Here is a 144,179-nt window from a genome sequence, read left to right as displayed (position 1 = left end):
CTAGGCAAAACTCTGTTAGCCTTTGCCTTGCTTCATTTTGTACTCCAAGGCCAAACTTGCCTATTACTCCACATATCTCTTGACTTCCTACTTTTGCATTCCAGTCCTCTATGACAAAAAGGACATCGTTTTTTGGTGTTACTTCTAGAAGGTCTTGTAGATCTTCATAGAAATATTTATCTTAAGTTTCTTCGGCATTAGTGTCTGGGGCATAGACTTGGATTACTGTGATATTGAATGGTTTGCCTTGGAAACGAACAGAGATCATTCTGTAGTTTTTGAGATTGCACCCAAGTACTGTATTTAGGAGCCTTTGGTTGACAATGAGGGCTACTCATTTCTTCTAAGGGATTCTTGCCCACAGTAGTAGCTATAGTCAGTCAGTTCAGTTCAGTTCAGTCTCTCAGTCGTGTCTGACTCTTTGCAACCCCGTGAATCGCAGCACGCCAGGCCTCCCTGTCCGTCATCAACTCCGGGAGTTTACTCAAACTCATGCCCATCGAGTCGGTGATGCCATCCAGCCATCTCATCCTCTGTCATCCCTTTCTCCTCCTGCCCTCAATCCCTCCCAGCATCAGGGTCTTATCCAATGAGTCAACTCTTCGCATGAGATGGCCAAAGTATAGGAGTTTCAGCTTCAGCATCAGTCCTTCCAATGAACACCCAGAACTGATCTCCTTTAGGATGGACTAGTTGGATCTCCTTACAGTCCAAGGGACTCTCAAGAGTCTTCTCCAACACCACAGTTCAAAAGCATCAATCTTTGGTGCTCAGCTTTCTTCACAGTCCAACTCTCAAATGACCACTGGAAAAACCATAGCCTTGACCAGACAGACCTTTGTTGGCAAAGTAATGTCTCTGCTTTTTAATATGCTATCTCGGTTGGTCATAACTTTCCTTCCAAGGAGTAAGCGTCCTTTATTTCATGGCTGCAGTCACCATCCACAGTGATTTTGGAGCCCCCCAAAATAAAGTCTGACAGTGTTTCCACTGTCTCCCCATCTATTTCCCATGAGGTGATGGGACCAGATGCCATGATCTTAGTTTTCTGAATGTGAAGCTTTAAGCCAACTTTTTCACTCTCCTCTTTCACTTTCATCAAGAGGCTTTTTAGTTCCTCTTCACTCTGCCATAAGGGTGGTGTCATCTGCATATCTGAGGTTATTGATATTTCTCCCAGCAATCTTGATTCTAGCTTGTGCTTCTTCCAGCCCAGCGTTTCTCATGATGTACTCTGCATATAAGTTAAATAAGCAGGGTGACAATATACAACCTTGATGTACTCCTTTTCTTATTTGGAACCAGTCTGTTGTTCCATGTCCAGTTCTAACTGTTGCTTCCTGACCTGCATACAGGTTTCTCAAGAGGCAGGTCAGGTGGTCTGGTATTCCCATCTCTTTCAGAATTTTCCACAGTTTATTGTGATCCACACAGTCAAAGGCTTTGGCATAGTCAATAAAGCAGAAATGGATGTTTTTCTGGAACTCTCTCGCTTTTTCAATGATCCAGTGGATATTGGCAATTTGATCTCTGGTTCCTCTGCCTTTTCTAAAACCAGCTTGAACATCTGGAAGTTCTCGGTTCACATATTGCTGAAGCCTGGCTTGGAGAATTTTGAGCATTACCTTACTAGTGTGTGAGATGAGAGCAATTGTGTGGTAGTTTGAGCATTCTTTGGGATTGCCCTTCTTAGGGATTGGAATGAAAACTGACCTTTTGCAGGCCTGTGGCCACTGCTGAGTTTTCCAAATTTGCTGACATATTGAGTGCAGCACTTTAACAGCATCATCTTTCAGGATTTGAAATAGCTCAACTGGAATTCCATCACCTTCACTAGCTTTGTTAGTAGTGATGCTTTCTAAGGCCCACTTGACTTCATATTCCAGGATGTCTGGCTCCAGGTGAGTGATCACACCACTGTGATTATCTGGGTTGTGAATCTTTTTTGTACCGTTCTTCTGTGTATTCTTGCCACCTCTTCTTAATATCTTCTGCTTCTGTTAGGTCCATACCATTTCTGTCCTTTAGCGAACCCATCTTTGCATGAAATGTTCCCTTGATATCTCTAATTTTCTTGAAGAAATCTCTAGGCTTTCCCATTCTGTTGTTTTCCTCTATCTCTTTGCATTGATTGCTGAGGAAAGCTTTATTATCTCTCTTTGCTATTCTTTGCAACTCTGCATTCAAATGGGAATATCTTCCCTTTTCTCCTTTGCTTTTTCCTTCTCTTCTTTTCACAGCTATTTGTAAGGCCTCCTCAGACAACCATTTTGCCTTTTTGCATTTCTTTTCCATGGGGATGGTCTTGATCCCTGTCTCCTGTACAGTGTCACGAACCTCCATCCATAGTTCATCAGGCACTCTGTCTATCAGATCTAGTCCCTTAAATCTATTTCTCATTTCCACTGTATAGTCATAAGGTATTTGATTTAGGTCATCCCTGAATGGTCTAGTGGTTTTCCCTACTTTCTTCAGTTTAAGTCGGAATTTGGCAATAAGGAGTTCATGATCTGAGCCACAGTCAGCTCCCGGTCTTGTTTTTGCTGACTGTATAGAGCTTCTCCATCTTTGGCTGCAAAGAATATAATCAATCTGATTTCGGTGTTGGCCATTTGGTGATGTCCATGTGTAGAGTCTTCTCTTATGTTGTTGGAAGAGGGTGTTTGCTATGACCTGTATGTTCTCTTGGCAGAACTCTATTAGCCTTTGCCCAGCTTCATTCTGCACTCCAAGGCCAAATTTGCCTGTTACTCCAGGTGTTTCTTGACTTCCTACTTTTGCATTTCAGCCCCCTATAATGAAAAGGACATCTTTTTTGGGTGTTAGTTCTAAAAGGTCTTGTAGGTCTTCATAGAACCATTCAACTTCAGCTTCTTCAGCATTACTGGTCGGGGCATAGGCTTGGATTACTGTGATATTGAATGGTTTGCCTTGGAAATGAACAGAGATCATTCTGTCGTTTTTGAAATTGCACTCAAGTACTGTATTTCGGACTCTTTTGTTGACCATGATGGCTACTCCATTTCTCCTAAGGGATTCCTGCCCACAGTAGTAGATATAATGGTTATCTGAGTTAAATTCACCCACTCCAGTCCATTTTAGTTCGCTGATTCCTAGAATGTCGACATTCACTCTTGCCATCTCCTGTTTGACCACTTCCAATTTGCCTTGATTCATGGACCTAACATCCAGGTTCCTATGCAATATTGCTCTTTACAGCATCGGACCTTGGTTCTATCACCAGTCACATCCACAACTGGGTGTTGTTTTTGCTTTGGCTCTGTCCTTCATTCTTTCTGGGGTTATTTCTTCGTTGATCTTCATTAGCATACTGGGCACCTACCAACCTGGGGAGTTACTCTTTCAGTATCCTATCATTTTGCCTTCTCATACTGTTCATGGGGTTCTCAAGGCAAGAATACTGAAGTGGTTTGCCATTCCCTTCTCCAGTGGATCACATTCTGTCAGACCTCTCCACCATGACCTGACCATCTTGGGTGGGCCCCACACGGCATGGCTTAGTTTCGTTGAGTTAGACACAACTGTGGTCCTGTGATCAGATTGGCTAGTTTTCTGTGATTATGTTTTTAGTGTGTCTGCCCTCTGATGCCCTCTTGCAACTCCTACCGTCTCACTTGGGTTTCTCTTACCTTGGATGTGGGGTATCTCTTCACGGCTGCTCCAGCAAAGCACAGCTGCTGCTCCTTACCTTGCATGAGGGGTATCTTCTCACTATAGTAGTCATCTGAATTAAATTCATCTCTTGTAGTCCAGTAGTTCACTGATTCCTAAAATGTCGATGTTTACTCTTGCCATCTCCTGTTTTACCACTTCCAATTTACCTTGATTCATGGACCTAACCAGAGAAGGATATGGCAACCCACTCCCTCTCTTACCTGGAAAATCCCATGGATGGTGAAGCCTGGTAGGCTACAGTCCATGGGGTCGCTAAGAGTCAGACATGACTGAGTGACTTCACTTTCACTTTTCACTTTCATGCATTGGAGAAGGAAATGGCAACACACTCCAGTGTTCTTGCCTGAAGAATCCCAGGAATGGGGGAGCCTGGCAGGCTGCTGTCTATGGGGTCTCACAGAGCCGGACATGACTGAAGCGACTTAGCAGCAGCAGCAGCATGGACCTAACATTCCACGTTCGTATGCATTACTGTTCTTTACAGCATCAGGCTTTACTTCCATCACCAGTCACATACACAGCTAGGCATTGTTTTTGCTTTGGCTCAGTGTCTTAATTCCTTCTGGAGCTATTTCTCTGCTCTTCTCCAGTAGCATGTTGGGCATCTACAATGGAAATATTGACAGACTTTATTTTCTTGGGCTCCAAAATCACTGCAGATGGTGACTGCAGCCATGAAATTAAAAGAAACTTGCTCCTTGGAAGAAAAACTATGACAAACCTAGACAGCATATTAAAAAGCAGAGACATTACTTTGCCCACAAATGTCTGTATAGTCAAAGCTATAGTTCTTCTAGTAGTCATGTATAGATGTGAGAGTTGTACCATAAAGAAGGCTGAAGAATTTATGCTTTTGAGCTGCAGTATTGGAGAAGACTCTTGAGAGTCCCTTGGACAGCAAGGAGATCAAATCAGTCAATCCTAAAGGAAATCAGTCCTGAATATTCATTAGAAGGACTGATACTGAAGCTGAAGCTCTAATACTTCAGCCACCTGATGCGAAGAGCCAACTCATTAGAAGAGACCCTGGTGCTGTGAAAGATGAAAGTCAGGAGAAGACAGGGATGACAGAGGATGAGATGGTAGGATGGCATCACTAACTCAATGGACATAAGTTTGTGCAAGCTCAAGGAGATGGCAAAGGACAGGGAAACCTGGCATGCAGCAGTCCATGGGGTCGCAGAGAGTCAGACACGACTGAGTGACTGAGCAACCAAAGATGCTAAGCTCCAAAATATCTTCCCCACTGCTCTCCGGCAGCCTCACTGGACAGTTGTTCATGCTAGTTAGGCTAGGGAAGCAGTTGACAAACTTTTCCTCTAAAGGGTCAGGTAGTAAATATTTTAAGCTTTGTGGCCATATGGTCCCTGTTGTAATTACTCAACTCTGCCATATAGCAAGTGAAAGCAGCAATAGACAATATGCAAATAAATAGCTGTGGCTGTGTCCCAGTAAAATTTTATTTACAGCAAGAAGCAGCTGGCCAGATTTGTTCTGACCCTCTTTGTAGACAGAAAGAAGTGGCTAGTTACATGAGATGGGGCTTCCCAGGTGGCTCAGTGGTAAAGGGTCCACCTGCCACCACAGGAGCTGCAGGAGACTCAGGTTTGATCCCTGGGTCAGGAAGATCCCCTGGAGAAGGAAATGGAAATCCATTCTAATATTCTTCCTGGTAAATCCCATGGACAGAGGAGTCTGTTCAGCTACCAGTCCATGGGGTCTCAGAGTTGGACACAGCTGAGTGACTGAGCAGACATGAACACACTTACATAAGACAATTAGAGGATTATCAGATATCTCTTTGTAAACCTGGAAGCTAATAGTTGAACAATGTACATTCACTTGTAAATCCCAAGATTTCTATAAATAGTAAAGATATCCTTCAGCTGTGAGGGGGAAAGAAAACATTTTCAGATGTGAAGAACTTCAGAAAGTATACCACCAAAGAAGTCTCTTAAATATCTGAGGAATTACTTTAGCCAATAAAAAGTAATCAGTTTGGGAATGCAAGATGGGGAAAGACAATGTAAGAAGCAATGATGAATTGTAAAATGCAGAGTAAGTAATGATAATAAATTCTATGTGTTAAAAATGAATTTTTATAAAGGACTAGCTATACTTTAAGAGAAAATTTCATAATACCCTGAATTAAAAGTAACCATAATCAAAAGAATTTGATCATGGCAGATTATTAGAAAATATGGCATTGAAATTCTGATATTGATGGATATAATTGAAATCTAAAGTACAGAAATAAAGGCAAGTTCATGTGAAGATGTACATGATAAACGTAGTGTGACAGGTCAATGAAAAATGATGGATTATTCAATATAGCTTTGAAACAACTGGCTAGCTATCTGAGAGAAACTAGTGAAGGACTTTTATCTCACATACAGAATAACTTGCAGAATGACTGAATAGCCATGTAAATTTAACACAACAAGAGGAAATACAGGCAAATATTTGTTAAACTTCAAGGCAGAGGGGCCCTCATAAGCAAGACAAGAAATTCCATATTTTTTCATTAAACAATTAACAAGTTTGAATCTATAAAAATATAAAGGTTATGTGTGAACAGCATAGCTGAAAGATAGAGTGAGAGTAAATATTTAGAAGGGTGTCTCAGATGACCACAAAATGCAACAAAAAATATGATTAAAAAAACACTTTAATAGGTTCTGACAGGTCTGCCTCTGACTGTAGCACCATTTAATTCCTACATATAACTTGAGCTCTGATTCAGGGAGATACCTGCACATGTAAGCAAACAAAAAGATGCAATAGAAAACAGCAACACATACTACAAAGGTAAATGTTTTCTTTTCCCCTTAACTGAGCATAAACAAGGTTTTTGTAGAGTCTTGGAATCTCTGAAAGAAATCATCTAAGCTCCAATAATTGGATACATAAAGATGACCCTCCCCCCCAAACCCCACTCCCGCTATACACACTGACATATATAAAGGCTTTATCAATCTTAAATTAAGAATATAGGATTGGGGAGAGAGATGGGAGGGAGGTTCAAGAGGTAGGGGACCTATGTATACCTATAGCTGATTCATGTTGATATTTGGCAGAAACCAACAAAACTCTATAAAGCAATTATCTTTGAACTAGAAAATAAATTTCTAAAAAGAATATAGGAAAAAATCACAAGACATCTGAAAATACTCTGAAGTACTATTATGACTCTCAGGACTAATCGGAGGAATGAGATTATATACTTCTATATGAAATCAATTTAAAAGAAACAAACAAGCAAAAGTTAGAAATTATAGAACACATCCTATCAGGACTTGCCTGGCAGTCCAGTGGCTGAGACTCCCTACTCTCAAAGCAGGGGACCTGGGTTCGATACCTGGACAGGGAACTAGCTCCCATGTGCTACAAAAAATCCTACATGCTAAAACTAAGATCTGGCACAGCCAAATAAGTAAAATAAAAATAAATACTTTAAAAAAAAAAAAACATATACCATTGATACAAATCCTTAAGATACTGAATAATAAAATGGGAAAGAAGCAAGTTAGGGAAGACTGGGTTTCCACAGAAAGTTTAATTTTAAAATGAAATGGAGGCAGCACATAGCAGATTGTCTAAGGCAGAAAACCAATTTAGATTTTAGAAGATTAAATCAAAAAATTCCCCTTTCCTAAGACAAGCAAGCACTCAGAAAAGAGAGCACCCACATAAGTTTCCTAATCAAATCAGATGAAGAAGTGCTACAGCAGATGACTAGGTTAAAAAAATAATGCACTAAAGAATAAGAAGGTATACAGCATAAAGATTATAAATAGTCAGTATATCAAAATTTGTATACAAATAATGATTGGAAAAAGTGTTATAAAACTTATGAAAACATGAAAATTCTTAGAATTTTACATTTTCCAGAAATGATTGAGCAAAGATGAATCAAGTGTGTCCATTCATAATGATTTGTTTACTCCTATAACCTTCATTTATTCCTATAAAATTATGGTTGGTAAGTTCAGGAAATAAAGGAATTAAGTTTTTCTAAGTGTATGAGCCTCTGTGAAAAGCATTCAAAGATGTTATTTCCCATTTGTTAGAGAAATATATATATATATATGTGTGTGTATATATATATATATTTCAAAGGTAGTTAGCAGAAAAATTGAATGTATTCTTCTAAATCAGACAATGCATTATTTCCAAATAAGACTTGAGTAATATTACCAATGAGACTAAAAGCAGAAACCATCAGCATGCACATTAAAAACAACAAAATAGGTATAGGAAAGAAAATAGGGCTGGAAGAAATGAGGAACTGGCTTTGTTTTATTTAAATAAGTTTATTTTAAAAGAAAATGGATAATATATATTTGGTTATTAAAATTAATGTAGATAGGCAAAACTCATCCATTAAAACACAAAAATTTCAGATTTAAGACACACACCTAAAATAAAATGCTGTAGAAAAGTTAAAAAAGAAATGAGCAAAGACATGTTAGCTTAGCACAGAAAGAAACCAAAAATAATTCATCTACAAAGTTTCTCTTTTCTCATTTAAAAAAACTATAGCCTCAAATTAGAAACAACCTGGTGTTGAGCTATAAGAAACTGGCTAAATAATTTCTGGCACAATTATATGATGGGATGCTAAAACTCAGTGTTGAAGATGCAGTAATAAATTAATAAAGTGAATTACAAAACAATGTGATACTGACATTAGCGTGAGTGACATTTTAAAACTATACATCATTCTTAGATCATGTCAGAGAAAGGTGCCTGAGTTAGTTCTTTGCTTCATAAATTGCCTGGCAGGAGTGAAACCAATCATATGACTCTCTCCACAGACTGAAAGTCTCCATGCAAGAACACAAGGTAATATAAATAGGCTGGGTATAAAAGAGGAAATGAACTCTATCCAAAAGAGATGTAGAAATGGCCCATATGGAGGATAGCAAACCCAATCAAATCTCTCTTTTAGAAAGTAAAAATGCTAAAAGCATTTAATGAATTAAGAATAGATGTACAAAGAGATGGTCCCAATCTGTTTCTTTATTTGGCCCAGCCAATCCTTGTCCTGGAAGCATTTGAATCTGTAAAGACTACACTTATGATGAAACAGTTTCTCTAGTTACACTGTGTCCCTATGTACCCCTGAAACAAATCCTCATTTTCAATAGTACTCTGTGATGTTTCTTCTTTCAGACCTGATAGAGCTTGATATATATGTATGCATAACATAATCACATTGCTGATAAACATAAAGAAATATCTGGAAGTCTATGCACTAAGAAGTTGTGTGGTTAGCTCTGAGTGCTGGCATTCTCCTGATTCTAATTTACCTCTTGTATTTGTATTGTCTAGTTTTTCTATAATAAATATGCACTATTTATGCAATAGAAAAGCAATAAAAGGTACTTCAAAATTAAATTTAATTTAAAGGCAAATTAATTTTATAAATGAACAGCAATGCTTTCCAAGCCATTTGGTAATAGGCTTATATAAGTTTTAAGATTGTTCATATTCTTTGACTGAGTCATTCTACTTCTGGGAATCAGCCCTAAGAAAATCATTTTGATACAGAAAAAGCTTTACAAAAAGTTGTTTGTCAAAGCATTATTTATAATAGTTCAGAGATAGAAGCAAACTAAATTTTCACTATAAAAAGTTTGGAAATGCCACTTAGTGGAATATTCTGAAAGATAATACCAATATGAAATAATATGGAAAACTGCTTATGAAAGAGTGAAAATCACAACTAGGGGTAAAAGTACTATTTTTGTAAGAAAAATTATATAACTACATATTGCATTGAGCAGATCATCCTTGATCTCAATATTATGGGAAGTAAAAACTTAAATAAAAATCTCATATAGTGACTGAACATTGACAGGGTATTTGATAATTTGAAAACCTCAATTTTTGGCAGTGTGAGTGAAAGTGAAAGTGTTAGTCATTCAGTCATGTCCATCTCTTTGTGACCCCACAGACCATAGTCTGCCAGGCTCCACTGTCCATAGAATTCTCCAGGCAAGAATATTGGAGTGGGTAGCCATTCCCTTCTCCAGGGGAATCTTCCTGACTCAGGGACTGAATCCCAGTCTCCTGCATTGCTGGTGGATTCTTCACTGTCTGAACCACCAGGGAAGCCCTTTTGATAGCGTTAAGTATTTAACTACATCTTGAGGTTTTTTCAAAGAAAGAGTTCTTATTTTCTATAATAGAGGCTACGGTATATAAGGATAAAATGTGATATTTTGAGAAGAATAAAAGGTACAAAAGATAAAACATCCATATGGTGCTAATGGTTAAGGCAGGAAGAAGGAAATGGGAGTTCATTATATTCCACTTTGTACATGTTTGAAAATTTCCCTAATAATTTTTTTTATAAACACAAAGAAGACTAGATGCAATTAAACAAAAATAATTGCCCAGAAATGTGAAACATTTTGAACTGAGGTGAATAATTTGAAGGAAAAGAATATAAAACTAGGAAAATGAATAGCAAAAAACTTTATCTGGGTTGAGACCTCAAGGAGGTCTGATCTAGTGATTCCTTGACTGACTTGTGGAGAAGAAACTATTAATCCAGTGAAATATTGGAGGAGGAAAAACATTTTAACCAGTGGGACCCATCTGCATCCAGACCATTCAGTTCAGTTCAGTTCAGTTCAGTTCAGTTCATTTACTCAACTGTGTCTGACTCTTTGCGAAAACCCCATGGACTGCAGCACGTCAGGCTTCCCTGTCCGTTACCAATTCATATCCATTGAGTCAGTGATGCTATCCAACCATCTCATCCTCTGTGGTCCCCTTCTCTTGCCTTCAATCTTTCCTAGCATCAGGTTCTTTTCCAATGAGTCAGTTTTTCACATCAGTTGGCTGAAGTATTGGAACTTCAGCTTCATCCAGACCATTAGGTGCAGGGAAGTGCTCAGAACACTCTAGAACTAAAAGAAGGATTAAATATGAAAAACAGTGGCTCAAATTGAGTAAGATTAGCTGTAGAGGTCAGACAGGGCCAGACCATGCAAGGGTTCTCTAGTCCAACATAAGGATATGAGTTCTTGTCCTAAGAACAATAAGAAGCTATTAAAAGGACTTCCCTGGTAGTCCAGTGTTTAAGAATCCACCTGCCAGTGCAGAGGACACAGATTTGATCCCTGTTTCAGGAAGATTCCAGATGCTGTGGGCCACAACTACTGAAGCCCATGAGTCCTAGAGCCTGTGCTCTGCAAGAGGAGAAGCCACTGCAATGAGAAGCCTGCACGCCACAGCCGGAGAGTAGCTCCTGCTCGCTCCAACTAGAGGAAGCAATGAACACCCAGGGCAGCCAAAAAACAAACAAAAAACACTTAAATAAATAAATTATAGATATTAATAAATCACAATGTTTTTAAAAGAAACCATTAGAGTTTGGGAGCATAATCCTATTTCCAATTTGCAAAGATTACCATAGTTATGATGAAAAGAACACGTGAGGGTGCTGAACCGTGGATGTGTGTGAGCAGACATAGGCAGGCCTGGTAAGACACTAATGTAATAGTGCAAGTGACAGATAACGACAGCCTTGTGCTTTGAGCAGAGGTGGGGAGAGGTCGATGGCTTTGAAAGATGTTTGGGGGTAATGACCACATGACTTAGTGATGGATTAGATATGGGGACTCAGGAAAGGTGAAACTACAAGGATGACTGGCCTAGTGCTTTATGCTACAAAGATAAGTTAAAGAAAAGACTCTATCTTCAGAGAATTTAGAGTCAATGGGTTGGGACAGGAGTGATAAGCAGTTTTGACTCAATATGGTAAATGCTAAGATAGAAGTAAGCCCAGAGCTCCAGTGGGAACATAGAAAATAAATAGTAAACTTATACCAACCTGGGAAGTAAGAAAATGCTTCTCAGGAAACGCCCAGTTAAGCCCAAGCCCATTCTAACAAATGTGGGTGAGAATTGGTAGGAAAAGGAAGGTGAAAATAGTGTTCCAGCAAAGGTGACCATAGGAGTCAAGAAGCAGAAGATGAGAAATAGTATGAAGTTCAAGATGGAGACCAGCTTGAGGCAATCAAGACCTTCCAGGTGCGACATTTAGGAAGGTATTTATTCTGAGGTGTACTTGTGTGGTCGTGACAATCAGTACCTCCTTAAAGTTTGTGTCCTAGACACCTTGCTCACATTACCCTCATCCCTGCCCTAAAGATGTGTCTACTTACTGATGTCTATGTCTGAGGCAAAGAGTAACAGGAGGAGAGGTGGCAGCGTTGAGATGAGGAAGGTCTTGTTTCATGCCCTAAAAAGTTTAAGCTTCATTCTATAGGGATAGGAAAACATCAAAGGGCATCATGCGTGAGGGTTAAAGGTCAGTTATATACTTTTGATAAATCTTTGAATGTAGACTAGACAAGGAGAGAAGATGAAGAGAAAACAGAGAGACCTGTTAAAATGTTATTGCCTCATAATCCAAGGGGCAGATGGCAATGGCTTGGTTGGGATGATAGTATTATATGATAGAAAAGTCTACATAGTCATCGGATATTTAGAAAAACTTGGAAAAGAGTCAAAGACAATTTGTAGGTTTTGCAGTTAGATGATATGCCATTTATTGAGATTTTGTATATGCATATGTGCACACACACACACTCATCTTCCTATGTTTAGAAAGCCACCGGACTATTCACTGGATTCAACCACCATATTTTCCAATTATACTGCACTGCTTTGCAGAAAAAAGCAAAATCAAAACCCCAAATTTAACACCTGGTCTACTTTCTGCACCACAGCTTTTATCCTGAAATGTTATGGCCATGAATACTTTTAAGACTTGAGTTTAATTTTAAAAGCAGTAGATGGTGGAGGGTAATGATTTGCAGTATGAAAGAATCACTTTTCTTTTTAACACAAAGAAAGATAGGTTCATGACTGTAAGCTCTGTAAGATCCAGTAGCAAGTCTATTTTATTTAAGATCACATCCCCAGCAGGTCCTAGCATGGGGTCTGTGCTCACATATTTATGGAATAAAAGAATAGTATTTTAAGACCAAGGGATCTGTTAGGTTTTCTGTGAAACAAGCTGGCCCCAAAATTCAATGGTTAACAACAATCTGGAAGGAATTCTCAGTTGCTACTTTATCATTCCTTACAGTATATAGAACAATGGGTGGGGAGGACACAAGAAGAAGCATTCAATGGATATTGGTTGAATTGCTCTGTGTCTTGCTGATATGAACTGATATTGTTCTTGTATATGTTCCCTTAGGTCAGTGAGATCAATTGATTGCGGCTGGGCTCAGCTGGGGTTGGTGCTAAGGCATGGACACAGTTCCAAGTTATCTGCACATACTTCAGGCTTCTGTTTGTTTTATGTTTACAAATATCTCATTGACTAACGAAAGCCACATGCCCAGTGCCAATGACAAGGGGCAGAGGGAATTTTTTAATTCTAGTTGAAAGAGCTATAAAATCACATGGCAAAAGTTATAGATGCAGAGACGAGTGAAGAGCTGGAGCTAATAATTTACTACATTCATATTCTTGGTCACAATCATTCACATTCTTACCACTTGAAAAATATACTCACCTCCATCTCAAGACCTCCAAAATCTTATCCAATCATAGCATCAAGCTCAAACTCCAGGATTTCATTATTTATATCAAGTGCAGATTTACTTTCTTTAAATCTAGAGATGCATTTGTTTCCACTTTTTAAAAAATTAAACCTTTTGAGATATTTTTCTATTTTCAATTTTAATTTTTTTCATTTGGGAACATGATGGTTAATGTTACAAGTTCACTTGGTTGGACTGTGAGGTGCCCTGACATTTGGTCAAGCATTATTCTGGGTCTTCTCTCCGGGGTAGTTTTAGATGAGGTTGACGTTGCAATCTGAGTAAGGCAGATTGCTCTCTCTAATGTAGAGGGCCCTCATCTGATCAGTCCTAAATAGAATAAAAAGGCTGAATAAGAGAAAACTCCTCCTGCTTGACGATATTTGAGTTGAAATACCAGCTCGTCCTGGGCCTCAAGCCTGCTGGCCTTCACAGTAAACGTAGCCCATCCTCTCTCCTGGATCTCCAGTTTTCTGACTCATCCTGTAGATATTCACAGCAGCATGATGCTCCAAGATAACATGAAATCATATCCTATGGCAGTACATCCAAAATGTTCCATGCCCATGGTAGTCATTTGGGGCCACATGTACAGACCTTCTGAATTACAGAATAATCTTTTCTGCCCCCTATGGTACATTGGTGGTGTTCAGTTGCTAAGTTGTATTTGATTCTTTGTGACCCCATGGCCTATAGCACTTTAGGCTTCCCTGTCCTTCACTATCTCTCCAAGTTTGCTCAAACTCATTGCTCAAACTCCGTTGAGTCGCTGATGCCATATTAATAAAAATATTGACAAACACTTTACCTCCACACCTGTGCTGACAGTAGCTAGCACAGGGCATGCTATAGAAAAAGCACTTAACTGATTCAACTGTGGGTTGAATTAACCCTGTGCCTTGTTGATATGGTCTTAAATCTGTATCCCTGATAAGAGTCAGGCAGACCTCAGTCTGAATCTGGACTCTTCCCTCACAGTTACGTGACCTTGAGCAAAATATTTAACTTCTTTGAGTTTCAGTTTCATTGCCTGTAAAATCTGGGATATAGTGCCTACTACATAGAGTTATTATAAGATTTAAAGGAAATATTATGTCAAGCACGTAGGACAATTTGTGATACAATGTAGGTACTCAAGTAATGAGGGCTGTTACCATAGTAACAATGATGCTGGGGATGTTGGTGATGTTAGCTCAATCTTAACCCCTGGAAGAAACAGTGAAAGAGCTATAAATGAACAGTAATGATGGTGGGGGAACATTTTCAAAAATAAATACTTTTTTACTCAACATCAAATATCAGTTTTATTCCATCTAGTGGAAAAGGTAAAGTAAAACTGATGTATGCTGTAAGTCCACTAAGAGGTACTAACTTGAGTGAATGAAACCATCAATATTCTCTTTCCTAAATCTAAGTGTTAAATGGAAATACCAAGTCTTACTCATATTTCCTAAGTTAATTATGAATCAGATATAATCAATGATGTTGTAGGGAAACACTAAAAATAAAACAAATGAGTCTAGAGGGATAAGGCTTTAAACAGAGCTGTGAGAGATGGAAGCCACCAGCATCATTTTTCTCTGTCCATTTTGGTGAGAACATTTTAAGGAGATTTTTTTTCTTTTTCCCTAGGCTTGCTTACCATTATGGGAGAGTGATAATATAAAATAATCTTCTCTCAGCCCTCGAGCATCTAATGAAAATGTACAACCTTCTGCTGTCAGTACAGCAAGGACATCAGCAGGCCATGTCCTGGAAAGAGACCATTCTTTGCCACCCTCTATATCCATTCAGTCTGAGAAAACATCACTTTAACCTCAGCCCACCAACAAGGGCTGTACTGTTCATGTTATCAAATCCACGTTATCAGTTTTTAATCAGTAACCTCCATTTCCGAAACGGCTCATGTCTGTCACAGCAGTGCTGGCTGGATGATGACTTCAAACATATCTTTAAGTTTCCTGCTTCCCAATAATTTAGGGCCATTTCCTGATAGCAACAGCATATCACTGCATATCTGTCTAGGCAGGATGTGCCCCTGGGAATGACTGACTGTCGAGCAGAAATCCATGCCACCTTCCCCCGCCCCCACCCCTGCCCCAGCCTGGCTGAAACAGCACAGGATGGTTCTAATGAAACAAATTCACAGGTCTTTAAAATTTTTTTAAATTAATTAATCTATGGCTTCTCTGGGTCTTCATTTCTACATGCAGGCTTTCCCTAGTTGCAGCAATCGGGCTACTCTCTAGCTGTGGGGTAGGGGGCTTCTCATTGTGACGGTGTCTATTGTTGGAGAGCCCAGGCTCCAGATTGCAGGCTTTGGTAGTTGGGGCTCATGGGCTTAGTTGCCCCTCAGCAGTAGAATCTTTCCAGACCAGGGATCGAACCTGTGTCCCCTGCTTTGACAGGCAGATTCTTAACCACCAAACCACCAGGGAAGTCCAAATTCATGGGTCTTAATGAATGCAAATACAGCCCATCTGGGAAACTTGGGTGACCATAAACTGTGCTTATTTTCCCTGCCTGAATCTGGAACCAAGTAAGAGGCTTGTACCTGTCTTAGGTGTGGAGAAACCACAAAGTTAGACCCACACACTTGCTGAGGTTCAGGCTGGGTGGGCCCTTCTGAGGCCTGAGCTGTAATGCTTGTGGTATGGAGGAACAGAGCAGAAGGCTGTGGGCTGCCCAGTGAAGGACACCCTTTTCCCTCTAACAGCCTTGGCGGAGTACTTCAACCTTGGCACTAATGGCAGTTTGGACCAGATACTTCTTTGTTGAGGGACTGTCCTGCCCAACATAGCATATTTAGCAGCATCTTGACCTGTATTCACTAGACACTTATAGCACCCTCTTCCCACCTGATGACAAACTAAAAAATATCTCTGCCACTTTTGGGGTTGATGGTAAAATCATCCTTGGTTGGGAACCACTGGCCTAGACTCCAGTTCTATTTGCAATAAATTGGTTATTTCTGAGCAATCATTCTTGCTGCACTCAGTGTATGCCAGACTGGGGCAGGGGGAAGGCAAAGAAGACCTAGCTCTGGCCTTAATTAGCTGGGTCTCGTGGACCCGGGGAGAAGTGTCTAAGGAAGCTTCTTGGGGTGGTGTGCCCAGAAGCATCATGAGAATGTGTGATGGTTCCTAGCCATTGGGAAACCCAGCTTGAATCAGGAAAATCCAGCATGACCTTGTGGATGCCGATCTGTCATTTCTTCCACGGTGAACTGCCTCTTAGGGAAACGGATATTTCTCTGCAGGCTCTTCGATATCTGTTTGGAGAATGACTACTGCATTGGGGCTTGACATTCAGAATGTATGCCTGCAGCCCATGAAATTCGTTTTCTCTCTGAGTAATGGGGCTCTTCCACCCTGCCTCTCTATGGCATCTGTGAGATCAAAGCCATTTGTTTGATGACAAATATTAAAGCTTAAACAACTTAATCTTGACAGAAGGCAGAGTCTCTAAGGGGAATGCAGAGAGTTTAAACAAAAACAACTCACTAATGCCCCCATCCCAGTACGTTTGAATTTTATATACCAAATAGAAATAACCATTCACTAATATGATTTCTATATATAGGATATTATGTCATTTTTTTAAGGAAGTAATCTCTCATTTTTATTATCTAAATATGGCAGAAGATGGTGACCTCAATGTAAGGACCTCACAAGGAAACTTTTTCTATGGTACCTTTTTTCCACAAAGTTGTCAGACACCTGGGGGACAAAAAGACATTTGGGCTTGATGTTATAAAAAAATAATTTTAGAGCAATAGGGAGGAAAATAGTGTACTTTTATAATAATAACTCACAGTTTTTTAGGGCACAGGCCATTTTCATGAAAGATTCCCTTTGTGCCTTCCTCCTTTCCAATACATGGAAACATTGCAAAAAAAAAAAAAGGAATATATCTTTTATTTTTAAACAAGATGCTAAATTGAAAAGAAGGAAGGATAAGAAACTCACTAGGAGTCAGGACACCTGAACCTCAGGCTCAGATCTACTTCTGTCTGTGAGATGATCTTTAAGCAATTTCCCCGTTATTATTATAAGATTCTTTCTCTAAATCTGACTTTCCTTACTATATTTATTTTTAATTTAATTTTTATTTTATATTTGAGTATAGTTGATTCCCTGATGTATAGTTGATTTGAGTATAGTTAGCTTTCCTAGTGGCTCAGATGATAAAGCATCTGCTTGCAATGCGGGAGACCCGGGTTCAATCTCTGGGTCGGGAAGATCCCCTGGAGAAGGAAATGGCAACCCACTCCAGTACCCTTGTCTGGAAAATCCCATGGACAGAGGAGCCTGGTAGGTTACAGTCCTTGGGGCCGCAAAGAGTTGGACACAACTGAGCGACTTCACTTTCACTTTCACAGTTGATTTGCTACGCTGCATCATTTCAAGTGTACAACAAAGTGATATGGTTATATATATACTGAGCTTTCTTACTTTAAAAAAAAGGGTTTGGGAGACTTCCCTGGTGGTTCAGTGGATAAGAGTCTGCCTGCCAACACAGGGGACATGGGTTCAATCCCTGGTTGAGGACGATACCACATACTGTGGGGAAATTAAGCCCATGTGCCACAACGACCAAGTCGATGCTCTAGAACCTGCGAGCCACAACTACTGAGCCCACATGCCTAGAATCTGCGCTCTGCAACAAGAGAAGCCACCACAATGAGAAGCCCGTGCGCTGTAACGAAGAGTAGCCCCTGCTTCGCCGCAACTAGAGAAAGCTTGCATGCAGTAACAAAGACCAAGAACAGCCAAAAATAAATGAAATTCTTAAAAAGCAAAGGGTTTGGGCAAGATAACTCTAAGTTCCCTTGAAGTTATGGAATTCTATGAGTCTAAGGAGATAACAGTTTAAAATGGTTTTCCTAATATTGAATAACTCTATTCCTACAATAATGTTTATTCATAATCTACCCTCTTATACTGGATTTCAGGCACTAGAGCTACAACTAAAAACAGACTAGTAATTTGGGCAAGAAAATAAGTACAGATACTGTCTCATGACAAATATCAAGGTCTAAAAAGACTACTACGAAGAATCCCATAATGGTATATGCATTAATTTTTTTCAAATAGTCTTCATATTTAAAATTTAAGAACTTACCTATCACATTTAGGCATCTTGAAATATAAAAAAAGTCTGCTCTTTGCTCTTGATAAGAGAGCCACTAAAATGAGGCAGAGTAAATCCTGGTAAGGCAAAGGGGTGTGAAATATTGTGTTTTATAAGAAAAATATATAGACAAAGAATATATGATCTTCATCCACAGTTCTTGGCTCAGAAGTCCCCAAAACTCGGTATTTCATTATCGATAAAGAGCAATAGTATAATATTTGGTCTTTTGTCTTTGAACCCTGAAAATGCTTCAGGAAAGATAATTTTAGATCCCACCCAAGGGTGGGGCTGATTGCCACAATCACCAACCCTGTGATTTGGGGGTTGAAATGTTCAGTCTCATCCTCTGATTTCCAGGGAGGGGAGAGGACTGTGCAGGTTGAATCAACTGCCACTGGCCAGAAATTTAGTCAATCATGACTGTAATAAAACCTCCATTAAAAACCCCAAAGGACAGCTTCTTATCCTTTCTCAGAGAGCTTTCATATTGGGGAACGAGAATGCTGCGCTTACCACCCTACTGGGTCCATGTTTCATAGGAACACGAGCTCCTTTGTTTGGGACCTCACCCTATGTTTCTCATCATCTGGCTGTTGATTTGTATCCCTTAATATCTTTTTCTAATAAATCAATAATCTAGTGAGTAATGAGTTTTCCTAAGTTTTATGAGCTGTGCTAGCAAATGAATCAAACATAAGTAAGGGGTCATGAGAACTTCTGGTTTATAGGCAGTTGGTTAGAAGCACAGGTAACAACCAGGACTTGAGACTAGCCTTGGAAGATAAAGGGTGGTCTTGTAGGGCCGAGTTCTTTACCTATAGAATCGAATTCTATGTCTGGGTAGATAGTGTCAGAATTGAGTTGAATTCTCAGACACCCTACTGCCATCTGAGAATTGCTTGTTGATGTGGGGAAGTCTCTTTACATGGAATTGGGTCCAGGAATCCTTTGCAGGGTGAACAAGAATACAACCAAGCCTATATTTAGTTTCTCCAATCCCAAGCCTATACTGGCCTGGGATTCCCCAAGGCTCATCCCCCCATCTTCACCTCCACCCCCCTGCCACTCTGCATGTCTGTCCAGGGAAAACTGAAATCACCCCACCAAACATCTAGACATACACACATACAACACACATGTACACATGGGCCTGAGCACTTACAAGTGGCTAGCTAAGTCCATAAAGAAATGCCGGAAGGAGAGCATCACTTTCCTAAACTCAAAAGACTGAATTTCACTGAATGTAGTAGGGTAAAACACTTGAAATTTAAAACCCCCAAAGCCCTGGACAGAGAAAGTATATGCACTTAGTATTAAAGGACTGTAAAACTTATTTCCAGTCAATGACAGTGAACCTTACATGGAAATCTTGGTTGATATTTTGGCTGATTAGACAACCCTGGAATTTAAAATGTTATTCTGTATTGAGTACAACATTTCCACATATTGACTGAGGGTGATTTTTCTTGTTTAAAGACAAAAGATTGGTAGCTAAATCTGGAGAAAAATGTTGTTTGCATTATGGTGTCACTTGCAATATAAATTAATCTCCTTTGAACACTGAGATCCTTGTTCATGCTCATAAGTGGCATTTATTAATGTTCTTTATTATGTCCAGGAAACAGTTGTACTAAGTGAGGGTGCTTCGTTTCAGTGGAACGAAAGTGCAGAAGAGGGGCAAAAACGGTGTTTACGGCTCTCCTGTGCATGCTGTTTTCTTCAGTTGTGTCCGACTCTTTGCAACCCCATGGACTGGAGCATGCCAGGGTCCTCTGTCCATGGGATTCTCCAGGCAAGAATACTGGAGTGGGTTGCATCCCCTCCTCCAGGGACTCTTCCTGACCCAGGGATTGAACATCCATTTCTTATGTCTCCTGCATTGGCAGGTATTTTCCTTACCACTAGCGCCACCTGGGAAGCCCCATCATGGCTCTCCCAGGAATGCTTCAAAAAGGATTCCTAGAGATATCAAAATACAAGACTAACTCATTTAATTTTCAATCATAAAAAGTAGGTATAATTTATTTTTTGAAACTTCACTTAATTTGAACCCCTAATTCTATTGTTAATCCCTGTCAGTTTCCCTTGCAATTACAATCTGCTAAAATTTCAAACAGGCGGTTGTGAATATGTTCTAAATTCTTTTACATTTGCAAGAGAGCTGTTATTCAGGCAGACTGAATTCCACCAACAGGAGGAAACATGGAGGCAAGGAGTCAAACAGACCAGACATGGCATGAGAATGTCATAGGGGTAGACCCATAGGCAGGGATGTCATTCCTAAAACATACCTGATACCGTTCCCCCATCCTGTGTCTGGGTGATCCTAAGCACAGATTTTAGAATTCTTTGCAACCCAGGCAGCTGTGACTGTTTAATTATCCTGGGCACCAGAAATAAAACTTATTTCTCATTCTTTTTTTTTGGGGGGGGGATGGGAGAATTTGTGACACAAAAGACAAAGTCACAGCCAGCTGGATCAAATATATTTCTGAATACTCACTAAGCAGGTGGCCCAGAAGTCCTGTTCTGAAAAATGCCTTAGACACAAATTTTACAAATGAAAAAGCTAAGTTTCACAAGGGTGTGCCTTGACAAACACCAATATAATTGATGACAACCATAAATAGCATGTTTCAATGGCATCACCATGTATACCAGCCCACCCATCAATCAGAAGCATGCATCTGCATTTTAAAATGTGCTTATAATTGCTTATTATTCAAGTTTACCGTTAGGAAAGCACTCTTGGTCCTATATACTGTGAGTAATTGAGTCTCTACTATATCTTGTTAAATGATTTGCATGATCTAGACCCTGAGGTCCTACCACGACATTTTCCTCTTTTCCCATTACTGGCTATTCACAGTATCCAAAGACATGACAGAGGCCCCAACTGTGACACCCTGGATCACTGCCAGGCCCCAGGCATTGAGGCCACGCTTGCTGCAATTCTCTTTGGCTAAGTTAGACACATACTAAAATGGATACAAGAATCCCAAAGAAATTGCATTGTAGGACACTTAAACGAAGGCAAGTGAACACAAGGTGGACAAGGGAAAGCTTTCAAAACCTTGAAATTGAATTTGGAGTCACTAATACAGCTGGGAAATGATAGCACTGAATGTCTCAAGGTCACTGGCGACAGAGAAGGGGGCTTTATTTCAAAGAAATTGCCCTGCCTGCGTAGATAAAAAGGAGACATATACACAGCAAAGAAAAGGAACAGCTGCTACAGAGCAGTAGCAAGAGGGAGGCTGCAAAACAAATTATCAGTAGAGAAGGGAATGAAGAACACCACACATTTCTGCCATCATTTGGGCCAGAATAGCTCTCCTGTCTCACTCACAGGACAAAAAGTAGGCTGGCTCCAAATGTCTGTTTAGACCCAGTGGAGCCATTTGCAAGAACGGGAAAAGCTGGAGGATAATACGATGTTTTCCACTGTGCCAAATCAGTGGCTGTAATACACCTGCTGCCGCTGGCTCATAAAGGCTGAAGCGTGTTTGCAACCATTTTGGACCACATGGTTCCCACAGTCAGAGGCTCCTCCCCAGAAACACCATTTTCCACTACCTGTGGATCAGACATCTAGCAATTTCCAGGAGACAATATAAACAGACTGAAATCTTCCTTGCTTCTGGAGGGGATGTAGATGATACTGCAGAGCCCAGATTTTCTCCTGTGTTTTCTGCTAGAAATTTTACAGTTGTAGGCTTCCCATTAAGTCTATGATGTGTTGTGAGTTCATTTTTTTTTGTCCGTGGTGTAAGACATGGTTCCCACTTTGAATTTCCATATGGAACTCCAATCATTCCAGCACCGTTTGCTGAAAAGACTATCCTGTCTCCAATAAATTGCTTTTTCAACTTTGAAAAGAATCAATTAGCCCATATGTGTGTGTGTCTGGTTTTGGACTCTGTTCCATTCTGCTGACCTATACCTTTATCCTTTTGCCATTAACTCACTGGCTTGATGACTGTAATTTATAGCAAGTCTTGAAATCAAGTAATGTGAGTGGTTCAACTTTGTTCTTTTTCAAAACTGTTTTGACTGTTTTAGTTCCTTTGCCTTACCAAATGTATTTTGAAATCATTTTGTTGATTTCCACAAAAAAATCTACTGGGATTTCTTTACTGGAATTATATTGAATTTATACATTATTATTATTATTAGAAATCACTTCATGAATTCAGTTCAGTTCAGTTGCTCAGTCGTGTCCAACTCTGCAACCACATGGACTGCAGCACACCAGGCCTCCCTGTCCATCACCAACTCCCGGAGTTTACTCAAACTCATGTCCATTGAGTCAGTGATGCAATCCAACCATCTCACCTTCTGTTGTCCACTTCTCCTCCCAACTTCAATCTTTCCCAGCATCAGGGTCTTTTCAAATATGTCAGTTCTTCACATGAGATGGCCAAATATTGGAGTTTCAGCTTCAACATCGTCCTTCCGATGAATATTCAGGACTGACTTCCTTTAGGAAATCCAAATCCAAGGGATTCTCAAGACTCTTCTCCAACACCACAGTTCAAAAGTATCAATTCTTTGGCACTCAACTTTCTTCATAGTCCAACTTTCACATCCATACATGACTACTGGAAAAACCATGGCCTTGACTAAATGGACCTTTGTGGGCAAAATAATGTCTCTGCTTTTTAATATCCTGTCTAGGTTGGTCATAGCTTTTTCTCCAAGGAGCAAGCATCTTTTAATTTCATGGCTGCAGTCACCATCTGCAGTGATTTTGGAGCCCCCCAAAATAAAGTCATTAACCTATGGAATGTGTGTCTCTCTAAATAAATCTACTTCTCACCTATCAGTTTGTCTCTCACTTAATTCTTTCTGTGATGGGACATTGAGAACCTGAGGCTCAAGGTCCACTGGCCGTTGAATCTTCCATCATCTTGGACCCAGTTGGTTCTAACCAGGTTTTGTCATATCATATTTTGAAATCAGATGTGTGACCACAATTAAAAGACAGTGAGTTTAAGTTCCCAGTCTGGATTTTGACTGGGTTCAAGTCTCAACCTGAGGTATGTGGTTTCATCACCACACATAATATTAGCTGACTCTTTGAATCAGGAAAAAATATTTGAAAATTATAATTAGCCACTCTTCAGAAACTGTCACAGGTGCCTTGCCACCATGCTTATGTTCTGTTAAAGCAAACTTAGCATCTAGTTCAGGGGCAAAGTAGAGGAAGAAGATATCAGATGTGGATATAATTATATGGGACAAAGGCATCAAAAAATGAGAAAGCATAAACTAGGCATATGCCTAATGGAATGGGCAGAAGAAGAGTAATAGGGACTCTGAGCAAGCAGATAAAAAAAGGAAAATCATTGTATGGTTGACTGCTCATTATAAAATCCCAGCAGGACCTAAAGGGAATGATTGTGTCTGAATTTGTTAAGAGGAAGGTGGTTTAATGGACAGTAAATTACGGAATTTACTGGGAAAGGTAATCTGAACAGGAGTAAGGTCAAAGATCTAAAATTAAAGTCTCCTGCAGGCTCCCACACAGAGTTAAAATTCCATTTTTTAAAAAAATCCTGTTACAAAAATATTTTTCATATTAAACCATGCTTCATGGTTTGAAATTACATCTCATTTGCTTGAAGGAGATCACTTGCCTGTCTTCAGCTAACTAAATTCTTATTACCACTTGAGAGCAGGTGAGCTCTCTCAGAAAATCTTGAGCTTATACACACTGGATGGTCCCATACTTCATGCCAACTTTTCTATTTTTCTATTATTACTCTGTGTTTTATCTTAGCACTGCAAGTGCACTCTGACCTCTTAATTCCTTGAGGGCTACAATTAACCAGAAACACTCTTGACTGAAAAAGGAATTGAATGGGAACTCTTCACAGATCTTTGGTCAATCACTTAAGAAAATCTATTTCATTTAAGTCATTCCTGGAAATTTTTGTATTACCTAATCACGTTGTACACCCTTTTGCTTCCCTCTCATGATGCAAACACACACATGTTAATGTGAAAGAAGCATATCCACTTACTAAAGAAATCAAATTTTTTAAGTGACAAATGTCTTAGTTGTAATATTAACACTGATTTCCTGTTCTTTCTTTATGACACCTAAGTAACACATTTATATTCATAAATTATTGAAATTCTATACGATTAGTAATAAAAAGTCCTTTTTAGGAAAAAAAAAGTCTTACCAATGGAAAGCAAAAGTTTTGAAAAGTGTAGAAAATACATTATTCCTTTTGCAAAGTGAGATAGAAAGTCAGTTGTGCTGGACGGAACACTGGACCAGACTCATAGGCTCAACACTTATGTCTGTTACTTATAAGTTGTACAATACTGGATGAGTCATTGACTATTTCTGGACCTTGAATATCTTTGTGACATGAAATAGAGATAATAAGAATGATTACCTCACACAATTGTGGGACTTCCCAGGTGGTGCTAGCGATAAAGGACCCACCTGACAATGGAGGAGACTTAAGAAATATGAGTTCAATCCCTGGGTTGGGAAGATCCTCTGGAGGAGGGCATGGCAACCCACTCCAGTATTCTTACCTGGAGAATTCCATGAAGAGAGAAGCTTATGGGGCTACAGGCCACAGGGTCACAAAGAGTTGGACATGACTGAAGTGATCTAGCATGTGCACATGTGACTATAATCATGATTAAATGAAATAGTGTGTGAAAATACTTTAATACTCTGTAACTGTAGTCTGTCTCTGTGATTGTTTGGAAAATTTTAGGTCTGCTCAGTTTGACCCTCAAATCCCCATTCAGACTATACTGATAAGAAACCTGCCTTCATGCTGGCATATTTTCTACAACATCTGTAATTAGGTTATTAGGAGTCGTCATTCCTCCTACCCAGTGAAAATGACTGGCTGTGTGTAGCCCCTCAAACTCTCCAGGGAGAAGGAGTCAGGGGGCTGGGTGGACAGTGAGAGACATTGGCCCCATAGTACATCACATCCTCCATCTCAGGCCGTGACAACGTTCAACTCCAAAGAGCATCAAGCCAACCATTTCTTTCATCTTCAGGGCAAGATGTTGGCTGCTTTAAGATCACAGATGTTATTTACAGAGTTGAGAGCAAAAATGATCAGACACACTAATATGTTTTCATCAGCTTTTGAAAGAGACCCCTCCATCCACACCTTCCCCTTCCAGCATACACCCACTGGTTATGTACCAAAACATGCCATTAAAGAATAAGCTTGTTCTTTTTGCTGACAAACAAAATCAGATGCTAATCAATAGGAATTCAGTTGGCAGAGATTGTCTTGCTCATCAGTGAAATTACATCTGGAGTTTGTTGGCTTGATGGTAAGAAACCCTTCTGATAGAATGCTAAAATGAAAAAATATGTGCTCTGTCACTTATCATAGGAAAATGTAAACAACCATAACATTCAATCCATCAAGCAAACAAACAAAAAACCCCTCAGTTGTTAGGGTGTTACAAATCAATTTTATCATTCTGTGCCCCCTTCCAATAAAATATGAGCAAATAAAATATAATAGATTTGTTTATTCAAAATTTAAATGTTCTTCATTGGTGATTACTCTCAAGAATAGTTGAGGCTCAAATAGGTCTGTCCTGTTGTTTTTGTGACCACCTGTTTCACTCAGAATTAACACTTTCAGTCATATTCAAACAAGTTACTACCCTAGTTCTGTAGCTATTGTTTACCCTTTAAGGGAAACACACAAAACATTAGCTTTTTCTAACAATAAGTCTCCCTACCTGGTCTCAGGAAGGTAGAACAGAATCATCGATCAGTGAAGATCCATCTGTTAATTTGTAGTTCTAGAGTGGTTTTGACAGTTTTGTGATTAACCAAACTCTTAACACATGAAAAGGACATTGCTTCTCCATTCTTCTTGCCACCAAATGTTGTGAAGACAGTAGAGTGAGAAAAACAAACAAGCATAAGCATAGTCTGTAATGGGATGGTGATTAAACAGGATATAATAGTATTTCTCTCAGAAATATTTCTAACTTCACTATAAAGTGTGTTTTGTTTCCTTCAGATAAATACCTAGAAGTGGTACTGCTGGACAGTACCATAATTCTGTGCAAGTCCTATTTTTAATTTCTTGAGGAACCTTCAAACTGATTTCCATAATGACTTTATCAATTTGCAGGCCTGCCAATGGTGTACAAATATTCCCTTTAATCTACATCCTCACCAACACTTGCTACTTCTTGTCTCTTTGATAACTGCCATCTTAACAGGTATATGGTGATAATTCATTGTGGTTTTGCTTTGCATTTCCCTGAGGATTAGTGATGTTGAGCATCTTTTCATGTACCTATTGGCTTTGTATATCCTTTTTGGAAAAAATGTCTATTCAGTCTCTTTTTGCATTTATTGTTTTGTTTTTCATTACCAAACTGTGTGAGTTCTTTGTATATCCTGGATATTAACTCATTGTAGGATGTGCAATGCAATGTGCTCACTCAGTCATGTCCAGCTCTTTGTGGCCCCTTGGACTATAGCTCACCAGGCTCCTCTGTCCATGTTCCAGGCAAGAATCCTAGAGTAGGTTGCCATGTCCTACTTCAGGGGATCTTCTCGACCCAGGGATCAAACCCATGTCTCTTGCATCTCCTTCACTGGCAGATGGATTCTTTACCACTAGTGCCACCTATGTGGTTTGCCAATATTTTCTTCCATTTCACAAGTTGTCTTTTCATTTTGTCGAGACTTCCTCTGTTAAGCAGAAGCTCTTTAGTCTGATGAGCCATTATCTCAAAGAAATATTTGTGCGGAATTCTCCAGGCAAGAATACTGGAGTGGATCGCCATTCCCTTCTCCAGGGGATATTCCCTACCCAGGGAGAGAACCCAGGTCTCCTGCATTGCAGACAAATTCTTCACTATCTGAGCCAGCAGGGAAGCCTATGTGTATGTATACATTCAACCTTAAAAAAGAAGGAAATTCTGTCATTTGTTACAAGGTGGATGAACTTGGAAGGCATTATGCTAATTAAAATAAGCCAGGGAGAGAAAGATAAATACTGCATGATATCATTTATATGTGAAATCCAAAACAATGAATTTATAGAAACAGAGAGTAGAAAAGTGGTTGCTAAGGACTGGGGTTTGGGGGAAATAGAGAAAGTTTGGTGAAAGGTAAAGGATACAAACTTTCATCTATAAGATAATAATTGCATGAAAAGAAAAAAAAAAAGATAATAATTGCCTGAGGATCTGAAGAAAACATGACAATAGTTGATACCACCGTCATATAATTGAAATTTTCTAACAGAGTAGAACTTAATATTCTCACCAAAAAAAGATAAATAGGTAAAAATCTGAGGTGATTGATGTGTTTATTAACTCACCATGGGTTTATTTATTTCACCATATATACCTATATAAAAGCATCACATTTCATACTTTAAATATATTACAATTTTACTTGTCAATTATATCTCAATTAAGCTGAAAAAAAGAAAAGTGTTTTCAATTTGTCAAGCTTTAAAATAGAATGCTGAATGCTTTGGGCTCCATCCTTCCTCCCACCCTTCCTTCCTTTCTCCCTCCATCCTTCCCTCCCTCTCTATCCACCTTCCCTCATCCTTCCTTCTTGTCTTTCTTCTTCCTAGCTGAAGGGTCGCCAAATGCTTTCACATATGTCAATTTACCTTATCTTCATAGATATCCTAAGAGAGAGGACCACTAGAATGATATTTGGGTATTACTAATAAGATTAGTGATTTTTTTTCAAGGTGAACCATTTTATAGTTGACACATCTGACATTCGAATTCAAATTTCCTGACAACTAATGCAAGATCTTTTTTTCAGTATTTCTGACGCTCAATTGCTAGGTCTTGCTCTGTGGCTCCGGAGAAGGCAATGACACCCCGCTCCGGTATGCTTGCCTGGAAAATCCCGTGGATGGAGGAGCCTGGTAGGCTGCAGTCCATGGGGTCGCTAGGAGTCGGACCCGACTGAGCGACTTCCCTTTCACTTTTCACTTTCACGCATTGGAGAAGGAAATAGCAACCCACTCCAGTGTTCTTGCCTGAAGAATCCCAGGGATGGGGGAGCCTGGTGGGCTGCCGTCTATGGGGTCGCACAGAGTCGGACACGACTGAAGCGACTTAGCAGCAGCAGCAGCAGCCTTGGGGCTCACCCTTCCCTTGTGGCTCAGCTGGTAAAGAATCCGCCTGCAATGCAGGAGACCTGGGTTCAATCCCTGGGTTGGGAACATCCCCTGGAGAAGGGAATGGCTACCCACTCCAGTATTCTGGTCTAGAGAATTCCATGGTCTGTATAGTCCATGGGGTTGCAAAGAGTCGGACACAAATGAGTGACTTTCATACTTGTGTCCCTGTGGCTCAGATGGTAAGGAATCTGCCTGCAATGAGGGAGACCTGGGTTCAATCCCTGGGTCAGGAAGATCCCCTGGAGAAAGGAATGGCAACCCACTCCAGTATTCTTGCCTGGAGAATTCCATGGACAGAGAAGCCTGGGGGGCTACAGGCCATAAATCCCAATTGCTATTTAATTTAGATATTAAATGTCTGTCTGTTGGTCAATCCAACCCTTACGGATGCGTTGAATAGAATCAGTTTAAGTGTGAAAATCTAAGCAAGCAAAAAAGGGAATTGAAAACAGTTTCAAAATTCTGGAAGAACTACTAAAAATATCAACAAGAATAAGCATTTTCTAGCTTAATCTTTCATATAAATAGATGCTACTGCTGACAGTGTTTCTTCCAGAGCTGGACTTCCCACTGTCAGCAAGATGCATGCTGAGATATTTACAGTGATCATGTTTTACATTACACCATCTACATCCTCCCTGGCTTTCTCAGCATTTTCTGAGCAGGATGGGATAAAAAGCTGGTATCATGTAGCTATGACCTCAAAAGCCCCAGGCTGGGCATTGTCAATATGGCATGTTTTCCAGCATTTGGTTCTTTGAATCCCTGCCTTGACAACTATGCAGATTGCTACACACTGGTTTGTGTAATTTAGCACCTCCCCATATTAAACTTATAGACAAGGACAGAGGACACATATTAAAACTGAGTTTCCAACCATCCTCACTCTGCACAGTCAGTATTGATTATCTCCTTGCCTATAATAAACCAAGAAGGACCACCACTATGGCTGGCCTGATTGCCCCAGTGATTTAGATTCACTGTAATACCACCAAGTTGTGTGTGTGTGTGCCCATCACTGCTTTCACATGTTGGGGGAGGTTATCAATACTTTCAAGAATCTGAACTTCAGGTATATAAAAAAACATTTCTTAGTAAGGAGAAATGGCAAAAAGGAAAGAGAAACCAAAGGGGCTACCAGAATGAGCAGAGATGGTTAGGTTTGCACAGAAGTTAAAAAATTAGAAAATGACAGTCTTACAAACTCTGATATCTCTCTTGGACCATTCATTTCCATTCTCCTCTCTGCCTTTGCTTCACTTAAAGTTCTTCTTCAAAGGCTCTCACCTGTTCAGTCTCTCAAAAACCTCCGCTTAGCAATAACTGTACTGAAATTCACCATCAGTGGTGAGTTAGCCAGGAGGCAGAGGCTGCCTTTGTTATCTCCAGCCTGATGCCGAAGCAAATTTCTCTTTGTGCTTTGCACTGAATGCAACCTCCGCTCTCCAAATCTTGATGATTCCTTCTGTGCCTCCAATGCCTTGTTTGTGCTCCTTTCATAGCATTCGTTTGCTCTGCGTATGTTATACAAGCGGTTGCTTACATTTCTGTCTGCCCCCAACTCTTAGTTCATAATGTCCCTAAGGCAATGACTGTGACCTTTTAGAAAATTGAGTTTGCTATATTCGGACATTAATGTAGACATACTGTATCTCTGAAATCTTGAACAGTGGTTCTTAACAGGGCAATTCAGTCCTCTGAGCTGGAGATAAAGACAGGGTCATTAGCCATATCTAGAAACATTTTTGGTTGCCACAACTTTCAGGGGAGGAATCCTAGTAGCATCTAGTTAGTAGAGGGCAGGGCTACTGTTAAATGTGCTACAATGCTCAGGATAGCTCCCCACTAGAAAGAAGTATCAGGCTTGAAACATCAATAGTGCTGCAGTTGAAAACCCCCTTGCTAACCAAGCAAACTATCATCCCCAAATAAATCCACATATATGCCTTCAAATGGGTTGTTTTTCTTAGGTAGACCTGACCAACATATCTGTCACGAGCAGCATCTTAACCCAACCCATAACATTTCCATCATAGAATATCTTCTTTCCCCAGTCTTAGTTCATTTAAACTTCATAATCAGTTGTAAAGTTTACCAGGTAGATTTTATTCTTCTGATTTTAAGGAACTTGAGACTAGTAACAGATAATCTGTAAAGGTTTTGAATAGTGGTGTTATAGAAGATGTTTCAGAGTCCTTTGTACTGCAAGATCAAACCAGTCAATCCTAAAGGAAATCAACTCTGAATATTCATTGGAAGGACTGATGCTGAAGCTGAAGCTCCAATACTTTGGTCACCTGATGCGAAGAGCCAACTCATTGGAAAAGACCCTGATGCTGGGAAAGTTTGAAGGCAAAAGAAAAAGGTGGGTAGCAGGGGATGAAATGGTTAGACCGCATCACCAACTCAATGAATGTGGATTTGAGCAAACTTCAGGAGATGGTGGAGGACAGAGAAACCTGGAATGCTGCAGTCTACGGGGTCACAAAGAGTCAGATACGACTTAGGCTTTGAGCAACAATGAAGGTTTCATACCTAGGAAACTGGCAGCAGAACTTGAATCTAAGACTTCTGACTCTGTAGTCATAAGAAAAAGAGTAAAGATACAAAGGCATAAAAATTCAGGGCATGTTGGGAGATCAGCCAGCAATAAATCCTGCTAAATCCTAGGGTACAAGAAGGTGAAACCGCCCCTTAAGCTGAACTGATTTGAGGTCAGATGGTTAGGCTCCTGAATTCTTTTTTTTGTTTTGTTTTGTTTTCTTTTCTTTTCATTTATTTTTATTAGTTGGAGGCTAATTACTTCACAACATTGCAGTGGGTTTTGTCATACATTGATATGAATCAGCCATGGAGTTACATATATTCCCCATCCCGATCCCCCCTCCCACCTCCCTCTCCACCCGATTCCTCTGGGTCTTCCCAGTGCACCAGGCCCGAGCACTTGTCTCATGCATCCCACCTGGGCTGGTGATCTGTTTCACCATAGATAGTATACATGCTGTTCTCTTGAAACATCCCACCCTTGCCTTCTCCCACAGAGTCCAAAAGTCTGTTCTGTACATCTGTGTCTCTTTTTCTGTTTTGCATATAGGGTTATCATTACCATCTTTCTAAATTTCATATATATGTGTTAGTATGCTGTAATGTTCTTTATCTTTCTGGCTTACTTCACTCTGTATAATGGGCTCCAGTTTCATTCATCTCATTAGGACTGGTTCAAATGAATTCTTTTTAATGGCTGAGTAATATTCCATGGTGGATATGTACCACAGCTTCCTTATCCATTCGTCTGCTGATGGGCATCTAGGTTGCTTCCATGTCCTGGCTATTATAAACAGTGCTGCAATGAACATTGGGGTGCACGTGTCTCTTTCAGATCTGGTTTCCTCGGTGTGTATGCCCAGGAGTGGGATTGCTGGGTCATATGGCAGTTCTATTTCCAGTTTTTTAAGAAATCTCCACACTGTTCTCCATAGTGGCTGTACTAGTTTGCATTCCCAGCAACAGTGTAAGAGGGTTCCCTTTTCTCCACACCCTCTCCAGCATTTATTGCTTGTAGACTTTTGGATAGCAGCCATCCTGACTGGCGTGTAATGGTACCTCACTGTGGTTTTGATTTGCATTTCTCTGATAATGAGTGATGTTGATCCCGAATTCTTTTTAGGCATTTTGAACTTAACAGAAGTGGAGGGTTGGGAACAGATAGCAGAGTCATTGGTTAGAAATTTTCTTTGGAAGGATCTGACTGGCAATTGATGGGCTGCTTGGAGAAGAAATCATTTAGAAGGTATCGCAGTTCTTCCGGTCCCATTTGTGACCACAAAGGGTGAATGACAAACAGCTGCATACATCAACTCTTAAAAGTTGCCAGAAACTGTCACAGTCCACTCCAGAGAATGTCCATGTGTTTACAGGGCAAACAACCACCCTCTGGAAGTTTTTGTACACACTTTGTGTCTGTGCTACCACACACTGAACCAAAGACACAAATTCTAGGACTTCATATTTAAGACCAATAACTTACACATATAGAATCTATAGACTTACATGTGCCGGATGGAATTAAACCATCTCCAGAACTTGAAAGCAACCTAGAGAGACTTCTTTCCACTTAAATTCCTTGAGCCTTTCTGAACAAAGTGATTCACTCCTGCCTCTTAGAGTATGAGGATTTAGAAAACATATTATAGGTGAAGGTTATCAAGGGGGTTTGCTCTCAATAAATCTGAGCCTGGTTCTGAGTTATGAGATGAAAAATATTCTAAGCAGCTAGAATTTCAGGGGGGCGTATACATGTTCTCAAAAGAATAATGTACAGACATGGCTCAGGAGCCTCCCACTAGTAATACCTGGAGTGAAGTGTATTCTTGAATGCATTTCTTCCTAACCGCCCACAGATGAAACAGAAGTCAGTGTCACCTGTGATCTATTTCTCATATAACTAGTGGTGACAGCTTGTTTTGCATTTTTTTTGCCTTCTTTTTAAACATCAGACTAATCCATCATGAACAGCAACTGCTTTCATTGTATAGGCCTTTGAATTTCAGAAAGCCTAATTTGTTTATTTAAATGAAAAAAAGTTTCCAAAAGAAAGCAGAAAAGCTAAGAAAAGGTTTAACTTCTCCCTGGCAGCCAAATACTCATTTTGCCTCTGGGATCTCCATTTTGAGAGCTGTCAAGGCAGAATTATTTTGTAAAAACCTTATTTAGAGGAAGGGTCTCTATTGAAATGGCCAGAGGACTTTTCTGCCATCACAGCCATTCTGACCTTCCAGTTCTTTGGGCATTTTCACAGCACAGCATATTCAGTGACTTGGTGAGGATTTTCTTCCCAAACCTCTTAATATTTGAGCAAATATTTACTTCATACATCATTGCTTTGGTTGTGGCATCTAGGATAGAACTGGAAACGATTTAGACAAAAGAGATGATACTCATCAATGAGTATGTGTCTCTCTTTTGAGTTACAAAAGATCTCAGTTCTTTTTTTAAAATTTATTTTTAATTGAGGATAACTGATTTACAATATTGTTTTGGTTCCTGCCATACAAAAGTGTAATTCAGCCATAAGTATACATATGTCTCCTCCTTTGTGAACCTCCCTCCCACCCAGAGTACCAGAGGACTTGGAAGCAACTTAGATGTCCATCTACAAATGAATGAATAAAGAAGCTGTGGTACATATATACAATGGAATAGTTTTCAGCTGTTAAAAAGAATGAATTTGAGTCCATTCTAGTCAGGGTGATGAACCTAGAATCTGTTATACAGAATGAAGTCAGGAAGAGAAAAAAAAATGGTACTGATAAACCTATTTGCAGGGCAGGAATAGAGACACGGATACATAGAGAACAGCCCGCAGACACAGCAGGGGAAGGAAAGAGTGAGACAGACTGACAGAGTAGCACTGAGACATATCCATCACCATGGGTGAAACAGGGGATCTCAATTCTTTTATACTTGTCTTCAATATTGGCCTGGAAGAGAGAAAATTCCTGAGGTAAGACTTGTCTTTGTGGACATGTCGCAAGAATGTTCCAGAACATTGTACAGTTGAATTCCTGTCTGAGTACTTCCCTTCAGGAAAGGATTCTTTCTATTTCAACATAAAACTTCAGAAAGACTTCTGTCAGGATATACCTGGCATACTGAGGAAAATCAAAACCAAACAGATCTGTGGATTACGTGTCAACAATTAAGACTTTACTGAGTCCCTATTAAGTGCCATTCCCTATAAAGATTATACTGAAATGTGACCTGCAGTTATACTGTCCTTAAGACGTTTAGGTGTGGTTGGAAGGTAACATGCAAATTTACTCAAAAAAATTGCAGAGGGATGAACAACAGTGTCTGATCAAGGGAGAGGAGTTACTTGATGTGGGGGTTAAGTGTGCTTTTATAACAGAGCAGAAGGAGGTAAATGAACGTTGACAAGCTCAAAGAATACCTCCTTGAAGAGATAACACTTGAACTAGATTTTAAGTCTTAGCATCTGAGTATATTTCAGTGAGGAGATGTAATTTCAAATCTGGAGAGGAACACAAGCAAATAAAAAGCTGAGAGAACACAGTAGTATTAGACGCTAAGAAAGTGGCAGTGTAGACAGGAAGTCTTTCTGACAAAGTTCAGTTCAGTACAGTCACTCAGTCATGTCTGACTCTTTGCGACCCCGTGGACTGCAGCATGCCAGGCTTCCCTGTCCATCGCCAACACCCGGAGCTTACTCAAACTCATGTCCACAGAGTCGGTGATACCTTCCAACCATCTCATCCTCTGTCTTCCCCTTCTCCTCCTGCCTTCAATCTTTCCCAGAATCAGGGTCTTTTCAAATGAGTCTGTTCTTCGCATCAGGTGGCCAAAATATTGGAGTTTCAGCTTCAACATCAGTCCGTCCAATGAATATTTAGGACTGATTTCCTTTAGGATGGACTGGTTGGATCTCCTTGCAGTCCAAGGGATTCTCAGGAGTCTTCTCCAACACCACAGTTCAAAAGCATCAATTCTTCAGCGCTCAGCTTTCTCTACAGTCCAACTCTCACATCCATCCATGACTACTGGAAAAATCATAGCTTTGACTAGATGGACCTTTGTTGGCAAAGTAATGTCTCTACTTTTTAATATGCTGTCTAGGTTGGTCATCACTTTTCTTCCAAGGAGTAAGCGTCTTTTAATTTCATGGCTGCAGTCACCATCTGCAGTGATTTTGGAGCCCCAAAAATAGTCTCTTACTGTTTCCATTGTGTCCCCATCTATTTGCTATGAAGTGATGGGACCAGATGCCATGATCTTAGTTTTCTGAATGTTGATTTTTAAGCCTACTTTTTCACTTTCCTCTTTCAGTTTCATCAAGAGGCTCTTTAGTTCGTCTTTGCTTTCTGCCACAGAGTGGTGTCATCTGCATATCTGAGGTTATTGATATTTATCCCGGCAGTCTTGATTCCAGTTTGTGCTTCATTCAGTCCAGCATTTCTCATGATGTACTCTGCATATAAGTTAAATAAGCACAGTGACAATATACAGCCTTGGCACACTCCTTTCCCTATTTGGAACCAGTCTGTTTTTCCATGTCCAGTTCTAACTGTTGCTTCCTGACCTGCATCTAGATTTCTCAGGAGGCAAGTCAGGTGTCCCCATCTCTTTCAGGATTTTCCACAGTTTATTGTGATCCACACAGTCAAAGACTTTGGCATAGGCAATAAAGCATAAATAGATGTTTTTCTGGAACTCTCTTGCTTTTTTGATGATCCAGCAGATGTTGGAAATTTGATCCCTGGTTCCTCTGCCATTTCTAAATCTAGCTTGAACATCTGGAAGTTCACAGTTCACATACTGTTGAAACCTGGCTTGGAGAATTTTGAGTATTATTTTGCTAGCGTGTGAGATGAGTGCAATTGTGCTGTAGTTTGAGCATTCTTTGGCATTGCCTTTCTTTGGGACTGGAATGAAAACTGACCTTTTCCAGTCCTGTGGCCACTGCTGAGTTTTCCAAATTAGCTGGCATATTGAGTGCAGCACTTTCACAGCATCATCTTTTAGGATTTGAAATAGCTCAACTGGAATTCTATCACATCCACTAGCTTTGTTTGTAGTGATGCTTCCTAAGGCTCACTTTACTTCACATTCTAGGATTTCTGGCTCTAGATGACTGATCACATCATTGTGGTTATCTGGATCATAAAGATCTTTTTTGTATAGCTCTTCTGTGTATTCTTGCCACCTTTTATTAATATCTTCTGCTTCCATTAGGTCCATACAATTCCTGTCCTTTATTGAGCCCACCTTTGCATGAAATGTCCCTTTGGTATCTCATTTTCTTGAAGAGATCTCTAGTCTTCCCCATTCTGTTGTTTTCCTCTATTTCTTTGCTTTGATCACTGAGGAAGGCTTTCTTATCTCTTCTTGCTATTCTTTGGAACTGTGAATTGAAATGGGTATATCTTTCCTTTTCTCCTTTGCTTTTTTTTTCTGACAAAACCTAGCTTTTAAGTATAGTAGAGTAGAATACAAGAGTGCAGAATTTAGTGGGAACAGATTGAAGCCCCTTGAAATTTTAACAGAAGAATTTGGACTTGATGTCACATATAATCAACTTATTGTAGATTTTTGGCAGGAAGATCCATGACAAAAACAGCACTGGTGTACAAAGTTGATTCGGCAGGGCATCAGTTGGGAGACAGGTTAGAGAAGGGCATATATACAGTACTGTACAATGACTTATGCTCACATTCATTGAAAAGGAAGAAGGAAGGCAGGGATAAATCTGAGATCCCTATTGAAGCCTTGGTGACTGATTGAGGGTCAAATGATTAAGCATCACTGAAGGTGACTCCAAAACTAGAGGTGGGACTATTATAATCCACAGAAGGAGCTCTTCCATAGGTTCAGGAAGAAACTCCTGTCTCTTTCCCCAGAAGAGATATCCTTCAGTCTTACCCTAAAGAGAATAGGAAATGAAGAAAAAAATCAAATGCAAAAACTAGCTATGATTCTCTCAAAACTGTTGGAAGTCTAAAATGGTATTTCTGAAGAATAAGTCCTTTCAAACAGAATACATTATTGATTTTACGGAGTACTTGATTTAGTTCACTTTTAAAATTCTGTTATAGCAATGTCAGTGTATATAATTTTTGAGAAATAACATCAGTTTAGAGATAAAACATAGCACTTCATTCTTAATGCTTCCTATTCTTATAATAGAGCTCTTGACTGCATAGGAACCAAACCTCTTCCTTGGGCTATGTTGTCATAGCCTCCTTCCACCTCTTATATCCTTATAATGGGCTTCTACAGTGGCTCAGATGGTAAAGAATCCACTTGCAATGCAGGAGACCTGGGTTCAGTTCCTGGGTGGGGAAGAACCCCTTGAGAAGGAAATGTCTGTCAACTCCAATACTCTTCTGACCACTAATACCAAACCCTCTTTCATATAGTACACTGAGAACTGAACAGGCCTCCTTTGCAACTACCACTCACAACTCTTCCTACCAAGGATCCTTCCATCTACTTTCAACTGGGACAATCTGGGACAATCTATTGATGGTGTTGTTCATCACTCAGTCATGTCTGATGCTTTGCAACCCCAAGGAGTATAGTCAGCCAGGCTCCTCTCTCCATTGGGAATTCTCCAGGCAAGAATACCAGAGTGGGTTGTCATGCCCTCCTCCAGGGTATCTTCCCAACCCAGGATTCGAACCCAGTTCTCCTGCATTGTGGGCAGATTCTTTACCATCTGAACCACCGGGGAAGCCCAAGAATACTGGAGTAGGTAGCCTATCCCTTCTTCAGGGGATCTTCCCAACCCAGCAATCCAGCTGGGAACTCCAGCATTGCAGGTGGACTCCTTACCAGCTGAGCTACCTCAGAAGCCCCAGGTGGTGCTAGTGGTAAAGAACCCGCCTGCCAGTGCAGGAGATGCAAGAGACAGGTTTGATCCCTGGGTGGGTAAGATTCCCTGGAGTGGGAAATGGAGATGTTCTTCATTATTCTTGCATGGAAAATTCCGTGGGCAGAGAAGCCTGGTGGGCTACAGCACATAGGGCCACAAAGAGTCAGACACAAATAAACTACTGAGAACACACACAATCTCTTGACAGCTAACGAGAAAGTAAGCTAACATACAGTCATACAGTCAATGTCTTTTCACTCTAATCCAAGGATATCATCTATATGTTTAGTCTAAGTCATATCTTTTGCAACCCCAGGAATGGGAATAAAATGCTTGGAACCGACTACTCTGGCCTCTTGGGCTACATAAGGCAGTAGAAGGTAACTTTGGAGATAAATATAGCTTTATACACATAACAGGCTGCATTCAAATATTTACATGCCTCTCCTAATTGCTTATTTTTATTGTGTTCCTGAAACTGCATGTCTATCCCATTGTTCAAACACCTTCACATAGGGCCTTTGAATGGAATACCTTGACTGCAGTGAGTTTTAGTTTATGAACTTTCAAATCAAATTAATGACTTTCCTAATAGAAGAAGATGAGCAAAAGCAAATAGTGTAGAGGAAGAACCCTAGGTCTGGTGCAGAGATTGAACCCAAGAAAAGCTGGAATACTCAGGGTAATTCTGATTTGCATTGATGGTGTTCTCACCTGCATCTCTTGCTTTAGCAATTCTCTCTTTTCTGATTTAACCCAAGAGAAAACTGCCCTTAAATATGTGGGCAAAATCTGGTCTGTAGACATTGTAGCTAAGCTTCTTCCTTGTGGAAATGCCCTTTGCCCAAATGAATCTCATTTTCAGATGCTGAGTGCCAAAGTGGTAGCTATAGTAGAGAAGCTCAGAACATGATCTCAGGCCAGTTGGGAAGATTACCGAAGTCTGAATTCTGTCTTTAGCATTTGTCAGGTTTGGGATTTTAGTAAAATCACTTAATAGTTTCAACTTGATTTTTCTGTAACATTCAGTCAGTCAGTTCAGTCGCTCAGTCGTGTCCGACTCTTTGTGACCCCATGAACCGCAGCACGCCAGGCCTCCCTGTCCATCACCAACTCCCGGAGTTTACTCAAACTCATGTCCATCGAGTCGGTGATGCCATCCAGCCATCTCATCCTCTGTCGTCCCCTTCTCCTCCTGCCCCCAATCCCTCCCAGCATCAGGGTCTTTTCCAACAAGTCAACTCTTCTCATGAGGTGGCCAAAGTATTGGAGTTTCAGCTTCAGCATCAGTCCTTCCAATGAACACCCAGGACTGGTCTCCTTTAGGATGGACTGGTTGGATCTCCTTGCGGTCCAAGGGACTCCCAAGAGTCTTCTCCAACACCACAGTTCAAAAGCATCAATTCTTTGGTGCTCAGCTTTCATCACAGTCCAACTCTCAGATTCATATATGACCACTGGAATTAGGATAGTAATAATTACTTGGTTGTTGTGAGAATTAAATAGGAATATATGTAAATAAGAATGTACACAAGCATCCAATAAATATTTAGCACTGAATAAAATATTACAACTTATCATTGCACCCTGTGACCTCTCTATGAACCTGAGGAACATCTTTATCATGATAAATGCAAATATCTTGTTTGTTCTGGAGAAAAGAGAACACATATTATTTTCCAGCAAAGTCCCTCTTTTTACTGTATCTATGTTGACTATTAATAGAATCAGTCTCCCAGCTGATTTCAGGTTAAGAATTATTGACTATTTTAATAGTTTTTCTTTTTAGTCGCTGACCCACCCACCAACCCCCACCCATCCTCCAACCTAGTTAATCAATTCTCTCTCAGAGCCAGTTTTTCCTTTAAAAAAAAAAATGTGGTTTATGGTTTCTTTAAGGTTTTGTGAAACCATGAACCTCTCCAAAGAATAATGCATCCAAGTGTACAAAATTTCATAGGCCATTTTTAGGATTAACAGACTCCCCAGATCTCATGTAGGTACCTTCTAGATGTCTAGGGTCTCAAGATTGAGAACCCCAGGCCCGAAATATTTTCTTCAATCTAGATGACTCTTTCCTTTTTTCTGACCTTCACTCTAGTTTCAACCGTCAGCATCTGTTGCCTACATACAACTTGATCTCCAGATTCCTCTGTGTTATTCCTCCTAGCCAGGCACCACACTGTTTCTTGAATCTTTTGTCTCTAAAATAACATTTGTCACTCAAATTGTTTAAAAACAATTGATTTTTTTTAATTGTTTTAAAAAATTTTTTTTAATTTAAAAAAATTTTTTTTTTTTTAGATTTTTGATACACAGCAGTCCTCAAAACTTTACTGTGGATAATGAACTGAAGAGATTCTGAATGTAGACCCAACATGGATTCCTGGATTTACATTAAAAAAAAAAAAATGCGTAGTGATTCCAACACTAGCAGTCCCAGATCACACTTTGAGAAACATGATCCAAGATGATCTCTTGAGGCTAATCTCCTCATTCATCATTTGTTTAAGCTTGCCACTGTACTTTTACTAACTGAGAGTGTTTAGAACTCATCCTTTGTTTTCAGTCTACCAAACTTTACTTCCACAACTTTGTTGAAAACTCTATTCTCTATTGCTCAGTACAACTACCTCTCTTCTATGGCTTCTTTCATTATCAATTCCCCTAATAAAAATGTATTCACACCCTATCCCAATGCACCATTAGAGCACATGGTAGACTCTCCCTGAATTATTGTCAATTGTACGCAAGTTGGGCTTGGAAAATGGCATAGGGTAGACTATATTCAAGCCCCAGATCTAGGATTCTTTTGGATCCTCCATTTAAAACTGTAAGACATCACAAAAATTGCTTGCATCTCTTTGGGGCCTTAACATCAACACCTAGGAGAAGAAAAAAATAATGCCTTCTTTCTCTGGTAGCTCAGATGGTAAAGAATCTGCCTGCAATGTGAAAGACCTGGGTTCAATCCTTGGGTGGGGAAGATCCCCTGCAAAAGGAAATGGCAACTCACTCCAGTATTCTTGCCTGGAGAATCCCACAGACAGAGGAAACTGGAGGGCTACAGTCCATGGGTTGCAAAAAAGTTGGACACAGCTTAGAGACTAAAGAGCATATGTGCAGAAGCCTTTTTAAAATTGTAAATTTTACCAAAAGGTGTTCTTTTTGAGCTTCTAGATTTAGTTTTATAAAAGAAAAACAAGCTGGTAATAGAATGACAGTTCTTCATTTACTTTCACTAATCAATTTAGATTCATGAAGTCAGCGCATGTTTTAAGTGTTTCATGTACCATCCATTTCCTTCCTGCTACAACATCAACCAAGTTATGGATCTTACCTCTCCTCTCGAGATTTCCCCTTGATTTGCATAGAATTTTCCCTTTCCTTAGAACAGTAAAGCCTAGCATAATCTGCTCCTTATCACAAAATTTATTGAAATACAGACATAGTGTGTAACTACCCTCCCAACTCCCCAAACTACAAAATAAAATGGAATTGATTAGTGATTGACTTCAAAGTGAGTAATTGAGCTTTAATGGGTTTATAAAAGGGATTGAAATCAAAGCAATAAATTAAAAGCAAAATAAAAGAGTAAACAAGAAAGGATGTTTTACAACTTGGTTCCATTACAGACCATGCTAACCAGATTAAAAAGTAATTGCCATGTCAAGAAAAATTATAGTGGCCTCTGCAAAATGACAGAGCAGCAGGCTCTTTTTGTATAGGGTGTAAAACAGACAGAAAGGAAAAGAAAGGAGTTCAGGGCATGGGGAGAATGCAGACTACTTTTTCCTGATGGTCATTATGCTTTCAATATCAGAAATCTCTTCATAGAAACAGACATTATCATCGGCATATGCTAATGAGCAGATGGATTTCAACTGAACTCTTTAATGTCTTCTATTGTCTTTGTATTGCTTATCAGGGTATACTTATGACTGTGTGGTTTATATTTTAAAGTCCTTAAATCAATAACATCGAAAAGACAGAATATTCTCAATAATTTATGAGGTTTTTTTTAATAGACAGTTTTTTTAAATTATTATTAAAGAGGGTTACATATTATCTGAAATAAGAAGCACTGATGATTGGAGATTCAAAAGCCACCATAAAATAGAGAGATTTCATAAGTAAATTGGATGTAGTTATGTCTCTACAAGCCTTGATGATACGTCATGAGGCACTTAGGGAATTGAATGCCCAAGACCACAGCTCATTATCTCTGAGAATTCATGGCTGGCTGGTGAGAAGCCTAAAGAGTGGCAAAGGGCAGATGTAGCAGCAATTTTTTAAAATAACTGTCACTAAAATCTCCACAGCCTGAGAACCTATTCTCAAATATATCTGAAAAGATATAAGCATCAAGATTCAAGGTGGAGTATCCATTGATCAATCTGATAAGCAAAGCTATGTGACTTGAAGTGTATACAGGGTATTGTGCGTGTGCAAGGTCAATGGCAAAGAATTGGAATTAGCCAAACTTCTCCACAGACACATCTATCCATTAGTTGGGACTTCTAAGTCAGACTGGGAACACTTGTGTGAGATTCCTAGAAGAGTCAAGGTAGCCTAATGAAGACTCTATTATGAGATAATGTGAACGCTTTCCAAGAGTGCTAAGATCGGCTCTCCAAGAGCTGGAGAATCTTGACCACTAACAAAGTCTTATGAATCATATAGAGATTGGTCACATCAGTAAGAAAGGAGAACAGATCTGTTTGTATTATTATTATTTACTAAATGAGGACTAACATTTGCTTGTACTGTGCATTTACTTTAAGAATCTGTAATCTTGGCTAGATTGAGTTTAATAAAATAATTAGGCAGATGTTTAGATGACACCGATTAATCACCCCCTGAAAGATTGGTCACTATTGACATTTAAAATCTTTTTTATAATCCTTCTTTAAGTAGATCAGGGATTAAATTTAAAAGATCAACTGTTACTCCAAAGTCATATGATAGAGATTTCTTTTTCCTGTATTTGTATTTAAAGAATTTAATATGTTTAAAATATTTTCCTCTCTTCAAGCTCTGTTTATAAAGCCCGTGACCACAAAAGAAAAGGCATGGCTCAAATTGATTTAAAAACTTGGAAAGAATTTTATGTCAAGTTGAAGAATTGTTTATCTTCATTTCCATAATGCACTTGTTTCTAGTTTGAGTTGTTTTAATCAAATTTGCTCAGGCAAAGTTAGCCCAGTTGCTTAGAATTATTACAGGATTCAAAATACATATATATGTACATTTTTAATTTTGCAGATACTACAAAACAAAACATTGATTTATAAAAAGACCAGTGATTTAATCCAAAATGAAATAATATAGGACCTGGTAGGGAAAAAAAAAAAAAAGAATGGTTCTTAATCATGCTAAGATATTCACTAAATTCACCAAAGATAAAATAAAAGCAAAATAAAACTACACTAGGTAGGATATTTTCACACATCACAGTGACAAAAATCCAAAAGTTTAGGAGCATGCTTAGTTTGAAAATTGTGGGGGAACAAGTATTTGACCATATCTAGAAAAAAAGAAATCAGTGTGAAAGCTTTATAGAGTTTATACCATAGATATTCTCATGTATGAGTAATAAATATTTTGAGGGTAATTCATTGTGTAATGGTTATAATTGGCAAAAAACAGAAATGACATTAATGTCCATCAAGAGAGTACTGATTACATAAATCACAGTAAATTCATACAGTGGACTATTATGCAACAATGAAAAAGAGATAAAGAATGAAATCAATCTCCAAGATAGATTGGTAACAATAAAATAAGCAATGTGAAGAATGGCTTATATAGGAAGATATCTTCTGTGTACAAATGAGTAGAAATAAAACTGTATCTTCACATCTGCTTGTATGTACCTAGAAACCCTGAAAGGATATACATACATTCATTGCAGATACATGAGCAGGTAGAAGAAGTAAGACATGCTTGAGAGTTCTAATAAAGTGTATTTTAAATGACAGCAACAAATCATTTTGCTGTTTTGCTTTTGATAATTGAAAGGTAAATCTTAACTTCTTAACTTTGAAACTGATAGGTTTTGGTACTTTGCTAATTCAAACTTAGATTCTTCACCTGTTTCAAAGTGTTTAATTTTACTCAATGGAATATTACTCAGCCATTAAAAAGAATGCATTTGCATCACTTCTAATGAGGTGGATGAAACTGGAACCTATTATACAGAGTGAAGTAAGCCAGAAAGAAAAACACCAATACAGTATACTAACGCATATATATGTAATTTAGAAAGATGGTGACAATAACCCTATATGTGAGACAGCAAAAGAGACACAGATGTATAGAACAGTCTTTTCGACTCTGTGGGAAAGGGCGAGGGTGGGATGATTTGGGAAAATGGCATTGAAACATGTATATTATCATGTGTGAAACGAATCGCCAGTCCAGGTTCAATGTACGAGACAGGGTGCTCGGGGCTGGTGCACTGGGATGACCCAGAGGGATGGGATGGGGAGGGAGGTGGGAGGGGGGTTCAGGATGGGGAACACACCTGTGGCAGATTCATGTCAATGTATGGCAAAACCATTACAATATTGTAAAGTAATTAGCCTCTAATTAAAATAAATAAATTTATATTAAAAAAATTTGACTCATTCATTGCTGGGCCTAAAGATTGCTCTAGGAATCTAAATTCCAGCCCTTTCTTAGTCTTTCATGAAGTCAACTTATTGTTCTTTGAAGACCCACACATACATAATTATATATGGTAGAATGTATGTTCCATTGCTCAGTCATGTTCAACTCTTTGCAACCCTATGGACTGTAGCCCACCAGGCTCCTCTGTCCATAGGATTTTCCAGGTAAGAATACAGGAATGGGTTGCCATTTTCTCTTCCAGGGGATCTTCCCAACCCAGGGATTGAAGTCATGTCTCCAGTGTCTCCTGAATTGGCAGGTGGATTCTTTACTCAGTGAGCCGCCCAGGAAGCCCATATACAGTAGACACCTACTTTTCTGTGAGGGTATGTTCAGGAGGCCATATTGAATCCCCATCTTTGCAAGTGTAGAACAGTCTGCCTTGTTCTGGGACTTTCTCCTGCATCACATTTCCACTAAGTATCTCCTGCATTCTACACATATCCCTACTCCACAAAATAATTATCTTTACAATTTCTTATAAACATTCATCTCTCCCATGATGATCATTTCTAAGTTTAAACTAGACCCTGAGGTATAACCTTCCAGTATCCTCTACTTTTCCTTTCTAATATTTGCACTTCCCAAGTTATTTCTGTGATTATCTCTTTAATGCTAATCCTTGGCTCCCAAATGTAAATTCTTTGAGGGCAGAGAATATGTCTCTTTTGTATCTACAGCAACCTCTAGGCTTATCACAAAGTCATTCAATGAATATGTGTCGAATTAGTGAAACTGTTATAAATGCACCCAACTGAAATTTTTATTATAAATAGAGTTATTATTTTTATTATTAGCTAGTACATAACAATGCATGGAAGGCAACAAAATGTAGTATGAGCTTGCATTTCAGGCAGACCTGAGTTACTTCAAGTTAGCATTGACATTAGTACTTAATTCTTAGACAATTCGGATTTCCTAATCCTCAGTTGTTTTTTCTATAAAATAAGAAAAGAAAAGCGGTGATAGTAGCCATAGGGTTATTTTGAGGATTGAATGAAATCAAGAATGCAAAAAACAGCACAATGTCTGTCCCAAGGCAAGAATTTGACTATATGATCCATTATGGTTATTATTATTGTTATTGAGCTTAAGAGTTTGGCAACTAATGTGCTGTTATACCCAGGGATATTTATTAAATCCACACGATTTAAATTTATGGCACAGAAAACTGAAAAAAACGTTTTGGGCCTTTGACTCCCCTCCCAAACAATCAAAACCAAGAGTTGTTGTTGTTGTTGTTGTTTAGTCACTAACTGATGTCTGACTTTTTTTCCCATGGACTATAGCCCACCAGGCTCCTCTGTCTATGAGATTTCCCAGGCAAGAATACTGGAGTGAATTGCCATTTAAAGATCTTCCCAACCCAGGGATCGAACCTACATCTCCTGCATTGGCAGACAGATTCTTTAGCCCTGAGTCACCAGGGAAGCCCCTAAAACCAAGAGTATTAAGTCTATATATTAAGTGTATACACATCAAGGATTGACTATAACTCATTGATATTCCCTGAATTACCTAGCAATCAATTGATTATATCTTAAGATATGTGATTCCAAATCAATGTTTTCAACATCTAGGGTGAGAACTTTCTATGGTGAAAAAGTCATTCCTCTATAAGGGATTAATTCCACATATTTCCTTTATTAAAGGTACAGTATAATATTTCAGAAATAAGTATTCAGTAGAGTTCTCCAATAGAGTAAATTAAAGTGGACTGTTATTTTACTATTAATATTTGCATTGACCCTTTCCAGGAAATCATAAACACTATGTTAAAAAAAGAAATAGAACCCAGCCACAAATTTTTGTCTTGCCATGTGATACAGTGGTAAAGAATCTGCCTGCCAGTGCAGGAGATGCAAGAGACATGGGTTCATTCCTGCAGTTCAGTTCAGTTAATTTCAGTCATTCAGTCGTGTCCGACTCTTTGTGACCCCATGGACTGCAGCACACCAGGCCTCCCTGTCCATCACCAACTCCCGGAGTTTACTCAAACTATGGCCATTGAGTCAGTGATGATATCCAACCATCTCATCCTCTGTTGTCCCCTTCAATCCTTCAATCCTTCTGCCTTCAATCCTTTGCAGAATTAGGGTCTTTTCAAATGAGTCAGCTCTTTGCATCAGGTGGCCAAAATATTGGAGTTTCAGCTTCAGCATCAGTCCTTCCAATGAATATTCAGTACTGATTTCCTTTAGGATGGACTGGCTGGATCTCCTTTCAGTCCAAGGGACTCTTAAGAGTCTTCTCCAACTCCAGAGTTCAAAAGCACCAGTTCTTTGGCGCTCAGCTTTCATTATAGTCCAATTCTCGCATCCATACATGAATACTGGAAAAACCATAGCCTTGACTAGATGGACCTTTGTTGGCAAAGTAATGTCTCTGCTTTTTAATATGCTATCTAGGTTGGTCATAACTTTTCTTCTAAGGAGTAAGCATCTTTTAATTTCATGGCTACAATCACCATCTGCAGGGATTTTAGAGCCCAGAAAAATTAAGTCTGCCACTGTTTCCACTATTTCTCCATCTATCTGCCATGAAGTGATGGGACCAGATGCCATGATCTTTGTTTTCTGAATGTTGAGCTTTAAGCCAACTTTTTCACTCTCCTCTTTCACTTTCATCAAGAGGCTCTTTAGTTCTTCACTTTCTGCCATAAGGGTAATGTCAATTGTGTATCTGAGGTTACTGATATTTCTCCAGGCAATGTTGATTCCAGTTTGTGCTTCAACCAGCCCAGCGTTTCTCATGATGTACTCTGCATATAGGTTAAATAAGCAGGGTGACAATATACAGCCTTGATGTACTCCTTTCCTGATTTGGAACCAGTCTGTTTTTCGATGTCCAGTTCTAACTGTTGCTTTCTGACCTATATACAGATTTCTCAAGAGGCAGGTCAGGTGGTCTGGTATTCCCATCTCTTTCAGAATTTTCCACAGTTTATTGTGATCCACACAGTCAAAGGCTTTGGCATAGTCAATAAAGCAGAAGTAGATTTTTTCTGGAACTCTCTTGCTTTTTTGATGATCTAGCAGATGACGGCAATTTGATCTCTGGTTCCTCTGCCTTTTCTAAATCCAGCTTGAACATCTGGAAGTTCACGGTTCACTTACTGTTGAAGCCTGGCTTGGAGAATTTTGAGTATTATTTTACTAGCATGTGAGATGAGTGCAATTGCATGGTAATTTGAGTATTCTTTGGCATTGCCTTTCTTTGGGATTGGAATGAAAACTGACCTTTTCCAGTCCTGTGGCCACTGCTGAGTTTTCCAAATTAGCTGGCATATTGAGTGCAACACTTTAACAGCATCATCTTTTAGGATTTGAAATAACTCAACTGGAATTCCATCACCTCTACTAGCTTTGTTAGTAGTGATGCTTCCTAAGGCCCACCTGACTTCACATTCTATGATGTCTGGCTCTAGGTAAGTGATCACACCATTGTGATTATCTGGGTCATGAAGATCTTTTTTGTACAGTTCTTCTGTGTATTCTTGCTACCTCTTCTTAATATCTTCTGCTTCTATTAGGTCCTTACCATTTCTGTCCTTTATTGTGTCCATCTTTGCATGAAATGTTCCCTTGGTATCTTTAATTTTCTTAAAGAGATCTCTAGTCTTTCCCATTCTGTTGTTTTCCTCTATTTCTTTGCATTGATCACTGAGGGAGGCTTTCTTATCTCTCTTTGCTCTTCTTTGGAACTCTGCATTCAAATGGGTATATGTTTCTTTTACTCCTTTGTTTTTTGCTTCTCTTCTTGGGTCAAGAAGATACCCTGGAGAAGGAGATGGGAATCCACTCCAATATTTTTGCCTGGTGAATTCCACGGACAGTGGAGCCTGGCACAGTCCATGGGGTCACAAAGAGTCGGATATGACTGATCACACTGAATTCATTTTTTTTGTGAGTCTGTGAATTTTCTTTTGTACACATTCTTCCTCAAAAGCAAGACCTAACCACAACTGCAAATATGTTAAGAGAAGATATGAAGTAGTGGTTAAAATCAGAAGCTGGATTCACGACATTTAATCCCAACTCTACCCACCACTTTCTAACTGTGTGGCCTTGAGCAAGTTTTTTAAAACCACACTGCACTTCAGTCTCTTTGCCTGCAACATGGAGTTAAATGAAGTTCTTTGAATTGTTGATTAAATGAGGCAAAGCACCTAAAAGACCACCTGATAAAGAAATGCCAAGTGCAGGCTCTTATTTCCGTGTGAGAAGTCTTATTACTTCCTTATTTCTGTAGATCAGACGTCAAAGCCACATTTACACATCCAGGAATTACAATCCAGACCTGAACACAGTTCTTTTTAATTTTTTAAAATAATTTTATCTATTTATTTATTTATGGTTGCATTGTCTGTTTGTTGCTGCATGGGCTTTTGTCTAGTTGCAACAAGCAGGAGCAACTCTCTAGTTGTGCGCAGGCCTCTCATTGTAGTGGCTTCCCTTGTTGCGGAGCACGGGCTCTAGGGCGCAAGGACTTCAGTAGTTGCGGCACACAGGCTCTGTCGTTGTGGCTTCCAGGCTCCAGAGCTCAGGCTCAACAGTTGTGGCACAGGGGCTTATCTGCTCAGCACGTGGGATCTTCCCAAATCAGAATCAGAATCAGAAATGGAACCTGTGTCTTTTGCATTGGTGGGTGGATTCTTTACCACTGAGCCATCAGGGAAGCCCAAACAGTTCTTTTGTCTCTAAGATTCCCATTTGTATTTTGTTTATTTGTTTGTGTTTTTTTTATGCCAATTGTTCCTTAGTCTAAAGGATGTATTCTCATCTCAGGTGATATTGCACTAAAGATGCAAAATTTGAGTCTTTGGAAGGAACCAAAAATTCATAGCTATTAAAATGTCTTGTGACCTTTGGAAGGGTCATTGTATCATTAGCAGATAAGAGTATATCAGAGCTACAGATATACAGTATTAAAATTTCATGTTGTTGTGCTTAGTCATTCAGTTGCGTCTGACCCTTTGTACCCCATGGACTGTAGCCTGCCAGGCTCCTCTGTCCATGGGGATTCTCCAGGCAAGAACACTGGAGTGGGTAACCTATCCCTTCTGCAGAGGATCTTCTGGACCCAGGGATGGAACCAGGGAATCTCCTGCATTGCAGGAGAATTCTTTACCAGCTGAGCTACCAGGGAAGTCTTAAAATTTCACGGATGGGGGCAATTGAAGGAAAAATGTCTGAAAAAGCAGTTTAGGGGAATGACAATGAAGACAAGCTGAGAAACACTACTCTAAGGGTAGAATGGGGTCACCTATTTCAGAGTCTCACCCCATGCCTGATGAAAGGCGCATATCCGCCTCTGCTATCCCCAACTCCCCACCTTTGAAAGTCTAGGGCGAGGCCGCGGGAGTCTGCATGAACACCAAGCTCAGTTTGAGGACTCCCCCATCCCCAGTCTGTTCCAGGTCCTCCGAACTTCAGCAGCTCCCACACAGCCCTGGATCACCGCTGCCCTTCTCCCTGTCTGCCGTTTGGTGCTCTCCTCTCTCAGTGGATGTTCCGATGAGGGCAGCATCACCTGGAAGTGCTGTGATAGGACCACATGCTCTAGCGTCGCTGTTCAGTATTAGGTGGGTTTCATTATTTTTAAAAGGGCGACAGGATTTCAAGGCACGTACCTTGGAAAGGAAATCACCCCCAGAATAGCAGACGAAAGATGTAAAACAACTGCTTCTGTTGGTTCCCTTTCTGTTCCCTGCCCAGAGTGAACTAAAATCATTTTTTATAACCAGCTTTTCAAACTATTCAGTTGAAAATGTTTAGGAAAGTCATATTCTGTGAAAAAGAATGTGGGGCCTATTTAAAGAAGAGCACCAACATTGCAGGCAGGGCCAGGAGGTAAAAGCTGCCGGGAATATATAAGCCATGACAAAGGCTCTTTCCGGGGACAAATCTGAGGCTGGGTCCCAGGAGATTGGGTTTAAGGCATGGGTTGGCCGCCATCAGCTGAGAACATTGGGCAGGGTCCCTTAACCTCAGGTGGCCTCAATTTCCTCGTCTGTGAAGTGAGGGAATTGGAGTAGAGGGTTTCTGAAGTCCCAAGTAGATCTAAATTCTCTTTTCATTCAAATTAATCATCACAGGCCACCAGGCAGGTAAATTCCTTGTGGGAAAGGGAGAGCTGAGCAATTAACCAGAAGGGGAGAAGATATTCTTGGTAGCAAACTACAAAATTATCAGCTGTTTTTTTCCTCTTCTGAGTTTCCACAGAATGGGAGAATGTAAGAACAGAGAATTGCAGGAAGCATCGGGATAAGGGGAAGAAAAGGCTACCCCCCAAAGCTAGTCGGAGACCCAAGTAGGTAGCAGGTAGGCTGAGACACATATTTGGGCCAGAGGGCTGGAAGAGGCCAAACCCAACTGTACTTCATAGCAATGCATAGTCTGTATGCAAGTTTGAAGGTTTTTTTTTTCCTCTATCTGCCCTTGCTGGAGGGCTCAAAATGTTTTTCCACTGTGGTTAAAGCAGCTTTCAAGTATCCCTGAAGCCAAATCCCATGTTTAAAAATTAAAGAATAAATTAATTTAAAATATCATGTATGTATGCACACATATACACATTCACATTTCTATAATTATATCCATGTATATACCTATGCAAGGAGGGCATGTCAACCCACTCCAGTATTCTTGCCTGGAGAATCCCCAGGGACAGAGGAGCCTAGCAGGCTACAGTCCATGGGGTCGCAAAGAGTTGGACACGACTGAGTGACTAAGCATGGCACATACCTATGTGTTAGGATAGACTATGCTTTCCTTAGAGACCTTGTGATATTTTTCCCTTGTGAAATGCAAAACTGATCATTCTTGCTTCTGGGCTTTATCACCAGAAAGGTGGGAGCCAGTATTCGTATCTCACCTTCAACAGTGTGGTTCTCTAGGCCCTGCACGTCTACATTCTGATTCCACCCCCTCCTCCTCACACCACCCCCTCTTCCCTTCCCCTAATCCTAGCCCTCTTCTGGGGCTCTAGTCCCAGCACAGTTGCCTTTCACCTACCAGCTGTAGGGAGCATGTTAAAAGCTATTCACCTATGTCCCTTGGGGGATATTTGCTTGTGATATTGTTTAGTAACATAACCCATTTTCTGTAATTACCTCTCTTGCCACTTCTAGCTACAACTGTCTACTGAATTCTGCTTCATGCCTTCCTATTTGTATTTCTCCTCTGTTCATGGAATTTCCCAGAGAAGAATACTGGAGTGGGTTGCCATTTCCTTCTTTCTCCAGGGGCTCTTCCTGACCCCAGGATTGAACCTGTGTCTCTTACGTCTCCTGCATTGACAGGCAGGTTCTTTACCCTTTGTGCCACCTGAGAAGAGCCCACGTCATTTGTATTTAATGATCCATGATTTTTATCCACTTATATTTTCCCATTTTATAGTAAAGATCCTTATTAGACATCAAAAATCATTGGTGAAATAAGGCGGAGAATCGATAGCCAAAATTGAAAAACATATTTTAACTTTTCATGAAGAAAATTCCAGATATAAATAAAAATAGGCTCCCCATGTACCCAATCTCATATTCCTCAATTAGGAATTCATGTCCCATCTTGCCTTGTCTATAGACAACCACTACAGAACGTTGCCCCACTGCACACTGTTTTGAAGCAAATCTCATTTGTCATACCATTTCATTTGTAAATGGCTTGGTAAAAATCTCTAAAAGAGAAGGATTTTCTAAAAATAAAATTTTAAACAGTAAGTATAAATTGGCTGCGGAGAGGAGAGATAAATCAGGAGTTTGAGATTAACATATACACACTACTATATGTAAAAGAAATAAACAAGGATCTACTATATAGCCCAGGAAATATATTCAGTATCTTGTAATTACTTATAATGGAAAAGAAAAAGAAAATATATACATGCATATGTATATATGTATAACTGAATCACTTTGCCATACATTTGAAACTAACACAAAATTATAAATTAACTATCTATACTTTATTTATTGAATGCTTCCTATATGCCATGTCTTAAATATTAATTTATCTAATAAATTTAATGTCACATGAAAAGAACAGGGAGTATTATAAGCGGGGCTTTTGGCTCAAAACTAGTGATTCCAGAGCCATGAACAAAAGCACCACTAAACTCAAGATAAAAAGAAATTTCCCAGTAAATTACTTGCTTATGAAACTGGGGAATAATAGGATCATGCTAAGCAATGATTAATAACACTTGAAATTTGGTTTTGTAACAGGTAGAGAAAATTTGACTACCTTTATAGCATCAAAACTTGTCTTCAAACTACAGTTCCACACAACAATAGAGCTTCCCAGATGGCACAGTGGTAAAGAATCCGATCACCCTGCCAATGCAGGAGATGCAGGAGACTCGGGTTCCATCCCTGGGTCAGGAAGATCCCCTGGAGTAGGAAATGGCAACCCACTCCAGTATTCTTGCCTGGAAAATTCCGTGGACAGAAGAGCCTAGCAGGCTACAGTCCATGGGCTCACAAAGCATCAGACACAACTGAGCACACACACATATATACACAACTATACACACACTAGAAGACCAAAATTAAAAAGACTGACGATGTAAAATGCTGGTGAATAAGAAATAGCCCTTCCTTAGATTGCTGGTGTGAAGGTAAAATGATAAAAGCATCTTGAAAACCTGCTTGGTGGGGTCCTTTAAAGTTAAACATAACACCTACCCCACAGCCCAACAATTGCATTCTTAGGTATTTACTCAAGAGAAATAAAATCATGTCTATGATGGGAATTGCTTAAGAATGCTCAGATAAGACTTTTCAAAATAAAGGAAACCAGGAAACAGCTCAAAGGCCGATCAATTGCACGATGTATAACATATCCATACCATGAATTCTACTTAATAATAAAAAGGAAAAATTACTGATACATGTTGAATGACGATGGGATGGTTACTCAGGTAGCCATCAGATAAATTTGTCAAAATTCATCAAGCTATATATTTAAGATCTATGCATTTTAAAAACTATAAACCACGCTATAAACCACAATAAAAAATAACTTCAAGAGAAAACTAGATTATCTGGAAAAATACATTGATTCAGGACACAAGGTAGAAAGTGAACACTTCTTTTCCTTTCACTCTGTTTTACTTCCTGTCCCATGTGAGGCATTGGTGTCAGTGCACCCTGACTTTAGAAAAAAGCGGAAAATTGCTCCACAAAATAAAATGAGCATTTAGAAGGGAGAAAACAAGAAAGAGAAAAGGAGAGATGGAGCCCAAAGCCAGGTTCATGGGCTGAAAATACGCCTTCCTGGTACCCCTTGATGTTTAATAAAATTTACTGAACAGGAAGATCTTTGCAAGTGACTTTATTATTGTTCTAGAAACCAATAGTGAGTCTAGATCTTACTCTGAAGAAGAAATAATGAGGAAGAAAAACAGCTCAAGAGGAAAGCAGAGTCCTAGAGGCAGAGGAGACAGGAGCATATACATAAAGAACAAATACAGGGTTTCGGGCTTCCTGGGCTGTGCAATTGATCAAAGCAATTTCAGCCAGATCTCAGGTGATGTGGAGGCCTTCCAGAGGAGATGTGGATTAATGTATGACACCTAATTGTACCTAGCTTTTCTTACTTCTTTGAATTATGCTTTTTTGTGGTCTTCAATAATGTTCTTCAAGGGTTTCAATTGTTTTAATAGAGTTACTTTTTAAGAAAATGTTATGCTTGATAAGGATTACATATATGTCAGATTCTCTAAATAATTCCCTATCATAGCATCAAACATCATAATCAAAGCTGAAGTTCCCCAAAGCATAAAGTTTCCACTAACTAAAAGCTAAATGCCTAGGAAAAAAAAAAAAATATCTCTATATTGGTGTCATTAAATCTAAATCAATAAAGTTGTAGTATACAAACTGTACAACATACTGTTTTTAGACTGTACAGATTATCTGACTTGAATAAGCTTGAGAAGAGATGCTCACTGGAGTGAGATCCAAAGCAATAGTGAGGAAAGAAAATCACATTGGTTAAACCAATATGGATTTAGTATGGCTCTTCTCTTTGAGCACAGAAGAGAAATGAGAGTTTTTTCAACTTTGCTGATGTATGTGTACTCAGTATGCAAAAAGTTGTACGTATTTAATATATTTTGAGGTGCTTAGATATATGCATAGACTTGTGATACCATCACTGCAAACAAGGTAAAAGACATGCCTATCACCTCCAAAAGATTTCTTGTGTTCCCTTTCTTTGTGTGTGTGTGTGTGTGTGTGTGTGTGTGTGTGTGTGTGTGTGTGTGTAAGAACACTTGGTGGGAGATCTACCAATGTAACAAGTTTTTATTTTAAAAAATGTTTGGCAATAAGAGTTTATTTTTAATTTGAAATTAAACATAAGAACTATTTAAAAACAGAAGTCATGTCTTTTTTCCTTTCTGTCCTGTGTGCTATGCATGCATGCTAAATCACTTCAGTTACGTCCAACTCCTTGTGATCTTCTGCACCACCAGACTTCTGCCACCAGACTTCTCTGTCTGCCCACCAGACTTCTCTGCCCATGGGATTCTCCAGGCAAGAATACTGGAGAGGGTTGTCATTTCCTCCTCCAGGGGATCTTCCACACCCAGGCATCGAACCTGCATCTCTTACATCTCCTGCACTGTCAGGCAAGTTCTTTACCACTAGCACCATCTGGGGAGCCCTTTCTGTCTTGTTTAACAATCAAATAAACACATAATATTTGCACATCTCTGGAGTTAACCACAGGCTCTAGAGCAGATTTCCAGAACTTACTCATCTTGCTTAACTTCAACTTTGTACCCATTGGACAATTCTATTTCCCTCTCCTCCCATCTCCTGGCAACCATTCTTGTACTCTCTGCTTCTGAGTTTGATGATTTTAAAATACCGCACACAAGTAGAATCATCTTTGTGTTTTCTTTAAAATTGTCAGCTTTATATTTCTTCTCCTGGACTCTTTTCATTTTTTAGCTTCCCATAGACTGATACCGTGAGACAGCCTGGTTTAGTCCTGAATCTCTCATTGAAAGCATTTGCCCTCATCTAATTAATTGACCCAGTGAGTGCTACCCACACAGCAGGACCACTCTCACTTTTCTCTTAGATAATTGCACAGCGCCACCATGACACTGTCGAGTTTATCATTCACAAGATTATGGAGTAAGAGGTGGAAATTCTCAATGAAAGATGATCTATACACTCGGAACCCACCTTTATTTATAGCACTTGAAAACACAAAGAAATGCAAAAAAGTTTTTTTTCATGTTCACTGTTGCCATTCACTGACCTGCTGGTTAGATCCTCCCATAAGGAACCATTTATGAAGGAGAGACCAGGAGCCCATGAGAGTTTCATGTCAGAAGGAGCCTCATAAGCCTTTTATACTTGAATTTAGCATTACTGAAGGGCATATTAACAGCAGTAAATCTCGGCCTCAGTGACTTCATGGCATCACAATAAAATAGTGTAAAAGATTTTTTCAGAAGGCAAGTAAAAACTGATCAGAGACCATTAAAGGTAGCCTCCACCACCACCACCACATTTTTATTGTTTTAAGCTCTTTTCTTGGCATGTGAACCATTAATGAAATGAATGCATTTCAAATATTAGACAGTTCTATTTGCACCAAAGAGTCCCCTCTTACATAAAAATGAAATTGAGATCATCTTATGTTTAATAGAAACAGACATGTATTTAAAATGGGAAGTGGTGGAAGTGGAAAACCTATAAAAATGGATTTTATTTTTATAGGAAATAGAAGTAGTAGAAAGTCGTTTTTAAAGAAATTACCTAATTGATGGGAATCTGGGTTATTTTATTCACTTCTTTACACTTACATGAATTGTCCAATTTTCCTCCAATAAATATTTTACTTTCACAATAAGAAAAGAAAAATGTCAAAGAATGGGCAAATTACGATACATTTATTTAATTAATGTGGGGAGTTGAAGCGATGGGGTTTACTGAAAGCCTCAGATCTGTCTTCTCCTCTGGTTGGGAGGAAGCCTAACAAAACATCCCTAAAAGATAAAGACGAGTCTGCTCTGGAACCTGTTTGAGCCTCAGTTTCCTCATACATAAAATGGGGGAAATGAGAGTAGCAATGTGATAGGATTGTCAGGATTGAATGACGATCTATGAGAAGCATATAGCACGAGACTCGATATAAAGCAAACACCCATCATAGCTCAGCTCTTAGTAGTAGTTCTACCAAGAAGGCTAAGCACTTCCCTGGTGGCTCAGCTGGTAAAGAATCTGCCTGCAATGCAGGAGACCTGAGCTGGATCCCTGGGTTGGGGAGATCCCCCAGAGAAGGGAATGGCAACCCACTCCAATATCCTTGCCTGGAGAATCCCATGGGCAGAGGAGCCTGGTGGGCTACAGTCCATGGGCTCACAGAAGGTTGGACGCCACTGAGTGACTAACACTTTCAAAATTGTTTATTCTTCTTGCTTTAGTTTAGAGCACTTTTTTTTTTTTCTGCTTTTAGTTTTGTTTTTTTTTTAACTTTTTATTTTATACTGGAGTATAGCCAGTTACCAATGATGTGATAGTTTCAGGTGGACAGCAGAGGGACTCAGCCATACATATACATGGACCCATTGTCCCCCAAACTCCCTTCCCATCCAGGCTACCGCATAACATTGAGCAGAGTTCCCTCTGCTATACAGTAGATCCTTGTTGGTTACCCATTCTAAGAATAGTAGTGTGTACATGTCTCAACTCCTTAACTATCCCTTCTCCCCATCCTTCCCTACTGGGGACCACAGGTTCGTAGAACAGATTTCTATCTTGAATGTTTGTCAATAGCTAATCTCATTGCAACTTTTTTGTAGGATATGAAATTCTTTGTTTAATAGAGTTTTATTGGGCTTCCCTGGTGGCTAAATTGGTAAAGAATTCACCTGCAATGTGGGAGACCTGGATTTGATCCCTGGGTTCAATACAAGAATTGTATTGAATACAAGAAAACACACGCATACACACAAATATACACCCAGCACACAATTCTGTGTAAAAGTTCAGTGATTTAATTTGGGAAGTCCAAGTCTAGAAGGAGGGTGGTTGAGAGATCAAAGACAATTGATTAACCAACAACCACCAAGGGGGCTGATCAAGGACTGTATGAACAGCAGCTTCCTATGCCTTGGCTGGGGTGCCTCAGGTCAGGGCAGGTCAGCAGGACAGACAATAAGTGCATGTGCATGAAGCAGAGGAAAGTGGGGGAGAAATAGGGACCCACATATTTAACCCCAGTGATGTGGATGACTACAGAAGATGCTCAAGATCTTCCCTGGGGAGCTGCACACACATCTGGTCCAGGCCTGGAGAAGACGAAGGAGGAGATTCAGGAGGCAGCACAGTTGTGAACATTGGTGCTGGTCTTTGCCAACAAGGTAGACCAACAACAGGTCACACTATCCAAGGACTTTAACAGCACCTGACACCTTACATTGACCTCAGAGAGTGATGGTTACTGCTTCACATTCAACTTCCCAACCTTAAGCACATTTTTCTTGAGGCCTGTCCTAACCCAGATACTCTGCAAATAGGGTTCTTGGATACAAGGTTCTAGTTAGCTAAGCTGGCAGCATAAAAAACCACCCCAGGTGGCCTTCTTTTTAGATGCAGATCCTTGTAGATCCAACGTTAATTTTGATCCAAGCTTAGTTGATGTCTAATACCATTAGCTCTAGATTTAATTGACAAGATAGAAGGATGATTTTCTTTGTTTTTCACAGTGATAATCTCAGACTCAATGAAATCGATCACATCTCTAAACCTCAGCAAAGAGAAGCTCAGTGCAGGAATGACTGAAGGGCAGTCAGTCGCTTATGCCCCCACAGCAGGTCAGTTCAGTTCAGTTCAGTCACTCAGTCATTTATGACTCTTTGCGACCCCATGGACTGGAGTACACCAGGCCTCCCTGTCCATCACCAACTCCCGGAGTCCACTCAAACTCCTGTCTATCGAGTCGGTGATGCCATCCAATCATCCTTTGTCATCCCCTTCTCCTCCTGCCTTCAATCTTTCCCAGCATCAGTTTTTTCAAATGAGGCAGCTCTTCCTATCAGGTGGCCAAAGTATTGGAGTTTCAGCTTCAGCATCAGTCCTTCCAATGAATATTCAGGACTGATTTCCTTTAGGATGGACTGGTTGGATCTCCTTGCAGTCCAAGGGACTCTCAAGAGTCTTCTCCAACACCACAGTTCAAAAGCATCGATTCTTCAGTGCTCAGCTTTCTTTATAGTCCAGCTCTCACATCCATACATGATTACTAGAAAAACCATAGCCTTGACTAGACGGACCTTTGCTGACAAAGTAATGTCTCTGCTTTTTAATATGCTATCTAGGTTAGTCATAAATTTTCTTCCAAGGAGTAAGCGTCTTTTTATTTCATGGCTGCAGTCACCATCTGCACTGATTTTGGAGCCCCCCAAAATAAAGTCAGCCACTGTTTCCACTGTTTCTCCATCTATTTGCCATGAAGTGATGGAACCAGATGTCATGATCTTTGTTTCTGAATGTTGAGCTTTAAGCCAACTTTTTCACTCTTCTCTTTCACTTTCATCAAGAGACTCTTTATCCACACAGTGGTTTTCAAACAAATCACCAGAGGTTGATCACTGGTCCCACAACAGTTTCTCAGCCTTATGTCTGAAGAAGGCACCAAGTATGTACATTTAGACAAAGTCTCAGGTGAAGCTGATACTGATGCTGATTCAGGAACCCCACCTGAAAAACCACCACTCCCAGTGATGGTTCAGAACCATATTCTGCTCCTTTAGGGAAATTCCCAAAATTCAGATAATTGTGCTCACTCCACATCACTGAATCAAGTATCTCCATTCGGAGAAGCAGGTGGGTATTTTTTTTGAAAAAGTTTTACAAATGACTGCGATATGCACATTTATTTTAAAATTACAATTTTGGAATTTTTGTAGAGCTTATTTTCAACATGTTAATAGCTGTTCTTGGAAAGAAAGGAAGCTTCTATAACCAGATATGGTGTGAAACATAAAATTCAATAATGTTAAGCTGTTTTCTATGCAGAACAAATCTATAGCTGCTATTTACATAGCAGGTGGTGATATCAGGCACTCTGCGTAATTAATTAACTGAAACAGCAACCCTATGTAGAAAGTACAGTTATTTTTATTCCCATTTTGAAGATGAGGACACTGAGGTGTGAAGTGGCTAATAACATGCCCCATGTAATAGCTAATATGTAGGTAAGCCAGGATAAAACCCAGGGTAAAACTCAGAGTGAAATCTTGACACCACGCTACAAAAATTTACCCAAGCTCTTAGACACAAAAAGTACCTTGGGAATCTCCATGAATAATATGTAGTCTTTTCCAAACTTGTTTAATTATAGATCATTTTCCCCATGCCCTTTTTGTTCTGGAGAAGTTTTCAGAACCAATGCGCCTGGAAAACATTCTAGGAAAACATTGCTTTACAAATTCTAAAATTCATTCTTGGGTTAAACTAGATTGTTATAAGTGTTAGTCATTCAAGCAAAAACACATCAGTGTTGAATAAAACTTATCTACCTAATAACTAGGCTCTGGTGAGGAACCATTAGCTAATATTATGAGCTACAATGAAAGCATCAGCGTATGGAAATCATGGTTGTGCTTGCTGTAAGCACTTGAGGTTTTTTGCATTTCACTGCATCTTGGTTGTGTGGTTCCAGGCTTGGTCTCAGAAATAAATGTGCCTTTTCAAAGCTGAGTATCTGACTTGTTTTTATCTCAAGGACATTATAAATCATATAACTGTGATTTGCCCCTAGATTTTGCTACTGAAAGATAGCTTCCCCTCTTACAGGCATGTAAGGCACTTATTATAAGCAATAATTAATACTAAAACAAAGACCTTTTAAATCAGAGACCAAAATTTTCTAGTAAATGACCTTGGTAACTGAGCAGGGAAGGGGGATGGGAGAATGGTGGGAAGACAGGGTTGGTAGAAATTTTATCTCAAAAACCAAAATTAAAATTATAAAAGTTTATGCTGTCTAAATTTAACATACTTAGACACTATGCACTGATTTATCAAACAAAACTCAAAGGTTATGTTGATGATCTACTTGGCATTTTATTCTGATAACATTATATGATAGCTTAGTAAGACATCTTTCACATTTGACTTTCATAGTAAGATGTAGAAGGTCATTTCTGCAGAAATATTCAAGAGCCTCATCGATTTTCCCAAGGGCCTTTCTTAATCCTTTGATATTCAAATCTTTCGCTTTTGAAGTGTACACCAGTGATGTCTTCCTCATCCACTTCCCCTTATTTAGTTGTTAACCAACCTAACTCTGCCAGACTCTCATTTGCCACTGGCTTGTAATTCGAGAGGTTATCTATTCTGACTTTCACCTACTTCCTGAAGTCCTGCATCTTTTTTCAAGATTTGCAAGTTCACTACACAAAGCACTCTGTTTGCATTGAACAATTGCAATCCTCAGAAAGAGATGAGGATTCAACTGGTGAGGGTAGATGCTAGGGGCAAGCAAGGAGACCCTTTTTCAGAGTGGGCACTCATTAGTGAATATCTTCAGGCATAATTTGCTTTCCTTATGCAACTCTTTGTTAATGAAAGAGGATTTCATGAATGAACGTAGATCATAACAACTCCTTGCATGTAAAATTTCATATGTATGCTTGTGTTTTGACTTCATCGATGTCTTCATTTATGACCTGACTCTTGTCTTCCTTTTATCTTTCTCAATTGATTCTAATTTATGTTATTTTGCTCTTTTTTGTGTGTGTTTGTAAGCAAAAGCATGGCACTTTTCAGAAGAGGTGAAAGTGGAATAAGAGGACTAAGTAAGTAAATATTACACATTTTATATCATCTCTTCCTTCACACTGTTGTTTAGAGCCACACTTCCAAGGGTTTTGACTGACACCCTTCACACTGTGATGCCTTTGAACCATGACATAGTAACCAGGCACCGTTCAAGTTCTATATATCCAGTTAAACCTCGTGACACTTGGTTTAAGAGCCTGCACTCTCATCCTTCTGCTTCTGTTTTCCAAATATTTACATAGATCTTTATATTATTTAAATGCGAGCTAGGTCCAGCTGTCAGCAGTTGGGACAGCCATATCTAGAGGAAATGAAGTATAAAATGATGCATTCTGACTCTTTGTCCAAAAGGCAAGTGAGAAACATTTGAACAAATACATGTAATCCTCACAGCTAATTATGATTTTTCTCATTGCAATTTTAATTATTTTTTTAAATCCACACTTTCTTTCATCCCTCATGGCAGTTTCATTGTCATTAAAAGTACTGCTCTATTGTGTGTATCCTCTATTCATATTCATGAGGTCAGGACCATTCAACCCACAGTAATTGAGCGGTCTGATTGGCTGAATGTCCCACAGTGGTTGGGAGCGATACTGATTAACAAAAGGCACCAACGCCTCTGCCATGATAGGAAGTATAATTACGTGGGACCCTAAACGGGGACTCCAATCATTAGACAATGCCCATCGGACTCACATAATATTAGTATATTATCTATCATCTCACTATGATTGAGTAGTATTTAATTATTCTCTTTTAATGGGGATTATCCCCAATAAATATGTCTCATACCTATCAACCCATCTTTTCTGGGTTTTCTAGAAAGGGTGTTTCTTACTGAGTATAGAAGTCAGACGTTAGTATATCTAAAATGACTGTTACCAAAATTGGTCAAATATTTTCAGGAACCTCGCAATACATATGACAGTGCTAAATTTCGTATAGATTGTTTTACTGCAGGCTGGTAACTAGGACTGTCTTTTTTTCTCATGGTTTCTTGCTTTGAGCTCCAAGGGAGATTCCTTCTTCTTTTGATACCCTGGAGCCCTGTAATCTTCAGTACAACATTTAACTTCTCTGGGTTTCTGATTCCTTATCTGTAAAATGGGAGAGTTTGGGGAAAATGGTTCTGAAGACATTTTCCAGCTTTAGATTTCATGTAAGTGAATGGTTATTATACTTCATGAATGGGGTTTCGTCAGGATATCACAGCCTGCATGGTAGCTTATACAGTAGGCTTCAAAGTGGGGTCTGTGGACATCAGAGACATATAAAACCATCTCCTTGAGTGTGAGAAAAACTCATTAGAACTTTATTTATTTGCATCTAAAGAATTATCTTTAAATATTTTCTATTATGTATTTATGTTATATATACACTAAGATTAATGAGAAAAATATATTTCAGACACTGTACTAAGTGCCTTAAAATTATTAATTTTATGTCATCCTTAGAGGATTCCATGAGGTGGACACTCTTACCATTCTGATTTTACTTGTGAGGAAATTGAGATGCAAAGATTGTGAAAATTGCTTAAGATTATACAGAGTTGAAATATTCGAACTGAAATGTGAACTCAGGTATGAGTTAACCTCCTACCCAGCTGCCATGCAGTATTAGATCTAAAATACAAAATAAACACACAAAGAAATCAACTCTTGTACTATAAGAGGTGTGAGACTCTAAGATAACTGCGTGCCCCCCCCCCCCCCAACTATATCGCTGACTCTTCTGTCCTCAGGTTGCATAATCCTCTCTCCCTGAGGGTGGGTAAGACCTGTGACTTAGTTTTAAGGAACAGAAAAGGCCAAAGGTGAGGACTTGCCACTCCTAAAATTTCATTTGCCAACAGATTTGCTCTAACAGATTGTCTCCTTTGGTGGCTCTGAAGAAGCAAACTGCCATGTGGTGAGCTGCCTGTGGAGAGGGTCACATGTCAGGGAGCCAGAGGTGGGGGTGGGGGGTTCTAGGAGCTGAGAGTGACGGCCAGCCAATAGCTAGAAAAAAAGTGAAACTCTCCTTCCTACAACCACAAGGAATCAAATGCCTCCAATAAAACCACATGAGTGAGGAAGTAGATCCTTCCCCACACTAGTCTTGAATGAGACCACAGCCCCAGCTGAGACTTCAGTTGCTGCCTTGCACAGGCCCCAGACTCCTGACCCGCAGAAATTGAGATAACAAATATGCATTGTTTTAAATGTTTAAGTGCGTACCGATTTGTTTCACAGCACTAGAAACCTTTTACAGGAAAAACCTGCTTATGTTTTTAGCCTAAAATTTTCCTGAACTTAAGAACTGAGTTTGCAATATTAAAGGATTTTCCAAGCAAGATTCATAAGATACTTTCATAGACCTATTCTTATAAAATGACTGAATCTCAGGGATAAAGAGATAATTTTACACTTCTTATGGAGAGAGAACAAATTACTTTAAAACAATAAAGGCTTATCACAGACCAGAGAGCTGAGCTTCCTGTGCTATACAGCAGGTTCCCACTAGCTATTTTACATGTACACACAGTAGTGTATATATGTCAATGCTATTCTCTCAATGCGTCCCACCCTCTCCTTCCACCTCTGTGTTTATAAGTCTGTTCTCTTCGTCTGTGTCTCTATTCCTGCCTTGAAAATGGATGGGGGGTGGGGGGTGGGGGTGGAAGGCTCAAGAGGGAGGGGATATATGTATGCATATAGCTGATTCACATTGCGGTACAGCAGAGGTTAAACATTGTAAAGCAATTATACTCCAATTAAAAATAAATAAACAAAGGCTTTACCTGGCACCACACTTTAAAGGCCACACTACCATCTAGCTCACTCAGGTACACTATTCCCAGCCTATATCTGAGTATTGGCATCAACAATACAGAATATCAGAGAGAGCTGTGGAGGGCTTTCTTCCCTGTAGGCTGAGCTGTCTCATCATGGGGAAGAAGGCTCAGGCATTTATTTATTAAAGAATGTATTTAGAGAAATAATTTTTTAATAAATGGTGCTAGCACAACTGTTTATCTATGTAGAAGCAAATTAAATTGGACCCCAATCAGACACTGTAAAATAGTAAATTCTAGACATTTGTATGACTGAGAAAAAGACATATTGAGATATACACCATGATGGTTGCTTATAACTTCAAAGAGGCAGGCGTAAAGAAGGCAGAATAGAAGAGATTGCCTTTATATGTCTTTAAATGGCATAAAATAACTCATAAACATAAGTATATTTCAATTTAGTTTGAAATACATTTAGTAAAAGTTTAAAATAAAAAAGAACAAGGTTTATTTTGCTTCCTTGCTTAAAAAAACATGTACACGTTTCTCTTTTCATTTTATGTGTGCTGTTTTTATTCACTTCATTAGAATTTGCAGATTGCAAAAAGAGTTCTTGGTTATGGAAACAAGTCAATCTATACAAAGATGTTCTCTTCTTTTTCTCAATCTGCTTACTGACAACTCTCCTTGTTTCATTGTCATTGAAAACTCTTCAGCATATATTTTTCTAACTTTATATCCACACAAGCATAGAACATAGTGGGGGAAAAATATTTGGAAAGTAAGGTGTGGGAACTTAATGTGTTCATTACTGCTGGATATCCCTACTTCTTAATCCTTTCAGTGGATGGAGCTAAGAATTAAGAGTTATAAATTATAAATACATATTGATACTTTCAGATGCAGTGCTATAAAATACTTTCTTATCTCTCTTCATTCACATGTATATCTCCTTCTGCAGTTAGAATGCTGACTTCTAACATCAATGCATTTATTTATTTGTTTTGTTCTATAATGAGAAATTGTTTCATATTTACAACACCAATACTATTATCAAAGAAACCTTCTAACTAAAGTTCAAGGTTTCTTTGCAATTCTTTTTAACCTTAGACTGTAACCTATGAAGGGTATACAATTAGATTATTGTGTGTAAACATCTATTTGGATTAACTATTTTATCTGTTTGATTATATTATCAGTTTGAAATATAGTCAGCTTCATTTATTTCTGCATACATTAAATTTTAGAGTTGGCCCTTTTATCTTTTTTATTTACTGTGATTTTTTAACATGTAAAACATTTGCATATTTTGAAGGTCAAAACTATATAAAAAACATATGCTGGAGATATCTCACTACAATCCCTAGTCATTCTTCCATGTGACTACTTCCTCCCATAGATAGAACCATTTTTAGTTAGAATCTGAATTATCCATCCTATGTTTCCTTTAGCAAAAATAAAAGCCCTCATGTACACATACAAAATTATTGATGCTTTTTTTTTTCTGTTTTTTCTTGTATAAAACATAGCATAATGCATGTTTTATTTTGTACCTTGTTCTTTTATTTGACAATGTGTTCTGGAAATCATTCCATATCAGTTCACAATGGCTTTCCTCATTTTCACAGCATCATGATGATGCACCATAGATAATAGATGTTCATATAGAGATAAATTTTATCTGAATTCAAATAGAGATAAATTTTAAAGTCCTAGCTGGAAAGAAAGAGGAAATGGAATATCAGAATGGTTAGCAAGTATAGTTACACTGCAGGTCCCTGGGAATGAACATACTAGTGGGAACCACAGGGTTTGTGACCTAGAGGCATGAGTTTTTATGCCTACATTTCTTAGGTCTGTTTGAGACAGACAGTTGAAACTTAACATCCCCCCCTCATATAATAAGGTCAAGATCCTCAAAGAACTGTACTCTTTATAAAAGGATAGGCCAGAGAAACATTACTCATTGGCTTAGATGGACAACCAGAAACTTTATGTTTGCCTATGTATACTTTCTCTTTCTTTGATAAGCCTTAAATGAAGAATTTAACTTAAAAATTGATACTTGGACAGTAATAGCCAAGGTAGGTCCTAGGGGAAGTAATATAAAACTCATTCTTAAGATATAATTCCCCAAAAAGGTCACAAAGGATATTCCCAGGGGAAGGTTATGCTATGATAAAAGTAATTACAAAACCTGCTCAATAAATAGCAGGACTGGAATCTAATGAACTTCAGATAATAGAACAAAAATTGAAAGGGAGTATCAAATAAGGATATTTAAAATGATTGAAGGCAGAAAAGAGTCAAGAGTCTAAAAATGGATGAGGTATCATAAACAAAATACCAGTAGAAAAAGAGTCAAATGATACTTCTAGAAATAAAAATCTAAAGTCCTTGAAATGAAAAATTTAGTAAATAGGTTGAACATAATGATACAAAAAGTGAACACTGGAAAATAAATATAATTACACAGAATGAAGTTCAGAGAAATAAATAAATAAAAATTATAAAAAAGAAGTTAAGGTATATGTAGGACAGAATAAGAAAGTCTAGGATCCATTAATAGCATTTCTGAAAAAAGAGGGTAAAGATAATAAAAAAAAAGGTAATTTTCAAAGATAAGAATGAAACATTTCCAAAACTGACCCAAGAAATTAATTCTTAAATTAAGGAAACAAAATAATTTCCTTGAAGGACAAATGAATAATAATCCATACTTTGACTTCTAGTAACACTCCAGAATACCAAAGGTAAAGGTCAATCTTAGAAGTAATGATAAAGAAGATGTGTGTGTGTGTATGTGTGTGTGTGTGAGTTGGTCAGTTATGTCCAACTCTTCACAACCCCATGGACTGTAGCCCACCAGGCTCCTCTGTCCATAGAATTCCCCAGGCAAGGATACTGGATTGGGTTGCCATTCCCTTCTCCAGGGGATCTTCCCCACCCAGGGATCAAACCCAGGTCTCCTGCAATGCAGTCAGATTTGATACTGTCTGGGCCACCAGGGAAACCCATAAAGAAGATAGATTACCGTCAAATAATAACTTAAAATAAGAATGACTTTAAAGAAAAAGCATTATCAGTTTTAAAAGCATTTTAAGAGATGCAGAAAAGCAATAATACATCATGCTAAAAAATATTATAAGAAAATTCCAAACTGATATGCCTCTAATAACACAGGCTCAAGAAAGTAAAGCAAAAATTGAGAGTCATGAGAGGAAATTGACAGATCCACACTCACAGTGGGAGATTTTAACATAACTATTTTAGTAATAGGTAAAGGTAAATTAAATATTGGTATTATTTAAAATATAATCTATAAGCCTGTCAATAAATATTTATGAATACTGCTCCTAAAAATTAGAGCGTATGTATTTTTAAAGCACATTTGGAATATATCAAAAAATTGAACACACATTATACCACAAAGGAAATCTCAAAAAATATTGAAGAATTCATACCTTAGAGACTACCATGCTCTCTCAAAAGAAGTAAAAAATAAATGAGAGAGAAAGAGAGAGAGAGCGATTCTTGAATAGAAGTTTACCAAGATAAAGAAGAGGTGGGGAAGTCTTGGAGAGCAAAACTATTTGAGGCCTAGAGAAAAGCTTACTGGATCTCCTTAAAGTGATAGGGAGACCAGTGCAGTTGGAATTCACTAGGGAAGGAGGAAAGGAAGAGTATGGCATGGCTGAAAAGATCATTAGAAACTAGACTAAACAACTGCTTGCAAATCTTTTTTTCTAATGAAGCAAGATTTGGGGTTTTATCTGAAAACAATGGAAAGGCACTAAGAGATTTAAGAAAGGAGGCAGGCATAACTAGATTTGGATGAGGAAAACGTGTTCTTTTACGCTGCAGGGAAATTGGATGACATCAGCTAAGAACGGAGGTCAGAGATCAGTTGGGACCCAAAGTCGTATTTCAGGCAAGAGATGATGGGGCCTTGGACTAGGATGGGAGCAAGAAGGAGTGAAAATAAAAAGGAGTAGATTAATGGGAGAGATATTTAGGAAATATTTACAGGATTCAGCCTTGCCTTTCCATAGTAGGAGGGAGGGCCAGAAGTGTCCAATTTGTTGAAATGAATAGATAATAAGTAATACCAAAAAAGAAGACCACCAGATGTAATGTTCCACAAACAGGTTGAAATTTTTCTTGTTTCTGGGCCCTTTGTTTGAACACTGAACTTCTTGTTTTTCTTTTAAATATACCACTCATCTCCTGCAAGACCCAAAGGATGTCTGATTTCTTCCATTCATAGTAATTTATATTCCTACAGCACAATCTGTCCTTTACAACTCCTCTTAATTGTTACAGGAATAGACTCAAGCCTGAAGGTCTACTAATGAGACAAGATGCTTAGCAATGTGAACCTGGGAAACTGAGTGTTGATTCACAGTAAGCACTCAGACATTTACCAAACATACCAGAGTTGTTCTGTTACTTGAGTCTAGCAACAAGGCGCACATATACCCGCAGTCTCCAGAAACACTGAGAAGGGACCAGAGACTATAAAACCCCTATTAAAATGACAAAGAACTTCTCAAAGGACCTATGGGTTTCTTTCCCTACGTGGTCGTAGCAGCAGCTTCTGGGCACCTTCAATTGAAAGCTGCCCTCTCACTTGCTCTGTGCAGCAGGCCATCTGTGCATACTTAATTAATTTGTTTACCCATATTAAAGGAGCTCATATTCTTTTTGTGTCTTCTGACATTTTAAGGCTTCAGCTGGTGTTAAAAGAACTGCTGAGGGATTTATTCAAGTGCAATCAAATCCTTGGAACTGCCTGCAACTTTAAACCATTTGGGTCTCTACCTATTTATTCAACTGATTACTGATTCTTCTTTCTCCTTCCATGTCTATTAAGTTTGATAGTCTCTCATTTTGTTGTTGTTGTTGTTGATTATAGTTACCTTTATGTTGCTTCTTTTTTTGTGATAACAGGGAGTGATTCCTTAATTGGAAAGCATCATGCCTGGGCTCAAATCTTTCCCAGTGGTTTTCCATCATCAGTTCAGTTCAGTTCAGTTCAGCCGCTCAGTCATGTCTGACTCTTTGCGACCCCATGAACTGCAGCACTCCAGGCCTCCCTGTCCATCACCAACCCCTGGAGTCCACCCAAACCCACATTCATCGAGTCAGTGATGCCATCCAACCATCTCATCCTCTGTCATCCTCTTTTCCTCCTGCCCTCAATCTTTCCCAGCATCAGGGTCTTTTCAAATGAGTCAGCTCTTTGCATCAGGTGGCCAAAGTATTGGAGTTTCAGCTTCAACATCCGTCCTTCCAATGAACACCCAGGACTGATCTCCTTTAGGATGACTGGTGGGATCTCCTTGCAGTCCAAGGGACTCTCAAGAGTCTTCTCCAACACCACAGGTCAAAAGCATCAATTCTTCAGTGCTCAGTTTTCTTCACAGTACAACTCTCACATCCATACATGACCACTGGAAAAATGATCACCTTCACTAGATGGACCTTTGTTGGCAAAGTAATGTCTCTGCTTTTTAATATGCTGTCTAGGTTGATCATAACTTTCCTTCCAAGGAGTAAGCATCTTTTAATTTCATGGCTGCAGTCACCATCTGCAGTGATTTTGGAGCCCAGAAAAATAAAGTCAGCCACTGTTTCCCCATCTATTTGCCATGATGTGATGGACTGGATGCCATGATCTTAGTTTTCTGAATGTTGAGCTTTAAGCCAACTTTTTCACTCTCCTCTTTCACTTTCATCAAGAAGCTCTTTAGTTTTTCTTCACTTTCTGCTATAAAGGTGGTGTCATCTGCATGTCTGAGGTTAATGATATTTCTTCCGGCAATCTTGATTCCAGTTTGTGCTTCCTCCAGCCCAGCATTTCTCATGACGTACTCTGCATATAAGTTAAATAAGCAAGGTGACAATGTACAACCTTGATGTACTCCTTTTCCTATTTGGAACCAGTCTGTTGTTAGAACGATAATGATGGGTTATAAGACCCTGGGTCCCCCTGGTGGTTCAGTGGTAAAGAACTTGTCTGCCAGTGTAGGAGATGTGCATTTGATCTCTAGGTCAGGAAGATTCCCTGGAAAAGGAAAGAGCAACCCACTCAAGTATTCTTGCCTGGGAAATCCCATGGACAGAGGAGTCTGGCGGGCTGCAGTCCATGGGGTTGTAAAAGAGTCAGACATGGCTTAGTAACTAAAACAACAACATAAGACCCTAGTGATCTGACCTTTGACCATGTCCTGAAGCTCATTTTCCCTTTTCCTCTTAACCTACCATACTCTAGCCAGGTTGCTTACCTTTCCAGAACATAACAAACACATACACCCCTCAGGGCCTTTGCAACTTCTGTCCCGTTTACTTGGAGACTCTCCCTCCAGATATTGACATGGCTGACTATAGGGAATATCCCAGATATTCACTAATCTCTGGTTCTCTTTTACTTCCAGATGCACAAAGGATTACTTTGATGATAGACCAATGACTTGTGAACAGAAGAGGCATGTTACTTTTAAGTGAAGGCTTTAGTTGGACTTAGTTGTGCTGCCTGACTCTCCAGCCTTCTGCCCTCTTGTCATGGTCAGAAAGGCCACCTATTCTAGGTGGCACTGCTACAAGATGACAGAGCCTGTCTGCCAGGATGACTGCATGATGGCTACAGAATCCTCAACAACCCAAGTGGGACATCACTGTGGGTGAGAAACAATTCTCCTTTGTTGTTTTAAACCATTGAAGTTCTGTGGTGGTTGGTTACTCCAACATAACCAAGACTTCCCTGATTGGTAGATCTCATGTAAGTCTTTGGTCAAATATCATGTGGTCAAAAGATCTTTTTATCCAAAATACGGGACTTCTCTCTGTTTCTCTCTGTGCATCAACTTGCCTTTATTTTTCTTCACTATATATATTTTCCTCTAGAAAATAGAATGGAAGATCTGTGAAGGTAGGGAATTTGATTTGCTCATTGATGTACTAATTAACATTAAGAATAGTACCAGGAAAACTGGTCAACCACTTATAAAAGAATGAAACTAGAACACTTTCTAACACCATACACAAAAATAAACTCAAAATGGATTAAAGATCTAAATGTAAGACCAGAAACTATAAAACCCCCAGAGGATAACATAAGCAAAACACTCTCTGACGTAAATCACAGCAGGATCCTCTATGACCCACCTCCCAGAATATTAGAAATAAAAGCAAAAATAAACAAATGGGACCTAATGAAACTTAAAAGCTTTTGCACACAAAGGAAACTATAAGCAAGGTGAAAAGACAGCCCTCAGATTGGGAGAAAATAATAGCAAATGAAGAAACAGACAAAGGGTTAATCTCAAAAATACACAAGCAACTCCTGAAGCTGAATTCCAGAAAAATAAATGACCCAATCAAAAAATGGCCCAAAGAACTAAACAGACATTTCTCCAAAGAAGACATACAGATGGCTAACAAACATATGAAAAGATGCTCAACATCACTCATTATCAGAGAAATGCAAATCAAAACCACAATGAGGTACCATTACATGCCAGTCAGGATGGCTGCTATCCAAAAGTCTACAAGCAATAAATGCTGGAGAGGCTGTGGAGAAAAGGGAATCCTCTTACACTGTTGGTGGGAATGCAAACTAGTACAGCCGCTATGGAAAACAGTGTGGAGATTTCTTAAAAAACTGGAAATAGAACTGCCATATGACCCAGCAATCCCACTTCTGGGCATACACACTGAGGAAACCAGATCTGAAAGAGACACGTGCACCCCAATGTTCATTGCAGCACTGTTTATAATAGCCAGGACATGGAAGCAACCTAGATGCCCATCAGCAGACGAATGGATAAGGAAGCTGTGGTACATATACACCATGGAATATTACTCAGCCATTAAAAAGAATTCATTTGAACCAGTCCTAATGAGATGGATGAAGCTGGAGCCCATTATACAGAGTGAAGTAAGCCAGAAAGATAAAGAACATTACAGCATACTAACACATATATATTGAATTTAGAAAGATGGTAATGATAACCCTATATGCAAAACAGAAAAAGAGACACAGATATACAGAGCAGACTTTTGGACTCTGTGGGAGAAGGCGAGGGTGGGATGTTTCGAAAGAACAGCATCGAAACATGTATATTATCTATGGTGAAACAGATCACCAGCCCAGGTTGGATGCATGAGACAAGTGCTCGGGCCTGGTGCACTGGGAAGACCCAGAGGGATCGGGTAGAGAGGGAGGTGGGAGGGGGGATCGGGATAGGGAATACATATAAATCCATGGCTGATTCATGTCAATGTATGACAAAAACCACTACAATATTGTAAGTAATTAGCCTCCAACTAATAAAAATAAATGAAAAAAAATAAAAATTAAAAAAAAAAGAATAGTCCCAGGAACATAGTAGGTAATCGATAGTTATTTGTTGAATACGTGAGTATTTACTGTAAAAAGTAAAATATTGCAGATAAGTTGAATTTAGTAGAAAGTAAACATGTAATTCCCTCTCCCAGAAATAATTACTATTTTTTATCATTTTTTTCTAAATCATGTTCCATTTTTATACTAACTCATGTCTAACTACATGGAATATACTGTTTTCTTTCTTAAATTAAAATGGAATATGCTTTCCTACATAAATCATTCTGAAACTTGTTTTCCCATAGAACAATCACTCATGGATTGTTTAAGACAATGTTTAAAGATTTCTCACTCTTTTAAACTACTCAACAGTATTCACCTTCTTAATAACTATTAGTTTCCCAAGTTTCTGAAACCTATTATTCATCTATTTCAAATAAAAGTTGTCACATTCCTGCCTTTGCAGGATATGGATATTCAGTTAAAAGTAAGAAGACAAGACACTTACATTCAAGGAGCTTATGTTAAAGTTGTAAGAGACAGAAAATAAGCACAAGTAAGTCAAAATACGAATACTTCAGGTGGTGATAAGCCCATCCAAGGACATAAAAGTAAACATGGGAATGTGGTGGAGAGTGACCGAGGACAAAGATGGCCACAACAGTCTTCTGGAGGAATTTTTAAGCTCAGTTCAAAGGTGAGTGGGCGCTAGCTCTATATATATTCAGGGGAAGAGACTTAGTTCCAAGCAAAAGGCACTTCCAGGTAGACTTGCCATGTCTAAGGAACAAAAACGCCAGTCCAGCTAAAGTGTGGTTTGTGAGGAGAAGCATCACATGGAGCAAGGTCAACAAAGAAAGTAGTGATAATGTGGTACTCATAGTGGAAAAAAAGTGAAAGTATTTGTTGTTCAGTTGCGTTCGGCTCTTTGTGACCCCGTGGACTATAGCCCGCCAGGCTCCTCTGTCCATGGGATTCTCCAGGGAAGAATACTGGAGTGGGTAGCCATTCCCTTCTCCAGGGAATCCTCCTGACTCAGGAATCCAACCCAGATCTCCTGCGTTGCAGGCAGATTCTTTACTCTCTGAGCCACCAGGGAAGCCTACAGATTAGTCACTCAGTTGTGTCTGACTCCTTTGGGGCCCCACGGACTGTAGCCTGACCGCCTCCTCTCTCTATGGGATTTCCCAGGCAAGAATCCTGTAGTGGTGCACATAGTAGATGGTGGTAAAAAAATATACCTGACATTCTTAGTTAACAGCAATACACACAATTTCAAGGTAAAATCCTACTAAATATTCAGAATGGGAAAAATTTCCCATTTGAGTCTCTACTTAGAGCATTCCACAAGATATATTGAATCCAAAGTCTGAGCAGAACCTTAGAAGGTTTCAGCTCTTTTATAAGGCACCGTTAAGGTGGCAATAAAATGTTTAGCCCTTAAAAATATTTTCTACAGCTCAGCAGTATGTCTGAGATAACTTCAAATGTTAATGAAATGTTTCATAAGTCCACTGTTTTTTAAGGCTGTTAGGAGTTTAAGAAACTTCTTAAATACCATCTCATTAAAAAAAAAAAAAAAGATCTAATTTAGGATTAACTCACATGGAGAAACTACATCATAGCAGATCTAGTATATGATTTGAATTCAATCATTATTTTCTTCTATATGATTTGAATTCAATCATCATTTTCTTCTGAAAAGGAGACAGGATTGATTCTGTTCTGGCCTTAAGTCGGTTCTTGAAAAGGTTCATTTTTTTTTTCAAATAAAAACATATCAGTGGGAATAAAATTCTTTATAGCCTGTAATTCAGGAGTGAACTTTTATGCATTGTGGATATATGTCCAATGGAATCACATATAACTGAAGAATCTAGATTGTTTAGTTCCTGGTCATCCATTAGGGTAAAATTTGGGGCAGTGGAAACCCTATTTCTTGACACATCCTTCTATTCAACTTTAAGCAGAGAAAGGGAAAGAAAAGCAGCACTTTCTGATAGACACATTTTTTGTTTGTTATTGTTAATTATGTATTTAATGTGCTTTTTAATTTCCTATGATGACAATGTTCTGAAGTAACACTAAACAAGTAAGGGAGGAGTTATAGAAGTTTAACCCAGAACATTGAAGCTAAATAGCTGCTTCAGAAAAGTCAAATACACTTCCCTTGAATTCCCTCGTGGTTCAGACAGGAAAAAAATCTACCTGCAGTGCAGGAGAACTGGGTTCGATCCCTGGATCGGGAAGATCTCCTGGAGAAGGGAATGGCCACCCATTCCAGTGTTCTTGCCTGGAGAATCCTACGGACAGAGGAGCCTGGTGGGCCAGAATCTATGGGGTTGCAAAGAGTCTGATACAACTGAGCAACTAGGCACACACGTGAATTCATAAAATCTTTCATTTCTCTGGGAGACATTTCATGTGGATTTGCCTTGTTTAATTAACTTCCTTTAGTATACATTACCCCTTTCACACTGGGAGATGTATGTGAGTTAAATCAGGGCAGCATGACAGTAGTTTTGTCAATGCTGAAAAACCAAATTGCTCCTTTCAATTACCCAATTCCTTTCTCGCTGGGCCAATACACACAATCAAGTTAAAACTTTCAGGAGACATAAATGTCATTCCTTCTTCCCCAAAGGATATTCTGACTAAGAACTCTTATTTCCCTTTTGGTTTGGTTTGGTTTTGCTGCTCCCACTGAAGTAATGAAGGCGACATTCATCGTCCCTTGCCATTTAATAGAGGTAATAATTGCTAGCCAGCATGGACTGTGATGCTGAAACCAAGAAAAAGCCTTTTCAATCATGGCCCCTGCATTTCAATCCAAGCCCCCGCTGTAGAACACTGGAGAACAAGGTGTAAATCAGTTTAAAAACATAGTTCTGCATTCAAAGCATTGTGGTTTACAGCTCTCAAATGACTTCCATCTATCTTCCTTAGCTGTAGAGGTGTATAATTGAGCTAAAGAGAGCCTTGAGTAATGAGGTTGAGTGGCAGCTCCATTGCTGTGGCTTAATAGTGTAACTGCCGCATGGTTTTTTATCTCCTAAAATGTAACAAAATAGTCCAGGAGGCCTGATTCTTCAGGGTGACACTTGCTGAGAGTCTATATTTTAAAATAAAAATAGGTTTTTTATAAGCTCCAAACTATAAATCTCTCTCTACAAGAGAGTTCCCCAAATACAATTATGTAAGCCATTCTCTGCTGGAGCAGAGACTGATATGAATACATGTAATAAGTTATACTTCCTTTTGTGGGGAAATCATTTTTAAGCCTTTCTTTTTCTTATGCAACAAATGGCTCTTTTTGGGGGGGTTGGAGAAAGATAACATTCTCATGTTATGTACTGCTGGGAGCTATAGCCAGAAGACACATGTTATTTCAAGTTTTCTTTTTAAGAAAATTTTATTTGGTTTAATCAGGGAAACTCAGGAGATATTGCTTTTAGAGAATCATTTTTTCCCAAGGAGCAGTTCACTTGCAAATGTATATATATATATATTTTTTTTCTTTTCAGTATATATATTTTACATGCATTTATCAGACCCCAACCATACACAAATTACTGTGTGAGCAGGTTAGCAGAGCCTAAACACTGAACAAAGACATAACTACCTCCTCATGGAATCTTCTGGGAGTATATTATTGACTGAACATTAAGAATGAGCTTATTAACATAGTCATTTCATATGCATAACTAGGATACCATGGATGACTTCAGGGGTTCTGAAATATCTGTCATCCCCACAAACTAGACCCTAAAAACTGAAAAACAAAACAAAACTGCTTGCTGACTGTGCTTGAAATTCTGTCACTTGGATATTCAATCCAACTGCACAAGATATTCCTGGCTAACATGCAAACTTCACTAGCAGGAGTAAATTATTGAATAGTAGTAACAGCAACAACTAATATTTGCTGATAGCTCACAATGTTCTGAAGAATTCTAAGTACGGTATATCATGAACTCTTTTAGTCCTCAAAACAACCTATTACTTATCACCATTTTACAAATGCAAAAAAACTGAAGCAAGAACAGGGAAGTTAATTTGCTCAAAGTTGTAATTAATGTAAGGCAGAGCCAAGATGGTCCTTGGTCCGAATCAGTCTATTGGTGTGGATAAAATGATCAGTTACATTAGTGGGAAGAGACAGGGAGAACTGGGAGCGTTGAGAGAGATGATACTGGCACTGTACAGAGACTTCCTTCAGCACTTAAAACTCAGCCCGGGGCTGGGAGTGGGGCGGTCTGTGTTGCATACCTGGTAATATCACCAAATTTTCCTTAAAACTAATGTAATACCATGTCATTCACACCATGCATGCTTAGTCCCTTGGTCGTGTCCAACTCTTTTCGACCCCATCGACTATAGCCCACCGTGCTCTTTTGTCCATGGGGATTCTCCAGGCAAGAATAATGGAGGGGGTTGCCATGCCCTCCTCTGGGGGATCTTCCCAACCCAGGAATCGAACCCAGGTCTCCTACATTGCAGGCAGACACTTTACCTTTTGAGCCACCAGGGTGTCACAAAAAGCTGTTGAGGTCAAAATGATTTTTATAATGATACATGTTATTTGCATTTTCACTTTGTTGATATTTCAGTGATGATACAAAAGCAAATGGTGGGTCAAATGGCTGACAACTCAGCATAAATGAAGGCAATGGAACCAAACATTGAATTCTTCTCCAACACACACTTGCAGTAAAAATGTTCCAGTTTCACTATGGAATGACCTTAGTGAAGCAGTGAAAATTATCATTATTATTTTTAATATTGACCATAAGTCCATGTACTTTTAAAATAGTTTCTGTAATAAATGGGGAATATGCATAAAGCACTTCTGCTGAGTAACCAAAATTCTATGGTTGCCTTAAGGAGAAACACTCACATGATTATGTAAGTTACAAGCAAAACTAGCCGCAATTTTTAATATAATAATTTTTTCACTTGAAAGAATGACAAACACATCAACTTGGATATGGTAAATATGTTATCTAAAACGAACACCAAGGAAAGTAACTGACAAGATTTGGTGCCAATGATAACATTTGAGGTTTTAAGTGAAAATTAAAATGCTGGAAAAACTTGTATTGGCCTTTAGGAGCTTCTCAGCTTCCTAACAGTTGAAGACTTTTCTGAGGAGCTCAGTGGTGGGATCAACAAATGTGACTTTTTAGTATTGCATAATAGAACATGTCAACAATTAGAATATATGCTTACATATGTATCCCAATGTTCAATGCAGCACTGTTTACAATATGTAGAACATGGAAGCAACCTAGATGTCCATCAGCAGATAAATGGATAAAGAAGTTGTAGTAACTATACACAATGAAACATTCAGTTCAGTTCAGTCCCTCAGTTGTGTCCGACTCTTTGTGACCCCATGAACCGCAGCATGCCAGGCCTCCCTGTCCATCACCAACTCCCAGAGTCCACCCAAACCCATGCCCATCGAGTCGGTGATGCCATCCAACCATCTCATCCTCTGTCATCCCCTTTTCCTCCTGCCCTCAATCTTTCCCAGCATCAGGGTCTTTTCAAATGAGTCAGCTCTTTGCATCAGGTGGCCAAAATATTGGAGTTTCAGCTTCAACATCTGTCCTTCCAATGAACACCCAGGATTGATCTCCTTTAGGATGGACTGGTTGGATCTCCTTGCAGTCCAAGGGACTCTCAAGAGTCTTCTCCAACACCACAGTTCAAAAGCATCAATTCTTTGGTGCTCATCTTTCTTTATAGTCCAACTCTCATAGCCATACATGACCACTGGAAAAATGATAGCCTTCACTAGATGGACCTTTGTTGGCAAAGTAATGTCTCTGCTTTTTTAATATGCTGTCTAGGTTGGTCATAACTTTCCTTCCAAGGAGTAAGCATCTTTTAATTTCACGGCTGCAGTCACCATCTGCAGTGATTTTGGAGCCCAGGAAAATAAAGTCAGCCACTGTTTCCACTATTTCTCCATCTATCTGCAATGAAGTGATGGGACCAGATGCCATGATCTTTGTTGTCTGAATGTTGAGCTTTAAACCAACTTTTTCACTCTCCTGTTTCACTTTCATCAAGAGGCTGTTTGGTTCTTCTTCACTTTCTGCCATAAGGGTGGTGTCATCTGCATATCTAAGGTGGTTGATATTTCTCCTGGCTATCTTGATTCCAGTTTGTGCTTCCTCCAGCCCAGCATTTCTCGTGATGTACTCTGATATAAGTTAAATAAGCAGGGTGACAATATACAGCCTTGATGTACTCCTTTTCCTATCTGGAAGCAGTCTGTTGTTCCATGTCCAGTTCTAACTGTTGCTTCCTGACCTGTATACAGGTTTCTCAAGAGGCAGATCAGGTGGTCTGGTATTCCCACCCCTTTCAGAATTTTCCACAGTTTATTGTGAGCCACACAATCAAAGGCTTTGGTGTAGTCAATAAAGCAGAAGTAGATGTTTTTCTGGAACTCTCTTGCTTTTTCGATGATCCAGTGGATGGAAATATTACTCAGCCATGAAAACGAACGCATTTGAGTCAGTGATAATGAGGTGGATGAACCTAGAGCCTATTATACAGGATGAAATAGGTCAGAAAGAGAAAGACAAATACCATATTTTAACACATATATAGGGAATCTAGAAAGATGGTACTGATGAACCCATCTGCAAGGCAGCAATGGGGACACAGATCTAGAGAACAGACTTATGGACACAGTAGGGAAGGAGAGGATTCAGAGACTAGCACTGAAGCACATGCAACCGCGTATAAAAGTACCAGGTTGGTGCAAAAGTAATTTTTGTTTTGCATTGTTGAACTTTTCCTTTTGATTTTGGAACACATTCTTAAATAAGTGTGGTTATGTTATTTAAAAAAGATGTCCTTAACTCATTGGGCCATTTTTTCTAGGTTATCAATGCATAATGTTATATGAATGATGTTACAAAGCCATGCACAATAAGCATGAGTCATCCCGAATCATACCGTGTATGACATTAAAGAATTATTCATGGGTGAGAGATCCATTGACGGTGGACCTCTGAGGTAACAGAGTATGAAAGTGCATGGATATAATTTTAAATTCCACACTGAAACTAATCTTGAAGAAACTATCATCTGTTGAATTTGACTAATGTGTAAAAAAAGGAATTCACAAGTATTTGAAAAATCCATTGAAATGCTTCTCCCTTTTCCAGCTACATGTCAACATGAGGCTGAATTTTCTTCATATGCCTCAACCAAAACAACATGTTGCAACACATTACAGAAGCTGATATGAAAATCCAGCTATCTTCTATCTAGTCAGACATCTAAGAGGTTTTCAAAAATGTACAACAATGTTGTTATTTTTCAGCTGGGGGGAACATAGTTATAGATATCATATCTATATAGTTGTAAATGTTTATGTTAACAAGTAATGAGTTATTGTTACTTTTAAGTGAATTATTAGTAAGTAAATAAATCTTGCTTTCTGTTTTAATTTTGAAGACAATAAATATCAATAGATGTAATCTACATAAAAGTCCTTTGAAAACTGCAATATTTTTTTAAGAATGTAAAGGAATTCGAAGACCAAAAAGTTTTAGAACCACCAGAGCATCTTTTAGGATGGATTTGGGTTCTGACAATAGAATGTCCAACTGACAGAAGCTCAATGGATAGAAAATATTATTCTCTGAAGAGTTTGAGCCAACTGTGAGAGTTAGAGGGAAGAGCCATCCACACAAGACTGTCCCCTCAACCTCTGATATCCACTGCAGACTTGAAGGGTTCCTAAAGCCACCCTTAGTTTCAATAATTCACTAGAAGAACTCACAAAACAGACTAAAGTATAATATTCACAATTTACAATAAAAGAAAGCATACAGGTGAAAATCAGCCAAGGCGGGTCCAGGAAGTGGAGATTTCAGACATCCTCTCCCCATGGAGTCAAGGACAGTGATAACTTCTCCTGGGCACTGTGTGAAAACACCTACATATTACTACTAACTAGGTGAAGCTCACCCAAGGCTCAGTGTCCAGAGTTTTTATCAGGACTCAATCACTCACTGCCCATGTGGCTGCTTTTCACTTTCCAACCATTTCAGAGATCAGGTTGATACATTTCATCTCTAGTCCACCCAGAGGAAGAGCTGATACCACGATCTTGACCCCAAACCCCCATTGTAAACCACATTACTATACAGCTAAAAAACCAAAGCCCCCAGACAAACAGAGACACTTAAAGCAAGCATGACAGGACTGGTTCAGCATGTCAGTGATTGTCTCAAGGACCCAGGGTCTGATGTTTACTCTACCATCATCAATGTGTTGGCTTTTTCTCATTCTGTCACTTGGCTGGTACATAGGAGCCCCAGTCAGGGGATTTTGTCCTCTCACAGCGCGTAAAGGGATCCAGGAACATGTGTGGGAGGTGTGGGAAGAGGAAAAACATCCCCAGAAGCCTCCTGGTAGTGGTGAGAATGATGCCCTTGGAGCTTCAGAGTGCACCTGAGAAAGTAACCTTCTGATACTTCCTATGCTTCTGATGTCATTTCCTGGGGAAGCAGGGGGGTGATGGTTGGCCTGGGATGATCATGACTCATCTCCCACTGAATTCATTGCACTCACAGCAAAATCAGTAATTCAAAGCAGGAAGGAGAATCGCTGTTATGCAGAAGAGTTTTTTTGAAGGTTAATATGCATACAAATCTCCCCGGGGACTTGGTTAAAATGCAGATTCTGATCCAATAGGTTTGGGATGGAGCCTAAGCTTCTACATTTCTTAAAAGCTTCCCCATAATTCTAACGCCAGTCTCTGGACTGCTCTTTTGGTAGCAAGGAATTAGGAGACAGTGCTTGCCACAGAGAGGCTGATGCAGGGATACAGTATGGCTCCCATATGAACAGATTTGTCCTTTGGACCACTACTCCTTGGATTAAACTAGACTGTAGAGTTATAGACGATAGAATTTCAGATCTGTCTATAATAGTCACTGCAAAGAAGGCTGAGTGCCAAAGAATCGCTGTTCTTGAATTCTAGTGCTGGAGGATTCTTGAGAGTCCCTTGGACAGCAAGATCAAACCAGTCAATCCTAAAGGGAATCAATCCTGAATATTCATGGGAAGGACTGTTGCTGAAGCTGAAGCTCCAATGCTTTGGCCACCCAGTGCAGAGTCAACTCATTGGAAAAGAACCTGATGCTGAGAAAGATTGAAGGCAAGAGAAGAGGGAGACAGGATGAGATGGTTAGATAGCATCACGGACTCAATGGATATGAATTTGAGTAAACTCCAGGGGATAATTAAGGACAGAGGACCCTGGTGTGCTACAGTCCACAAGGTCACAGAGAGTCAGACATGACTCAGCAACTGAACAACAACATAAATGTTATAGATAGAATTTAGAGGTATTTATGTACCAGGATGTTACACTCGCTCATTTAATCTTCCTAACAACTACATGAAGCAGATATTCTTTTGATCCTTATTGGTTGTCAGAAGAAATAAATATTGAAAAAGTTTTGGTAAATAATTCTCAGTGGCAAGACTTGAAACCAAATCTTTTGGTTTCAGATCCTAAATGTTATAATGCTAGAATATCAGCAGTCACTCTTATTGAATAGGTTTAAAAACAAATGGACATACCTGAGATTTCATAGTTAGTGACAGAGGTGATCCTTGATCTCTACCCCACTCCCATGGTCCTCCTTCTGTCCCCCCACAACCCCCATCTCTCATGCAATTTATCAGCCTAATTCTTACTATAACACACAATAGAATTCTAGTGTATTTTCCTTCTATTTGATATGAAGCATCTTTTTTCTAAACTGAGTATTCCATATATTTATCTTTTAAATACAGTTTGACTTCTTTCTATGCCTTCCCATCATGTTTCTGATCGTCGCAGAAATTACAATTCCTTTAAGGAATATGTGTCCTAAGAAACTGAACACAAGTAAGTGCCCATGGCATGGGCTTTGGGTTTTTCAGTTGATTTGTCTTGTTCCCTTTTATTCATTTTATAATAATGGATAATAAAATTATCCATTTTATTCATTTGCTCATTTCTTCTTTCCACAAGTATATGTTGAATAGCCCTCTGTGTGCCAAACATCATTTTAGATGTAGACAATATGGATACATCTTAAAACAGTTTTTAAAATCAGTAGAATAAAAAAATATTTTATTGAAAACTTTGTCACTGTATTGAGGATGGTTCCCCACCCTTTTAGACGTAGTCACCTTTTTCATAGACTTCATCCAGGGAATAACCTACAGGGAGGGCTATATCAACTATACCTTCAACAATCTTTCCCCAGACACTGATTCCTACAAAAACTAGGCAAAATGGAAAATAAAGGAAAGGGTGTAGTCTTTCTCAAGGGCATGACTATGTGTGAAGCTGTTTATTGCAGCATCCTTCTCTAAAAGCAACATATGTCAAAAATGACTAGTAGCTTATATGTCTAATGATAGAGAAATGCTTAAGTAAATGATGGTATATCACCTTGATTGGCTTTTATATTATAAAACAATTACAAAGGATAATGATGAATTCTAACAGCACTATGAAAAATATTTAAGACAAGAAAAGTATGGCAGGTGGTTAAGATATATAATACTAGGTGGTAAGCATTATATTATTTTCTATATTGCTGCATGTTTGATGTAATTCAAAATGCAAACAGAGAAAAATTAACCAATGAACTGAAAAGCAGATGTGGTTTGCTAAAGCTTCATACTCTAGAGAATTCATCCTACCATTCCCATCCCCACTGGGACTATCTTAATTCCAGCCTTACTACATCTTGCCTAGGTTATTGTAACAGTTCCTTTACTCATCCATGTGTTCTATTTAAAAATTTGGCTAGGCTCTGGAGCTACAGAAATGGAAGACTTGTACCTGCCCCAAATTATGTAGACTAGGTTTTAGACATTGTTGCTTAATCTCCCAGCCTCTGACCTCTATCCTACCTCTAGGAATGATCTTTCTAAAATACTACTTTGATCATGTTTAGAATCCCTTACAGGTTAGCCACTGCCTGTGCGTAAAGTCCAAAGTCCTCTGTGCAATGTACACCACCCTTCTCATATGACTGCTGTTTGCTTTAGTTAAATCTGTTGCCTCTGTTCTCCATCCCAACCTAAGTACCACCTCCACTAAACCTCATGCCATTCAATGAGAGCAAAGGACCACCATCCGCTCACTCACACTTGCACTGCTCTTCATTTTCACTCAGAAGACTTCAGAGCCCTTACTCACCAGGTCAGCTATAATTCAGCCCCAGAATTCACCCCAAGGTGTCTTCTAGGATGTCTCCCTCTCTCCAGACTGGGTCAGCTGTCCCTCTCCCCCAGTATCCTTCTCATTAGTAAACCAATACTAACCAATGTCATTGTGATTATTATTCTGTACTTCATTTATCTATTAATTAATGATCATCTTTGGGACAAGGACAGTATGCCTCATTTCAGACAGTGTAGTGACTACACAGGGATTTTGGAATCATAAAGCTTAGGTTTGTATCCCAACCATCTGGTTACTCTAAAATAACTGAGTTACTGTGTGTGATTAAATAAGATAATATAGGTACAATATATAGGGATCACTCAAATCATTTAAGCTATTATTCTTTCTATTGCTTTTTAATCCTTCTTCTGTCTCCATGGTAAATAACAAATACTCAATGAGTAATTGATGAATGAAAACATGAATGAAATAAATAGGTACATCCTAATTTAGGGATGATTGCTTTTGATCTGGACATTCTTGCTGCTGCCTTTGTCCTTTGAAAAATACCTGGAAAGGGCATCCTAAAGAGAAGGATTCATTGAAAAGGAAAAGATTATAAGAGAGGAGAATGATCAAGGGAAAGAGATATTGGGTGCAGATTCACAAGCTGGGGCAAGAAGGAAAAGAAAAGAAATGGAAGAGGATAATTGGAAGGTAATTTAGACTTCTAAAACTCGCTAATTATAGTGTTGCCATTTCCTACTTGCAGTAGAAACTTGTGGAATTATCTGTACAGCACTGCCCTCTCTGCCCCTTTCTTCTTCCAGGAAATGTCTGTCTCTAATCTCTGACCAAATTGATTGGTTTGAGATGGGTTCCTGACCCAGGCTTAGTCAATGAGCCCGGCGTTGTAGCATATAAAACCCATGACTATGTGGGTCACTGTATTCATGCAGACTGGAGACGCATAGGCTGCCATTCTGGGAGGACAGAGAGAAGAATCAGATAACCCTGACATTCAAGGAATTGTTTCTCATTGTTTCAGAGGCTCATGTTCCCATGAACCCTGTCATTCAGTCAGTCCATGAAATAAGCAAGCCTGAATCCTTCCACTGACTTCTTTTTGCTTACACTGGTTGAGTTTGGATTTCTATCACATGCACTCAAAAAACTAATAACTAAATTTTGTCTATTTGGGTTTGTTTATGCCTGCATATATATTCTGTTCTACTCACTCTAAACTACTCTGCATACCCTTAGAAAAATAACTCATGCATTTTCATATGCCTTTGCCCTTTTCTAAACGGCTATTTCAGTTCAGAATTATTTTTCTATGAAGATCCTTTCTTTCCCCGAGGCTGAAGTCCAATACCACCTACTGAACTAAACCTTCCTTATCACACTTCTCATAGCACACATCCCTTTGTGCTGCAGGCAAAGGATTCCATTCTCACCCCAAGAGGAACAGATACAGCAGTGGGGTTGGCCAGGTGCCGTGTGATGCACACACTTAAACAGAACAAAGAAGTATATACCAAGTACCAAACAGGAAAAAAAAAAAAATCCCAAAGACCGTTGCCCAGCACAGGTTCCAAGGACTCTGTATCTCTGTAAGGAAATGATCTAGACTCAAGGCCTATTCTCCTGTAACCACCATTGTTGTTGTTCAGCCACTCAGTTGTGTCCAACTCTTTGTGACCCCACGGACTGCAGCATTCCAGGTTTCCCCATCCTTTTTTGCTCCAACTCATGTCCACTGAGTCAGTGAAGCCATCCAACCATCTCATCCTCTGTTCCCCACCCTCCTCCTCCTGCCCTCAATCTGTGACCATGCAGGGTCTGAAAAGACTGCGTGTCTGCACCTGCCTTTTCCAACACGAATTCTATGGCTTAAGACATGATATTCATAGGAAGCAATCCCACAGCAGCCATGGAATAAAACCAGCCTCTGGGCTGTACATTCTAAGTGGAACTTTTTGTACAGGACAGTAGAGGCTTTTAATTCTTTTTTCAAAAGCACCTACCTTTATGGACTTCTACTCTTTTTGTAATTACCTCTCTTTTTCTGGCAAACCTTGATAACTTAATATAGTGGTACTCAGAAGAGCCACAAAAATTATTATTAAAATTGATTAACTGCAGTCATTTCCCACATCCCAGGGAAAATTAAGTTTATAGATATCATCTTTTCCATTTTGAGTATTTCCTCCACAACTTTGACTGGAACCTTCAGTACATAGTCTCATTGGTCACTACTAGAGTATAGTTTACTGTGATGTCTGATTTAGTGCAGACATATTTATTTTGTAATATAAACTTGATTACCTCATGGAGTTCTTTAAAAATCCCATTACTTTTGGTGGCTGTGCCAACTGAAATTGTTCGAAACACAATCCTAGTGGAGCCTATTTTAGCTGTTGTTCATTTCATTTAACTTTCTAAATATTTGTATGTTTTACAGGAATTTCCCCAGTGCTAAGGGAGAATCAAAGTGGTGGAAAAATTATAATCTGGAAGATTTCTCATCTCCAATACTTTGGCCACCTGATGCGAAGAGCCAACTCATTGGGAAAGACTCTGATGCTGGGAAAGATTGAAGGCAAAAGGAGAAAGGGACAGCAGAGGGCTGAGGTAGTTAGATAGCATTACCAACTCAATGGACATGAGTTTTAGCAAACTCCACGAGATAGTGGAGGACAGAGGAGCCTGGGGGGCTACAGTCCCCGGGGTCACAAAGAGTTGGATCCGACTTAAGTACTGAATAACAATGATTTCTCTGCAAGTCTTCTGACTTCAAATCCTCTTCTGTTTCCTCCAGTTGCCTCTAGCAGGAGCTTGAGAGAAAGATTTAGAAAGGAACTGGCCTTCTTTCAAAGCAACTCCATCACCTTCCACAGTCACATAAATCTCTGCTCCTTATTGGGATGGCCTTATTCACAACCAGGTAATCGTTGGACATGATGATGGCATAATACAGTGCAAATTGAAGGGAGTGATTCTGCAGAAACAACTTACTCTAAGAGAAGAACAGATTTCTTTTCAAGGGGGTAAGAAGCTTTGTATCTTAAGAAGCCACATCACTATTCTACCCAAAGCAATCTATAGATTCAATGCAATCCCTATCAAGCTACCAACGGTATTTTTCACAGAACTAGACCAAAGAATTTCACAATTTGTATGGAAATACAAAAAACCTCGAATAGCCAAAGTAATCTTGAAAAAGAAGAATGGAACTGGAGGAATCAACCTGCCTGACTTCAGACTCTACTACAAAGCCACAGTCATCAAGACAGTGTGGTACTGGCACAAAGACAGAAATATAGACCAATGGAACAGAATAGAAAGCCCAGAGATAAATCCACGAACCTATGGACACCTTATCTTTGACAAAGGAGGCAAGGATATACAATGGAAAAAAGACAACCTCTTTAACAAGTGGTGCTGGGAAAACTGGTCAACCACTTGCAAAAGAATGAAACTAGAACACTTTCTAACACCATACACAAAAATAAACTCAAAATGGATTAAAGATCTAAATGTAAGACCAGAAACTATAAAACTCCTAGAGGAGAACATAGGCAAAACACTCTCCGACATAAATCACAGCAAGATCCTCTATGACCCACCTCCTTTTGCACTACAAAAGAAACTATAAGTAAGGTGAAAAGACAGCCGTCAGATTGGGAGAAAATAATAGCAAATGAAGAAACAGACAAAGGATTAATCTCAAAAATATACAAGCAACTCCTGCAGCTCAATTCCAGAAAAATAAATGACCCAATCAAAAAATGGGCCAAAGAACTAAACAGACATTTCTCCAAAGAAGACATACAGATGGCTAACAAACACATGAAAAGGTGCTCAACATCACTCATTATTAGAGAAATGCAAATCAAAACCACAATGAGGTACCATTACACACCAGTCAGGATGGCTGCTATCCAAAAGTCTACAAGCAATAAATGCTGGAGAGGCTGTGGAGAAAAGGGAACCCTCTTACACTGTTGGTGGGAATGCAAACTAGTACAGCCACTATGGAAAACAGTGTGGAGATTCCTTAAAAAACTGGAAATAGAACTGCCATATGACCCAGCAATACCACTTCTGGGCATACACACTGAGGAAACCAGATCTGAAAGAGACACGTGCACCCCAATGTTCATCGCAGCACTGTTTATAATAGCCAGGACATGGAAGCAACCTAGATGCCCATCAGCAGATGGATGGATAAGGAAGCTGTGGTACATATACACCATGGAATTTTACTCAGCCGTCAAAAAGAATTCATTTGAACCAGTCCTAATGAGATGGATGAAACTGGAGCCCCTTATACAGAGTGAAGTAAGCCAGAAAGATAAAGAACATTACAGCATACTAACACATATATATGGAATTTAGAAAGATGGTAACGATAACCCTATATGCAAAACAGAAAAAGAGACACAGAAATACAGAACAGACTTTTGAACTCTGTGGGAGAAGGTGAGGGTGGGATGTTTCAAAAGAACAGCATGTATACTATCTATGGTGAAACAGATCACCAGCCCAGGTGGGATGCATGAGACAAGTGCTCCGGCCTGGTGCACTGGGAAGACCCAGAGGAATCGGGTGGAGAGGGAGATGGGAGGGGGGATCGGGATGGGGAATAAGTGTAAATCTATGGCTGATTCATATCAATGTATGACAAGACCCACTGAAATGTTGTGAAGTAATTAGCCTCCAACTAATAAAAAAAATTAAAAAAAAAAAAAAAAAGAAGCCACATCAGGTCACATGGGAATGATACACTTTAGGACCAGAGAAGTCAGAGGCATATGCAAGGCAGGAATTGTCCAACTGAATGAGCTGAGTGGACTAGGTATTCCACATTCCGTAAGAGAGCAAGACCACCGCTGGTGTATCCAGGGAACTGGGGGCACAAACAAGGAAACAAGTGGACTCTTCTTAGCAAATGCTGTAAATGCTTCAGTAATTTGAGCTCTGAAAGTGTCCGGCAAACTTTCCACTATAGCCAGTGCCCTTTCTTCAAGTCAAATCCCAGGGAGTGATCCAACCAGAGCTATTCTACTTGAATCAAGAGGTGATGACCTGAAGTTCCTGTTCTGGTTTATTTTATGTTGTCAACATGACTAGTGTGTCAACCTTACCACAGCGTGTCAGATATTTCATTAAACATTATTTCTGTGTGTGTCTGCAATGGTATTTCTGGATGATATTAGCAATGGAGTCAGTAGACAAAAGTAGAGTAAAGCAAATTGTTCTCTCCCATATGGGTGTACTTCATCTATTGAAGCCCTGAATAGAACAAAAAAGGTGAAGTAGGAGAGGATTCTTTCTCTTTGTGCCTGACGATCTTTAAGCTGAGACATAGGTCTTCTCCTGTCTTTATACTGAGACTCAGACTGGAACTTAGACCATCAGATCTCTTGGTTCTCAAATGTTTAGTCTCAGACTGGAAGTATACTCCAGCTTGGTGACTGAATATTTTGGAATCTCTCAGCCTCCATCATCACGTGAGCTGATTCCTTATAATCAATCACTTATCACTTGGTTCTATTTCCCTGGAGAACCTAGACTAATATATCCCCCTAATCTCCCTCCCCATTTCCTGCCCTACTCAACCTCCCCAGGAGCTAGTTATGAGTGTATTCAGGCAGATTTCTGCGTGGAAGCTCTAGCCAAAGAAATGTGATAAATTCCTAGAATATATACCAGTCCTTCATGTCAAAGCAGCCTCTGGCATGAGGATTACACTACGATTTACTGAACTTGGTTCATCTATCTTCCTGGATTGCCTTTGACTGCCTGTCAACCCTGAAAATTATTTACCTCCCCAGAGTTTAGACTAATCCCTAGTTTTCTCCCTTTCATTGCTGCACTGCTTATTCACCTGTCACATGGCAACTATATTTCTTTTAGCTTCAGGGAGTCTACTTGCTTTGAACCTACTGGGCAGATTATAGGGTCTGCATATCTTAATTTCTGGGAATTCCACAGCCTCCTTTTAGCCATTGGAGAAATCTGGTCAACAGCTTTTCAATTTGGTCTGTCTTTCATGTTTCTTTAAATCTGAACCTATCACTATATAAACATAAGGAGAGAAGTCATGGGTTCACAGCATAATTTTCCCAGTATTGCTCTCCAAGGGAGAATCCAGGTGGTCACCATAAAGTCCAGAAATCAGGGGTGTAGAAGGAGAGTTTCCAGTTCTTGGTGATATTGGGGGATAGGAGGTGAGGGTTGGGCCCTTTGGTCAAACCAGAACCCTGTTCATCAGTCTTGACCCTCCTTACCTCTGGCGCCCAGGTCAAGCCATCATAAGATGCTGTCAGTTCCACCAACTCAATATCTCTCCAACTCCCCAACTTTTCTCTTTCCAGTGTTACTGTAGGGAAGTCACACCTCACTTGAGGATTAGGATCTAAACAGTTGAGGCTTGATGTAAGTCATGTAGAGTTAGGATTACTTTGGATAATTGCTCAGGAAGACACCCCCATGAAGAAAGACATACTGCCTCTCAGCAAATTCAACACAGTTCATTTTGTCTCTACTGTTGAAGCAAATGATTGTTTCTTCAGTTGAGCAGTAGATGAAGACATTGATTTGTATTTAGGGGCTGCGTTGGGTGAACACACGTACATATATGAACACCAGAATGGCATTTAACTTGATGAGCTGTCTGGGCTTTCTCTGGGGGGTACGTACTCCTTCTACGGAATGGATGAGTAGGACTGCTACTATTTCTCTTTTTAAAATGCTATTTCTCAAGACTTCCCTGGTGATCCAGTGGGTAAGAATCCACAGGACTTGGGTTTGATCACTGGTTCGGGAACTAAGATCCCATATGTTGCAATCCCATGCACTGCAACTCCTGCGCCTGCCGGAGCCTGCCGGCAAATGAACTGGTCAAGAACGCAATCACCAGAGTACCTAGGAGAAATAAGACTCAGAAAGAAGACTCAGAAAGAGAAAGATGGGGTTGAGAGGGGCGGAGTCATGCGCCCACACACTCCAGCATGCTGCAAGTGAGAACCTACACAGCCAAATAAATAGATACTCTTTTTTAAAAAAAAAGTGCTATTTCTCTGTGTCTGATTTTTTTCTCCAATTCCCTCCTCTCACTTTGTCACTTCAGGCATATCATTGAACTCCATTGAACACATGACAGAACTGAACAGTGTTTATTTTAAGGCACCCACATCTCTTCTCTGAATGACAATGAAAGTCTCCTAAATAGACTCTCATCCTCCAGTAGTAATTTTCCTCAAAACGTTCACCACATTGTAGTCAAAGTGATACTCAAAAGCACAGATGTGACCATGACTCACGCTTACTTCGCTGCATAAAATCTTTTGACTGCGTCTCAGTGTTCTCAGAATGAACATGACCTCTCAGGCATGACATCAGAGCCCATTACTATCTTCTCCCTGTTCTTTGCAAGTCTCTTCTCTCAGCACCCTTCCACCTATCCTGCTGCTGCTTCCAATGAAATTGAACTACCTGCACTTGTAAAAGGGTAATACTTCCCCTTACCTCTGGGCCTTTGCAAATGCCCTCTGTCTCTACCTTTAACTAACTAACTTCTTCTCATCCTGAAGATCTCAATTTAGACAACATCTCCCCTGGAACCTTTTTACATACCTATACTACTGCCATATCTCCTACTGGCTAAGCTCTTCATGCTTCTTTCTCTCTCTCTCTCTCTCTTCTTGTATTTTTGGCCGCACTGTGTGGCATGTGGAACTTCCCCAACCTGGAGAGCCAGGGACCAAACCCATGCCCCCTGCAGTGGAAGCTCAAAGTCCTAATCACTGAGCCACCGGGGAAGTTTCTAACCCATGGTTGGCCACTCAAGGTCCCCAGCAAAAACAATCACTTCATATTTTTAATACTCTAAGGAAAGTGAGAGATTTAGAAACTGCTTTGTTCCACGGTGCCATGTTGCTGATGTGCTTTCCTGTAATGCCAGCTCATTTAGAACTCAACAACAATAATTATTTTAATTACAACAGCAATAAAAACAATGATGTTTGCGGTATACATACCAGGCCTCTTTTAAGATATCTACATTGGTATGCAATAAATATACTCATTTATACATATGCATGTGTCTATATGGGAAAAGGAAATGGCAAACCACTCCAGAATTCTTACCTGGAGAATCCCATGGACAGTGGAGACTGGCAGGCTACAGTCCATGGGGTTGCAAGAGTCGGACCGAACTTAGCAACTAAACCACCACCACCACGTGTCTATATATTTTATACATTAAATCTCTCTGTATTTACTCTTTTAATATGCACAGAATTGCAATTATCTTCTCATCTAACAGATGGGGAACCTGGGTCACAGTTGATGAATTAACTTGCCTGGTGGAGACAGAGAATACACAAACTGCTTTTCAGTAAATCCAACACAGTCGGTCTTCCTTCCAGTGTTGGAAGAAACTGAAAAAATCAGGATGTTCGCCCAGGATGTCTGGTTCAAGAACATGCTCCAGCAATGTGAACTTGGCATCTCTCATTTGTTTGAACTAAATTCTAGTAGAGATTTCAATTTGCCATTCGTTCCAATTGATGGTTACCACCTACCCTGCTCAGTGGAAGTCCATGCTGCCTTGAAAAGAGAAAATATTGGGGGGAAAAAAGCTTTAACCTTAAAAGACTTATTATACAAGCACAAATAAATTGCTCCCCACACACCCCCATCCCAGTCACCATTGTGTTTACAGTAACCAGGGGCCCTTTTTACCCCAACAGTCTCTCTTTTAAAAAATTGTTGAATTCCACCCACGAACCATGCTGAACATTTCCCTGGACTCCCCTGGTCCAGGCATTATGCTATTTGTATTCATTAAAACTGATTAAGGTTTTCCTCATATTTATCACCGGTTTGACTTCCATAGCTGAGGCTTACTCTGCTATCAGCAGGATTCCTCTTTTCCTTTGGAAATTTTCAAAGTGAAAATACAAGAACACAAATGAATTCTGGCAGCCAGAAGTCCTTAATTTAGTGTGTGGGTTCCAGTGAGAGGAGAGGAGATATATTTTAGGATAAAACAATTAGATAACCCTGAATTAAACCTATGGTATACTCATCACATTCTTTTCTTGGATTCATGTGCAATGTAAATGCATTTGACGTGATCCAATTATATCTTAAGTTCCTGGTTGCCAACGCTAATCGAATAACAGAAGTGTAATACACCAGTCATATTTACAAAAGTTGTGTAGAGCTATTAAGCCCAGAAAGGGCATCTTACCTCTAATTGTGCATTATGAGCCATGTGGCCCCTACAAATCATAAGGAGTAATCATTAAAATGTTAAAACACAATTATGAGTTCAACAAAAGGTAGGGAGTCTCCATTACATTTTATTAATATTGAAGGAGCAAGAAGACCATGAATGGACACAGGTCATAGCATCTTTTTTTTCTGGTCTGTTGTGTGATTCCAACCTCAGGACCCTTACTTACTCTGATTACCAAATACCTATCTGAACAGTTTCACTACAAAGAAAGGCATCCTTCTTGGGATTTTTCTGCTAGAGTAACTAGAAGACTCCAATTTAAGAAGAATATTATGTGTATATTCAGGGCCTTTCAATTTCACATCTCAGCAAACTGCCCACTTTGACTGGAAACAATGTTTGCCGCCTGAAGTTTGAGACGTGCTTGCCCTTTGCAGGGACACAGGGTTGCTATTAGGGCTTCCTTGATGGCTCAGACAGTAAAGAATCCACCTGCAACGCGGGAGACCCAGGTTCAATCCCTGGGTCAGGAGGATCCCCTGGAGAAGGGAATGACAATTCACTTCAGTATTCTTGCCTGAGAATTCCATGAACAGAGCTACAGTCCATGGGGTCACAAAGAGTCAGACATGACTGAGCAACTAACATTTTCACTTTTTTTTTCATGGTTGTTACTAATATTTATAAGGATGTCTTGCGGGCTGTTTCTCTTCAGCACTCTGCCACCAAACATGCCTCAAGAGAAAGAGAAATCTGACAGCAAGCTGTCACTTTCCGGAGTCCATCTAATGCTTTGCGTGGGTTTGTGTATAAAGACAGACACAGGCACTGTGTTGCTTTTCTCAGAAGTGCATTCTTCCTTTAGCTTGTACTTCTTCACTAGAGGGAACTTTCTTTTTCTTCCGATGATGCTTCCTGAATGACTTAGATTCAAACAACATGAAGCTCTATAATTTGGAAATAAATCCTGCCCATCTTTCAGACTTGGCAGTAATCTTACCTTTCTGTCCCTTAAGCACCTGGCTATTAAAAATTCTCGTTAATCTGATACTGTCCCTCCTCTGTTAGAACCTTATTCACTTTTCAGGTGTTTGTATCTTATCTTTCCAACTAGACCATGAACTCCTTGAAGGTAAGGACTGGTGTGTTTTGCATCCCCACAGTGCCTAACCTCAGCACCTAACACATTACAGGCCCCTGGTTATGACCTTTGATGAATGAATTTGCTAGGAATTAATTAGTCAGGAAGAGCTACTGGCTGAACACAAATGTAAGCTCCAACTTGGAGCCACTGTGTCTTAGATTAGGGCTTCTTACATTTGACTCTGCACATCGCTCCCCTGGCGATTCTGTTAGAAAGTAACTTCTGATTCCTCGGACTGTGATAGTGCCTGAGATTCTGTGTTTAGCAGGGAATGCCAGTGCTGTTGTTTTGAGGATCTCACTTTGAGTAGCAAGATCTTAGACATGAAAATTAGGCATGAATAAATCATTTAGAAACCACTTCTTTGCTTTCTATGCTTTTTTAGAGGCACACATGGATCACATTTCTGGTTGATGTGAAGCTATGCCACTTAGAGACTTTTAGAAATATTCAATAACCAATAAAAGGTCTTCTGTACAATAATAATAGCTAGTGTGGGTATTCACCAAGGTATAATTTGCATCTGTTCCCCTTTATTTCTCATTCATTTGTTCTGAGCAGGTAGTCAAGCTCATTCAAATTCTTTGCTTCTGAGACTTTGAGAAGCAGAGGGTGGGAGAGTCAGGGCTGCTGAAGGCAACCCTTCCTCCTGTCTCTTTTGAAATCTGAGTGATTGAAAAGATCTTTGGGGAGAGGGAAGGGAGGAAGAAGTCTGGATGATTGATAAGACCTCTGGGGACGGGGAGGGAAGGAAGAAAGAAAGAAAAACAAGAAGAAACTTGTCCCCAGGCTTGAGAAAAAGAGGGAAAACATACCCGTAAATTTAAGAACTACCTGGGAAATGTGACAGAATAGCTACAAGTGGCACCAAGGGGCAAGACACCACGTGTGGGGCTCCCACTCAGCCAACAGCCTGCACTGTGGGATGCCTGGAAGCCACAGTTTTCTGGGATTACTTGGGCTCTGAAAATGGGCATCTCAGTAACAGCCAGAGTGAATTAATGCCTGGAAGGGCCTCCAAAGCTTTGGAACTGCACAACGGCACCATCACACAAAAACACCGAATTCAATAATTGGCTAAAAATGTCAAAAAGGAAAAATAAATAAAAGGAAGAGGATCATAATAATGTTTGGGACTACATGACTTAGTCTCAAATGGTAAACAAATGGGTAAACACATTTCTTGTTAACCTAGCAGATGGAGTTAGGAACTGGGTTTAATTTGATCTTCAAGAAATAAATCAGGGAGATGTTTTTCCTTTAACCAAGTGTGTAAATCAAAATTCATCCTTGATGAAACATCTATTGAGTGATGATTTAAAGATGAGATGAAATCATGTCACTTCACCATGCCCCCCACCCCCAACAAACACAAACCTTCCTCAGTCAACTTTTAACTCTCCAAAGTCTTCTTATTTCATTTAGAATAAAATCTGGATTCTTTTCCATAAACTACAATGCTCTGTGCTCTACATTTGCACCATCCAGGCTGGGCGCCATGGCCATATTCAGCAACTGAGCACTTTGAAATGTGGTTGGTCTAAAATGGGATGTGCTGTAAGTGGAAAATGCCCAGCAGGTTTCAAAGAGGAAGAAGCAAGGAAAGAAGGAAGGAAGGAGGGAGGGAGGAAGGAGAATATATTCATACATTTCTGGATAATATCTTCTATAGTGATTATGTGTTGCAATGATGTGTTGGATATATTGGGTTAATTTCACCTGTTTCTTTTTTAATTTTTAAAAATGTAGCTGCTAGAAAACATAACATTGTATATATAGCTCACATTTTACTTCTGTTGTATCCCACTCTTCTTCAAGCCCCGCACTCCCTAGACCTCACCTCCCACTTCTCACTCCTTGGTTTCCCTGCAGGCATCTCCCAGCAGAGACAGGGCAGGTGTGGTTAGCTGTGTCTAGAAGCTGTTCCCCACAGATTCCTGCCTGGCTTTCTCATTTTATTCAGCTAAACCTCTGCTCAGAAGTCATCTCTTCAGGGAGACGTTTCCTTACCATTCCATCTAAGCCAACTCATATCCTTCTCAATGTCCTGGACCTGCTCTGCTTTCTGCACACAGCCTTATAAACATTACCACTTGTTTCCTGTCTCAACCCACTAGGATGCGGATGTCAGTTTGCTTCACCAACATATCTGCAGTTACTAGGAAAGTGCCTGGTGTGTGGTGGGTACATGATAAATATTTCCTCAGCGATTACATTAAGTAGTGATTCAGTGAGCCCTTGCAATAGACTAGTCATTTTGCACACAGCATTAAATGCTTTTATTGAACTTAATTATCACAGTCTGACCATCTTGTTGTTCACTCGCTGAGTTGTATCAGACTCTTTGCCACCCCATGGACCTCCAGTACCCCAGGCTTCCCTGTCTTTCACTATCTTCCAGAGTTTGCTCAAACTCATGTCCATTGAGTGGATGATGCCACCCAATCATCTCATCCTCTGTCTCCCCCTTCTCCTCCTGCCGACAATCTTTCCCAGCATCAGGGTCTTGTCTAATGAGTCTGCTCTTTGCATCAGGTGGCCAAAGTATTAGAGCTTCAGCATCAGTTCTTCCAATGAATATTCAGGGTTGCTTTCCTTTAGGATTGACTGGTTTGATCTCCTTGTTGTCCAGGAGACTCTCAAGAATCTTCTCCAGTATCTGAGCTTGAAAACATCAATTCTTCAGCACTCAGCCTTCTTTACGGTCCAACTCTCACATCTGTACACGACTACTGGAAAAACCATAGCTTTGACTATACCAACCTCTGTTAGCAAAGTGATGTCTCTGCTTTTTAATATGCTGTATAGGTTTGCCATAGCTTTTCTTCCATGGAGCAACTGTCTAACCATAAGTAAATACCATTTAAATCCTAATTTTATGAACAGAAAAACAGGCTTAGCAAAGTTAATAAAAATAGTTTAGTGTGTCCCAAACACTTTACATGGACTTGTTTCTTAAGTCCTGAGAGGTGGGCACTATTATTTTCTATTGTTATAGGAGGGAATCGAGGCATGGTTGGATAAGTAACTTGCCTGAGGTTATGTAATCAGCATGTGGCAGGACTGAGAGATAAAGCCAGGCAGATCTCCCCTCAAAACCCAAGCTCTCCTGCTCCAGGCCAAGTTCACACATCAGTGAATGCAAAGCATGTCTGACTAGCCTCCTACTCTCTACCCTGGACACAGACATGATGTAACCTAGCAGGACTCCATGGGGTCTTCCCCAGCGCAGACCCCTCTACCATATCCTCTGCTTTAGCTCCTCTCTGAAGTACCTAGATAACAGTATTTGATGCAGATTTCTTGAGTTGTTTTGCAAATATGAACACCCCCTACTTAATGACCATGAACACATAGCCCCTGTAGCACAGGCCTCCTGGAGCCTAAGGACTAATAAAGTTCATCCCTGTGACACCACCCTCTTCCCTCATCAGTCAGTCAGTTCAGTCACTCAGTCGTGCCCAACTCTTTGTGAACCTATGGACTGCAGCACACCAGGCTTCCCTGTCCATCACCAACTCCCGGAGCTTGCTCAAACACATGTCCATTGAGTCGGTCATGCCATCCAACCATCTCATCCTCTGTCCTCCCTCTCTCCTCTCACCTTCAATCTTTCCCAGCATCAGGGTCTTTTCCAATGAGTCAGTTCTTTGCATCAGGTGGCCAAAGTACTAGAGTTTCGGCTTCAGCATCAGTTCTTCCAATGAACATTCAGGACTGATCTCCTTTAGCATTGATTGGTTTGATCTCCTTGCAGTCCAAGGGACTCTCATGAGTCTTCTCCAACACCACAGTTCAAAAGCATCAGTTCTTCAGCACTCAGCTTTCTTTATAGTCCAAACTCTCACATCCATATATGACTACTGGAAAAACCATGGCTTTGACTAGATAGACCTTTGTTGGCAATGTCTTTGTTTTTGAATATGCTATCTATGTTGGTCATAGCTTTTCTTCCAAGGAGCAAGCGTCTTGTAAGTTCATGGCTGCAGTCACCATCTGCAGTGATTTTGGAGCCCAAGAAAATAAAGTCTGTCACTGTTTCCATTGTTTCTCCATCTATTTGCCATGAAGACCAGATGCCATGATCTTAGTTTTTTAGAGAATTGTGCATGATCTGATCATGCACCCAGAAACACCCCCTCCCTCACCTGGCTTTTAAAAATGCTTTGCCAAAACCTCTCTGAGAGCTCAAGGCTTTTTGAATGGCCATGTCATATCCTTGCATGGCCTTGCAATAACCTTTCTCTGCTCCAAACTCTGATGTTTCAGTTTGTTTGGCCTCACTTTGCACCAGGCACACAAAACTTTCATTAACAATGATCACCTTCTGGCACTTCTACCGATGCTTGCCGCTTCTTAAGTTCTCTTTCTATTGTCCAAATTCTCTATCTAAAAAACTGAAGATCTAATTGAAAGAAAGCATGACTGTGTTAGTCGCTCAGGCATGTCCAACTCTTTGAGACCCCATGGACTATAGCCTGCCAGGTTCCTCTGTCCATGGGATTTTCCAGGCAAGAACACTGGAATGGGTTGCTGGTCCCTTCTCCAGGGGATCTTCCTGACCCAGGGATGAAACAGGGGTCTCCTGCATTGCAGGGAGATTCTTTATAGTCTGAGCCACCAAGGAAGTTCAAAGACCTGGTTAGGCTCCTCAAAACTTAAATATGCTTCCCTGTACTTCTCTTTCTGTGAGTACCACTAATTTGCCTAATTTTCCAGTCCTAAAACCTCACAGGCACTTGTGGCTTATTTCTCTCACTTGTTGCTCCTCCTTAGATCATTTACTCTTCCCAATGTTTTGCTTTTCTGTCTTTCTTTCAATCCTTACTGCCACCCACTGGGTTCAAGATTTTGTCAATGCAGATCTGGGCTTTGGGTAAAAACGTGTTAATTTTTCTGCTTGCCATCACTCTCTCCTCTTTAAACTCGTACTGATGAATGATGGAAATGTGACGGAAATGAGTGATGGAAATTAAAATTAAAGGATTTCCATCCGTTGCTGTCTTTTTAAAAGTTTTGAGTGTGTTCCTACTGCCTGAAGGATAAAGTCCTTTGAAGTTCATCCATTCAATGTCATTCAATGTCATCCCCAGTTAGGGCTAACTGGTTTTTCAAACCTTATCTCCCACCACCACCCTATCTGACCTTCTTCTGCAATCTGGCTGCTTTATTCTCTATCAGAAAAGCATCCTTTGTATCTACCCACCTTTGCACTATTACTCTTGGCATCTTCTACCAACGTACATTTCACATTCTTTAATACGTTCTAACTCATATCAAACTCTTCTATACAGCTTTCTCTGGGCATCTCAGTTTGAAATGTCATCCCTTCCTTAAGCTCCTTTACCAAATAATGTTTGTCTAATTTACTCATGAAATTTCTCCGATTAAACTTAGATTCTTTGCATTGAAGTTTTAATTCCTGTTCCATTGTCAAGCATCTCATGCCATGTGTCCAGTAAATGTTCCAATAAAAATAATTTTTGGATTCTCTATGTCAATAGGGAGCATGCAATATCAGGAGAATTTCAGAATGAAAGATCATATTTAAGTTTGAGAAACTGGCTTTTTTTTTTTTCTTTACCTCAGAGATGCTTTGATTTTGTGTGATGGTTTATTCATGAGATGTTCCCTTTCTCCCTATCTCCTTCTGTAACAAGATTGGAATCAGAGTGATCTTATTAATAAATTGTTTTTTTCTCCACTCTAATAAAACTGAAAAAAAGTTGGTGGATTTCTTATAGAATATTTTTTCATTGTTTTCCCTTCCACTTTTATGCAAATGAAAGGTCTGGAAGCTAAACATTGCAACACTTTGTTTACTTGTAGAAACAAAACAGTTTAGAAACCAAATTGTCCAACCTCCTAATTTCACACACACACACAAAAGTGAAGATTAGACACAAAGCCCATGGCCAATTCAGAATCTGAACCCAGATTTTCTTAATCCCAGGACATACTCTATTCTACCTTACATGTGTGCTAAGTCCCTTCAGTCATGTCTGACTCTTTGCCACCCTATAGACTGTAGCCCACCAGGCTCCTCTGTCCATGGAATTCTCCAGGCAAGAATACTATAGTGGGCTGCCATGCCCTCCTCCAAGGGACCTTCCCGACCCAGGGATCAAACCAGTGTCTCTTGCATATCCTGCATTGACAGGATGGTTCTTTAGCACTAGCGCCACCTGGGAAGCTTGTATTCTACCTTACCATTTCTCACCTGGAAGACTCCATCTAATGATTGACGGATCATCTAAATTCATCTTATAGACATATTTTGTTTGGGACCTCTGACTGTAATCTTGCAACATTAATCATTTGCAGTCAGCATGCAATTTACACAGCCTACAACAAATTTCCATGTACATTATCAAATGTAATACTCAAACAATATTGTCAGCTAGTCTAAAAACAGAAGTGAGATGGGCTGCAAGAATGTGGATGCATCACATGTGGCTATTTAAGTCCCTTTAGGACAAATGTATCTCTTCTTGACTCCTTGATCAACAAAATGCATCAGGTATCTATTTTGTGGAGATATTACTTGCCCACAAGGCTCTGAGACAAAATAGCCATGCCACGTGACAGGGTATGCATGTAAAATGTCAAATTGTGGTTCTGTACGTCAGTAGAAAAGAAAGTTAGGTGCTGGCATGTATTGTAAGCTTCTTCATAGAGGGGAGACAGGCTGTACTTTGGAGCCCAGCAGGATTTATGTAACAGTGATGCTCAAATGGAATGTGTGCATTCATTCTTTTTTTCGTATAAAATCTGTACTTCATAAAGCATTCTGATATTCTTTAGCCCATTTAATCCTTTTGAGATCCTGACCCGTTAAATGAACAGTTCTCTTGGGGTTAAGAAAGACGTTGTAATCTCTGAGTATTAACCATTCTAGAGAAAATTCTGTCGACTGCTGGCTTCCTCTATTAAGGTGAAATTAAATTCTCAAAAAGTAGGGCATGGATGGGGGAAGGAAAAGGGATTGGCTTTGCTCATTGTAGCCCAGAGTCCCTTGGCTCAACTTTGTCATTCTAATGAGGCGGTCACCTTCTACAGGCAGTAGGTTTAAGCCATGGAATGGAGCCGGCTGGTGTTAACTGTATATACTAAACTCATGTTAGACTACCAAAGTGCTGGGTCAACAATCAGATATGAGTTCCTTCATCTTTTATTAACATGAAACTTTTCTTGTCCTTGGCTAGAAATGCCAGGATGAGGTGTCATTTTGCAAGATGTCGATTTCATGAGTTAAGTTTTTGGAAAGGACTTCCAAAAAGTTTATGGCAGAATAAACAAATTTTCCAAAACTGGATAGGGCTTCTCTGGTGGCTCAGATGATAAAGCATTTGCCTACAATGCGAGAGACCTGGGTTCGATACCTGGGTTGGGAAGATCCCCTGGAGAAGGAAATGGCAACCCACTCCTGGAAAATCCCATGGATGGAGGAGCCTGGTAAGCTATAGTCCATGTGGTTGCAAAGAGTCAGACACGACTGAGTGACTTCACTTTCACTTTTTTTCCTAAACTGGAAGAGCTTCAGACTAGTCTAGAAATGGTTACCTGCCACTTTTCACATTAATTAAAATGCTAGTTATAATTTTTAAAACTTCACATCTGTAGCACACCATTAGAGGAAATAAGTATTAAAACCTTTATTATTATATTTCAATTTTCTACATTGAGCCATCCACAGAAATTCCATATTATCTTTGGCCTTTATACTTCAACTTGACCCCCAGGCTTTGTGTACTTTTGTCTTCTACACTTCTGGGGCTGCTCCTGTTGACATAGCTATCAAATGGCTAGCTATAGGGCTGGTTTCTATGGTTGCAGAGCGAAAGATGCATTTTCTATTATGTTTTTCTAGCACAACGTGAGCAAGAAGAACAGCCAAGCCTGTTGGAGAAATTTCAAATAGCAAATCCTGACATAGAGCCAGGAATTGAGAATGGGTTGGAAAACAGAACCACAAAGCTGGACATGGTTGGGTATGGGATTCAGATGAGAATGGATCAGGTGTCTGGTGTGCAGGTGGCCTGAGCCAACTTGGATGTCCTGGAGCAGAAGAGCCAGCACAGGATCCAGCATGAAGAATAAGCCTAGGTCCTCGGATTAGTAATGGTGGCCTCCGCCAGGCTCAGAAGTCATGACTTGAATGGCAAAGAGCACTTCTCTGTAGGTTGATCCTTGGAAAATAGTCATGAGAAAATTCAGTTCTTGGCTGTAGGAGGGCTGAGTGAAGCAGAGAACAGATGACTGAGTGAGACCCCATCACCTACTGATGATGGGTCACAGTGGCCAATTTGTTTATCGAGAAAGACACACTTTGTACCCTTTCTCTATGGTCTGCTTTCACTTCCAACCCAGACCCACTACACAGGTATGATTAAAATGTGGTGGCCCATCTTATTCAGAGAAACACCCATACTACAGCCAATCTTCAATGACTTCATGTCAGGATTTCCCAAATGGCTAGTGATATTCCAGACTTGAGCTAAGAATGTGGTTCCAGGGGGAAATTTAAGGACCATATTACTTAGTACATCGGAATTGTAATTTACTAAATAGGACATCAGTGCCTTGTAAGAGTTAAAAAAACCTCCCCAGTGCCTTGCTTAGTTATACTGGAATAACAAGGCTACCTATCCCTTTTAATAAATGGAATGTTAAGATTATGATGTAACAAGACATCAAAGCCCTACTGTATAGTCACACCCTGATAATAGTTTTGCTTCTTTATTAACACTGCTTTAAGATTGAGGGCAATAACATTTTTGAGAAACATTGATGGACATTTTTGAGATTATGCTAAAGTAGCCAACACATTCATATCACCTCAACAGTGTTAGAATTTTCATTACGAGAAGAAAAAGCTAATCACTGGGAAGCTATACATGATATCTAAAGAGACTTTTCTTATTATTTCCTTTTTCATGTTACAAATGTATGAGACATGTCCTTTAAGGGCAAACTATTGACTTAAGTTATAATTTAGATTTCTAGGGCTCTGGAGAGCTGTCTTTCAGGCAAGACAAATCACAGTGCTTTTCATTTCCTTTTTTGGTACATCAGCCAAATATGCTGAATACCCATTGTGTGCAAAGGCTTGTGCTCAGGCAACACCTTCCTTTGCTTAGAAACAAAAAATAATCCATAAATGGGCTTCCCAGGTGGTGCTAGTAGTAAAGAACCTGCCTGCCAATGCAGGAGACACTAGCGATGCGAGTTCAATCCCTGAGTTGGGAAGATCCCCTGGAGAAGGGCATGGCAATCCACTCCAGTATTCTTGGCTGGAAAATTCCATGGACAGAGGAGCCTGGCAGGCTACAGTCCATGAGTCCACATAAGAACCAGACATGACTGAGCACGTGGACAATTGTAAATAAGAAAGGTATAAAAATGATGGTAAGCAGCCATTCACAGGGCTCACTAGACCACTGTACTGCAGGGCATGGGGGCACCGAAGCGGTAGTGATGGAAGGTCATGCCGCATTGCTGCCATCTATGTGGCACCTAGAGCCAATGACACATACTTTGGGCCAGAGAAATATCAAAGATTAAAAAAAAAAGAAACTGTCCTTGACTGAACAGCTGACCCTAAATATGATCTGTTCCATAGAAGAACTGACCCTCTTCCACCAAAGCCCCTCTGCATTTGTACTCCTGAGGGAGTCACACATTTACTCTGTTCTCAGTGTCCTTGCTAACCCTGGTTGTATCCTTCACCCCCACAACAGTGTGGGGGGCCACGGCCATACTCCAACTTTATAAGAAGTAAACTATTTTATATTGAGGATCATTTAGGATTTAGAGTCAGACAGAGTTAGTGGAAACCCTTGATACATTTCTAACCTAGAGGAACTTGAGCAAGTTTCTTAACCCCTCTGTGTCTCATTGTTCTCATCTGTAAGATGGGAACATTAACAGCTATCACATAGCATTATTATGAGGACTTAATGAGAGGCTACGTGGATCAGAGGCAGCCTGGCATATACTGAATTATCATCGTGTGTGTGTGTGTGTGATCGTGTCCAATCCTTTGCGATCCCAGGGACTGCAGCCCGCCAGGCTCCTCTGTCTATGGGATTCTCCAGGCAAGAATAATGGAGTGGGTTGCCATTCCTTTCTCCAGGGGATCTTCCCAATCCAGGGGTCAAACCACCATCTCTTCCTTCTCCTGCATTGGCAAGTGAATTCTTTACCACTGCACCACTTGAAAAGCTTAGTTAACATTAAAGGATAGTTATTATTCATTGACTCTTTGAAGGGAAAATATGCTTGAAAGCCATACTTGTCAACCTGGAAATGAATTTATAGCAAACAGCCCTTTTTTTTTTTTGGTTTTGATACTTAGGCACATGCTCAGTCTATTCAGTTGGGTCTGACTCTTTGTGACACTGTGGACTATAGCCCACCAGGCTCCTCAGTTCATGGGATTTTCCAAGCTAGAATGCTGGAGTGGGTTGTCATGCTCTCCTCCGAGGGATCTTCCTGACCCAGGGACTGAAACTGAGTGTCCTGCATCACATGCAGATTCTTTACTGCGGAGCCACTGGGTTTTGAGGAACACCTGTCAAATGCACCTGTGAGAATGAATATGCAAACAGACCATGGCCAGATTATATATAAATATAGAGCTCTGACCTACAACCCACAGTGACCAGACAGGAAAGCAACCAGTCTACAGTAACCAGTCCAAGAAGTCAAACTATCATCTGGAACAACTAGTCCATAGAGCCCAACAATGGTCCCTGTAACCATTAGCTCAAAAATGAAACAGGGCACACAAAGCCAGTGCACTGAGATGACCCTGAGGGATGGGATGGGGAGGGAGGTGGGGGGGTTCAGGATGGGGGACACATGTACACCCATGGCTGATTCATGTCAGTGTATGGTAAAAACCACTACAATATTGTAAAGTAATTAGCCACCAATTAAAATAAATAAATAACATTTTTAAAAGTTCATTCTTGATGAATAATTAACAGCTTCCCTAATTTTTGCCCCACCTTCCAACTTAGAGCCAAGTGGAGAAAGCCAAACGTGTACTTCTAACCAACCATGTGGAACTTCCTGTTTCTAGTCAGCCTGCCTCCAGCTTCCTCAGGCCAACAGCCTCCTATCAGGGCACCTCTGAAGTCTTCTCTTTCGTCTCTTTTGTCCACTCTAAAGTTTCCCCACACTTCTGCTTGCCTTGAGTCTGCCAAAGGGAAGTGGTGGTGACTGACTCCCTTGCTATGCAGACTCTAAATAGATAGCCTTACTTTTTCTCATCTGAATGGTCTTCACTTACTTCCACACACCTCGCAAACCACAGAGCTAGACTGTCATAATCACGGTTAGCAATTGAATCTGCTTGGGACTCACTGCTATAGACCCAATGTTTAGCACAGTGTCTGGTTCACAGAGATGTGAATGGATGAGGAAAGTCCTCTCTTCAAAACCAGTAGGATGGCCTCCAGCATACAAGTGAAGGAAATGAAAAATGTAACAAAGGAGGGGCTTTTCTTACTAGAGGAGGTCATTTAGGTAAAAAAGAGCCTGAGGAAGATGCAGCTCTTCCATGATGTGACCATTCAATTTTGCTCTAATCACTGAGTTCTGGGAGCCATGTGGGTCTCTTATCCATAACAGTAAGACAACAGTAATGCCCACTCGTGAGGGATTTTTGAGGCTTTAATGCGATCTGGTGCATCAAAGAACTTGAATGAGTGTCTGGAGAATGAACGTAACTTGCTTTTTTCTTATATCCCAATGTCCTGTTGACATTTGTTACTATGTGTATAGACTGTTGATCCTTGAACAACACGGGTTTGAACTGTGCAAGTCTGCTTATACATGGATTTTTTTCAATAAAGAACTACAACACAACACTATCCAAGGTTGCTGGAATCTCAGAACTATGGATATGGAGGGCTAAGTGGAAAGATACACTTGGATATACTCTTTCAACAGTGTGGAGGGTGGTTTTTCCAACCCCCACATTGTTTAAGGGTCAGTTGCAAAATTTTTAAAATACATGCTTTGAAAAAACAGACAAGCCATTCTTAATTTGACAATGCTGTACATACATTGATTATTTTTTTGAGATATACAAAGTAACATTTTATTTGAATATCCTATATTGGGTGTATATTATTAATTCAACAATAAACAACATTAACATTATGAAATAATAATGTTTTGATACATAAGAGACAGAATTGTCTAATGTGGATTTGAACATAATTTATTTAGTTAGCAAATATTTATTGTGAGCCTCTATTTGCAAGGTATCATAGCAGGCATATGGTTTCCTAAGTTGTGCAAGAGACTGGCCCCTGCCATGGAGAAAACATTTTAAAAACTTTCTCATGAAAGCAACTCAGGTTCAGTCTTGAATGAGGAAAGCGGTAACCGATATGCCACTGAGTGCAAAGGAAAGAGAGACTGCTTCCTGTAGTGATGAGGAGAGAAGATCTCATACAGGAAGACACGAGTTTGTGTGCGAGGTGGGTTAGGGCTTTGAATACAGAAATAAGGAAAGGGTGTGCTAAAAAGAGGGCGAGACAAAGAGGTCAGAACAAGCAGGGATGTGCAACAGACTCTTTTGCTATATAGTTCATAACACTGGCACCTCCTTCCTCATAGCATTTATTACAACTGTAATTAATTTACTATTTGAGCATCTTTTAAAATGTCTCCTTGTTAAACATAAGCTTTGTAAGTGCAGGGAATATGTATGTCCTATTCACTGTTATATACTTAGTGTCTTAACACATTTTTGGAAGTATAACTTATGCTCAATACACACTAGTCAAATGGAAATGGAAGGTGTTTGTGAATGGCTAAAATGTAGGGTTAATATACAGAAACATAAGTGACCCCCTCACTTACAACTTAATTTTGATTCTGGGTAAAAAGTGGCAACTTCCTTTAAAATCAATGAAAGTTAAACTCAACACATGTAGGAGTGTTTTAAATGGAAAAGTTACAAATTGAGGTATGCTAATATCATATTCTTTTATTTTTTATTAACCTGTGTGCATGTCAAGAAGCAACTATTAGAACCAGACATAGAAAAATGGATTGATTCAAAACTGGGAAAGGAGTACATCAAGGCTGCATATTGTCACCCTGCTTACTAAACTTATAGCAGAGTACATCATGAGAAATGCCAGGCTGGATGAAGCACAAGCTGCAATCAAGATTGCCAAGAGAAATATCAAAACCTCAGATATACAGATGACACCACCCTTATGGCAGAAAGTGAAGAAGAACTAAAAGGCCTCTTGATGAAGATGAAAGAGGAGAGTGGAAAAGCTGGCTTAAAACTCAACATACAAAAAAAAAAAAATCATGGCATCTGGTCCCATCACTTAATGGCAAATAGATGGGGACACAGTGGAAACAGTGAGACTTTATTTTCTTGGCCTCCAAAATCACTGTGGACAGTGACTGCAGCCATGAAATTAAAAGATGTTTGCTCCTTGGAAGAAAAGCTATCACAAACCTATACAACATATTAAAAAGCAGAGACATTAGTTGCCAACAAAGGTCTGTCTAGTCAAAGCTATGGTTTTTCCATTGGTCATGTATGGATGTGAGAGTTGTACTATAAACAAAGCTGAGTGCCGAAGAATTGATGCTTTTGAACTGTGGTGCTGGAGAAGACTCCTGAGAGTCCTTTGGACTGTAAGGAGATCAAACCAGTCAATTCTAAATGAAATCAATCCTGAATATTCATGGAAGGGCTGGTGCTGAAGTTCCAATACTTTGCCCAACTGACGCAAAGAGTCGACCCATTTGAAAAGACCATAATGCTGGGAAAAATTGAAGGCAGGAGGAGAAGGGGATGACAGAGGATGAGATGGTTGAATGGCATCACCGACTCAATGGATATGAGTTTGAGCAGGCTCCTGGAGATGGTGAAGGACATGACTGAGTGACTGAACAACAAGAAAGACTTTTTATTAATGAACTCAGCTTAGTTTTGGAGCCCATATTTCTGCTTGCTCAGTCACTGAGTTGTGTCTGACTCTTAGTGATTCTGTGGACCGTAGCCCACCAGGCTCCTCTGTCCATGGGATTTCCCAGGCAAGAATACTGGAGTGGATTGCCTTTTGCTTCTCCAGGGGATTTTCCTCCCAGGGATCGAGCTGTATTTCTTGCATTTCCTGCAGTGACAGGTGGATTCTTTACCACTAGCACCACCTGGGAAGCCCCATGTTTCTGCTTGGGAGTGGGAAAAAATACTGCCCATTCAGGGTAATCGGGTTCATTTCTGATTTGACACCCAGCCTCTGCTGGAATCCCATGGACAGAGAAGCCTGGCTGACACCTTGGCTGCAGGAGAAGGCCCAGAGCACAGATTCACTCATCCTTGTGTTACCACCCAATTCCCCCTGGCCCCCAGTGACCTCCAGGTGAGGTGGACTCCACCTTTCCTGACCTTTGGATGGCAGCTTCTGTTGTCAATACCCTAGTGTTGGTGGCTGGTGCAGCACATGAATTATTTTGGGGTGATCTCAACTCAAAATTGCTTGCTGATACTGCTGTATTCTCAGGCTTAGTCCGGTCCTCCAGCCAAATGTTAGCTTTGGACTGTCCCATGGCTACCTCTGCTGTAGTATCCCACCATAACTCTTGAGACAAAGGATAGGAGATGCAGCTCAGCTCCATACACACAGGCAGGGACACGTGATCAGTTCTATGAATGAACTCTATGAATGGGCTCTGAGAAGACATTCCCTTTGGTGTTAGGACAGTGGGGAAAGTTTCTGCCATCCTCTGGAATCTTTCTTCTCTGCCACGATGAGCATGGCAACAGACTGTCCTGATGTAAGCAGGATGGATCATTTAGCTACAGTATGAGGGCAAGCTACATAGAGTTAGCCAGACCCACAGACAATTTTGTGAGAATGGGAAATAAAAGATGTTTTAAATTTATGTGTTACTACAACATAGCTTAACCTGCTCTGACATATTACAGTGTACTATACAAGTCTTTTATTTTCTGTATTTTTATGCTTGGGCATGTGGCACCTTGCTCACCCTGAAAGACTGCCCCTTCCAGGGTAGCTAGTTCCTAGAGATGTAGACAAATCACTCACGAGCATCTTTTCAAATGCAAACCAGTTAATCCAAAACCCAATTCCCAGCTACCTCCTTTATTGGCTCTTATAGTCAGAGCCACTATCCATCTGCCCTAATCACCCCAGGGTCAGGTACTAAACAACTAGGAACAGACTCTATCCCCCAGAGCACGCTGAATTTATTTGAACTAGCCAATCCTAAACCCTGCTTGCTTACCCTACTTCACCAGTTCCTGTTTACGGAGCCCACATGAAGGTCTAGGACCCACAGTTCTCCTTCCTCTCTGAACAACCACAGTTCTTTATCCGGTGCGCTCCCCCTGCCGTGGAGCGGCATGCCACAGTTTCTTGGAAACTTTAAGTAACAAACTATCTTTTCGATGGCAATCATTTTCTTATCTGTTGGCCATACTCTATCTTGTTTTGTGTTAGTAACTACATTTGAAAACATAGAATGACTGTCTTCACCAATAGGATGGTGAGCAACTTGACTGTAGACACACAACGTACTTTTCTTTAATTCAGTGTTTGTAACACAATAGGTTCTCAATAACTACATATCCCATGAACTAATGGCAATAACATAATCAATATGGTCAATATATTTTCTTCAAGGTAGGAACATAGCAATGATAAAACCTTTAGGAATACCCACATTTGAAGGTGGTTGGGAGAAAGCAAAAGTAAACAAAATGCTTTGAAGAAAACTATTACATCATAGAGTCACAGATGCCAGACAAAGAATTTCAACAAGATGTGGTGATAAATATGCAGAGATGTTAAGATGGGTGGTAAAGAAACATAATAGCAACAGTGAACATGAGTATTGAGTATTGTGGGTACTTTGAGGCAACAATGATGGACTCATCATCATCCTGTCCCATGCTCAATTTGGAAGTAAAGAAACATTACCTTTGGTAGTTAAATTTTAAGATCAATGTGTAATGGATCATATTACAAACATGCAAATTAAGACGTTTAAGTGGGAGACAGACAACAGACAGATGAAAACACAAATAAATGCACTATTACAAATTGTGAAAATTGCTCTTGAGGAAAATGTGCAGATTGATATGACAGTGTAATAAAAGACTAAATTTAGATTGATGTCAAAGAAGTTTCCTGATGAAGTGACATTAAAGCTGAGGCCTACAGAACTAACTATAACCTAATTGAATATATTAACATATCTAACAAGCAAAGTTAGGTGTGCTCAGCCCTAGAAACACAGAAATGAAGAGTCACAGAGGAGAGGTCTTAGTCTCCAGACTTGGGGTGTGGCCATAGCCATCACTAGCACGCTGGCAGATGCAACTTTCCCCTGGAAAGATTCCCATTCTTAACCCTTAGCCTCAGCCATTAAACCTTAGCTTCAGTCATCAGACTTTTAATTCATCTACCACCCCCTATTCTGAATCCATGCCAAAACTTCTGATTATAATTTGGCTTCCCATGTGGGTCTGTTTAGGGGGGAAGGATGCACCGATGATATGAACCTTGAGTTATTTCTGATTCCTAATGGTAGGTTCTCATGGCTAATTAATAAAATAAGTTCCAAATGTGATTTGGCTTTGCATAAAAATGACAATGGGGAGAAAATGATAAAAACAGCTATTTTGTTTCCTCTGCTTATTGAGTATGTCACTGCAGATGAACAAACTGGTGTTCAAATTCCTCCCTGAAACTCAGGATCATGGAAATAAGCTTCGGTCAAACAGCACTTTGGATCCTCATTCTCAAGAGATCCCTGAAGCCTCATAACAGTCAAAGAGCCTTCAAAGAGGGAAAATTGACCTTGGGACACAAGTGACCTACTTGAGAAGTCCTACCTCTCATCGGAGGACAGCTATTTCCACCTTTCCACCACTCACTTCTTCAACTACCAGTAAAACAATGGGGGTAGAAATAAAATTATATATGCTTAGATAGTTGCTTGGCATTACAGAAGCTAAAATAGAGATTAGATGAACATTTATCACCTATTAAGATGCTTTCAAGGCTCTTAGATGAGATATAACCTAAGGTCATTCCAGCCTCTGAATGAATGAATGAGTAATGATGTGTTTTGACTCAAGATTTTTCCTCCCTTCTGATGACTGAGGCTGCCTAGGTGCTAACTTTCTCATTACTTCAGATGAGGTCTTTCCCACATCCTTAGGATGTGTTCTTCATATCAATTGACTTCATCAAGGATCATCCACATGTCTCCCAGAAATATTCTAACACATCAGGATCCCAGCAGGGAATATAGCTTGGACCCAAACTACCCTGCACATTACACAGTAGATCCCAGCTCAGTTCAGTTCAGTTCAGTCACTCAGTTGTGTCCGACTCTTTCCGACCCCATGGACTGCAGCACACCAGGCTTCCCTGTCTATCACCAACTCCTGGGGCTTGCTCAAACTCATCACCATTCATTGAGTCAGAGTTGCCACCCAACCATCTCATCCTCGGTCCTCCCCTTTTCCTCCTGCCTTCGACCTTTCCCGACATTAGAGTCTTTACCAATGAGTCAGTTCTTTGAATCAGGTGGCCAAAGTATTGGAACTTCAGCTTCAGCATCAGTCTTTCCAATGAATATTCAGGACTGATTTCCTTTAGGATGGACTGGTTGGATCTCCTTGCAGTCCAAGGGACTCTCAAGAGTCTTCTCCAACACCACAGTTCAAAAGCATCAATTCTTTGGTGCTCAGCTTTCTTTATGGTCCAACTCTTACATCCATACATGACTACTGGAAAACCCATAACTTTGACTAGATGGAACTTTATCACCAAAGTAATGATCCCAGGAACAAGGCTAAATAGAAAAGTTTAAGATCTAAGTGAAAAAATGTTAGTAGTTCAGTCATGTCCAACTCTTATGCTGCAATCCCATCAACTGTGGTCCGCCAGGCTCCTCTGTCCTTGGAATTCTCCAGGCAAGAATACGGGAGTGGGTAGCCATTCCCTTCTCCAGGGGATCTTCTTGACCCAGGAATCAAACCCAAGTCTACTGCATTGCAGGCAGATTCTTTACCATCTTAGTCACCAAGCAAGCTTGATGGTAATTACAGAATGTATAGATGTAGAGGCAAGGCTGGATAACAGAAACTAAGGAGTTAGGACATTGAGAAGTTGGTTGAAAGTACATGTAAGTGATAAGAAGCAGAAAATTGCTGAATGGTCAGTTTGATATCTGGGGAAAAAATTGAAAGTTCAGAATTTCCATTTTTTTGCTGGAATGTCCAAATGGTGGATGGTTCCCGTGGATGTTGGCAGATGGTGCAAGACCACTGAATTTCACTTTCCTAGAGTAAAATTCCTAGGGCCTGGCAGCATTACACTATGTCCATCCCTGATTCAGTAAGCGGTAGCTTTTATTACTGAAAGTGCTCTGTCTTATAATATATAAATGGTGAAACAGCAGCATACATAATGCAAATAGGTGGGTGTAATTAATCTCATATGGCACATGAACAGGCAAGAGATGCCAACACAGATCACCACTCTCGAGCCCTGATGTCTTGCTGCCCTTGGAATCAGTGACACAGATTTTGTTACAGGTGAAACTGCAACATAACAAGATCCTTCTGGTGGATTTGGTCACTAAGTCCTCTTGGATGATCTATTCGTAGCACATGATGCTGAATTCCATGTGCTGAGTAGTCATCTCTCAATATAGGATATTTTAATGATGCCCATCAATTTTTAAAGTTCCATTCAAGTGGATAAATATATGGCTATATATTTGACTCTATTCTTTTCTCTAATATATGCTAAAACTTGATGTAATAAAACTTTATACAGCACTGGTGACCTTCCAGTTTTGAGTTAAAGTTTATGTAGTTGAGATATGAAATTGACGACAGGTTAATGCTGAAGTTATTTACATTTAGTAGTAGTAATGATAATGATAAAGGCTTACATTTGTGGAATGCTTACAATGTGCAAAATAGCTGTCTAAATGCTCCAGGTGCATTACCTTCCCTTCATCCTTCCAAAACCAATAAGCAGTTACCTTTATTTCCACTTTAAGATAAGAAGCTAAATCTTCACTCTCCCAAAAATGTATGTGTAGAAATAGAAATCTGAATCCAAGCCTATCAGACCTCAGAGCCTGCTTCTTGACTTAATATTGCTCCTTTTTTCTTAACAAAATGAGAGCAACTATCTCCAATATTATTTTGTAGCTATAAGTCCCATTCCTGAGAAAACAGAACCATTAAAATCTGCTAGACTTAATCAGTAAATATTTCTTGAACATCTAATATGTGTTCAGCAAAAAGAAAAAGAAAAGTATAAGAAATGATCAAATAAGGCAGATTGCTTACTGCTAAGCCACTATGGAAGCCCAAACTTTTATTACATGAAGTAAAAACTATGAATGAGGGTGCAACAATTATATTCCTGGCAAATTAGTTTTTTTGCTAAATTAGAAGTAACTTCAGGCATAGGTAAAATAAAATTCTAACTGTGTCTTAAAAAACAGAAAGCCTTGCTGGTCATCAAGTTGGTCTAAATCCAAGTGGTATCTCACAGTGAAAACAGATCAACAAGAATTTTCTTAAGTAACTTTCCAGGTCCTGTTGATAGAGACATCCTTTGGCTACCATGACAAATAGGGCAGAATTGAGTAAATGGCTGGCATGTGACACAAAGGTGGCCGTGCACATTTTGGCAAGACCCTACCATTCAGCAGCAGAACCCCCAGGCTGAAGAATCTGAATGAACACAACAAAGGGTGAATGCACTCCTGCAAGAGCAACTGTAATCCCATCTCAGCTGGGGCTCATTAGGTTTAAGGACTAAAACAGTCATATTTTCTGAAACACATAGTAACAAGAAAAGCCTAATTAGTGAGCAAAGGGTAGAAGTTTAGCAGCTCTAATAAATATGATGTGCTGAATGCATTATCTATTTGGCAGAAAACAAATTATGGAGTAATCCGCAGTATTCAGACATTCTAATTTGTGGCAGCCCATTTGAGGAAATGCTTTAACCCAGCATCCTGAGATCATAAAGCACATTTTAACAAGTGCAAGCATACTCTTCTGGAATGGAGAGAGACCTTGAAGGAATGACTATTTTTTGGAATATATTGAGACTGTTTTAAAGATTAATTACTATTAATGTGTGTAAAACATAAATACTATTCCAGGAATTTGATATAACAAATGATGGGGGAAACATCTCTTCATATTTTTCTCCTGAAATACATGGAAAATGGTTCATTGGACTGTTGTTTATTGGATTCATTTGATATTTGATCAGTGTTGCTTAAAAATCCTTCAGTTGTTTTTTGTTGTGCTCATAAACCCAACGGTCAGCTCTCTGATCCCATTCTTTCCCTATTTCTCGCTACCAATTAGGCTTCCACAGCAGTGTCCACTTTATGGTACTGCATAATGCTACTTCCAGTGTTGAGGAGCAGAACAGTTTTAGCCCTGGCTTCTCGTCTCTAGCTGAAAAAACTTTTCCGCAGATCCTGGTTTGTTCTCAAGTTTCAGCTCTAGTATCTCTTTTGCAGGGATGTCTTCTCTGACCACTCTTTAGTGAAGTTTGCTCCAACACTCTCCTGCTCCCATTTGCTTCATGACACTTAACAACCGCCTGAAATTAACTCACTAGCTTATTTATCCCCTGTCTCTCCTATTAGGAGGTGTATTCCATTGAGCAGTGACTATGTCTTGCTCATCATCTTTGATCTCCTCTATCAAAAACAGGACATGGCAGATGGGAGGTGCCCACCATATTAATATAAATATGAATTAGGGAGTGAAAAAAATGAAACGAAATGTAGGTAAATTTTAGTCTAGGAATGTGAAAAATAATACAATTTCACAGATGTGTTTTTTCACAAGATGTATTTTTGTTCATAATTTGCTTAGGAAAAATTACTTGTGTCAGTGCACCAAGTAATATCTTATGTATAATTGCAAAAACTTGCCTTTGACTGGCTTAAAAACAAGTAATATCTTCTTGTGTATAATTGTAACAATTTGCTTTCACAGGTTTAAAAACCCACTGCAAGCTCATCTTTTTCTTGCCAGTGGGAAAATAAGGTCCAGATTGGCCCCTATTGTTCCAGCCACGGCACATCAGAGACAAAACCAAAGTTTGGATTCAATGAGTTGACTTCCAAACCCTGCATTTGTCTTCCCACAATTTTCTCTGGTTGGAAATACACAAAATGGATGATAATGAAGAAATAGTCATACAATATCTCAGTGACTTGGTAATAAGGATAGTTAGTAAATTTGCCTTGAGCTATCAGTTTTTAAAAAGTATTGGTTTAAAAAAAAAAAGTATTGGTTTTTTTATTCTTTTTGTAAACAAAGTGAATGTTCTCTTGCCCTCTATTACAATATATGCAAATTAAAAAATTGATTCCCATTATAATACTTTTTGTCACCTTAACAAAATGACTTTCAGTGACTGAAAGATGGTCAACTGTTCACATTAAAGTATCATTACTGGGCAGTTCATTGTTTACACAATTGCTATAAATTGAGACATTCCACTAAATATGTGCTTGGTATGCAAATCACATTTGTCTAAGTTACATATAAAATATACTATTTCCCACCATCATATTATGCTGCCTTTGTGATTACAGAGAGAGGCAAATAATTAACTACTTCTCGTACATATAAAACCAACTCCAGTTGCTTGTTGTAAATGCAAGTAGGTTGGTCATTTTTCTTCATACCGCCCACAACATTTCAATCACACAGGTGCCTAGTGGCAAGCGTTCTACCAATAGTTATAGGAAGTCTCTGGAATATTTATCTCATGCCAAGACAAAAGACTAACATGAGTTGTCATTTTTATTGACTTCACAAAGATCAATAAAAATCATTACATGCTTAAAAATTTCAGTCCCTTTGGAAGTCCAAGAAAACAGACTCAATTTGTTTTGTGTCTTAGCCCTTTACCTCCTTGATTATACTTGATACTGGCAAATGCTTTTTCACCATAAACACTCCTACCTGCTTTTAGCTCTAGTCAAGGTTCATATTCCATCTTACATTCAGTTCAGTTCAGTTCAGTCACTCTTTGTCCAACTCTTTGCGACCCCATGGACTGAAGCACGCCAGGCCTCCCCGTCCATTGCCAACTCCCAGAGTTTACTCAAACTCATGTCCATTGAGTCGGTGATGGCATCCAACCATCTTGTCCTCTGTCGTCCCCTTCTCCTCCCGCCTTCAATCTTTCCCAGCATCAGGGTCTTTTCCAATGAGTCAGTTCTTCGTATCAGGTGGCCAAAGTATTGGAGTTTCAGCTTCAGCATCAGTCCTTCCAATGAATATTCAGGACTGATTTCCTTTAGGATGGACTGGTTGGATTGCTTGCATTAAGGGGAGCATATTCTTGGAGAAGGTTTAGGTTCTGCTCATTTTAGCACACCTTGTGCTCTGAGGCCGTTGCTACATGCAACTGATTTGAGTGTTTTAGCTTCATGGAACCTCTAACAAGTTAGAATAAACAGTTAGCAATTGGACAATTTACTATCTTACCAATAGTAGTAATGTAGACACTTAAATTCATTATGCATGTGTGGATGTAGCTAATGGCTTTGTCTGCACCATGATTCTTGGATTCCATCACATATTTGCTCAAACAGTACATCAAATACTCTAGATTTCATAAAGATAGTCTTGCTTAAAAAAACCCACAAACAATGCAGAAAGAATAAATTAACACTTAAAGAAAATCATTAAAATTTAGCAGAAATTTTAAAAATTATGTAAAATAAGGTTGCATTTTACATAATCAAATATATATCTATAATTTTATCAATGAAAGCATATCATTCTTGTATGTCTACACAGTTACTTGTTTAAGCATTCCTTTTTTAAACATTTAAATTGTCACCCTGTTTTCTGTTGTTTCTATTTCACTTTCATAAATAATGCTGCAAAAGCATTCTGAGAGATATATGTTTCAGCATATCCACAGTTACTTACCTTGCGTTACTTTAAAATGAGAGATGGTACACATAATCAAAGAATTTATTTGACCTAGAAGTAAAAGAAGTATTACATTGTAATTATGATCTTTTCAGTGATTAGAAATTTTAGCTAATAATAGTAACAATAGCAATTATTATTTTTCCTGTTGCTATGATTTTCATTTTTTGAACACGCAGGTGCCAATTACTATGCTAAGTACTTTAAAACAAAACCAAACTTAATACTTATAATGCTTTCAGGAAGTAGGTATTGTTATCAATAATTTCTGAAAAAGAATTAGCAAAAACAATCTGAATACATCACAGGCTTTAAGTAAGCCATCTTAGTATCAACATATTGCTTTTATCTATTCAGTTGTTGACATTGTCTATACTGTACATAGCCACATATACAACCTTTAAATTATGGAAAATTCAAATATAGACTGCTCTCAGTTTTTCACCTTTGCTTATGCCCAGACTCTTTGTCACGTAACTTTGTAGTACTCTCCCCCTCTTTGCTATATGACTTGCTGAAGCCAATAGAATGAATCTATTTCTAACCCTAGCCCTCAAGAGTCTTTCTATGTTTCATTTGCCTTCTTGCACTTCTCAGAGGTATAAGACATCCCTGACTATCTTGTTGAAGAATGAGGCTTCTAGCTCAAAGAGAGTCACCTCAGTGCTTCAGCCATGGCCATCCTAGGTCAGGCAGCCGACCAACAGCAGACATATGACTAAGCCTAGCCTAGATGGGCAGTGCCACCTAGACAATCCACAGATGATCTCAGAAGTGTAAGCAACATAGATTTGCTATTATATGCTACTGGGAAGTTATGTGGTTGCTTGTTATAATACACTGTTATAATAGCTAACTGATACACGCAGAAATATAGAGATAATAATATAACACATCACCATATATCAGTCACTCAGCTTCAACATTTATCTATAGATGGCCCATCTTGTTTCATATACTCCTCACATCCATCTTAATATTTTGAACCAACTGTCAGACATATACTTTCAACCATAATGCTTCAGTCTGTATCTATAAAAGATATTCTTTTCAAAAACATATATAGCCAAATGCCATATCACATCAAAATAATAATAATCTGCTAATATAATCAAATATCCAGGGAGAATTACAAATTTTCGCTTATAACAGTTTTTATAGTTGCGGTATTTGAGTCAGGATTCACATCTTTAACCTGTTATGTCTGTTAAATATGTTTTAATCTCTAAGTTTCTCCAATTTTTTTCTTTGCAGTTTATTTGTGGAAGAAACTAGGTCATTTGCTCTTTAAAATTCCCACATTCTGCATTTTGTGGATCATATTCCCATGATGTTATTTACCATGCTCCTGGTCCTCTTTTATTTCCCATAACTGGTAAATTTTTAATTGAAGTATAGTAGATTTGCAACATTATGTTAGCTTCATGTGTCAAGCATAGTGATTCAGTATTTTTACAAAGCTTACTCCATTAAAATTATTATATGATAATGGCTATAATTCCCTGTGCTGTACAATATATCCTTGTTGCTCATCTATTTTATGCATACTAGTTTGTATCTCTTAATTCCATAGCCCTAATTTGCCCCTCCCTCCTTCCCTCCCCCTTTTGGTAACCAATAGTTTGTTTTCTCGGAGAAGGCAATGGCACCCCACTCCAGTACTCTTGCCTGGAAAATCCCATGGACGGAGGAGCCTGGTAGGCTGCAGTCCATGGGATCGCTAGGAGTCGGACATGACTGAGAGACTTCATTTTCACTTTTCACTTTCATGCATTGGAGAAGGAAATGGCAACCCACTCCAGTGTTCTTGCCTGGAGAATCCCAGGGACGGGGGAGCCTGGTGGGCTGCCGTCTATGGGGTTGCACAGAGTTGGACACGACTGAAGTGACTTAGCAGCAGCAGCAGTTTGTTTTCTGTGTCTGTGAGTCTGTTTCTATTTTGCATACACAACCATTGTATTATTTTTTAGGTTCCAGATATAAGTGCTATCTTACAGTATTTGTCTTTCTCTGTCTAACTTATTTAACTAATCATAATATTCTCTTAGGTTCACCACATTGCTGAAATGGCAGAAGTTTTTATTGCAAAGTAATATTTCATTATGTGTATATATATATACACATGTATACATATATATATATATATATACACGCTTAGTTGCTCAGTCATATCCGATTCTCTGCAACCCCATGGACTGTAGCCCACCAGACTCCTCTGCTCCTGGGGGTTCTCCAGTCAAGAATACTGGAGTGGGTTGCCATTTCCTTCCCAATGCAGGGATCAAACCCAGGTCTCCCACATTGCTTGTGGATTTTTTACCATCTGAACCACCAGGGAAGTATACACACACCACATCTTCTTTATTCATGGGTTTGTTGATGGAAATTTGGGTTGCATCCATCCTTAGCTACTGTAAATAGTGTTGCTATGAACATTGGAGTACATGTATCTTTTTGAATTTATTTATTTATTTGCAGATACTTTCCAGGTATATTTCCAGGTGCTCTCATTTATTTTCAGGTACATACCTAGGAATAGAATTGCTGGATCATATGGTAGTTCTAATTTTAGTTTTTTTGAGGAAACTCCATACTGTTTCCCACACTGACTGCACAAATTTACATTCCCAGTAACAATGTACAAGTGTTCCCTTTTCTCTACATCCTCTCCCACATTCATTATTTGTAGACTCTTTGATGATAGCCATTCTGACAGGTGTGAAGTGATATCTCATTTTTGATTTGCATCTCTCTAATAATTAGTGATGCTGAGCATCTCTTCATGTACCTGCTGGCCATCTGTATGTCTTCTTTGGAAAAACCTCTATTCAGGTCCTCTGCCCATTTTTTTATTGGATTGTTTGCTTTTTTGATATTGAGTTCTGTGAGCTGTTTATATATTTTTGATATTAACCCCTTGTTGGTCATATCATTTGCAAGTATTTTCTCCCATTCCATATGTTGTCATGTTGTTCTGTTAATGGTTGCCTTTGCTGTGCAAAAACTAATTTTAATTAGGTCTTATTTGTTTATTTTTGCTTTTATTTCTTTTGCCTTATGAAGCAGATCCAAAAATGTGTTGCCAGAGGGTGTTGCGTTTCTGTTTTGTTCTAGGAGTTTCATGATTTCAGGTCTTATATTTAGGTCTTTAATCCATCATCCACTGGTAATTTGATATAAGGATTCAGCTAGTTTCAAATTTCCTTTTTAGGCAGCAATATTTCAGAATTCATTATAAATTTATTTTGTATCACATGGGGAGCTTATCATGTCTGGTTCTCTCTTTTTGAGGTGTTAATACTAAGCAAGGGTTTCAGGTGTTACCGGTTATCTATTCTTTTAAGAATCTCCATCATCATTTCATCTAACAGTATTAGTAGCTTTTAATAGTTATCAAATCTATTATTTCATTCAGAGATGTCAAATGGTGATATTTTAATTGTATTATCCCGTATGCATTTATTACCTAAAATTTGTCTGTGTAAAAGAACTTTATCTCCAGGACTAGTTAGATATTCTAAGGTATAGATTGCATAGATTTAATTCTTCTCTTTCATTGACCAGTTTTCAGAAGAGCAAATTGGCACCTACAAATTCTCTAAATATGACTAATGAGTTTTAGTGTTTTTGAGAATCGTAATTAACTCAGTGATTTTAGCTTATTTTATGTATTTCAACCCATCAGAGTTACATAGGCACTTTTTAAAAGGAGGAAAATTTTATAAGCATTATGTTTTAATTCTTCTATATCACCAGTTCTAGTATGATTTGACTTCAATCAATCCTATCTTTAAAGAATATCATAAGGAGGACTACTAATTCTATTCTATTTTCTAGCTGTAAAAGGATATTTTATTTGTAAGGAAAATCATTCTGCTGTCAATCAGTTTTCTGGATATGCATTGTGAGTAGCAATGTCTTCTCTTGGGGATATTTTAAAAAATTATCTATTCAGAGAGCTTGTTAATTGACTTAATATTTATTGAGTGCTATATAATTCAGACATCATCATCATGGCATGTCACACAAGGGAAGATTTTGTTTTTTTCTTTTTATTTAGAAATCTATTTGGGCATTATTATTTCAAAGGAAGTGCTAGGGAGATCAGAAATGATGTATGCGTTTTTGTGTGTCTGTGATTCCAGCGAATAGAAGCAATAGATTTACAATATGGCTTTAGATCCCTTTAAGATACTATGACCCCAAGGTCGAAGAACTCTAAAATTTCTGAAATGTGATCCTGACAAAATTAAATTTATTACTAAAGTGGTGAAATTTAATTTATTACTAAAGGGAGGCAAAATAGAGAATGTAAGCTACTTTTTACACCTCCTTCTATCAAGAAAAAAAATATGGTAAGTAGAAACTGGCTCTTTATTTTTTTCTTTATTTTTAACTTAAGTGTAGTTAATTTTAGGGAAGCTCCCTGTTGGCTCAGACAGGAAAGAATCTGCCTGCAAAGAAGGAGACCCAAGTTTGATCCCCTGGAGAAGAGAATGGCAACCCACTCCAGTATTCTTGCCTGGAGAATTCTATGGACAGAAGAGCCTGGCGACATACAGCCCATGGGGTTGCAAAGAGTCAGACATGGCTGAGCAACTAACCCTTCACTTCATAGTTAATTTACAATGTTGTGTTAGTTTCAAATGTTCAGCAAAAAAATATAGATAGATTCTTTTTTGGATTAATTTCTATTATAGGTTATTCAGTTCAGTTCAGTTCGGTCACTCAGTCGTTGTCTGACTTTGCAATCCCATGTACTGCAGCATGCCAGGCTTTCCTGTCGATCACCAAGCCCCAGAGCTTTCTCAAACTCATGTCCACTGAGTCGGTGATGCCATCCAACCATCTCATCCTCTGCCATCCCCTTCTCCTCCTGCCTTCAATCTTTCCCAGTATCAGGGTTTTTTCCAATGAGTCAGTTCTTTATCACAAGATATTAAATATAGTTCCCTGTGCTATACAGAAGGCCCTTGTTGGTTACCTATTTTATATATAGTAGTGTGTATCTGTTAATCTCCAAATCCTAATTTATTCTCCCTCCTGCTATCCCCCTTGGTAAATTTGTCTTCTATGTCAGAGTCTAACATCTGTTTTGTAAGTAAGTTCGGGAGTTGGTGATAGACAGGGAGGCCTGGTGTGCTGCAGTTCATGGGGTCGCAAAGAGTTGGACATGACTGAACTGAACTGAACTGATCATTTTGTTTTACATTTCACATAGAAGTGACGTTGTATGATGTTTGTCTTTGACTTACTTAACTTAGTATGATGATCTCTAGGTCCATCCATATATTGCTGCAAATAGCATTTTCCCATTCCTTTTCATGGCTGAGTAGCATTCCATTATATCTATGTAAGTATATATACCACATCTTTATCCATTCATTTGTTGATGGACATTTAGGTTGCTTCCATGTCTTGGCTATTGTCTGGTTCTTAAAATGCAACTTACTCCCCTCTTCTATATCAGGATACTTTCATAATGTGTCTGGCTTCATTTTCAAGGCTCTACCTTTCCTATTTTGTAGGGACATTTAGCTAACAGGATTAATTTATACCAATTTATTCACCAGTGTACCATTTTGGTCCAAAAAGCATTTTGTTTCCTCTCTGTAAAGTGTAGCTCATTTAACTCTATATTAAACCTGTCATGAGACTGAAATGATTCAATTTTCCTTTTGGGATTATAGGAGGACATTTACATAAACCATATGTATTTTTTGTAGAATATTGGAAAATACTAAAGAAAGAGCATGCAGAATAAAAATCATACCACTCTGAGTTACTGTGCTTATCACACTGAGGTTTTCTTTCCTGTTCTTTTTCTAATGTAATATCAGTTTTTGACAATCTACCTTAATTAATTACTAACATTAGATGACAAATAGAATTTGAAGCTTTGCTAGTAGTCAGTGATACTTCCTCCTTTACATATAATCACAAGGCTGTCTCATGATAAAACCTAAAATGTGTTGTATGGATACAGAGGGAAGATCTGGGGATGTAGGTAGGAATTTCAGAAAGTGTAGTTTGGATCCAACTTAAGTGAACTTGGCTTTTCTAACATTTTAAGATCACAAATAACGGGTATGCTCTGCCAACTTGTACTGATTTGTGAAAAAAAAAAAAAAAGTTAACTTTTAAGAAATTATAAAGCAAGGATACTGCCTTCAGACTGCCATTAACACAGACTGTGGGGGTAGTATTTACACTCTGGAAACTGCTGAATACTATAACCAGAGCTTCCTACTCTATCTCCAGCATATCCTCACTTACAGAACTTAGGAAGGTAATGTATATGACTGAATCTGACCAGGTATATAAGAACTGGGAGTGGTCCAGACTATGGCAAACTGGAGAGTTCTCTACATGTTTCCATGTGCAAAAGTATTTTTCAATCTCATGATTTTGTGGGAAAACCCAGAAACATGGACTTTTTAAAAGCGTGAAATGCTCTGAATTTTAAAACACTCTTAGAAAGAGGGAAAAAATTATCATTGAAAGCTAAATACAAACTATGGGCCACCAGTTTTCAAATCTTGATGACAAATTGTGGTTTCTTTTATCTGGCTATGTTCTAGCACAGGCTGAGTGTTCTTTTGTCAGGCATGGTATAGAGAGGATTCTTGTTTTGAATAGGGATTGACTGCATAATCTGTCCATTTCTTTCCACTGAGAAGGTCCTTCACAAATCAGAACCCCCATTACTTAATGACTCTACACTTCTTTGAAATGGCTTTTATTTTGTGGGGGCACCAATCATTTACAGCCATACGATATTTAATTGTGGCTATGTCAAACTCTACTAGCTTTTGCATCAAAGGATGCTAGATTCTGGGAGGTTTGGAGACTTCTGATATTATAGAATCTTAAAATATCAGGGCTGGTAGGGGCTTAACAAATCAATCAGCCTAAGGGTTATTAACCCTGAATCCATGACTAAGACTGGATGGTAGTTGTGAATCCCTTGAAGTTTTCTAAGAAAAAGATCCATAGATTTTACCCACCACTTAAGTATCCATGATCCCCAAATGAGTAAGAACCATCCATGTATCAGGCTTCTCCAGTCATTCAACAAATATTTATTGAGTGCTAGATATTTGTGAGATTCTATGAATAAAAATTAGCAAGCAAGCAAACAGACACCATCATCTCAATTTAAAGCATAAAAGAGAAGATGCACAACTAAATAAGCGATTATAATAAACCATGACTATCCTGTAGCAAAAGAAGTAAACTGGGTAACTATGTTTGCCTGGAAGGAGTTGGGTGAAGTGTTGTCAGAATGGAGGATTGGAAGAAGTAATATTTAAGTTAATATTGGGAGGATGAATAGTAACTAACTGATTGAAGAGGTGATAATCCCCCTAAATAGGTAAGAATCAGAGGATATATATTATACTTTCACTTAACATTAGAAACTGAGACCCAGCAAATCTTTCTTAAGTGAACAGAATAGAGCAGATAGTAAAGAAAAATTCAATAGTCAGTGTATTAAAAAACAATGACATCACTTTGCCAACAAAGGTCCACATAGTCAAAGCTACAGTTTTTCCAGTAGTCATATATGGATATGATAATTGGACCATAAAGAAGGCTGAGCACCAAAGAATTGATGCTATCAAACTGTGGTATTGGAGAAGACTCCTGAGAGCCCCTTGAACAGCAAGAAGACCAAACCAGTCAACCCTAAAGAAAATCAACCCTGAGTATTCATTGAAAGGACTAATGCTGAAGCTGAAGCTTCAGTACTTTGGCCACCTGAGGCAAAGAGCCAGCTCATTGGAAAAGCTCCTGATGCTGCGAAAGATTGAGAGCAGGAGGAGAGGGGGGGTGACAGAGAATGAGATGGTTGGATGGCATCATTGACTCAATAGACATGAGTCTGAAAAGACTTCAGGAGATAGTGAAGGACAGGGAAGCCTGGTGTGCTGCAATCCATGGGTTTGCCAAGAGTCAGACATGACTGAGTGACTGGACAACAACAAAACAAATAATGAAAACAGAGCCCCCTCTGTTGCAGAACACTGATGATGCTCGTTGTCTTCTCACCTGGGCTTATCCACTTATGTTGGCAATTGGGAATGAAATGTCCCAACATCATGAGGGGGATCAATCAACCCAATGGGGCCAGTTTTCCCATAGATTATGGTTTGACCGATCTGGCCTCTTTCTTTGCTATTGAAATTGTTCCTGCCCCTACTTGAGGCTTACTCTTAACTCATGTGTTTAAGTAAGAGATATGGAACTTAGTGGCCTCTACCTTTAGGGTCCCAAATCCTTTCCTTGTGTAACCAAGTAGGATACTACAGGGACTTCCCGGAACAGACCTCCTCATGACCTCCACCAGCCTCCTGTTTGTAGAAAAGCTTTAGTGTCCCACGCTTCCCTTATGTCCCAAACGTCTCATTCAAGAATTAATATGGAATCTAAAATATGCCCCAAATTAACTTGGCTCTCTATATAGAATGTATTCAATTAAATATATGTATTGAATACTGGGTTTGTTACTGGGAAACATTATTTGTGTAGCCTGCAATTCTACAGGACTTTTGAGGTGAGCACTCTGCTCATTCTTCTTGACATTTTTCTCCACATCAGGTCTTTTCAGCCCTGCTCTTAAAAAATGCAGTCATAGAAATATTCAGTCTCTCTTCCTTTTCTTCTTCCTCATGACACAAACTATACGTTACCCCCAAACCTTTGGGGTACTCACTCTTAAGAAAATAAATATTAATAATAATAGTACCTGTATGTTACATAAAACTTTTTCTGTTGTCTTTTAGGTTACTAAGCATCCAGAGACTCTAAAGAAATGTTTTATTCACCTTCCCCCAAAACTAGCTAAATGTTTGGTAACAGCCTAATTTTTGGTGCTCATGTAACTTATCCCACCTGGGACTGTTTTCAAAAGGAGAGCAGGGGAGGGACTATGAAAAATTATACTGGTCAAGAGATATAAAGCAGAATACACACTCACTTTACCCTTAACTCTAGGCAAATGAGACAGAGAGGTACTTAATTAACTTCCTGAAAGCTGTATGAGGGGGAAATCCAAGAATAATCATGATGCTTTTTTTCCTTGTTTTTTCCCCACCTGGTGAGATAAAGGAACTCACACACTGTAGTTGAATGGCAGCCCTCAGAACTGTTGAATGTGACCTTGTTAGGGAAAAGGGTCTTCACAGATATAATTAAGGTTCCTGAGATGAGATCATCCTGGATTATCCAGATGGACCCTAAATCCAATAAGTGTCCTTATAAGAGACAGAAAAGGAAATGACACTAGCAGAGGATAAATCCTTGTGAAGAGAGAGGCAAATATTGGAATTATGAAGTCATGAGCCAAGTATACCTGGAGCTACCAGAAGTTGGAAGAGGAAAGGAAAGACTCTCCCCTAGAATTTTTGGAGTGAACATGACATTACTTGCACTTGATTTTAGAATTCTGCTTTCAGACTATCAGAGAATAAGTTTCTGTTGTTTTAAGCCATTGAGTTTGTGGGACTTTGTCACAACCACCTTATAAAACTAACACACAGGCCCATCCTAAAATAAAGCACAGAAGAATGCTTGGAAGATTAATGTTCATTGATGTCTGGGGTTACAGAGCTTGGTGCCTGCCCCATGCCTCATCAAGGAGAGGAAGAGAAAGCTACAGTCAGAGCATCCTGCGCTTTCCACTTTCACAGAGGGCAGGCCAAGGATCATGCTGTCTTTGGACTAAGTGAAGACTTCTAAGGAAAACCGGGTTATACTTGTAAGAAAAGTCATTGGCAAGAGACTGCAACCCCAGGCATGTTCTGTTAGGGCCAAGGCTGAGGAAGTATATTAGTATTTACTGTAAGTAAATACTAGTATATTAGTATTTAGTGTAACAAATTATTCCCCAACTTAGCAGCATAAAGAAGCAAACGTAATATCTCACAAAATTTCTAAGGCTCGGGGTTTCTTTGAGGTTGCACTCGGGTTGTCAGCTGGGCTTACCATCATCAGAAGTCTTGACTGGTCTTTAGGATCTGTTTTCATCCTCATTCACATGGCGGGAGCTTCCCTGTTGGCTCAGCTGGTAAAGAACCTGCTTGCCAATGCAGGAGACAAGAGACGCAGATTTAATCACTCTGTCAGGAAGACCCCCTGGAGAGGGAAAAGGCAACCTGCTCCAGTATTTTTGCCTAGAAAATTCCACGAACAGAGGAGCCTGGCAGGCTATAGTCATTGGGGTCGCAAAATAGTCAGACATGACTGAGCACACACACACATTCATTCTCACCTACATGACTGTCAGAAGGCAACTTCAATGCCTCAGCTTATTGGCCTTGCCATAGAGTTGCTTCATCTTGGTAGGTGACTTTCCTTGGAGCAAGTCATGAGACAGAAGAAAAGACCAAGATGGAAGCTGCAGTGTGTTTTATAACCTAATCTTGGAAGTGATGTAATGTTATTTGTCTTGTGTTCCATAGCAACCCTGGTACAGTGTGGTGGGAGGCTCCCCAAAGGAGTGGGGATCACTGGGACACATCTGACTAGTTATCAAGGGTAGAGTTGTAAGAACCCAGGGAGAATGGTCTGTGGGCATCAGGGATTGGTGTAGTCAATAGCCAAGAGAGAATTACAGATGGTACCTGCTGAGTAAAACAGCCTCCATCTTTTCTCCTTAAAGTCTTAGTCCTGCTATTCCCCTCCCTGAGAAAGTCAAAAGCAGCAGAGATAGTTGAAAAGAAAATGAATCAAAGAAAAAAACACTCCAAAAATGCCCTTTACTTCATTGATGTTCAGCAGAAATACAGGAGAGGTATGAACTGATGGCTAAGTAGAATGAATGTGATGAGAAGGTACAGTTTTGTTTATTTTGTTTACTTTATTATGTAAAAGTAGGGAAGAAGGAGTAATGAGTCCAGTTTCAGTAGTTGTTCACCTTTTGCTCCACTTCCCTTGTTCCTGGACATTTTCTCTTTCCCTTGCTGTATTCATCTTCTCTCATCCTCTAAAATGTCTTAACCTTTTCTGATAAACATAACCCAAAAGTCTTCCTCTCTTTGGAACTTATGGTAAGTTTCAGTAGAGCCTGGAGGCCAAATCTGAGGCCCTCATGCTTATCTCTTCCATTATCTGGAAGGTCCCAATTAATGTCACTGTTTACTGTCCAGGTTCTAAAAAAGGAATGGGGGGAAGAAAAGGACAGGTCAGATGATGGATGTCAGCAGGCAGGTTCAGACGCAGCCTCCCTGAACTAGGGAGGGAGGTTATGGGCAACTTGTGCTTAGGCCCAGTGAGAGTTGGACTATAAAGAAAGCTGAGCACTGAAGAACTGATGCTTTTTTTTTTTGTTTTTGTTTTGTTTGAACTCAATCTGTCTTTTTTTTTTTTTTAGTTGGAGGCTAATTACTTCACAACATTGCAGTGGGTTTTGTCATACATTGACATGAATCAGCCATAGAGTTACATGTATTCCCCATCCCGATCCCCCCTCCCACCTCCCTCTCCACCTGATTCCTCTGGGTCTTCCCAGTGCACCAGGCCCGAGCACTTGTCTCATGCATCCAACCTGGGCTGGTGATCTGTTTCACCATAGATAATATACATGCTGTTCTTTTGAAACATCCCACCCTCACCTTCTCCCACAGAGTTCAAAAGTCTGTTCTGTACTTCTGTGTCTCTTTTTCTGTTTTGCATATGGGGTTATCATTACCATCTTTCTAAATTCCATATATATGTGTTAGTATGCTGTAATGTTCTTTATCTTTCTGGCTTACTTCACTCTGTATAATGGGCTCCAGTTTCATCCATCTCATTAGAACTGATTCAAATGAATTTCTTTTAATGGCTGAGTAATATTCCATGGTGTATATGTACCACAGCTTCCTTATCCATTCGTCTGCTGATGGGCACCTAGGTTGCTTCCATGTCCTGGCTATTATAAACAGTGCTGCGATGAACATTGGGGTGCATGTGTCTCTTTCAGATCTGGTTTCCTCAGTGTGTATGCCCAGGAGTGGTATTGCTGGGTCATATGGCAGTTCTATTTCCAGTTTTTTAAGAAATCTCCACACTGTTTTCCATAGTGGCTGTACTAGTTTGCATTCCCACCAACAGTGTAAGAGGGTTCCCTTTTCTCCACACCCTCTCCAGCTTTTGAACTGTGGTGTTGGAAAATACTCTTGAGAGTCCCTTGGACTGGAAGGAGATCAAACCAGTCCATCCTAAAGGAAATCAATCCTGAATATTCATTGGAAGAACTGATGCTGAAGCTGAAACTCCAATACTTTGGCCACCTGATGCGAAGAGCTGACTTATTTGAAAATACCCTGATGTTGAGAAAGATTGAAGGCAGGAAGAAAAAGGGAGGACAGAGGATGAGATGGTTGGATGGCATCACTGACTCAATGGACATGAGTTTGAGCAAGCTCCGGGAGTTGGTAATGGACAGGGAAGCCTGGCATGCTGCAGTCCATGGGTTCTCAAAGAGTTGGCTATGACTGAGTAACTGAACTGACTGTGCTTAGGCTTGTCCAATACACAGTAGTGCTGAAAAGCCCAGGAAAGATTTCCTATTCAAGGTGCCAAGATAAATCTGAATAAGCTGAACAGTGAAAAGAATTACAAATGAAAGACAAGAGTGGGTGTTCATCGCAGATCAGCTCCTAATTTGCGATGTCACCTAGGTCAAGTCATGTCATCTCTCTGGTCTCCGCAGTCTTCTTTTGCAAAATCAGCAGGTGAAATTGACAAGTGAATTCCAAAGTTCATCTCAAATAGCATCATTAGATCTTTTTATTACTATTGCTATTATTATTGTCACTATTAATGCTGTGTGCTTAGTCACTCAGTTGTGTCTGACTCTTTGTGACCCCATGGATGTAGCCTGCCAGGCTACTCTGCCCATGGGGATTCTCAAGGCAAGAATACTGGAGTGGGTTGCCATGCCCTCCTCCAGGGGATCTTCCCAACCAGAGGTCAAACCCAGGTCTCCCACATTGCAGGCAGATTCTTTACCATCTGAGCCACCAGGGAAGCCACTACAAATATTATCATTATCCTAAGAAGGCTTTTGAATATTTTTTCCTAATCACAGGTATGGAACATATTTGTTGAGCTGCTGTATGTCTATCAGAGCTTATACGTAAAAATGGGCAAGGTTTTTCAGTCCCCAAGAACTAAAATTTGTCCTCTTAGGGATATCAAGAATGTATGATCTAGAATTTATAAGGTAGAATAAAGTAGAAACTGAGGCAGAAATTAAGTTTTCAAATTAAAAATTTGAAAAAATAGAGAACAAGAAGACTATGAAACTGTTAAGTCAAATAAAGTGAGGTTCTCTTTTTATTGCTGAGTGAAAAAAAGCGAGTATATGATACAGCAACATGTATGGTGATACAACCCCATTTATATAAAAACAAAATTTTAAAACACTGTGGTTTTATATACCTTCTTATGTGGGCCCTTTTGTCTAATTTTCTAAGTGAAAGGTATGTCACACACCAGCTCCATGACCTCAAGCAAGCTTCATATTCTCCCTGTGCTTCAGATTGTCCATTCTCACCCATTAGTAAAAGAGAAATAGTAATGGAAAATGCTTTCTGGGATTTTGTGAAGATGTATGAGTTGATCTAGGTCAACAGTTTAGATCATATCTGGAACTTGTTTGATATTATTCTTTTCTCTATATATAATGAATAGAAAGAAGTCTGGAAAGGTATTTGCCAAACTATTTATGGCAATCATCTCAGGACAGAAAAGGATGATTGGGTAGAGAGCTAAAGGTTTGATGTCACCTTTTACCCTGCAAAAACTTAGAATTGTTAAACTATAAATTCAGAAAATATATTCATGTGATACTTATGTAATTTTAATATATAAAAATAAAATATTTGCTCTAAAAGACATGTCCTCTCAGTGATAACCTTCTATAAATCTTCTAATACTTACTGGACTTTTTTTTGCCACTTATCATCCACCTGCTGATACTAGCCCTTGTTTTATAATCTTGTACTATGAGTTTTCTACGTAAAAGTTTTGTCTTTCCAAGTAGATTCTCAGCTACTTCAATGCCAGCACTATCTCTCACCTCTGTAACCCCACCATGATAAGTGCAATGTGGCAAATATGGTCAATATCTAGGTTAATTTATGAGCCATCTCTTAAATCCAGAGATACAGAATAGACCAACTCGTTTTAACTCAGCTTAGGCATTAAATCCTCAAGTTTCCTTTACCATACTGGCTTTTCTGAGTCTCTAACAGAATCCCTACCACAACAATCTAGCTTTTAGCTCTCCAATAACAGTAATAGTAACAGTTAACTTTTCGACAGTTCCTATAGGTATCAACTAGTGTTCTAGTTTCGTTGTCCTCAAACTTGTTGGTCTTCAGCCCCCTTTACATTCTTCCATGAAAGCCTACCAGAAAGCTTTTGTTTATGTGGGTCACATCTATCATCATTTTTAATATAAATTAAAACTGAGAAAACTTCAAAATATCCATTTGACAGTGAAAGTGTTAGTCACTCAGTTATGTCCTACTCTTTGTGACCCCATAGACTATAGCCTGCCATTCTCCTCTGTTCATGGGATTCTCCAGGCCAGAATACTGGAGTGGGTTGCCATTCCCTTCTCCAGGGGATCTTCCTGGCCCAGGGGTCGAACCTGGGTCTCCTGGTTTGCAGGCAGATTTTTTTAAATGTCTGAGCCACCACATTTCAGATAAAATGATGATAAACATGTTGCATTTATATTTTAATAAAATAATATATCATTAAGACAAAAAAATAGATTTCTGTAAATCTCTTTGATGTCTTAATAGAACACATCTGGGTTTTTCCATCTTTTCCTGCATTCAGTCCATTGAGACATCACATGGCCTCTTAAAAACTGCACTGTATACTCATGAAAGAATAACAGGGAAGAGGCATATATCATCCTAATACTGCTATAAAAATAAAAGGAGAGTTAAAAGGCAAATATTTCTTAACGTTATTATGAAAATAGTTTTGAGATTCCTGCAGATTCCTGAAAAAATTCCTTGCAGATTCCTGAAAAATTCTCAGGGACCCCAGGGAGTCCCCAGGCCATGCTTGAAAAGATCACAATGGCTGTTCTAATTTAATCCTCAAAAATATTCTGAAAAGTGAATAATATTATCATTTCTCTCACGGACAAGAACAGTAATGCTCAGGATGATCAGGGGAGTTGCCTCAAGTTTATTGCAATTAGTATGTGGAAGAGTCACGGTTGGAGACCAGATTGAAACCCTTAACCACTAGGCTAAGTGGCCTTTATTGTAGCCTGTGCTTACCTGCAGGTCCTGCTACACTAACCATATTGAAGGCAGTGGTTGCCTTTGTCTGTCTTACTCACTTAACAGTTTATTATCTGTCTACTTATCTGTCTCCCTACTTTAAAGTCACCATTCATAATTCATCTTTGTATCTCTTTTCCTGACAGCTTCAAGTAATACAAGTTCAGTGAATGGATGACTAAAAGCATGAGCTTTTTTACATTCACAAAAGTAATATATGGACTGAAAGATAACTTCTTCAGTGGTTACTCCAACCCCTACTACTGCCCCATCAAGGTGACACATGATTCCTTGTCTTAAAGTTAGGAGTACATGTAGGTAGGGTAGCCTGTGCAGTAGATAGAGTAAGTGGTGCTGGAAATGCAGTCAGAAAAAGGAGAGATGGAAGGCTATTTAAATACCCTGCCTATGATTCAGAAATACAACAGTTTATTTGAAGTCCACATTCTTAGCGGAATATCATTTGCTTTTTCAGTATTAAGTTTTTGTCAGATGGCTCCAAATTATACATCATCTTAGGCTTAGGTTTGTTCCCCGGCTTTCAGTTCAACTCCATAAATATCCATGGGTCCTTTGTGCATTCAGTTGTGAACATCAATTATTTAATAGAACCAGAACTTGAGAAGCAGGAAAGAAAATCCTTGAGCCCATATATCTGACAGTATTTCATTATAGTCAACCTCATTCGAATGCCAGTGTTAGGGAATAAACACTTGGTTTATACTTTATGGTGAATTGATTGTTGAGAGTGATACTTTGTACATCACCACAAATATGGGGGTCTGATGCCAACCACAAGTTGAAACATGGGGCTTTATGGGTTGGAGTTTTAATCATGAGAACCACATTTTAGCTCGGCCATTGTTTTACCTTCCCACTCTCATGTTTTCTAAAAGAACACGTGAGTGTGTAAAACCGACATGCAGGAGAAGGAAGAGAAAAAGGAGGAACATTCAGTTCAGTTCAGTTCAGTTCAGTCACTCAGTCATGTCTGACTCTTTGTGACCCCATGAATCACAGCACACCAGGCCTCCCTGTCCAACACCAACTCCCGGAGTTTACTCAAACTCATGCCCATTGAGTCGGTGATGCCATCCAGCCATCTCATCCTCTGTCGTCCCCTTCTCCTCCTGCCCCCAATCCCTCCCAGCATCAGGGTCTTTTCCAATGAGTCAACTCTTCGCATGAGGTGGCCAAAGTACTGGAGTTTCAGCTTCAGCATCAGTCCTTCCAATGAACACCCAGGACTGATCTCCTTTAGGATGGACTGGTTGGATCTCCTTGCAGTCCAAGGGACTCTCAAGAATCATCGCCAACACCACAGTTCAAAAGCATTACTTTAAATCAAATAAGCTACCAAATAATTTACTTCCCCATGTTATTCTCAAAGGATATGCTGAGTCCTCTCCTGTCAAATTCTTATTCTCACTGCAAGCACCCTGAGTGTTTTTTAAATCTAAGTCATGTGGATTTAGACCTGTAGGTACTCCAGCGTCAGCAGGAGTTTTGTTAATCTCATCCTTCTGAGAAGGAAGGAGCCCAAAGGAACCAGAGTTCAAGGTGGTAAACTTTGGCTAGATGAAGGTGGATCAGCCAAACTCAGAGGATCTAACAGGTCCAAAAGTTGCTGTAACTGTAATTATGACAATCTTTCCAGCCCATACACTCTCATACAATCTCAGGACAGAATTGAAGCCAACAAGGCAAATGTCGCTCCCACAGAGAAAATCCCTCTTTGTGGGAGCAATTGCACTCAGTACTTAAAGCCAGATGATTTACTTCTATTTGCAATATTTTTAACACCTCCTGCTCTGCAAAATATGAAATGATGACTACAGTCCATTTAGGGTAAGCAGAAACATCCTCTAACCAGAGACAAAACAGCGGAGCCTCCAGATGGTCACCTACCAGGTGACTTTTCCTAAAAACGCAACTCATAACAAAAAGATGAAGAGTAACATGATGCAGAGATATGATAAACGGAAACAACCAACTAGAAATAAATGACTTGGAAAAGCATTATCTGATGAGAAAGTGTTATTAAATATTAATAAGAAAAATATGTAAATGATTTCTGTTTTATGATAGTAATTCACTTAAATTTAAATAATCCAAGAAGACAGAAAAATGAGCAGATATTTTCGTAAGAAATGGTCATTTGACAAAAATGCACATTACTTATATTTTTACCTTCTCCTAGGGTATGAGACATAGTCATACCTTGTTGAACAGTTTTGTTCTGAGCAATGTGTTTTGGAACAGAGAATGTATGTGATGAGTAATATGACCTTTTATACCTTATTATCTGTCTCTTTTAAAGTTCAACAGATGTATTACCACAATTAAATATTTCCACCTAAAATACCAATTTGGGGGGAAATTACCATATTCATTATGAAACCTTCCCACTTTCTAATTTCTCTTGTCTGGAAAGATCTGAGCATCCTGTGTTTCTGATATGGCCCACAGTTTTGAGCCATTGAACCACTCCTTCCAGCAGGTGGTATTTCAATAGAGCACTCGTGGCTGTCTGTTAGGCTATACACTCAGACGACATCCACACGCCCCAACTTCTGATGATTTTCCTATTCTTCCATTTCAAACTTCACCCCTCACATTGGACTTAATGCTTATCCCTGCCTTCCTAACCATGATCCTTCTGTTGTGTTGCCTCAGTGAGTCAATCAAGATGCTGAAGCATAAAGAACAAAATGACTCTGACTGATTTCAATAGAAAAAAAATAATATTCAATGTATACTGAGTAGCTTATGGAATCTCTGAGATGTCTGAAGGTCTGGAGATTGTGTAGTGAAGTTTAATGTCTAAAATCATGGTACAGAACTAGTCTGGTGAAAACAGTTCTGCTATTCCCATCTTGTACAAGCAATGCCCCTGGCACTGTATAAAGGATGCTTCTGTTACAAGTCAGTGTGGCTGAGCCTATGCATAATTGCCACCACTGCCATCTTGACCACTTGATTTTGGGGTTTCCCCAAGGCTCATGCTATGTGCTACGTGCTAAGTCACATCAGTCATGTCTGACTCTTTGCGACCCCATGGACTGTAGCCCTTCCAGGTTCCTCTGTCCATGGGATTCCCCAGGCGACAATACCGGACTGGGTTGCCATTTCCTTCTCCACATATGGCCACACCCTCTAGTAAATGCCCATTCTAGCATACTAGCAACAGAAGCAAGCAACATTGGATCCCAATGCAGCATTATTCTTAAAAGAGGGATGTTTGGACCAGACAAGGGCACAAGGAGTCATTAATAAACTAGTTTCTGGTCTTTTTTCTCCATTCTTCTTTTCTCTGTTTCTCTTTGCTGCTGCTGCTGCTAAGTCACTTCAGTTGTGTCCCACTCTGTGCGACCCCATAGAAGGCAGCCCACCAGGCTCCCCTGTCCCTGGGATTCTCCAGGCAAGAACACCGGAGTGGGTTGCCATTTCCTTCTCCAATGCATGAAAGTGAAAAGTGAAAGTGAAGTCACTCAGTTGTGTCTGACTCTTCACGACCCCATGGACTGCAGCCTACCAGGCTCCTCCATCCATGGGATTCTCCAGGCAAGAGTACTGGAGTGGGGCGCCATTGCCTTCTCCACAGTTTCTCTTTACTTTTATCTAATTTCCTTTTTTATACCAATTAATCATAGTTGTACTATTAAGCAATGGTGGACTTCAGCTTCTATAACTTAATCAAGACAACAGACCTACCAGTCCTTTCATCAGGATTTCATTTCAAGACACATCCCCACCATCACACAGCTCTTCTGCTGAAGCGACACTAATGAATCATAGTGTTGGAACCTTGTTTCTTCTTGGCAGAGTTTGAGTTTGAAGGTGATAAACCTCTGCATTTTATTACCCCAATCCCCATGGCAGCAGCAAAACCTTGGAAGCACTGGTTAAGAGAGATTTATGGATTTCCTGAATGACTGCATCTGGTTTCCTAGGATGGCTTTTTTCTCTAGATTAGTTTTAAAGAATCAACATATAACTCATACATACATACAACTGATGAACCAAGGAAACAGGGGCAACAAAAGAAAATAAGCAGATAAGCCCAAATCAACTCTTTTAGGACTTTTTAGTTGCAAGTAACAGAAATCCAACTCAAAACAAGTTAAGCAAAAATTGGAGCTTGTTGATTTATATGAACTGGAAAGAATATGGGTGAACAGGCATGTCTGAACCCAGGGACTCAGATGATATTTCCAGTTTGTCCTCTGCCTCACAGGTTTGCTGCTTGCTGTGGCTGGTTTCAGGATGTCCCATGTGTGTTGTGGATATTGGGGGAAGCCTGGCCACAGAAGCCTTAGGTTTACATTATCCCAGCTTAGCTACTTCACAGGGAAAGGGAAAGTCTTAATTTTCCCAAGATCTGTCTAGAAAATCTCAGGAAAGGACTGATTGGTTGGGACTAGGTCACATGCTCATCCCTGGACTTATCACTATGGTCAGGGGGAAGAGTCATTTTGATTGCCTAACTTGTGTGATATTCCTATATCTGTGGCCCAGGGATGGGAGTGTATAATCGGAAGCCTCACTCTAACTACCTAATGGAGGGAAAGAGTGTTTCTTCTGAAAGGAGCATCGTTCAATGAAACAAGATTCAGTTCTAGAAGACAGGGGGTAATGCATACTGACACAATGAAACGCCAAGATGCCTGCTTAGTGGTGTGCTGGTAAAACTTTAACTACCATCCTCCTCTCCCACAAAAGAAGCCCTGACTTGTAGCATTTGCCAATCTTTGTTGAGTGAACATTGCTACCTTAGCTAGAGTCAAGCTACCCATGTGACATCACTGGATATACAGTTGGGAAGATAATCACAACAGCATGCCATTTTAGTTTTTCCCCTAAACAGATACAACATAAGTAAGTAACCCCAAGAGGCTAAATTGTAGGACAATGCAGTAAAGTAATTGGAAGCAACAAGTTTGAGCAATTTTTACCTTTGTTTTTAATAGAACCTATTTAATGGCAAGTTTATATAATTCATTAGATTTGCTGTGTTCAACAATTGGTTCACAAATTTCCTGAAAATTTAACAAGTGGCCATGCAAGCTGGCTCCAGCACAGCATGTGAGATTAAAACAAAATTAGTCTCTCAATTCATCGCACCCTCCCTTTCCCCCTTGATGTCCATATGTCTGTTCTCTATGTCTGTGTCTCTGTTTCTTCTTTGCAAATAGGTTAATCTATATGATTTTTCTGGTGACTGAGACAGTAAAGAATCTGCCAACAATTTGGGAGACCTGGGTTTCATCCCTGGGTTGGGAAGATCCCCTGGAGGAGGACATGGCAACCCATTCCAGTATTCTTGCCTAGAGAATCCTCATGGACAGAGAAGCCTGGAGGGCTACAGTCCATGGGGTCACTAAGAGTCGGACACAACTGAGCGACTAAGCATTCGCACATACTATTTTTCTAGATTCCACATGTATATGTAAATATGTGATATTTATTTTTTACTTTCTGATTGGGATTGACTGATATACACTGCTATTCATAAAATAGATAGCTGATGAGAACCTACTGTATAGCACTGGGAATTCTATTCAACGCTCTGTGGTGACAAACGGGATATAGATATAACTGATTCACTTTGCTGAATATCAGAAACTAACACAACATTATAAAGCAACTAAACTTCAACAAAAATAAATTAAAATCTTTTTAAAAACAAAACAAAACTAGTCAAAATATGATGTCAAATTAATCGAAATTATCACACACACACAGATAGAGGCAATCACAGTTAATGTACATAACAAATACTCTACCCAAGATAACCCTGAAGTTCCTACCTTCCTTCTCCCCTTTCTCCTTCCCTCCCTTCTTCTTGCCTTCCTTCCAGACTTATTGATAGCTTACTATGTGTCTAGCACCTTATCAGAGATGGAGTTGTAATGTGGTGTGTAAATACAAGTACCGCTATAACAGGCCAGATGAACATATGTACATATGTCTTATACAATACATCTGAAATGTTGCCATTATTAAAAATATTATGGGTCTTATAATTCTCACCATCTGTAGGATATGTATTTCTTATTGCACAGATGGCTTATCTTGATTATCCATAAATCTCCTTAAAGCAAGAAGAGTTGGTTTCCTATTTTGGGTCGTATGGCCTGAATTTTGAAAACCCTTCCCCAGAAATTATTATACATTGGCAAAGACATCTGGTCATTTACCCGGTAAATATAGGACTCCCCACAAGGTCCACTCTGACACATGGTCCCATACACCAGATTTGACAAAATAGGCCTTGCAAAGCCAGGAGGTACCTGGTGGACTGCTTGAATCCTCCCATATCCTATATGCTCTAACTCCTCAACTTCTTCCCATCTACACAAAAGTCACTTTTTGCTCTGGCCTCACAGAAACCTAAATCTATGCTTTCTTGCTTCATTTGTTCATAAATAAGCACAGTGATTTTTTCTTTTCTTTTTTTTTTTTTTTGGTTCTTTTACATGATGTCCTCAAATGCTCTTCCACCCACAAGTTTATTCCCTTATCTAGAGTTATTTTCCTGCTATGCATTCCTGTTTCTGATTTCTAGATAGACCTTTGGAGAAGCAGTAGGTTCTCAGTTCCAGCTGAAGTGTGAGTGCTAAATTCCTTCAGTCATGTCCAACTCTTTGGGACCCCATGGTCTGTAGCCCGCCAGGCTCCTCTGTCCATGGGATTTCCCAGGCAAGAATACTGGAGTGAGTTGCCATTTCCTCTTCTAGGAGATCTTCTTGACCCAAGGATCAAACCTGCAACTCTTATGTCTCCAGCATTGGCAGGCAGGTTCTTTACCATTCTTTACCACTAGCGCCACCTGGGAAGACTGGCTGAAGCAACTGAGCCCAAAGATTTAAGAGAAGTTCTGGTTTTCTGTGTGTTTCTTTTCTAAGAACCTAAAAGTAAAGAGAAGGAATTGTAAAGCTCTCTCAAAACTTTGCATCCCCCCCATCCCCCAACCCCCATAGGCTTCTCTGGCGGCTCAGCTAGTAAAGAATTCTCCTGCAATGTAGGAGACCTAGGTTCAATCCCTGGGTTGGGAAGATCCCCTGGAGAAGGGAACAGTTATCCACACCAGTATACTGGCCTGGAGAATTCCATGCACTCCATAGTCTATGGGGTTGCAAAGAGTCGGACATGACTGAGCAACTTTCACTTTTCTTTTTCCTCCCATAGAGGAGCATTTCTGGATTTACTGTATAGCTACACAACTTATCTCAAGAGCTGGTTGAGAATTCCCATCTTTTCCAGAGAAACAAGGATGGCAAAGATATCTGAACCTCTCAAGATCTAGACCCCAAGCCCTAAAGGACCCTAGGTCTCCACAATGGCGTAGAGATTTGAGGCCTGATTAATGTCCCAGGACAAAAATTATACTTTCGTGTGTGGATACAAAATTTTTTTTGCATGCTTATTTCATGCTCATCTTCACAAAAGGGTAGAAATGGAAACATGTTTGATTAGGTAAAACCAGAGGGCACATTTGTTATCAAGGAATAATGGATATCAAAATGAACTTCCAAGGCCCATCATGCAATCAATAGATCTCTACTTTTCCTTCCCTTCATATTTTCAGTTTATAGTAGCAATAAATACATTGGTGCATGAAATTTACTGGAATCTAATGATCAGCTGGCATTTCTGACCAGAAGCTGAACTGCGTAACCTCATCCCTTCCCCACTGTCATCAACTCAGACAATGCCACGAGCATGGTTATTAGTCCCCAAAAGACATCTAATTATAGTTCTAATTGGAGGTCTCACAGTTATTCTTCTAAATTGAGGTATGCTCTGTGAGGTCTTTGTAAAATTATTCAAAATCCATTAAGCAGTTAAAGAACATTGCATCTGTGCTTTTGGTTTATCTCTCTGGGTAACAGAAACTGCTTGGCTTAGACTTCGTTTTCTAAACCATTTCCTTCAAACTTAGGAAATAACTAAACTATGTCCTTCATTGCTAAACCCCAAATGCGTCAGAAAAACATCATCTGCTGAAAGGTATTTTCTACAGAGAGAGTCAAGTGTACATGCAGCATATGTGCAACGAGATATTCATTCTGCATCCTGTTTAGATTCTAATAAGACACAAGAGTGAAGAGTCTGACAATGGTTATGAAGCTCATCAAAAAATGTTTTGGATTTTGTATATTTATTATTGCTCATCATATTATCATATACTTTCTTTTCTATCTTTCATTTTCTCATAAATTCTTTTTAATAACTACTTCTTAAGCATTATAGTGACCATTTTTCCCTAATAAAATTGTTTTCATGCTATTATTTTGCATAATTCACATTTTTGTGCTCTTTTTGATGAAAGTTTCTGATATAAAAATTGACTGCCAGTGTCTTGTGTTTCATTTCAACTTGTCAGCTTTAGACACACCAAATTATTTATGCAAAATGATACATTTTTGATGTATTTTTTCTCTATAAGCTCCATGGAGGGAAAAGGAAGTTATCTATCTTTTACTAATGAGTCCTTATTATCTAACATGGGTTCGACACTTACTAGCCACTCAAATACTTGCTGAATGACATTTGGCTGAATGCATTCAGGTTTGATATTTTATAATTATGTTGACCTGCTATATATTTATCTATGGTGTCCAATCAGTCAGGATAATCAGTGCCAGTTTTTAAGTCATTTCTTGTATATATATATATATATATATCTTTTATCTGATCTATTGAAGATGAATTTTAAGATAAATGGTGGCTAAGATAGAAAATAAAAGGATTATACTGAAAATATTGTGAAATAAAAAGAATGTGGTTTCCTTGGTGGAGAATTTACACTTCAAAGGATGAGTTTTCACATTAAAAAGAAGAAAATTTTGCACCTGCAGGCTCCCTTTTGTCTGACTCCAAATGATTTTTTCACCACTTACTCTGATGATGGACAAGTTTCAGCTTTCTGAACCTGTGAAATGGGGTCAATAGTCATATCTCTTCCATAGGGTTATTGGGAAGATAAAGTGAAATCGGGGTTTCCCTGCTGGCTCAGACAGTCAAAGAATCTGCCTGCAATGTGGGAGATCTGAGTTCGATCCTGGGTGGGGAAGATCCCTTGGAGAAGGGCATGGCAATCCACTCCAATACTCTTGCCTGAAGAATCCCATGGACAGGGGGGCTTGGTGGGCTACAGTCTATAGGGTCGCAAAGAGTCAGACATGACTCAGCAACTAACAAACACACAAAGTGAAATCAGAGACTTGATTCTTTCCACCTGGGCCAACCACATAGGAAGGACTCCTCACAAAGCAGCTACTATTTTGCTTCTCTCTCCTACTCCCTGCTCTGTAGCACTCGCTTCCTGACCTGGCATGATTGACAATCATGGCAGACTGTGTTGTCCCAGGGACTAATGAAAGGGCTTCCCTGTATCTCTGGTTGGAGGTAAGAACAGCAGATGAACTGCACTGAAACAGAAAACTCATAGTCTCAAATCAAGAGAGGAAAGTTTCCTTTTACCTATTGGCAACAATACCTGGGCAATTTCAGGCACCTTGAAAGTGTGTTGCTTCTAATGGAATCTCCAAGTAGCTATCTTTTTTTTTTTTTTTAATCGACTGTTATAAAAGAATGTAAAACCCTAATTAGCCTGGGGAATTTAGCACTACTGGAATGACGCAGTTAGTTCTTGCTCCAGCCTCTGCATCTGCCATTGCAGACAGGATTCCGGCAGCATCCGCCCAGAGAGGCTGCAAGATCTTAGCTCCCCACTTTGACAGCTTTGCTGACAGTTTACAAAGCCAAGGAGCCCAGAGGAGCAAAATGGAAAAGATTATTTGAAATCTGCTTCTGTGATCAGCAGAGACTTCACAGGAGGAAGGGCATCTTGTCCTTCCCTGATCCCACATAAACATTCAGGCAGGTACACAGGAGAAGGACGTGTAATTTCCTCCTGGCCTTGTCAGATCCCTGTTGTCTCTGCTTCTGACGGCTTTGGTCTCGTGGCTTAAGAAAAACGAGGCTTAACACTTTCCCTGTAAATCAGGAAAGCAACTGGTGCCCCTGAGGGGCTGAGCAAAGGTGGGATTAAATTGTAACCCAGAGGCTTTATGAAATAAACTAAGAGGGTAATTTACAATAGCGACATTTTTCATCTCTAGGAGGATTATTCCTACAGGTCCTGCAAGAAAGACCACGTGACAATCTACTTTGTGTCAGATGAACACTGAGACCACAGAATTAGTTGATCTGCTCTTGTTAATTTGAATGAAGTGACCAACCATTTGCATTGAATTATTTCCCTTCTCTGAATAAACACAATCTTAGAGACCTGGTCATATTTAGATATCAGAGATCAGAAGATAGACTTTGGTTCTGCATTCTGTTTTCATTGTCCTTGGATAGAGGAGGCCATGGAGGATAGTACAAATCAGGATTTGAGCTCAAAAACCTGGTCTTGAGATGCACACTTACTTATAAATGTGTGATTTTAGATATGTTACTTAAATTCACTGAGTCTCTGCCTCTTCATCTGTAAAATAAAAACGGCAACTGTCCTTACTACCAACACCCCAGATTGCTGTGAAATTAAAGTAGAGCAGGAAAGCTGGGACTGAAAGCAGAAAGTGAGTAGATTATCACTGCTGTTATTAAGAGTGAAAATTAAACTATTTTCTTTAAGTAAAATATAAACATTTAAATTAGTATTTGTTGATCAACTTTTAATAACAGTTTTCAAGCTCAGAGAAATAACAGTATGAATTTTAATTTCATCCCATATAGCTGAATGACACTGGGTACATGATCTAACATTTCTGGGGTCTCGGCTTCATCATCTGTAAAGTGGGACAATAATAGTGATAGAGTTGTGACGAATAATAGTAATGGAGTCGTGGGGGTTCAGTGATGACACACATATCAGGCATCTGGACTGAAGTCAGCTCTCTTTGCCCGTTACCTAAATAACATTGATGTGGGCCCATAAGACGGTGCCACTGTTACAAAGAACAGCTATTTTGTAAACGTGAAAGCAGGTAACAGTTCTCCCTATTCAGACTCTGAAATACCATTTTCCCTCTTCCACTTACCCGTCCTTGAAAACTAAATGCTAACTGCTTATTCTTGGCAATCACAACTGAACAAAAAATCTCAGCCATAACAGTGGACCAGGGGACAAGCAGGGAAAATATAGGGAATTTTTCTAAAAAGTTCAAAATGTTTCCAAAATACTGAAAAAACCTGGCCAGGCTGAGAAGCTCAACTCCATCAGTAATCACAGGACATAAGTAGATACTCACACACCATAAAATGGCTTTGTTATTCCAGTAGATATTATGGACTCTTTGTTGTATGATGATATGGGAAAAAACTCAGTCATTTTTATCTGGACATCATCCTCTGTTTTGTTTTCTGTATTTTCAGATTCTGGAAAGACAAAGCATTTTCATGTAGCTTTGCTCTCTGACATATTGATGTAAAGACTGCATCACGGCTAGTTCCCATTTCAATTTCTGAGTTCATTCACATTTACTCCTAATAAATTTAGCTAATTCAATTACTTGTGCTGTTTTTAAATGGCAGGCTGAAGTAATTTGCTTAATTCCAAATTTGATTATTCTTTTTATTTAGAGGCAAATTTGTAGAAAATCTATCACATCAGCGCTGGTTGTGGGTGGGTGGGTGGGGGAGTTAAACCATTAATGAGATTAAATCAATTGG

Source organism: Cervus elaphus, chromosome 8, assembly GCF_910594005.1.
Source record: "Cervus elaphus chromosome 8, mCerEla1.1, whole genome shotgun sequence".
Taxonomy (NCBI): Eukaryota; Metazoa; Chordata; class Mammalia; order Artiodactyla; family Cervidae; genus Cervus; species Cervus elaphus.
Note: the sequence above shows the minus strand (reverse complement) of the source record.